The 143,568-nt window shown below is 43.1% G+C and overlaps 4 protein-coding genes across 24 annotated transcripts; 2 read left to right on the top strand and 2 right to left on the bottom strand.

The window, feature by feature from the left end:
• Positions 1–573: 573 nt before the first annotated feature.
• Wdr91 (WD repeat domain 91) lies at positions 574–37,943 on the top strand. The gene is made up of 15 exons (NM_001127298.2): positions 574–712; positions 1,915–2,094; positions 2,853–3,060; positions 4,448–4,530; positions 5,796–5,926; positions 6,839–7,004; positions 23,335–23,493; positions 26,274–26,467; positions 27,620–27,770; positions 29,671–29,765; positions 29,889–30,057; positions 32,076–32,184; positions 32,767–32,879; positions 34,401–34,598; positions 37,456–37,943. Exons 1-15 carry the CDS (start codon positions 590–592, stop codon positions 37,618–37,620), a joined length of 2,244 nt encoding a protein of 747 aa, NP_001120770.2. The 5' UTR covers positions 574–589; the 3' UTR covers positions 37,621–37,943.
• Positions 37,944–39,550: 1,607 nt separating this feature from the next.
• Cyren (cell cycle regulator of NHEJ) lies at positions 39,551–44,970 on the top strand. 2 transcript variants are annotated; one of them, NM_001024325.1, is made up of 4 exons: positions 40,705–41,011; positions 41,932–42,179; positions 43,037–43,112; positions 43,985–44,970. In NM_001024325.1, the coding sequence occupies exons 2-4, from the start codon at positions 42,040–42,042 to the stop codon at positions 44,249–44,251; spliced, it is 483 nt and encodes a 160-aa protein (NP_001019496.1). In that variant the 5' UTR covers positions 40,705–41,011; positions 41,932–42,039; the 3' UTR covers positions 44,252–44,970. The 2 variants fall into 2 exon arrangements, with proteins under 2 accessions (XP_006236337.1, NP_001019496.1); XM_006236275.5 differs by lacking the exon at positions 41,932–42,179 and having other exon boundaries at positions 39,551–41,011; positions 43,985–44,965.
• On the bottom strand, positions 44,827–55,826 carry Tmem140 (transmembrane protein 140). The gene is made up of 2 exons (NM_001009709.1): positions 55,794–55,826; positions 44,827–46,165 (listed from the first exon to the last, which is right to left on the bottom strand). Exon 2 carries the CDS (start codon positions 46,140–46,142, stop codon positions 45,588–45,590), a length of 555 nt encoding a protein of 184 aa, NP_001009709.1. The 5' UTR covers positions 46,143–46,165; positions 55,794–55,826; the 3' UTR covers positions 44,827–45,587.
• Positions 55,827–60,459: 4,633 nt separating this feature from the next.
• Positions 60,460–143,308, bottom strand: Agbl3 (AGBL carboxypeptidase 3). Of its 20 annotated transcripts, none has more exons than XM_017592971.3 (19): positions 143,188–143,308; positions 136,233–136,351; positions 134,821–134,881; positions 133,827–134,012; positions 124,228–124,335; positions 121,165–121,303; positions 119,735–120,511; positions 116,421–116,589; positions 109,261–109,387; positions 107,917–108,017; positions 107,579–107,691; positions 99,314–99,380; positions 97,499–97,579; positions 94,687–94,744; positions 83,872–83,943; positions 80,983–81,028; positions 79,557–79,747; positions 71,684–71,912; positions 60,460–61,970 (listed from the first exon to the last, which is right to left on the bottom strand). In XM_017592971.3, the coding sequence occupies exons 2-19, from the start codon at positions 136,293–136,295 to the stop codon at positions 61,379–61,381; spliced, it is 3,180 nt and encodes a 1,059-aa protein (XP_017448460.1). In that variant the 5' UTR covers positions 136,296–136,351; positions 143,188–143,308; the 3' UTR covers positions 60,460–61,378. The 20 variants fall into 20 exon arrangements, 15 of the variants coding, with proteins under 15 accessions (XP_017448460.1, XP_038964550.1, XP_006236339.1 ...); XM_039108622.2 differs by lacking the exon at positions 143,188–143,308 and adding an exon at positions 137,396–142,037; XM_006236277.5 differs by lacking the exon at positions 143,188–143,308 and adding an exon at positions 137,943–142,036.
• Positions 143,309–143,568: the final 260 nt, after the last annotated feature.

Below are 143,568 nucleotides of genomic sequence, written 5' to 3'. Positions count from 1 at the left end.
CTTCCTACTCAGGAACTCAGGGTTAGACAGAACTGGTGGTGGGGCTTTTTTATTGCAAGTTGAAAACCCGTGTGGGCAATTTAGTGAGACTGCGACAAAACCTCAAAGTAGTTGAGCGTGTGTGAGGCCCTGGCACAGAAAAAAAGAAAAGCTGGTTTTTGGGAGTTGACTTCACACTGACCTGTTGGGTCTCCTTTTTTAAGAGGAGGGCAGAGGACAAAAGATTCTGCAGTGTCATGCTAATAAGTAGGGAACATCACTCCCTCTCCGCCCCGTGACTATCTGGAACGTTAGCAAGGTCCAGCTTTATTTTACTTGGATCGAGGCAGCAGTGTTAGCAATTCAGGTGACACACTGCTTTACCAGAAAACTTCAGCAGGCAGAGACGTCAGGAACCTGGCTCAAAACGAGGGGCGGGGCTACAGGGTAGATAGGCGGGGCGCCTGCGAGGCGGGGCGGGGCGCACGATTGGTAGGCTGGGCGTGGCGTGACGTACGAGGCGCCCGAGCTAGGCTCCTCCTCGCCGCGCCAAGCCCCGCCCCTCTGCCCTGAGCCGCTCTGGTCTTTTGCGGCGCGCGCGCGCGCAGCGATGGCGGAGGCGGTGGAGCGCACAGACGAGCTGGTCCGGGAGTACCTGCTCTTCCGTGGCTTCACGCACACACTGCGGCAGCTGGATGCCGAGATCAAGGCGGACAAAGAGAAGGGGTTCCGGGTGAGGGGCCTGCAGGGGCGGCGGAGGCGGCTAGGGGGGCGGGCCTCCTGCTCCAACACTGCCCTCCTGGGCGAGGGCGGCGCTGTCACTGCGTGGTAGGGGACTGTAGACGTCTCCTGTCTAGCCCTCGCTTGACATAACATACGAGGAACTGAGGGCGGGAGATGGTCGTGACTTGCCCGAAGTTGCTCAGTGAGTGAGTCAGGAGCATCGGGACTCGGGTCCCTGATTCCTGGTCCAGGGCTTCACTCTATTCCAGCCTCTCAGCAGGTGCTGTCCAATGGTTGGCCGGGATGGGTACAACGCTTTAAGAGCCAAGGTTGAACACAAGGCTGAATTTCAAATATTGGCTCTCTGTAGCAGCGGGAGCAAAGGGGCCTGCACCAGAACGCTGGGTTGAGGTCTGGGGTGGGGGTTATAAGAATGGTATTATTAAGGGAATCACCAGCAGATTTCCTATTGCATGCTTTGAGGCACAAACTTCTCTGATACTATTTTCCATTGAGAGGTGCTTGGGATTTCTTTGCTTACGATTTGTATGTTTGTATGTGCAGAGTTAACTTGGTCTTGGGCAGGTGGGTTGAGGGAGGTCGGTGAGCTAGTTGCTGGAGCATCAGAAGGAAGTTAGAATATTGGTTCCTACTTTGCGAGTTTAGTGGTTACTTGGTGGCAAAGCAAAGCATTTCCCTGCTCCAGACAGCAGTGTCCTGTTGGATGGACACAGAGTCTCCAAAACACTGTCTCGGTGTGATTGTCTTTGGCTGAAGGGAGCAGCCACTGAGGCTCGGGTGGGACTCTGACGACCTGCAGGAACCGGTAATCACTGTGTTTCTTGGAATCGGGAAACTGTGGAGCTGGGACAAGGACCTGGTGATTGTCTCTGGCTCATTTGATCTTACTTATTTTTACGATGTGAAGCAATCAAGACTGCTGTTGTAGGGACATTGCCAAGTTGGTCAAGGAGACCTAACACCTGAGCCAAAGCTCTTGCCTACTGGAATTTCTGAACTTGCTAGAGCTCCAAGCCCTATATCTAGCATGAGAAAATAATTTGAAAGCTATTATGTTAACATAGCCTGGGAATTTTATAGGTTGCCAGCTGAATTATGTTTTTACATCGGGGAGCCATAGGAAGAAGTTATGTATAGTGAGGTGAGAATTTCCTTCTGTCTTCGGCCACCTCCAATTCTGTCTCTCCCTAGGTGGACAAAATTGTGGACCAGTTACAACAGCTGATGCAGGTATATGACTTGGCTGCCCTTCGGGATTATTGGAGCTACCTGGAACGCAGGCTCTTCAGCCGCCTGGAGGACATATATCGACCCACCATCAACAAACTGAAAACCAGCCTGTTCCGCTTTTATCTAGTCTACACAATCCAGGTACTTCTTGTTTTGACTGTTTCCCTTTCCCCCACGTCTGCTGATCTGTAGGTCATCTGATCGGATTTCACCAGTTCTCTGTCCCTTTGGTTTTAAGCACATAAACATGCATAGCATTTTAAAGAATATAAACTTCGAATAATAATAAAAAAATGTAGCTGGGGCTGGCAGTGGGGGTGCACACCTTCATTCCCTGCACTCTGGAGGCAGAGGCAGGCGGATCTCTGAGCTCCAGTCTAGCTCCGGCTGCAGGGTGAATTCTAGGAGAGCCAGGGCTGCACAGAGAAACCCTGTCTCTAAACACCAAACAACATGTAGCTAACTTGGGGAAGTAATTTGGATTATTTGAGCATCACTTGGGGATTGTTTTCAGGATGGCATTTGTCGTTAGAACCTCAGTTTACTTTCAATTTTGAAACTGGGTGGGTCTCATTTGCCCCAGGCTGGCGTCAGACTTTATATGTAATTGAGGATGACCTTGAACTTCTGTATTTCAAGTGCTAGGTGTACAGGCGTGCCTGGTTTTATTCGGTGCTGGGGATTGAACCTGGGAGACATTTAAATGCCCTACCAACTGAGCTGTCCCCAACCCCAGAACTTCAGGCCATGGTTTCCTTCACATTGTGGAGTTTGTCGATACTGTGCCGTAACTGGCCTGCCAGGAGATATGCAAAGGCTGTCTGCTCTGCAACAGTGAAGAGCCTGACCTGGGGACTTGCCTTTCTCCCCACTCGCAACCCTCTTTTGTATCTTGGCAGACAAACCGAAATGACAAGGCACAGGAGTTCTTTGCAAAGCAGGCTACGGAGCTCCAGAACCAGGCTGAATGGAAGGATTGGTTCGTCCTGCCCTTCTTGCCGTCCCCGGACACCAACCCTACCTTCGCTACCTACTTCTCCCGACAGTGGGCTGACACCTTCATTATTTCCCTGCACAACTTCCTGAGTGTCCTCTTCCAGTGCATGCATATCCTTTGATGCTGCCCCATGTGGCTGTGGCCGTTGTCGGAGGCACCCAGACACTGAGATCGGTGGCCACTGCTCATGGGACACCCATTTCTTTCACAAAACCCCCAAAGATCACTCACGTGTCACGTGAGGGACTTGACAAGCTGTGGTTGTTTTTTGTCACGAGTCCAGGGAGTCATAATTCCTAGTTCTGCATCTGCGGTGTTAGTAATAGCTGATATGCATGGGTAAGGAAGTCATTAGCTTCTGGGTGCTGGTACTGGCTCAGTCAGGAAACTCAAGGGTGAGGAGCAGCCAGGCATGAGAGTATCCTCTCTGCATAGCACATGTTTGGGGGGAGGGGCGTGGTGTTGCTTGATTTTGGGGTTTGGTGGCAGATGAAAACAGTTTTGGGGTGGAGCTTTCAGCCCGAGCTCGCGTCTGGATAGCCTTTTGGGACAGTGACATCAGTGTGCCTCAACTTGCCGGAGTGTAGAGTGGCTTTATTTTCAGAGCTTGAGAGGGAGAGGGAGAGGAAACATCACTGTAATTCGCTGCCTACAACTATGTTGTTGAAGGCCCAAGATCTGATGTGAGAATATGGCTGCCTGGTGAGGCACTGATAAATTCGGGCGTGGTAGAGGCCCAGCCACTGCGGCTGGGTTGACCTCTGGGAGGGACATGTTCTGATGGAGGTTCCTGCCTTTGCTTTTTTTTTTTTTTTCTTCCCTCTTCCTGTTGTGGATAAGTGTGAATCAGCCCTTCTGAGGAGAACTTAGCATGGCCACATGGGCCTTCCAGGGCAGCTCGAACCTGTTGTTCATTATCTTTTCAGAGCAAAGCAGGTCATGACCCTGCAAACTAGGTCATGCACGTTGGAGCTGCAGTTTGCTTCCTACCGGCTCTGCCCTTCCAACAGAACTCTGGGCAGCCGCTGGGAAGGAGCAGTGCCCTAAGCTGGAACATTGGTGTTCATGGGCTGGTGTGTGGCTATGCAGTCTGCAGAGTGTTATCCATTTGCATTTTTGCCAGGGAGAAAGAGACAGCCTGGAGAAGGGGAAGGCCTAGTGGCGGGTTCTGCTTCCAGTTTCGCTTCCAGCTGGATGTTGGCATGGACCTCACTAAAGCTTAGATTGGGAAGTCTACTGAACACTAGCTCTTTGCTGGGGGAGCGGGGGGGGAGGCTGAGTTTGGGGTTTATATCTTATGCAAGAGTTGGCCAGGCAGATTGTCATGTGTCTCTGAGTCCAAAGGAGTCAGGTGGTCTAGAGTGGCAGGCCCAGGCATTGGGAAGAGACTCTTTCCTTTCCACAGCCCTCTGTTCCCTGGGTCTCATATTTGGATGTTTGGCAGTGAAGGACTTTGAAGTCTTGCCAGGCAGACACTTATTCTTTAACTTTGTGCACCGGTGCCTGTGATCCTGAACTTTGATGCGGAGTGCCAGAGGACCAACCAGGTCCAGGAAGAAAATGAGGTTCTGCGTCAGAAGGTTCGTTCCGAGCAGGCCTGCTCCTTGGGAAGCACTTCTGCTGCTGGGTAGCAGTGGGAGCTGGGTAAATAGAGAAAAGGTGAACCGTTCGCAGATGAAAGTGAATCACCAAGGCTTGGGGAGCTGGGGCTCCACCAGCTCTGATTACCAGAGCCAGGATTAATGCTAGACATCAGGTGTGCCTCACAAGCAAGAACAAACCTGTAAGAATTAAAGGACAGCATGTGTTTGCAACACTCTGCCCTTCTCATCCAGTTTCCTTATGTGTGGCATGTGGGTGTAGGCACCCATGCAGGCCAGAAGAGGGAGTCAGATCCCTTGGAGCTAGAGTTAAAACCCGTCATCCACCTGATGTGGGTCCTCTGCAAGGGCAGCTCTCACTCTTAACTGCTAAACCATCTCTCCAGCCCCGTTAGCTGTCCTCCCGGTGGTTTCCCCCGTAGCCACCCTTACAGTGTTTATAAGCTAGGTAGAATTGTTCTGATTCAGCAACACACTTGATAAAAGAGGCGCTCCAGGACGCCTGTGTTTGCTTTCATGGTTTGCCCCACGAGTCTCCCCGTCTTGGAAGGAAGATCTGTGTCAGTGATATTGCTGAAGAAAGTAAGCTCATAAGCTGTTTGGGGGAGGTGGGTTTAAGGTTCTTGGATGCTGCATCATCGTCTTCAGGCAAGGACTGAAGATGCCACAATACTGTAATCATTAAAAAAACGTTTGCCTCTGCAAGTTTCAAAGGCTCATTTCCAAACACCACGGCAGGATTTCCCTCCAGTGAATTCAGGAAGAAACAGTGAAGTGGTAAAAGGAAGTTAATTGAACGATAAAAAGAAGAAAAACCCACAGTGGTTTTGGATGTCCAAAGTGTTTTGCTTTCTTTTTTGTTTTTTAGAAAAGGGCAAAGGGAACCTCTCTTAAGATTTATTTATTTATTTATTATATATGAGCACACTGTAGCTGTCTTCAGACACACCAGAAGAGGGCATCGGATCCCATTACAGATGGTTGTGAGCCACCATGTGGGTGCTGGGATTTGAACTCAGGACCTCTGGAAGAGCAGTCGGTGCTCTTAACTGCTAAGCCATCTCTCCAGCCCAGTGTTTTGCTTTCTTAATGTGGTATTAGCTGTGGCTCTTTCATTTGCCCACCATTTGATGAGCAGAGATGCCCCTTCTGGCTGGGTTTGGATGTGGTGTGTCTAGGCAGTTCCCTCAGTAGAGGGAAGGTCATGTGACGTCACTGGCTAACTGGGCTTTGCCCCTCCGTAGCTCTTTGCACTGCAAGCCGAGGTCCATCGTCTGAAGAAGGAAGAACAGCAGCAGGAAGAAGCAGCAGCTTTGGTCCAGCACAAGCTGCCCCCTTATGTCTCCAGTATGGACCGCCTTGGGGACTCGGAGCTGTGAGTATGCTTGGGGGTTTATGGGTTCGAGGGAGGGCTGCTGTCTGTCCTCTGATCTCTCTGTGGTCTGAGTGTCACCCTGACTTCCTCACTGGTAGTGCCCTATGTCTGCCGAGGGAGAACTGCCACAGAGGGACTTGGCGTGCCTGGCTCCAAATTATATGCGTGAGGTCCCAGTTCGCTAAGGTTCTCCCTGGATGGGGAGCTATACAGCGGTGCTGGGTGTCAAGATGGTGGAGTCCAGGGAAGCTCCTTCATAGGTTGGAAGGACTGGACCCCACAGGTGGGCACATTCCTCAGGAGAAGCTGCTGGGGGTATAAAGAGGGAGGCAGTGTGGGAGAGAAGTTTGAGTGACCTTAAAAAGCAGCAGTCTGATCTCTGTAGCTGGAAGTCAAGTGCCAATCACAGATGCAATAAGAAGGTTTTTATTAGAGGTGTGGAGAAAGTAAAAGGGGACCCACAGCGTTTGTTTTAGTGGCGTATTTTATTTAACCTCATTTTTGAACTACTCTAATGCATAGTCAGTGGCTGTCAAACATAATGAGCTCCCCTGTATCTCTTTTTCATACTAAGTCCTTGCATCCCATGGTGGCTCGCCCTAGCTCATCTCCGTTTGGATTAACCCAGTCGGGTGCTCAGTAGCACATGTGTCTGGCAACCATTGGACATGGCAGCCCTGAGATCTCCTGGGTCTCTCTAAAAAGCCATGGACTTCACTTTAGGGCCAGATGTGCTTCTGGTTCTTCTCTTTGGTCAGGAAATGGTACCAAGGGTCATACCTTCACCTTTCAAACTCGTGTCTCAGAACCTAGCTAAGGCCCCAGTCACTAACCTTAGTCAAGGGTTGTGTGTCCTTGGATTTTCCTCGTTCCCCTCTAACCCCTAATGTTGTGCTGTGTTTACTTGGCCAGAGCATTGGTGTGCAGCCAGAGGCCTGCCTCCCTCTCCCAGTCTCCTCGAGTGGGGTTCCTGTCCTCACTGCTGCCTCAGAGCAAAAAGAGCCCTTCAAGGTTGTCACCTGCCCAAGGCCCCCCTCAGGCTCAGAGTTCAGCCAAGAAAGATACCTTCAGCAGTCAGGTAAGTATGGGCCCTACCTCTTTAGTACTTGTCAAGAACATCTGATGCCCTGCTGTCAGACTGTCTTCCAGGACTCCCTGTCACTCATGGACTTGCGGGTCCTCTTCTCAGGGCCAAATTCCTGGATGTGTTATGAGATCCCAAATTCAGTTCTTCCTTTTTTCTCCCTTCCCGGCAACCCTCTCCCCCACCCCCAACCTTACCAGCCAGTGATGCCATTGCAGGATGAGAACAGAGATAAAATTATAGAGGAGGATTTAGTGAAAAAGAAAAAAAACCCCAGAAAATCCACCTAATGAACTCCTTTTCCATCTCACCCGTGGCCGGCAGTGCAGGGCATGATGCTGATGGAGGGCAGAGTGTGTGTGGACATGCTGACCGGGCTTGCTGAACCCCAGACCCTCGCTCTTGGCCTCTCAGCCCCAAGTCGCTTTGTCTTCCAGCTCCCCTGCACCTCGGTAACAACTGTCAGTCTGCCACACTCCCCCAGTGACGTGTCAGATGGCAGCAGCGAGTGGCTGTGGAGGGGATCCTTCCCTTTGCTCAGGTTTCCTGGGAGCTGGAGGGGGTTTGAGTGTTTAGGTGAGTTCCAACAGTTGGAACTTTGACTTTTGAGTGATACAAATGAGTGTTAGTGCCACTCAGACAGTAAATTAGAGACTAAAGTGAAGGTCCAAGTTTTTCATTTAAGCGTTGGTATTTGCTGATCCTACAAAGGACTTCTAACATTCTTTACATTTGTGTGCGTTACACGATAAGAGGACTTGGTTTCCTGCTTATGTCCAGAGCAGCCCGGAGTCCCACCAAGGGGTTTTACTGGTGGAGTCTGTCAGAATCCATGCTTTTGGAAATGCCCAGTGGGGATGTTCTCAGTAGAGCACTTTTGCAGCACACCTGAGATGTCTGCAGGTTTAATAGACTTGGAATTTTAGACCTCACTGCTTTCTCTTTTCCTGTGTTTGCTAAGACTGTAAGGGGGAGGTTCTGTCGCTAAAGGTCTTGTTGCCCAATTGGTTCTTGACTTGTCAATAAAGCAGGCCGGGGGTGGGGGGGCAATTGCTGGATGGACGGTCCAGGTGGGACTTCCTGGTCCCCGAGAGGAAGAAGAGATGCAGGGAAAGAGAGTTTTTAAAAGCTGCACGTAACGTAAGACAGCAGATTGTCTGTCTGTCCCTTCCTCTTCGCCACCCATGACTTGAGTTGTAACTGGTGGAACAGTTTAGGGTGGTTGCTTGTGCCCAGGATGCAAACGTCTGTCTGCAGCAGACCCACCACAGGACTGTGTATGAGGTAGCATTTGAGCTGGAAATACTGCGTAGGATCCTGGGGGAGATGGAGCATGGACTCATTGTTCCGTACTCAGAATGTTAAAATTCTCCCTCGTTTGCATGAGGAGGAACAGAGCTACAGAAGTGCTGTTGGTATCGTTGGTGTCCAGCAGAGGCTAAACTGTGTTCTACTGTTCAGAGCTGGACTCCTGAAGGTCCTGGCCATCAGCTCCCATATCCGACGTCAGTGCTGTGTGACTGTCACCTCGGCATGCCTGAGTGTGGATGGAGACAGTTATAACAACCATCGCCACCTCCGTAATTGCTTTTCTCGAAGTCCAGATCTCACAGGCAGAACTTCAGGTCTAGAGTGCGGCTAGGTCTGCTCTACTGTTGGCTCTCTGACTCTCTCTGAGCAACATTTAAAAGCTCGATAGGTGGTGGGTGGAGCATTGAGTCCCTTGAACTCCAGCTTCACTGGAGTTGAGAGCAAACACGAAGACTGCTTCAGACTGTGGCCACGCTTTTGATGTGTTCAGGAATTATGGCTCATGTAGTAAGTTTGTGTGTGTGTGTGTGTGTGTGTGTGTGTGTGTGTGTGTGTGTGTGTGTGTGTGTGTGTTTGTGTGCGTGCGTGCGTGCAGTTTACAGCTAAAGGTGAGGATAAGAATGCACAGTTTATGAAACATTTGTGAGCTTGCCTCTAAAATATAACCTAACTAAGGTTGGACTACCATCTTTTTTTTTTTTTTTTTTTTTTTTTGGTTCTTTTTTTCGGAGCTGGGGACCGAACCCAGGGCCTTGCGCTTCCTAGGCAAGCGCTCTACCACTGAGCTAAATCCCCAACCCCAGGACCGCCATCTTGTATGTTCACGTGAACTTTCTAGATCCTTAATGGAAACCATAGCTGTGTACATTCTAGGGGGAAAAAGAATTGACCAGGTCATTTTCTTTCTGTTTATGATGATGACTGTTTTTAATATTTTCGTCTGTACACGTCTCTTTGCAGTGTATGTGCACATGTGTGTGTGCACACATGTATGTGCACATGTGTACGTGTGCATTTGGAGGACAGATCTGGAGATCTGTCACTCTTAGATCTCACCGTGGGTGTCTGGAGCCGACCTCAGGCCGGCCCCACACTTCCGTGGCAGGCCCTTTACCCATTGAACCGTCTCCCCAACGGACTCATTTCCTGTTTTCAACAATGGTCATATTTAGGCTTAGCATTTGTTTTAAGTCTAATAATAACTAGTAGACTTGAGGTTTGAGGGAACAGCAGAATTGTAGAGCTCGCCGTAAATTTCAAGGTCACCCCCTCCCTGTCCTACTGTGCGTCCGAGTAGAGGTTCTGGTGATGTGACTGGCCTTTTCCTACTGTCACAGGGCATTTGCTTAGTATAAGCCGGTTAGTGCACCTTTGATGACCTTAGCTTGTCCCCCAGCCTACACAGAAAGGGGCTTGTGTAGAACAGCCCAGCTCTTACCCTTCTGAGCTTCTCCGCCCACCCACTCTCTGTTTACTCCTGTCCCTATGGCTTGGTATCCCTTATGTGTGCAGCTCCTCACTCTGTGGGGGACTTTGTAATATCTCTGTCCTTTGGTCCTAGTTGATCTTCAGGTAGTGCTGTAGATTTCTCCCTCACCAGTGTCAAGTGCAGTATGTGGTAGGAGCACGTCTGTGATGTGGTAGCGTGTACCTGTGGACTCTGTAGGCACTGACACCAGGCTCCACACCAGCTTGCTTGGCCAGGGTATGTTAGGCTCAGTCTTTCCCCACTATGGCCATTCTAGACTTCTTCTTTCTTATTTGCTGTTGAAGGATGAACACACAGAAAACATAAATGGTATTTTATTGTTAAATGGGCAGCATATAAAATTATTAGACTTTTCCACTTTAAATAGTATTTACATTTAGTGTTGTAAATTCACAGCATCTTGCCTGCTTAGGGTCCCCACACTGTAGCTCAGGCTGGCCCCAAACTCTGGCAGTCCTCCTGCTTCAGCCTTCCAAGTGCTGTGATTACAGGGCAGAGGCATGACGTCTGGCTTCATACCATTGTGAGCATACACCAGGCTTTCAGTAGAAATCTGGCTGCAGAATTGGGGGTGAGAGGGATAACTGTAAAACCCCCGGTCCCTGAGGTCTTTTGGGATCTGTAAGTACAAGAGCCAACAGGTCATGTCAAAAATAGCAGGCATGCTGGGCTTCCGGGCCATTTTATCCTTCCCTGGAGCAAGAATTCTGGGCCAGGGGCCAGCAGGTGGGAATTACCTTCTTTTTTTTTTTTTTTTTTATTTATTTATTTTTTTTTATTAACTTGAGTATTTCTTATATACATTTCAAGTGTTATTCCCTTTCCCGGTTTCCGGGCAAACATCCCCCTCCCCCCTCCCCTTCCTTATGGGTGTTCCCCTCCCAACCCTCCCCCCATTGCCGCCCTCCCCCCATAGTCTAGTTCACTGGGGGTTCAGTCTTAGCAGGACCCAGGGCTTCCCCTTTAAGAAGGAATTACCTACCAATCCAATTCTTCAAAGAGTTAGACAGAACAATTTGCAAATTCATCTGGAATAACAAAAAACCCAGGATAGCTAAAGCTATCCTCAACAATGAAAGGACTTCAGGGGGAATCACTATCCCTGAACTCAAGCAGTATTACAGAGCAATAGTGATAAAAACTGCATGGTATTGGTACAGAGACAGACAGATAGACCAATGGAATAGAATTGAAGACCCAGAAATGAACCCACACACATATGGTCACTCGATTTTTGACAAAGGAGCCAAAACCATCCAATGGAAAAAAGATAGCATTTTCAGCAAATGGTGCTGGTTCAACTGGAGGTCAACATGTAGAAGAATGCAGATCGATCCATGCTTATCACCCTGTACAAAGCTTAAGTCCAAGTGGATCAAGGACCTCCACATCAAACCAGACACACTCAAACTAATAGAAGAAAAACTAGGGAAGCATCTGGAACACATGGGCACTGGAAAAAATTTCCTGAACAAAACACCAATGGCTTACGCTCTAAGATCAAGAATCGACAAATGGGATCTCATAAAACTGCAAAGCTTCTGTAAGGCAAAGGACACTGTGGTTAGGACAAAACGGCAACCAACAGATTGGGAAAAGATCTTTACCAATCCTACAACAGATAGAGGCCTTATATCCAAAATATACAAAGAACTCAAGAAGTTAGACCACAGGGAAACAAATAACCCTATTAAAAAATGGGGCTCAGAGCTAAACAAAGAATTCACAGCTGAGGAATGCTGAATGGCGGAGAAACACCTAAAGAAATGTTCAACATCTTTAGTCATAAGGGAAATGCAAATCAAAACAACCCTGAGATTTCACCTCACACCAGTGAGAATGGCTAAGATCAAAAACTCAGGGGACAACAGATGCTGGCGAGGATGTGGAGAAAGAGGAACACTCCTCCATTGTTGGTGGGATTGCAAACTGGTACAACCATTCTGGAAATCAGTCTGGAGGATCCTCAGAAAATTGGACATTGAACTGCCTGAGGATCCAGCTATACCTCTCTTGGGCATATACCCAAAAGATGCCCCAACATATAAAAAAGACACGTGCTCCACTATGTTCATAGCACCCTTATTTATAATAGCCAGAAGCTGGAAAGAACCCAGATGCCCTTCAACAGAGGAATGGATACAGAAAATGTGGTACATCTACACAATGGAATATTACTCAGCTATCAAAAACAACGACTTTATGAAATTCGTAGGCAAATGGCTGAAACTGGAAAAATATCATCCTGAGTGAGCTAACCCAAACACAGAAAGACATACATGGTATGCACTCACTGATAAGTGGCTATTAGCCCAAATGCTTGAATTACCCTAAATGCCTAGAACAAATGAAACTCAAGACAGATGATCAAAATGTGAATGGTTCACTCCTTCTTTTTAAAAGGGGAACAAGAATACCCTTGGCAGGGAAGAGAGAGGCAAAGATTAAAACAGAGACTGAAGGAACACCCATTCAGAGTCTGCCCCACATGTGGCCCATGCATATACAGCCATCCAATTAGACAAGATGGATGAAGCAAAGAAGTGCAGACCGACAGGAGCCGGATGTAGATCGCTCCTGAGAGACACAGCCAGAATACAGCAAATACAGAGGCGAATACCAGCAGCAAACCACTGAACTGAATAGGACCCCCGTTGAAGGAATCAGAGAAAGAACTGGAAGAGCTTGAAGGGGCTCAAGACCCCATATGTACAACAATGCCAAGCAACCAGAGCTTCCAGGGACTAAGCCACTACCTAAAGACTATACATGGACTGACCCTGGACTCTGACCTCATAGGTAGCAATGAATATCCTAGTAAGAGCACCAGTGGAAGGGGAAGCCCTGGGTCCTGCTAAGACTGAACCCCCAGTGAACTAGACTGTTGGGGGGAGGGTTGGGAGGGGAACACCCATAAGGAAGGGGAGGGGGGAGGGGGATGTTTGCCCGGAAACTGGGAAAGGGAATAACACTCGAAATGTATATAAGAAATACTCAAGTTAATAATAAAAAAAAAATTAAAAAAAAAAAAATACTCAAGTTAATAAAAAAAAAAAAAAAAAAAAGAAGGAATTACCTTCTTAAAGAGATCGCCCTTAATTGGCTGTCAGCGAGAGAAAGCAAAGAACAACCACCTCTTCAAATTACCCTCTTCCCTGCCGGGACACCAGTGGGGGGCAGGCTGGCTTAGGCCTGCGCCCCAGGAGCAGGATGGGAGTGGATGCCTGTCTACAGCTTGTGCTTCGGGATGCTCTGCCTTCCCATGCCTTGGCCTTCAGGGAAGACCTGTTTCCCACCAGAGCTGGACAGCTCTCTAGGAAGAATTTTAGAATTCTCCTGTGTCTACCAAGGCTGTCTCCAGAAGATGCAAATCACAAAATACAGGCTACACCTCTCCTGAACTGTTGGGAGCAGGTAGATTGTGACCGGATAGAATTTAGGCCATTTGAGTGTTAGGTGAATCCAATTGTTAGGGCTTTTTTTTTTTTTTTTATTAACTTGAGTATTTCTTATATACATTTCGAGTGTTATTCCCTTTCCCGGTATCCGGGCAAACATCCCCTCCCCCCTCCCCTTCCTTATGGGTGTTCCCCTCCCAACCCTCCCCCCATTGCCGCCCTCCCCCCACCAGTCTAGTTCACTGGGGGTTCAGTCTTAGCAGGACCCAGGGCTTCCCCTTCCACTGGTGCTCTTACTAGGATATTCATTGCTACCTATGAGGTCAGAGTCCAGGGTCAGTCCATGTATAGTCTTTAGGTAGTGGCTTAGTCCCTGGAAGCTCTGGTTGCTTGACATTGTTGTACTTTTGGGGTCTCGAGCCCCTTCAAGCTCTTCCAGTTCTTTCTCTGATTCCTTCAACGGGGGTTCTATTCTCAGTTCAGTGGTATGCTGCTGGTATTCGCCTCTGTATTTGCTGTATTCTGGCTGTGTCTCTCAGGAGCGATCTACATCCGGCTCCTGTCGGTCTGCACTTCTTTGCTTCATCCATCTTGTCTAATTGGGTGGCTGTATATGTATGGGCCACATGTGGGGCAGGCTCTGAATGGGTGTTCCTTCAGTCTCTGTTTTAATCTTTGCCTCTCTCTTCCCTGCCAAGGGTATTCTTGTTCCCCTTTTAAAGAAGGAGTGAAGCATTCACGTTTTGATCATCCGTCTTGAGTTTCATTGGTTCTAGGCATCTAGGGTAATTCAAGCATTTGGGCTAATAGCCACTTATCAATGAGTGCATACCATGTATGTGTTTCTGTGATTGGGTTAGCTCACTCAGGATGATGTTTTCCAGTTCCAACCATTTGCCTACAAATTTCATAAAGCCGTTGTTTTTGATAGCTGAGTAATATTCCATTGTGTAGATGTACCACATTTTCTGTATCCATTCCTCTGTTGAAGGGCATCTGGGTTCTTTCCAGCTTCTGGCTATTATAAATAAGGCTGCAATGAACATAGTGGAGCACGTGTCTTTTTTTATATGTTGGGGCATCTTTTGGGTATATGCCCAAGAGAGGTATAGCTGGATCCTCAGGCAGTTCAATGTCCAATTTTCTGAGGATCCTCCAGACTGATTTCCAGAATGGTTGTACCAGTTTGCAACCCCACCAACAATGGAGGAGTGTTCCTCCTTCTCCGCATCCTCGCCAGCATCTGCTGTCCCCTGAGTTTTTGATCTTAGCCATTCTCACTGGTGTGAGGTGAAATCTCAGGGTTGTTTTGATTTGCATTTCCCTTATGACTAAAGATGTTGAACATTTCTTTAGGTGTTTCTCAGCCATTCAGCATTCCTCAGCTGTGAATTCTTTGTTTAGCTCTGAGCCCCATTTTTTAATAGGGTTATTTGTTTCCCTGTGGTCTAACTTCTTGAGTTCTTTGTATATTTTGGATATAAGGCCTCTATCTGTTGTAGGATTGGTAAAGATCTTTTCCCAATCTGTTGGTTGCCGTTTTGTCCTAACCACAGTGTCCTTTGCCTTACAGAAGCTTTGCAGTTTTATGAGATCCCATTTGTCGATTCTTGATCTTAGAGCGTAAGCCATTGGTGTTTTGTTCAGGAAATTTTTTCCAGTGCCCATGTGTTCCAGATGCTTCCCTAGTTTTTCTTCTATTAGTTTGAGTGTGTCTGGTTTGATGTGGAGGTCCTTGATCCACTTGGACTTAAGCTTTGTACAGGGTGATAAGCATGGATCGATCTGCATTCTTCTACATGTTGACCTCCAGTTGAACCAGCACCATTTGCTGAAAATGCTATCTTTTTTCCATTGGATGGTTTTGGCTCCTTTGTCAAAAATCAAGTGACCATAGGTATGTGGGTTCATTTCTGGGTCTTCAATTCTATTCCATTGGTCTATCTGTCTGTCTCTGTACCAATATCATGCAGTTTTTATCACTATTGCTCTGTAATACTGCTTGAGTTCAGGGATAGTGATTCCCCCTGAAGTCCTTTTATTGTTGAGGATAGCTTTAGCTATCCTGGGTTTTTTGTTATTCCAGATGAATTTGCAAATTGTTCTGTCTAACTCTTTGAAGAATTGGATTGGTATTTTGACGGGGATTGCATTGAATCTGTAGATCGCTTTTGGTAAAATGGCCATTTTTACTATATTAATCCTGCCAATCCATGAGCATGGGAGATCTTTCCATCTTCTGAGGTCTTCTTCAATTTCCTTCTTCAGTGTCTTGAAGTTCTTATTGTACAGATCTTTTACTTGCTTGGTTAAAGTCACACCGAGGTACTTTATATTATTTGGGTCTATTATGAAGGGTGTCGTTTCCCTAATTTCTTTCTCGGCTTATTTCTCTTTTGTATAGAGGAAGGCAACTGATTTATTTGAGTTAATTTTATACCCAGCCACTTTGCTGAAGTTGTTTATCAGCTTTAGTAGTTCTCTGGTGGAACTTTTGGGATCACTTAACTATACTATCATGTCATCTGCAAATAGTGATATTTTGACCTCTTCTTTTCCGATCTGTATCCCCTTGACCTCCTTTTGTTGTCTGATTGCTCTGGCTAGAACTTCAAGAACTATATTGAATAAGTAGGGAGAGAGTGGGCAGCCTTGTCTAGTCCCTGATTTTAGTGGGATTGCTTCAAGTTTCTCTCCATTTAGTTTAATGTTAGCAACTGGTTTGCTGTATATGGCTTTTACTATGTTCAGGTATGGGCCTTGAATTCCTATTCTTTCCAGGACTTTTATCATGAAGGGGTGTTGAATTTTGTCAAATGCTTTCTCAGCGTCTAATGAAATGATCATGTGGTTTTGTTCTTTCAGTTTGTTTATATAATGGATCACGTTGATGGTTTTCCGTATATTAAACCATCCCTGCATGCCTGGGATGAAGCCTACCTGGTCATGGTGGATGATTGTATTGATGTGCTCTTGGATTCGGTTTGCCAGAATTTTGTTGAGTATTTTTGCGTCGATATTCATAAGGGAAATTGGTCTGAAGTTCTCTTTCTTTGTTGTGTCTTTGTCTGGTTTAGGTATAAGAGTAATTGTGGCTTCGTAGAAGGTATTCGGTAGTGATCCATCTGTTTCAATTTTGTGGAATAGTTTGGATAATATTGGTATGAGGTCTTCTATGAAGGTTTGATAGAATTCTGCACTAAACCCGTCTGGACCTGGGCTCTTTTTGGTTGGGAGACCTTTAATGACTGCTTCTATTTCCTTAGGAGTTATGGGGTTGTTTAACTGGTTTATCTGTTCCTGATTTAACTTCGGTACCTGGTATCTGTCTAGGAAATTGTCCATTTCCTGAAGATTTTCAAGTTTTGTTGAATATAGGTTTTTATAGTAAGATCTGATGATTTTTTGAATTTCCTCTGAATCTGTTGTTATGTCTCCCTTTTCATTTCTGATTTTGTTAATTTGGACGCACTCTCTGTGTCCTCTCGTTAGTCTGGGTAAGGGTTTATCTATCTTGTTGATTTTCTCAAAGAACCAACTTTTGGTTCTGTTGATTCTTTCTATGGTCCTTTTTGTTTCTACTTGGTTGATTTCAGCTCTGAGTTTGATTATTTCCTGCCTTCTACTCCTCCTGGGTGTATTTGCTTCTTTTTGTTCTAGAGCTTTTAGGTGTGCTGTCAAGCTGCTGACATATGTTTTTTTCTGCAGGCACTCAGCGCTATGAGTTTTCCTCTTAGCACAGCTTTCATTGTGTCCCATAAGTTTGGGTATGTTGTACCTTCATTTTCATTAAATTCTAAAAAGTTTTTAATTTCTTTCTTTATTTCTTCCCTGACCAGGTTATCATTGAGTAGAGCATTGTTCAATTTCCAAGTATATGTGGGCATTCTTCCTTGATTGTTATTGAAGACCAGTTTTAGGCCGTGGTGGTCCGATAGCACGCATGGGATTATTTCTATCTTTCTGTACCTGTTGAGGCCCGTTTTTTGACCAATTATATGGTCAATTTTGGAGAAAGTACCATGAGGAGCTGAGAAGAAGGTATATCCTTTTGCTTTAGGATAGAATGTTCTATAAATATCCGTTAAGTCCATTTGGCTCATGACTTCTCTTAGTCTGTCTACATCTCTGTTTAATTTCTGTTTCCCTGATCTGTCCATTGATGAGAGTGGGGTGTTGAAATCTCCCACTATTATTGTGTGAGGTGCAATGTGTGTTTTGAGCTTTAGTAAGGTTTCTTTTACGTATGTAGGTGCCCTTGTATTTGGGGCATAGATATTTAGGATTGAGAGTTCATCTTGGTGGATTTTTCCTTTGATGAATATGAAGTGTCCTTCCTTATCTTTTTTGATGCCTTTTAGTTGAAAATTGATTTTATTTGATATTAGAATGGCTACTTCAGCTTGCTTCTTCTGACCATTTGCTTGGAAAATTGTTTTCCAGCCTTTCACTCTGAGGTAATGTCTGTCTTTGTCTCTGAGGTGTGTTTCCTGTAGGCAGCAGATTGCAGGGTCCTCGTTGCGTATCCAGTTTGTTAATCTATGTCTTTTTATTGGGGAGTTGAGGCCATTGATGTTGAGAGATATTAAGGAATAGTGATTATTGCTTCCCGTTATATTCATATTTGGATGTGAGGTTATGTTTGTGTGCTTTCATTCTCTTTGTTTTGTTGCCAAGACGATTAGTTTCTTTCTTCTTCTAGGTTATAGCTTGCCTCCTTATGTTGGGCTTTACCATTTATTATCCTTTGTAGTGCTGGATTTGTAGAAAGATATTGTGTAAATTTGGTTTTGTCATGGAATATCTTGGTTTCTCCATCTATGTTAATTGAGAGTTTTGCAGGATACAGTAACCTGGGCTGGCATTTGTGTTCTCTTAGGGTCTGTAGGACATCAGTCCAGGATCTTCTGGCCTTCATAGTTTCTGGCGAGAAGTCTGGTGTGATTCTGATAGGTCTGCCTTTATATGTTACTTGACCTTTTTCCCTTACTGCTTTTAATATTCTTTCTTTATTTTGTGCGTTTGGTGTTTTGACTATTATGTGACGGGAGGTGTTTCTTTTCTGGTCCAATCTATTTGGAGTTCTGTAGGCTTCTTGTATGCCTATGGCTATCTCATTTTTTAGATTAGGGAAGTTTTCTTCTATGATTTTGTTGAAGATGTTTACTGGTCCTTTGAGCTGGGAGTCTTCACTCTCTTCTATACCTATTATCCTTAGGTTTGATCTTCTCATTGAGTCCTGGATTTCCTGTATGTTTTGGACCAGTAGCTTTTTCTGCTTTACATTATCTTTGACAGTTGAGTCAATGACAGTTGAGTCAATGATTTCTATGGAATCTTCTGCTCCTGAGATTCTCTCTTTCATCTCTTGTATTCTGTTGGTGAAGCTTGTATCTACAGCTCCTTGTCTCTTCTTTTGGTTTTCTATATCCAGGGTTGTTTCCATGTGTTCTTTCTTGATTGCTTCTATTTCCATTTTTAATTCCTTCAACTGTTTGATTGTGTTTTCCTGGAATTCTTTCAGGGATTTTTGCGATTCTTTCAGGGATTTTTGCGATTCCTCTCTGTAGGCTTCTACTTTATTAATGTTTTCCTGTGTTTCCCTAAGGGAGTTCTTCATGTCTTTTTTGAAGTCCTCCAGCATCATGATCAAATATGATTTTGAAACTAGATCTTGCTTTTCTGGTGTGTTTGGATATTCCATGTTTGTTTTGGTGGGAGAATTGGGCTCCGATGATGCCATGTAGTCTTGGTTTCTGTTGCTTGGGTTCCTGCGCTTGCCTCTCGCCATCAGATTATCTCTAGTGTTACTTTGTTCTGCTATTTCTGACAGTGGCTAGACTGTCCTATAAGCCTGTGTGTCAGGAGTGCTGTAGACCTGTTTTCCTCTCTTTCAGTCAGTTATGGGGACAGAGTGTTCTGCTTTCGGGCGTGTAGTTTTCCTCTCTACAGGTCTTCAGCTATTCCTGTGGGCCTGTGTCTTGAGTTCACCAGGCAGCTTTCTTGCAGCAGAAAGGTTGGTCTTACCTGTGGTCCTGAGGCTCAAGTTCGCTCTCGGGGTGCTGCCCACGGGCTCTCTGTGGCGGCAGCAACCAGGAATACCTGCGCCGCCCCTTCCGGGAGCTTCAGTGCACCAGGGTTCCAGATGGCCTTTGGTGTTTTCCTCTGGCGTCCGAGATGTGTATGCAGAGTGCAGTCTCTTCTGGTTTCCCAGGCGTGTCTGCCTCTCTGAGGGTTTAGCTCTTGTTAGGGCTTTTTTTAAGGTCCGTTTTTATTTTATGTGTGTTTGCCAACATGCATATATACTCAACACATTATGGGACCAGGGCCTGCAGAGGCCAGAAAAGTGTTAGATACCCCGGGACTGGAATTACCGACAGTTGTGAGGCCCATGTGGGTGCTGGCAATTGAACCTGGGTCCTCTGCAAGAGCATCAAGTGCTCCTAACCACTGAGCATCTGTCCAACCCAGCACTAGTTAGGACTTTTATGAGATTTGTCCTTAAAACCTGCAGTGACGAGTTATGTCACAGAAAACCCTTTTTGAGGTTGTGCACATTTACAGGTAGACACCAGTTGCCTGTTTACTAAGGTGCTTCATGGACAGCTGCCCTCCTTCCACAGCTGCCTGCCATATTGGTATCCCATGACCACCCAGTCAGAGCTGGAGGGCAGTGTCTGTTCTCCTCCAGCAGCAGCTGACAGCATTAGGCCGTGCTTCTCCGCATCAATGACTCTTTTGTCGACTCTCTGATTTTCCTGTATGCTGATTGTTGATGCCCATTCGTAGTTTTTATTTTGGAAAATAGAAGTCTTGGGGCCCCAGCATGATATATCAGATGACCGCTCTGCCTTTCTGACACGTGAGGGAAGGATTCTATTTTAGTTTCTGCTGGGTTTTTTTTTTTTTAAAGATTTATTTATTTATTATATATAAGTACACTGTAGCTGTCTTCAGACACACCAGAAGAGGGCATCATATCCCATTCCAGAGGGTTGTGAGCCACCATGTGATTGCTAGGATTTGAACTCAAGAGCTCAGGAAGAACAGTCAGTGTTCTTAACCACTGAGTCATCTCTCCAGTCCCCTGCTGTCTTTTTTAATACTAAACATACTATTATTGTTAGTAGTAGTAGTGTATGTATGCACCTATGCACATAAACAGTCACACCACACAGAGGACAATTTACAGGAATAGGTTGACTCTTTCCACCTGGGTTCTGGAGATTTAACACAGGTCACCAGTCTTACGTGAGTGACAAGTGCTTTTCCCTCTAGCCGTCTCTCTGGGTCTTCCTGCTGCGGGCTCCGCACTGACTGGGGAGTTACCAGAGGGGGCCTTTGACTTGGCCTGAGAATTTTTAGCCTCTGTACTACCTGTTAGTGGCCATCTGAACTGAGCAGTCTTAACACCACACATTGAAAGAGCAAAGGACACTGCTCACTGGGCATACAAGGTAAATGGGCAGAGAGGAGAGCTACAAAGTGCTGAGACATTTCTCACTTCTCGTCCTGAGCTCACAGGAAGTCCTTAGCCTTGTCCTTAGCTTATTATTGTCAGGGCTTCCGCACAGCCTGTGATTTAGCTTACCTAGCCCTTTGTGTGTTGACGAGTGTGTAGGTTCATGTGTGTGCAGGTACTTGTATGCACAGGTACACATGTGAACACCTAGAGGTCAGAGGACAATTCAGGTGTCATTCCTCAGGTGCCACCCGACTTATGAGACAGGGTTTCTCATGGGCCTGGAACTCAGTAAATAGGATAGAGTGGCTGGTCAGCAAACCCCAGGGACTTCCTGTCTCTGTTGATCCAGCCCCGAGGTTATAGGCACATATTTCCACACCAGGCTTGATTTACTTGCATTTTATTTATAAAATGGGGGTTGTGGGGCTCCTCTCAGGCCTCATGCTTGTGCACTTAGCCACCTCTGCAGCCCCCTTTCTAGCACTTTTAGGTTTGCATTACTATTTATGACTTGACTGCCCCACTCATTCCTGGATGCTCTCAGGCATCCAGTGGCCAGCATTCTTGCCTAAGATCTGCTGTCCCACACATCCGCATGATTACCCTTTAAAATCCCTTCTTTTCTCTGGATATGTTCCCAGAGCCATAGCCTGGACCTCCCTGTGCTAGGATACCCTTTTCTCACACATCCTCCTGAAGTCACTTTTCCCTCATGACCGGCTGGCTTTCTTGTGTGTCCACAGTGAGCCCAGTGTGGTAGTTCATTTCCCACTTCTTTACTCTGTGTTAAACGAAATTGTCAGCAAAAGAATTCCTCAGAGGTTCTGCTTCTATAGTCCAGGCACCTGCAGCCCAGGAGCATGAAAGCCAAAATAGCCAATAGTGAGTTTGCTTGTTTTATTTGTTTTCCAGTACTAGGCTCCAAGTCCAAGGCTGTGCACATGATAGGCAAGCACCCCTGGCTCTTGAAAACTATTGTATAAAATTACCTTTATGCTGTAGGTATGGAACCCCCAGTCTGTAATAAAGTGAGAGTGGTTGGTGTCCCTGCAGACATTCACTGCTCCGGTGGCCTCATCCAGCCAGCAGCCAGGCACCCTTTTGTTTAGTTTGGGCTTCGGGGTGTAGGCTGCAGGTGGGAGGAAGTCCTGTGAGGGAGGGTGGAAAGGAACTCTCAACGGGCGAAGCCTCTTGCTGGGCAGGCATCGCCACGTAGTGAGCACACAGTCCTCTCAGCATCTTCCTGCCCTCTGGCTCCCTGTCCACGGCCAGCGTTTGGGGATCTGTTCAAGGGATTTACTTTCATCCTATTGTGGCTTCTCCTTCGCTTCTGTTTCAGCCTTTTTGTTCTTACCTGAGAGGATAGCACAAAGGCTCTCTCTTCCCTACCATCTCCCTTCGGGTTTTATCATTTTGTGTCGCCATCAGAACCGGATGAGCGTTCCTGGTCTCCACAGCCTCAGCAGCAGCATCTGGTGCTCAGCCCCGGAACTGTGACCAGCATGGTGTATATAAAATGGAGTCTCAGTGCAGATTTAAAAAAAAAATGAAAACGTGTGTGTGAGTGTACAAGGGAGGGAGAGGGAGAGAGACAACAGACAGGACAGACAGACACCAGACGGACCTGAGTGTACTTGTACTGCAGCACAGGGGTGGAGGTCGGAGCACAGCTTTTGGAAGTTACTTCTTGCCATCCAGCCCAGTAAATAGGAGAGTGGTAGATTTGTGTCTTGAGGGTTGGTGTTCCAGGATACCGTCCTGCCCCAGCACTTATGGCCAACAGTTGTCGTCCGCCACCTCCTGTTGTTAGTGGAAAAGGAAGAACAATCTTGGGGTAGGTGGAAGTTCCTAGATCTATTCCTTTGTCATAGATTTGGACCTTTCACTCTTGGTATGAAAAAAAAAAAGCCAGAAAAATTTCAGTGCCTTTCCTTTCTAATTTATCTTACACAGAGATCCTTGAGTTTCTAGGGTAAGTTCTATTGAAAATGTCTGCTAGTTTAGTCATTTGTAAACCAAATGACTTAATTAGTGGTCCTGACCTTTTTCTGTTGTTGGTTGAAACAGGCTTTCTCTGTGTAATAGCCCTGGAACTCTCTTTATAGACCTCCTTCCTCTATCTCCAGACTGCTGGGATTAAAGGCCTGTGCCCCCAGGCCTGGCTCCTGACTTTTTGTTTGTGGCTCTGCCACCGAGCCTCCCTCCTCCCATAGCCCATTTCTTATTTGTTCAAAATAGCCAGCTTAGTCATGTAGTTGACCCAAAACAACCGACAGACTGTATTGTGTTCCTTTTCCACTGTAGAGGAGATTGGCTGGTGTGTGTGTTTGTACACTTAACATTGTCTAAATGTTGTTACATATAAGTTCTGATATTACCCATTATGAAATCTGACCTGCTATAAAGTCCTGGGGTCCTGTTGGCTCAAAGTGATTATCTCTGCCTCTGTCCGGGTGAGAGTGCAGGCTGAGGGCAGCAGGTGACCTAGCAAGGAAAAGCTCAGTCTGGAGGCCTGCCTGGCTGGTTCAAACCTCCTGCCCAAGCCAGCCTAGGAGGGCCTTTCCTGGGAGCTGGTGGGAGAGGAGTTGCCCATGCTTCCTGCTGCAGTCACCCTCTGGACAGCCTGAATGAGACTTTCCATGCCTGCTTCTCATCCTCTAGGCTACCAAGGGAAAGGATCCAGTGCCTGGGGCCAAGGATGGGAAGAGCCTTCTGAGTGGGCCAGTCCCTGGGGAAGCAAGCTGGACACATCAGCGACAACGGCGTCTGCAGGACCATGGCAAGGAGAGGAGGGAGCTGCTCTCTACATCCTCCTCCCAGGTATAGGGTGCCTGGGCAGCGAGGCATCCTTTGGGGTCCCTCTGAGTTCTGCTGTTAGGCAGGACCTGCTCTGGCCTGGTTGGTTGGTATCACAGTTATTTTGGGGTTCTGTTTGGCCTGCTTTTCTCCTGGTAGCATTTTCTCAAGTGGGGCTAGAAAGATCTCTGTAAGATGAGTCTTGGGGACCCCCCACATACCAGACCTTCCCATGGGTGTACGTGGCCCATGGCATGGGGCCTGAGATATCTCCTCAGAGTCTGACTCAGCATCTCTTTCTTGTGCTTCCCCTGGCGTGCTGCTGTGTGGCTGCTGTGCTGACAGCCATGTACTTGCTCACTAAGATGCTGTAGCCATATCTTCCCTGTTGGGAACCCTGGAGACTTGGTCCCTTGCTGTGGGGACCTGAGATGGAAGCTGCTTTTCCCGATGGTGTCAGCTGTTCCTACCAAAAGCCCGAGTGACTTACTGCCTCACCCTCCAGGACACTTTCTCCCAAGTGGGCCCTCTTGTCCATGTAAAGGCAGTTGTGCCCTTATGCTAGCAGTCTGGTGGTGGTGAGCACACACTGTGGTCTTTTGAAGGGTTCAGGCTGCTTCTGGAGGCCTATCACAGCCCCTTCGCCCCCTTGCTGTTGTTTCCTGAGGGATAAGTGGAAGGGTATCAGGGCCTCCAGGTGGTCTTGGGTTCTATAAGAAGGAAGACTGAGCAAGCCATGCGGAGTAAACCAGTAAGCAGCACCCCTCCATGGCCTCTGCATCAGCTCCTGCCCGTGTGAGTTCCTGTCCTGAGTTCCTTTGATGATGAACAGCATTGTGGAAGTGTAAGCCAAGTAAACCCTTCTCTCCATCACAGCAGTAGTAACCCTGAGACAGAGACTTGTACTAGGATAGTCGGGTATCACTGTGGCATTCCTGATTGTGCTGTTTTTGGGAGGACTGTGGAAGAACTTTGTAACTTTGGGTTAGAAGATCCATTGAGTGTTCAAAAGCTTGGTGAGATGTTCTGTGGGAGCTCAGGAGGAATGAATGTCGAGAGAAATGCAGACAATGGAGGCCTGGTTTGGCTTGAAGTTTCAAGAGGGAAATTTGAAAGCTACTTGAAGGCTACCAGGACCGCGTATTTGCTATTTGTGGTTCTGGTCAGCTGGAGCTGAGAAGTTAGCTGTGATTAAGAAGAGACCAGCATCGCTAAGGTGAAATCCGAGAGTCAGCACACAGAAGCTGTTTCAGAGGCAGACCAGATTGTACTTGAGCCTGGCAGCTGAACTTGGTAATGGTACTGGTTTTGAAGGCGTGAAAGGGTTATGGAGGTTTGGCACTGTGAGAGACCAGGAGAAGCCTCAGTAGCTGTTAAAGGCCCAGAATTGGAGGAATCATGCAGAGAAGTTGAGGTTTGACTCCATGAACACAGCCCAGGAGAAGGTATTTGTAGCGGGAGACCCCAGCACTTTGGAGATGCCAGTACGATGGATGACCAAGATCAGCAGCGGTGGTGGAGTAGAGCCCACCCAAGCTTAGAAGACAAGCTGGGTGTGCTGCAGAGGGTGGAACAAGAAAGGCCCCTGGAGGAGCCCAGAAGATCCTGAGTGCATCCCGGATGCCGGACATTGAGCTCTTTACCCTGTTGGAGTTTTTGGTTTTTCTTTGTTCAGATTGTGGTGACCGTGCCCTGGTTTTTGTCTTCTGTAATTAATTTGCTTTTAATTTTACAGGAGCTCAGCTGAGAGACTTTAAACTTTTTTTTTTAAAGGGATTTTGGAGTTTTACAGGACTTTACATCAGAGAGATAGATATTTTTAAAGAGTCAACTTTTAAAGTGTTTTGAATTTGTAAGGCTGTGGGACTTTTTAAGTTTATAAAATGTTTATTGTGATGTCTTGTGACGTATTGTGTGATCTTGGGAATGAGCAAAAAAAGGAAGGTTATGGCTTAACAGCGATGTGCTTGTCAGGTTGACAATGGCTTAGTTGTGCTGGTTAGTTTTATGACAGCTTGACACAAGCCATCCTCATTTGAGAGGAGGGAACCTCTCCTCTCGTTGAGAAATGCCTCCATAATATTGGGCTGTAGGCAAGCCCCTAGGGCATCGATTTTCAACCCTCCCAATGCTGCAGCACTTTTAATACAGTTCCTCATATTGTGTTTACCCCAACAGTAAAATTATTTTCTTGCTTCTTCATAAGTGCAATTTTGCTACTGTTGTGAATCATAATATTGTAAATATCTAATATGTGACCCCTGTGGGGTTGAGACCCACAGGTTGAGAACCACTGCTGTAGGGCATTTTTCTTAATTCACTAATTAATCGATGTGGATGGTCCTGATCTAGTCCTAGATTCTATAAATAAGCAGTCTGAGGAAGCTGTGAGGAGCAGAGCCAGCAAGCAGCACTCTACCATGACCTGTGTATGAGCTTCTGCCTCCAAGTTCTTACCCTGCTTGAGCTTCTGTCCTGATTTCCACCAGTTTTGAAAAGTGATGTGGAAGCATATGCCAAATAAATAAAACCTTTTCTCTTCGCCTTGCTCTGGTCGTGGTGTTTCATCACAGCAACAGTGGCCCTGACTCAGACATCCCCGTCTGAGTGGCCTGCATCGAGGCACAGCTATGCCAGGTCCCATCTGAGAGGGCAAGCCCAGTCCTCTCCCCAACCAGGGCCTGTGAGAGGGTTGCAGCTCCAGCTCAGAGCTGACCTCCTGTGGCGGTGACCACCCGTAGTCATCCAGTGTGTTTTCATGGTGGAGGAGACCCTTTCTGAGCTGACGTTCCACGCTTTGACAGACGCAGTGTGCAGAGAAGAAGCTAGAAGGCAGCGGCCCAGAGGCTGAGCTCTGCCTGGACCTCCACATGGGGCCAGTGGAGGCTCTGGCTCGGGTGTCCACAGCAGGTTCCGAGGGAGACCGCCCGGAACAGCCCTTCATAGTGCTGAGCCAAGAAGAATATGGGGAGCACCATTCATCCATCATGCACTGCAGGTAGGCCTGGGGGGAGGGGGGAGGAGGACGGGGAGGAGGAGAGACTGGGATTCTAGGCAGCCTGTGAGAGTGTTAGTGGCAGGAAGTGTCCCTGAAGGGGTCAGTAGAGTCCTGCAGGATGCTACTTTTGTAGCGGTCTCCCTCAGACCCCCTCAATTTTATTTGTCTCATGTTAGCGTTTGGATGGAAAATTTTACCTTGTGTAGGTTTGTATTTGAACGCTATGAAAGTGCCATCTTGAAGGACAACCCCTGGGGGAGCGTGCCCTGAAGGCATAGCAGCTTCCTGCTTTGACAGTCCTGGAGTGCTTGGCTTGATCTGGAACCTAATGAGGGGAGAGCTCCAAATGTCAGATGGCAGGGTCACACCACCGAAGGCACAGCACACACTGAGAATCTGCCGCCGTTCATCTCACGTGTTCACCGAGTAGCCTTGCAGGGCACAATGCATGTTATCCATCTGCTCATTTATGTATTTCGTATTGTGTGCATGTGTGCTTGTTGTGTGCGTAAGTGTACACATGCATACAGAGGTCAAAGGACAATTCTTGGGAATTGGTTCTTCTGCATTTACGTGGGCTCCAGGGTATCTAAGTTAGGCCTTTAAGTTCATGCAGTATGCGTCTTTAATCAGAAAGGTGAGCCATCTTCCTGGTGCCCTATAGTATTTCTTGGACAAATGGGTGTTTCTAGAGTCGTCTACACTACCCTTGAGTGTACATCTTGGGCATCATTTTTTTATAGGATATTCTTTTTATTTACATTTCAATTGTTATCCCCTTTCGCCGTTTCCCATCCATAAACCCCCATCCCATCCCCCTCCCCCTTCTTCTATGAGGGTGCTCCCCGACCTAACTACCCACCCCTTCCCACCTCCCCGCCCTGACATTCCCCAACATTGGGGGATCCAGCCCAACAAGGCCATCCTCTGCTACATATGCACCTGGAGCCATGGGTCTGTCCATGTGCACTCTCTGGATGGTGGTTTAGTCCCTGGGAGCTGGTTGGTTGGCATTGTTGTTCTTATGGGGTTGCAAGCCCCTTCAGTTGAGCTTCATTTTTAATGCATTTGGGAAGTTGGGATTGTTGGGAATCGATGTTGGCCCAAGAGAACGAGGCCAGGACACTAATGCCTCCTTTTGTCCTGTCACAGAGTGGACTGCTCTGGTAGGAGAGTGGCCAGCTTAGACGTAGATGGGGTCATCAAGGTGTGGTCCTTCAATCCCATCATGCAGACCAAGGCGTCCTCCATCTCTAAGTCACCACTGCTCTCCCTGGAGTGGGCCACCAAGCGAGACAGGCTGGTAAGCAACTTTGTGGGCAAAGCTTGTTCTAGGCTTCAGTCAGAAGTTCTTAGAAGCTCTTGACAGGCCGAGCTGAGGAGGTAAGCCGCATCTCCTCCCCATCACCGTCATGGGGACCAAGACCAAGCCTCTAGGCCTGGCCTGGCAGACTCCGGCCTGGAGTGGCAGTGAAGCTATTCCTGGAGATTGTGGAAGACCGTGCTGTGTGCTGGTGTATCTCAGGAGACCCTGGCTTCCCATCACCCTCTGCTTTCTGATAGCACACACTCTTCTCTTGTTAAGACCTCACTGTCCCAGCCCAGAGAGCCACGGCTTATGGGGGCAGTGCTCTAGCTTGTGGCTTCCACAGGCCCTGTTGCTTGGCAGTGGCCCAGTGTTGGTTTTCCCACTGGATTTTCTATTTGAGGTAGGGTTTGCCACTAAGGAGTTAAAATTGATTGGTCGTAGCCCACCAGACAGGCACCGATTTTTCCGAGGTCTAGAAAATGTAGGAAGGAATTATCCTCATAGGATGATCTTCTCAGGTTATCCCTGAACTGGCGTCCACTTGGCAGGTGGCTGTGGAGGCTGTTGTCAGCTAATATTCCTGAGGGTACCCACACCTGAGCTGCTCTGGCATTTGTTTGTTATTTTCTTCTACACTTTTACCCAAATGAAGCCCTAAGTCCCAGAGGTGGGCAGGACCTACTCTGTATACTTCTGGAGGCCTTGATGGAACCAGAGCCAGAGCTGTCCCTGGTAAAGCAAGTGGATCAGTCACCTCAGTCCCAAGACTAGCCAGGGCCAGTCCTGCAGAAGAGTAGACAGAGTAGGAGCAAGCAGGGAGGGTTGGCACAGCCGGGATTTAAAGCTGAAAGGAAGGGGTTAAAGATCAAAAGATCTGAGGTTACAAGTCCAGAATATTCCTGAGTGTTTCTTCTCCTCTAGAGATTCCACAGAAAGTCTGTTTTCTGTTGCTATAACAATATACTCGAAGCTGGGTTTATTATAAGGAAAAGTTTATCTAGCCCACAGTTCTGTAGGCTTAAGAACATGGTTCCAGTCTGCTCAGTTCTGGTGAAGACTCCCAAGCTAGGCCCCAGCACCTTATGATGATGGGAGCTCATGCCAGAGGGAAAGGTCCATGGGAAACAGGAAACCGAAAGGGGATTAGGGGCAAGGCTTGCTCTTACAACTCACAAGAGAGAATGCATTCACTTTGAGCCCATGATTAGTTCCCCTGAGGGTGACTCCCTCAGATGCCCCCAGTGGTCCAGTCACCTCTATTTATCCCACCTTTTCAGTCACCTCTCACATCAAAATACTGCTTGGTTTTTATGACTTAATGACACTGTTTAAAAAAAAAAACAATCAGCCAGCCGATAGTGTTGCATGCCTTTAATCCTGGCACTAGGGAAGCAGAGGCAGGTGGATCTCTTGAGTTAGGGCCAGCCTGGTCTACAGAATGAGTTCCAGGGCAGCCAGGGCTATACAGAGAAACCCTGTCTCGAAAGATAGAAAAAAAAAATCGAATCTTCATATTTTATCTGCATGTGTGTTATCTTCTCTGCATGTGTGTCATATATGTCTGGTGCCTGAGGAGGCTTAGAGGGCATCAGATCCCATGGGACTGCAGTCAGATGGTTGTCAGATGCTATATGGTTCTGGGAATGGAACACGGGTCCTCTGGAAGAGCAGCAGTGCTTTTAACCAACGACCCATCTCTCCAGCCCCACTTCATGGCCTTTTAAGTGAGGTCTAATGTAGCCAGAGTTTCCCTGGCTGCCTGGACAAGTGGGTAAGGACCTACCCGTGCAGTCTGCCCAGCTGCACACTATACGAGAGTGGGCCTGGCCTCTGTCACCATGGTAGCCCTCCCTGACCCTTGCCCTCCTCGGCTTCCTGCCTCCTCTCCTTCCAGCTCCTGCTGGGCAGTGGTGTGGGGACGGTGCGTCTTTATGATACGGAAGCCAAGAAGAACCTCTGTGAAATCAACATCAACGATGACATGCCTAGGTGAGCAGGAGCCTCCCCACGCACCCTAAGGCCTCAGGCTGCTACCGTTGCTCTGTGGGCCCCGCCTCCTGGAGCGGGAATCACCTCAGAGCCTGTGGTGATGATTGTCTGTGTATATTGCAGAATCCTGTCTCTTGCCTGCAGCCCCAATGGGGCCTCTTTCGTCTGTTCAGCCGCAGCTCCGAGCCTTACCTCCCAGCCAGATTCCTCAGCCCCGGATATCGGCAGCAAAGGCATGAACCAGGTTCCTGGCAAGCTGCTGCTGTGGGATACGAAAACCATGAAGCAGCAGGTACGGGTCTGCCTGCAGGTCTCCTGGGGCTGGGCACGCTGCCCGGGAGGGCGCCCCGTGTGGAGGGCACACTGCCCACACTGTGTTTTTGATGAGTCTTCTCCCTTCTCCCCTTCATCCTAATACTCACGGGCCCTCCTCAACTCTGTTGCCATTCACAGAGATCCTGCCTTGAAGTTTGTGCTGTCTCCTTACGGCTTAACAGTTGCCTTAGCACATGTATAGTTACGTGTGCATACAGCCTGGTTTCTGCTTCTGGGGCTTTCAGACTTTATGTGTGTGAAATTGTAGGGTGCCTTTTTTTTTTTTCTTTCAGAATTCTGTATTGTAGTTGGAAACAGGTCCATCCTCTGACTCTGGCTCTGTCTTCTCTGGCAGCCTGTGCTGAAATCAAGAGATTGGCTCTTGGTACAGCTCACCTCCTCTGTCTGGCTACTAAGATCTTCTCTGAGTATCTCAGTGTGGGTTTTCTAAGCTAAAAATGTTTTTTAAAACTCCAACTGGTTGTGGTAGTGGATGCCTGTACACTTAGCACCTGGGAAGTCGTGGCAGGAGGAGCACGAGTTCTAGGTTAGCCTCCAATACTTGAGACCCTGCCTCTCAATAAAAAATAAAATTCCCACCCTCAATAAATAAAGAAAGGTCAATAAAATTAAAATTGCAGCTTTGCAAGAGGATTTGTGTCTCGCTCCAGTTCTAGAAAATTCTTAATTGTAGTCTTTCCAGTGTTAATACGTCTCTGGTTCTCTCTTGCCTTCTAGAACACCAACTTACATTCTTAGGACTCTTCCTTTGTCTCACTTCAGTGTCTTCATGACATCATTGCCTCAGCTTTGACAGAGCTCAGGTCCTCCCCAGTGTCCCATCTTCTGATTAGCCTGTGGGGACATTCATTGCAGGTCCTGCTTCTCATTTCCGGGAACACAGTGCCGTCCTTACACACAGGCTTGCTCATGCTGCCATCTCTCCTGGAGCCCTCACTCTGCCTTTCTGCTAAACATTTTGCAAGCCCTGGAGTTCTGCTAATCCCATCCCGTTTCTGCTCCCCGCTGTTTCTGAGGATGCCTGCTCCTCTCCCCGTACCTTCCCATGTCCTGTGAATTTCTACTTCGGGTTCCTGTTTCCGACCCTTATCCTTGGGGATACAAGCCTCACTGTGTGTGGGGAGCTGCATTTCTCTGAAAGAGACTTGCTTTCATTTCCGCCAGATAACAACTGTGAAATCCATTCTCAGAGCATACGGGGATTGTGAATGTGGCCGTAGACGAACACTAGCCTGAGGCTGTGCTTAGCAGAGAGGTGCATTTTCTTAGCACTTCCTGTAAAGCTCTAGCTCATCCTTGCATGGAGGGTGCTGCTTTCTGCAGTCTTAGCAGCGTGTGGGGAGTGGCCAGACCTTTCACTTCCGGCTCAGGCCTCTGAGTGCTTCATGCCTAATGGGTTCACTAGTCCACATGGCTCTCACCCTCCTCTTGTCTTTGGTCTCAGTGACTCCTTTATATGCAGGTCACTACTGTGCCTTTGTGTGAATGACATCATCTGACATCAGCCTTGCAGTTTTAGGCCTGGAGGGTTCTGCATTGTTGAAATGTGTTCCCCATCAGATTATGTCCTTCGTAGATCTTTTTTACGTCTCTGCTTGGTTAGGTCCTGTGGATGTTGGGCTCCGTAGGAAGGGACTAGAGCTTTGGGATGTGTGTGTCCTCTGTCGCTCAGGGCTGCCTGCAGTGGACGGTTAGCTCCTACTGGCTACAGGAGTGTTCAGTAAGACTCAGCTTGGAGTCCACTTGAGGAAGGAAAGCAGGGGCTGCTGAGATAGGGGTTTCTCGTCACTGCCTCAGTGTAGAAACTAAGAGTATCTGTAGGCCCAGTTTTGGCATTAATCTCAGAAGAGCACATCGGTCAGTGAACTCTGACAGATGCCCAGGTAGTCTTTTCAGAGGCAGGCCTTAGCAGGGAGAGCCAGTGGGGTCTGTGTTGGACTAACCTGCTAATGGTGCTACTGTTTATATTCCCAGCTTCAGTTCTCGCTGGACCCAGAGCCCATTGCCATCAACTGCACAGCTTTCAACCATAATGGGAACCTGCTGGTCACAGGGGCAGCTGATGGAGTCATCCGGCTCTTTGGTACGTAAGTGTGCTACTGAAATCCCAATCCCCTTGTTAAATGACCCAGCTGGGGCCAAGGCCATTGCAAAAGCCCACTCTCAAAAGCATGTTCTAGAGCTTGACTTTGGTTAGCATTTTCAAAACTGCAACACAGTTCACTTGTATGTGTTTGCTGTCTGTAGACGTGGGATGGGGCAGAGCGCAGTAGTCTTTTGACCTTGAGCTGATTGACTCGAGTCCTTGTCATCTGTGTGGGATACCAGGGGTCACAGGAGAACAGTGCCATCCTATTGATGTGCTATAAGGTAACTTGTTTCTTGTCTTGAGGAAGATAGGCCTAGGCTCTAAAATGGGATAAGGTGACACCTATGTAATATCTCTCCATGGTGCCTGGGGGTGGTTATAGAGGTTCTGTCTTCCTAAACTTATAGGAACCACAGGTGAGTCCTCCCTTTGACCAAATCAGGAGGCTGCTCAGAGGCAGGTGGCCTGGAAGGGTCAGCATTTTCTGGCCCAGGAGGCCCCTAGAGCAGCTGTCACAGAGGGCGAGGGTCCCCTGCCATACACTGAGGCCTTACCAGGTGTGGTCTTGCTGTCCAGACATGCAGCAGCATGGATGTGCTATGAGCTGGAAGGCCCACTGTGGGGAGGTCTACTCTGTGGAATTCAGCTATGATGAGAATGCCGTGAACAGCATCGGCGAGGACGGCAAGGTAGGCGTCTGCAGCGTTGGCGGTGGCTGGACCGTCCATGAACTCCGTGACTCTGGACTTCTTTCTGCCTCCATTTTATCTCTGCAAAATAAGGATACATAGAAGTCTACCTCAGAGCATCTTTGTGGGGTTCAGTGAGTGCGGTGGGATTTGGCTGTTCTCGTAGACAGGAGTTCCATATCCTTCTTCCTAGCTGAGGCAAAACTGACTCACATCACCAGAGATGGAACCACATTTGTGGGAAGATATTCTTTGGTGAGTGTGGTTGGTCGTGGTCACAAGACAGTGTGTAGGGTTTGCTGTAGGAAGCGTCCTAATGGGAAACAGGTTTGAGCAGAGCCCAAAGAAGTAAAAAGTAAACAACCCCCACCCCAAGTCAGTATAAGGCAAGGCCGTGCAGATCTCCTCTGTGGAAGGGTCTGTTAGGAAGTGGGGGTGACAGTGGCCTTGGGCTGAAGTTGAGGGGAGACAGAAGTAGGAGAAAGACGTAACTGTCTCATATACCCTCCTAAACCTTTTATACTGTTTTATACTGGGTTTTATACTGTTCGTATTTGCCACTGAAAACAGTGGTTATGAAACCAGTGTCAGTCGGTCAGTTCTGTCTGTCTGTCTCTCTCTCTGATCATCTTTCTTTGTAGCCAGGGCTGACCTCAAACTTGGCAAACCTGGCCTCAGCCTCCTAAGTGCTGGTATGCCAGATGTGAGCCATCAGACCTAATAGTATTTATTTGTTTGTGTGTGTATGTATGTATGCGCTCCAAGACAGGCTTCAAGTTGCTTCTGCCTCAGTCTCCCATAGGGGTGGGATTATAAATGTGTACCGCCCTGCCCTGTTTCATTTCTTCCCTTGGAAATGCCGTAGGGCTTTTAAGTTAAGTTCAACATCTGTTCTGTGGGTAGGACTCCCGGGGATGAGGCGCAGCCTGTCTACAGTCAGGGCTTCATTCTCCACATCACCAGTGAGACAGAGATTGACTGCACTGCTGAGCGATTGAAAAGCATTTGTAATCTGTCCATCTGTATTCTATACTTTGTCCCCAGGTCCAGAGAATCTAACTGGGCCCCAATTCTGATAATACAGGAAGGAATAATGATAGTATTAAAGGTGACTGAAAAAGCACCTCCCCACACCTGCTCACTCACCTTGCCTAGGAGACCAGGAGGCCTTGCAAAGCCAGTGACCGTCCCTTTTCCTCACCTGAGCTCAGGCCAGAGGAACAGGGAGGGCTGGGCTTCTATACGAAGTTGTTATTTTCTAGATTTTTTCCCCCCTGGTGAGAGACAGATTGGGGAGTAGACCACGGTCCCCACAGCCCTGTGTTGCTTCCTGCTCATTAAAGGCTGTTTTGAAGGCTGTGGAACCGGTGAGAGAGGCAGTTGTCCCAGTCATTCACTGCCCGAGCTTGACCATGGCTCTGTCTCTTAGGCCAAGGTGGTGACCATGTTGGGGGCTCTGAGGGTGTCTGGGGAGTGACCTGTGTGTGACTGAGTGGCCCCTGTTGTGCCTTGTTTCTGCAGTTCATCCAGTGGAACATCCACAAGAGTGGTCTCAAGGTGTCGGAGTACAGCCTCCCTTCAGATGCCACTGGCCCCTTTGTCCTGTCTGGCTACAGTGGCTACAAGCAGGTCCAAGTTCCCAGGGGGCGGCTGTTTGCTTTTGACTCAGAGGGCAATTACATGCTGACGTGCTCTGCCACAGGGGGCCTCATCTACAAGGTAAGTGGGTGGCAGAGGACTGGTGGGTAGGGACTTTTCTCAGCTTGGCTGACCTGAGCTGAGTGTGTCCTCTGTCCTCTGTCCTGCATAGCTGAGTGTGTCCTCTGTCCTGCATAGCTGAGTGTGGCCCTGTGTCCTCTGTCCTGCATAGCTGAGTGTGCCCTGTGTCCTCTGTCCTGCATAGCTGAGTGTGCTCTGTGTCCTCTGTCCTGCATAGCTGAGTGTGGCCCTGTGTCCTCTGTCCTGCATAGCTGAGTGTGCTCTGTGTCCTCTGTCCTGCATAGCTGAGTGTGCTCTGTGTCCTCTGTCCTGCATAGCTGAGTGTGGCCCTGTGTCCTCTGTCCTGCATAGCTGAGTGTGCCCTGTGTCCTCTGTCCTGCATAGCTGAGTGTGCTCTGTGTCCTCTGTCCTGCATAGCTGAGTGTGCTCTGTGTCCTCTGTCCTGCATAGCTGAGTGTGCCCTGTGTCCTCTGTCCTGCATAGCTGAGTGTGCCCTGTGCCCTGCATTTGATAAGATTCTGTCCTTTTCTTGTCTTATTCCTTGGAAATAATACATATTCTCCAAGATATCAGTAGAGCGAAGGGCTTGGGACTGTGGGCTTGTGGGTCTCATGGGTCCGGGCTAGGTAGATTGCTTTCATCACTGAGTCAGAATAGGTTTGCAGGAGGCCTATGGGTCAAGTACACCAAAGTCTACATGTGAGACAGAAACTCAAGGGTGTCCTTTGTCAAGCTAGGATACAAGTTTATTTTATTTGTGTTTGTGTGCTGTATGTATTTATGCACATGTGTGTGGCGGTACCAAGAAGAAAGTGTCAGATCCCATAGACTTAAGAGTTACAGGTGGTTGTGAACAGCCTGACAGGGATGCTAGGAGTCGGACTCAAATGGGTTGTATTTATCTGTTTACCTCTAATTATCTATCTGTCTCTCTATCTTTTATTTTTGTGTATAGGTACATGTTTGACAAGGGGAGGGGGCTCAGAGGTCACCCCGTAGAACTCAGTTCTTTCCTTCTACCATGTGATTTCTGGGGATTGAACTCAGATCTTTGGTCTTGGCAGCAAATGCCTTTACCTACTAAGCCTCCTTGTTGGCTTGTCTACATTTCTTTTTGTTCCTGTTTATAGATTGGAAAAACAAACGGGAACAAAGCAAGCAAACAAAACCTCTGTAACCAGCGCTGCTTGGTTTGCTTCAGGGCTCTGTACCCCTGAGAGACTGAATGCTGACCTTTTCACTCGGATCACCCAGGGATGAGTGCTGAGGACTGAGCCCAAGACCACGTGTCTGGTGCTGTGAATTCCTCTCCCCCTTCAGTGCTCCTCAGAGAATGTTTCCTGGCCAGTAGTGTTTAGTCTGTGAGACAGAGGGTCCTTCAGTGTCTGGTGCCACCGCTTGTCAGTCAGCAAACAGCTGGGGTTTGAACAGTAGTTCTGTGCTAGGCCCGGCACCACTGTCCTGCGGAGTGGACCAAGGAGCTAAAAAATGTTGTCTCTGCTTGCCTGGGGTTCAGACACAAGTTAGACAGCACTGAGAGTAGGTGACAGACAGCTAAGCCCTGAGCAGTTCCCAGAGAACCTGGGTGGGGACCAAGTTCTCAGGAAGACCTAGAGGGAGACTGCAGTCTGTGGACTGGAAAGAAAAGGGGTTGGGAACGTAGGAGTGGGGGGGACTCCTTGGGCCCCAAGCTGGGAAGTGGCTCTTGGGGGCTCTCTGGGCTGAGTGGGTGCTGAGGCGGGGAATGAGGAGCTTCACACAGACCTGAAGGCTGCTCAGTGAGACCGGGGTCAGTAGGGCTCCTCTTCCCACAGAGGACAGCATTACTTTGTTCTCGCCCTCCCTGCAGTGTTAACTGCATGATCTCGCGTGTGGGTCTCTCCTTCAAGATACCCTAAAACACCAGTTACAAGCTAGTTTTCCTCTTTAAGGCTTGTTTTAGTTGGCTTCCGGGAGAGCTGTTCTTTGTTGTCCATGTGGAGGAATGGTTGGATATGCATTTTGTTTTAAGTCACGCAGCCTTTTCCCCATCAGTTTATGTGATGCACAGAGTTGCTCTGTGATCAGGTGATGGGTTGACAGGTGTTCCTGGGTAAATTTTAAAGTGTCATGAATGGTTCCAGTTACTTAAGGAGTCTGCTAAACTTCAGATTGCATTTTCATGATCCATAAATAATTTAAATGATGGCTCTTTAATGATCTCTTCAAGAATGCAAATGCTTTCTGCTGCTCGCTCACAGGTTTCATAGAGTAGTGTTACTAGGAGTCATCTTGTTTCTGGTTCCCAGTGCAGTACCTGCTAGCATCCGGCCCTTCACACATGTGCACAGTTCTAGACCGTGTGCGTGTGTGTGCGCGTGTGTGTGTGTGCGTGCGCGTGTGCACTGAACAGCAGACTTGTTCACACATCCATCAAAGTCTTCCTGTGCCTGGCAATGTTTGGAGTGATACGACTGGTCATAGAGGTCCTGCCCTCCCAAAGTTTGCATGCCTACGGTAATAACTGCTTCAGATCAATGAGTTGTCCACAGTCTGGAATCAACCAGCAGCTGGCAGTTGCTTCTATAGCAGGTAGATGTGGGAACAGACAGGGTAGGTGCAGGAGCAGTTGCCCGCAGATAGATAGGTCAAGGCCACAGAGGAGATGCCACACAAGGTGGTCTGGCTACAGTCTGGAAAGCGAAGGTATAAACAGGGTTTCCAGAAAAGTGGGGGTGTGGCCAGGCCACATCCTCAGATTGGGGTGCCCACTCCCAGGCTCAAGGTAGTTTTAGGACACTGAAAGTTTTGGGTTGAAGTGTGTATGTTTGCGAGTGACATCTGCTAATGTTGCCTCTTCACTCCTGTCCTTCTGCAGCTGGGCAGTGAAGAGAAAGTTCTAGAAAACTGTCTGAGCCTGGGTGGCCACCGTGCCCCTGTGGTCACCGTGGACTGGAGCACTGCAATGGACTGTGGGACGTGCCTCACTGCCTCCATGGATGGCAAGATCAAGCTCACTACCCTCCTAGCACATAAGCTCTGATTTCCGGCCTGGAGTGACACACTGGAAACAGAATTGTCTCTGGCAGAAGAGAGATGAGACGGGGGACAAGACAGGGCTCTGGTTCAAGCCAGGGCTGCGGATCTTCAGGAAAGACCACCGAGGGGGCTCGGTCATCCAAACGCAGCTCCTGGAGCAGGAGTCTGTGCAGAGTGCGCTCCAGAGCACAGGACAGACGCTGAGGAAGGAGCCACACTGGTGCACCGTGCTCAGTCCAAGAGGCTTTGACTGTATTTTGTACATAATTGCTTACTTTTCTCTTTTTAAGGGAAGAAAATCGGAGCGTGATAATGCTCTTACTGTCACTTGGTGTTTCTTTCTGGAATGTGTGAGTCACCTGGGCCTAGTGATTGTCACAGATCCCTGCTTTGGTTGTTGTGCTTCAGCTAAGCTGCCCAGGTTCTGGCAGAACTCGGTTAGAGTTGAGGTGTAGACCACAGTGCCCTCTTCTGGCCCCACACCAAGATCTGATATCTTCTGCAGAACCTGAAAGCTGTTGGTTAAGAAGCTTCTCCAGACAACAGGCCTGAGATCTGGGCCTCCAGCTACCCTTTCCCCTTGGTCTTCTGGCCACAGAACTCTCATTGGTGGCTCCCTCAGTTTTCCAGCTTGAAGTGTCTGAGCTTGAGTAATACCAGCTGCCTGCACCTCTGCCGGGCGTAGCTGGATCAGCTACATCTGTACTCCTGTCACAACCTGTGCTCTGGTCTCTCACTTGGGAGGAGGGTTCTACATCCTACTGCTGAGACCAGCCTCATGAAAGAGCCCTTACAGGGTCAGTGGGTCTGGGCCCTGGCATGGGCCTCCCACGTTTGCCGTGGGTGACCTTGCTACCTGACTAGGGTATGCCACTTCCACGAACAGTGACTGCTTGGAATAGTCATTTGATAGCTTCTTTGGGCTCCAGGCTGGCTGTGGGCTGTTGGGCTGGTAACTCCCAGGTGCCTACATAGGGAAAAAGCAGGAGTGCTTAGGCCTGGGCTCCCTTCTGGGATGGAAGGAAAAGTAGAAAGCAATATATAGGAAAAAGCCTACGTGTCATAGTCACGTGTGTGTTGGGTGGGGGTGGGGTGCGGTGGGATATGCCACAGCAGAGGTCACAAGACAACTCAGTGTAGACTCAGTTCTCTCTGTTCACCTTTGTGAGTACTGGGGATCAAGCTCAGGTGGCCAGGCTGCGTGGGAAGTGGCTTTACCTGCTGCGTCACCTCATGCGTACCTGTTTTTACCCATGACCACACCGACATGAAGACTCAATCCATTCCCTGCCACTTCTCCACTCCGGCTGACATCTCCACAGCCTCATCATCTGTCTCACCCAGCTTTGTGGTCCAGGGTTTCGTCCGAGTCAAGAGCCATGGTTTAACCTTTCCTCTAGTTTTTCTGTCTTAAACGGTCTGTTCTCCCTTCCCAGTGCATTCCTTACAACTTGCTGAGTTAGTGGTTTTAAGGCTCAGAGACAGAAGGAACACTCCAGAGCCTCTTCCTTCCAACTCCTCCCAGGAAGAGTGCATCCTTCAAAGCGCCCGTTTGGAACCCTCAAGGGCCTTAGTAAGGCTCCCTCTTTTGCTGTCCTCAAGTGAAGGCAGGTCACATTGCAAACCTTAAGCCACTCTTCCAGGGGCTGAGAACCTGGTCTGGCAGGTGTGAATCTCCCCTTCCCTGCCTGTGCTCAGCCCCAAACCCAGGCCCCTTGTGGCATTCAAATGCCCAGGAGCTTGGCATGAGGTCTGGAAGCACAGTAGTGCTTACATTTCAGGCTGACTAAATGAAGCTGACTGACATTTGTTATTATTTCTAATACATTTACCTGCCAATTTAAAAATAATAAAACCCATGTGGACTCCAGCATAGGCGAGCCTCCCAGCTTGGTTCCTCACTCCTGCTGGGGTCTCTGCAGGCAACAGACTCTGTATGAAGTCACACAGGTTTCTCATCTTAAGCCATATTTGTTGGGTGACCATGGAGAAGTTTGAAGAAATGTGCAGGGTTGGGGGAGTTTTAAGAATCAAAGGAAATCAAAGGATGGAAGGCTGCCCTCTCATCCGGCGTTAGACTTGCTTGGCTCACATCAGGTGAGGTTGAGGACCCTACTTTCTTGAAAGCCAGGGCCTGCCCTCCCAGAAAAGTCTGGTCTGGTTCAAGAGCAGCTGAAATGACCCTAGGGGTCACTGGTGGAATTGGAAGCCATTGGTTTGTCCCATTGAAAGTTGGGAACTTAAATTTCCTGGTCCAGACTATCCGTTTAGGATTGAGGATTAGCGATCAAGTAGGGCCAGGGAAAGGCAGGGGAGAAAACCTGCTCGACGGGGAAGCCGCGGGTGCCCCAGTCCAGAGTGCAGTTGGAGATTACAGCTGACCTGCTGCTGTAAATCGAATATAGTCTTGATTTCTCTGTTTGGAGGCGGACAGAATCAGATCTGAGGTTCCCTTTGCTCCAGGGTGCCAGAGAACCTCCCCTGTGACGGCCCACTCCTGTGTTTTCAGTCGTCTCTTGTGGCTTCTTTCCCAACCACCCAGTCTGCATTAAATCATGAGTGATTTTAGCTAAAAGACCCCAGACAGCTGGGAGCTTGTTGGGGCCTCCTCCACTTCTGCAGAGGGGACCTTGGACCGCCAACCTGAATGTAAACAGTAAATGGGAGTTTGATTTCTCTCCCTGAACTGTCAGGCACCCCGTTAAGTTTGGTCTCCTGGGGATCCCCTAGCAGGACTATCAAAGCCAGAAGCCCTTTGCACCGCCCTAGTTACTGACTCTGGGTGCTTTCTAAGAGACAACAGCTGCTCCTCAGCCACAACAGCGGACAGAAACCAGGGCCTGCGGATGTGGCCGGTGGTCTGCAGGGGGCACCCGAGGCCCTCGGTGCCAGCCAGCGGCCGGGTCGGGGGCGCGCGCACCGCGAGCGCGCAGGAGCCGGAAGGGGCGGGCGGTGGGATGCGTGCGCGCTTCGCGGTTCTAAATCCCGGAACCCACCAAAAAGAGCGCAGAGCCGCTCTGCCCTCTTGCTCGCGGTCCCATCCAGTCCCCAGACCCGGGCTCCGCGCCCTGTGCGGTAGGGAGGGAGTGGCGCGGCCAGCACCGGGCTAGTGCAGCGACAGCCCGCGTGTGCCTTCTGAGTGAGATTTTCCTGGGATCCAACCGGCCTGACCCCATCAGCGCTGAGTTCCAGAAACCTTGCGGTGGGCAGGACCTGGCTCGATGGTTGATGTTCAGTTTGCTGCGACTCTGTGCCCGTTAACGCGTAACTGCGCCTGTTTCTTGTCTATAAAATGGACGTGATGGTACAAGTACTGCCCGGTCTGATTCATTTCTGAACACTGGCACTCACTGGATGGTGTTCATCTTACTGACTTCTGTTCTGTGGCTGAACAGGTTAGGATGATGCCCTGCTAGTTTTCCTGTGTGTTTTAAAATGAAGTTATAAACGGTCATTCTGAGCGAGCCAGAATGTTCTAGTGGTGTATGTTGGGGGTAGGGGAAGCTAATGAAATCTGTGAATTAGAAGGCCTGGGGGCTTTAGTAACTGATATGTTTTGTGAAATGCAGTATGGTGTGGCGGAAGAGGGTGCCTTAGCCGAGCCTTCCCCTTCCTCCAGGTATCAGCCATATGATGATGGGTCTAGTATAAAAGAAAGTTTATTTGGGGTCATGAGAAGCGTGGTTGGGAAGGGAATAGAGGTAGAGAAAGGGACAGAGAGAGAGGAGAAGGGAGAGAGAGAGAGAGAGAGAGAGAGAGAGAGAGAGAGAGAGAGAGAGAGAGACCTGGAGAAGGGGGAAAGGCGGAGTTGGGAGTGGGGGTGGGGGAGTCAGAAAGAGAGAAAGGGGTCAGAGAGAGTGAGAAGCCAAACAGCCCTTTTATAGCAAGCCAGCCTTATAGAACCTGAGTGTTGCTAGGTAGTTGGTGGAGCCTAGAAGGAACATTAACATGCTAACAGTGACCAAATCACTGTGCGAGTGAGAAGTTTGTGACAGAGATCATCATGGGATGCAGAGGAAAGGGAGACCAGAGTTCCCTTCCTTCTTTCCTCCTGGGATGCAGAAGTGACAGGAAAGCATTTCTTGTTGCTCCAACTACCTGTGGAGCACAGAGCAGTGGAGGGGTCACAGAACTTCATCCCCAGGCCCGATTGTCCTATCTGCTGCGAGTCCTCCATTTGATGCAGTACGTGGCCTTCTGGGCTCTGCTCACCTCTGGGTCACCTAGGCCTGCCCTACACTGACCAGTAATTATTGCTGGTAAATTGAAAGAGCGTTGGCTTACTAGAATCTACTGACTTGGTTCCTCCTTGTAGGCATTCAAGATCGGCTCCCACTGGGGTCAGATAAGCCCGGTGTGATGAGAGTGTGATTTTTGGTCCTGCTGTAGAGAAGCAAGTCCCTGAGTGTGGAAAACCATAGCAATGGAAACCCTAAAATCCGATAACAAAAAGAGGGTCCTCCCCTCGTGGATGACAGCCCCTGGGAATGAGAGAAAGGTTGTATCAGTGAAGACAGCCAAGAGGAAGCAGACAGCAGCCATTCGAGTTGGGGCAGCAACAAGGTGGGACAGCCTGAGGTCAAGAGGGCTTCTCCGTAGCTCTCCTGGCCTGTCAGAGTGGGCAGGGTAATGAGGTGGGTCCTTCCTGCAGTGCCTTGAGGTCTCAGCTTGCCCCTCACAGAGAAGCACCGCTTTGAGTGCTTTGTTGGTGAGCTCTGTGCTGGTGAGGTGCTGCCATCTAGCTGGCAGTGAGCTCTGTAAACAAGCCACGCCCCCAGAAGCCAGAAGCTCTCATTTGTGATAAAAGCGAGATCAATGAAGCACAGAGCTTTTCAGGCAGGCAATCAAATTTTCAGATGTGAGGTGAATGCTGGTAGTTTGGGGGGGGGGCGGTGTTTATCAAGTGGGAGGGAGAGCGCTGCCATCCTCAGTGCTATACTCGTTGGCTCTTTCCTGTCCACCTGTGCCCTCCACAGTTTTCACAGCCCTTGTCTAAACATATCCTCACATTCAGGTACGAATCAGGCTCTGGCCTGATGGCCTGTGTTTGCTGTATCCTCTGTTTGCTTTTGAGACAGGTCTCTCTCTGTAGCCTTGGCTGGCCTGGAACTTACAGAGCTCTGCCTGCCCCCACCTCCCCAGTGCTGGAATTACGGTGCACCACCACACCTGGCCGACCACTGTGTGTTTGAAAGAGCAATGGTGGGAAGCCAGCCACCATCCCCACTCCTCTTCTTTGTGAGGGAGATCATGGAGGGTGGAGGGCAGGTAGCCTTGTGCGTTGTCCCTGGGCCACTAGGATGAGGGGACTCTTCAGTTCAGAGAAGCAGTAACTCGCCCATGCCCTGGGGGCTACTTCCATTTCACCCTCCTTCTGAGTCCCTCCGCCCTCAGCTGTGGCTTTGCGTCTCTATTTTCAGAGCCCCGGCCAAGGAGACAGTGTACTGCATGAATGAAGCTGAAATGGTCGATGTGGCGCTGGGGATCCTGATTGAGGTAACGTCAGTCCTGTCTCTTCTGACTCCTAGGGCTCATAGGTAGGAACTAGCATAGGTCCCTTGCTCCTGGTAAGAGAAGTGCTCCCCCCAGGCTGCCTAGTGTCCCACATCTTCCTCCTGCTTCCTCATTTCAGCCAGCTTTCCCTCAGCCACTGTGTGTGCTGTTTATCACATGGGGTGAGCCTTTGAGACTAGCTGTGCAGGTGGGGCGCGGGTGTGAGGGAGAGCAGGCACCTGTGGGTAACTACACTGACATGTATGTGAAGGGCACAGTGTTCACTCGTGTACTTGGGAAGGTTCCCACTTGGGTAAGAGGACTCCTCCCCAGCGTGCCTCTCCTTAGCAAAGGCCTGTGGAAGAGTCCCGGGCTCCTGAGGGAGGAACAGCAGCCCTGCCGTGAAGTTGCAGAGTTCTCGTGTTTTCTGTGTGTTTTAAAGCAGTGTATCATCTTCCCAGTGCTCATGGCTACCTAGACTATGCTGATCTGGGATACTGCTATCCCCAGGAAATCAAGGCTCTGGGGCCAGCTAGGGGTGGAGCTCAGTTAGGCCCGCAGAGGATTCTGGGCCTGGGCTTCTGGTGGTCTTGCTCCTTGCCCTTCCAGCCATGTTTTTCAGTTGGATTCCTTCTCCTTCTACTCCAATATTCCTCATACATAGGCCCCTGCATCTGTCGCTAGTGGGTCCTGGTCCTGAGGTGTGGGGTGAATCAAGGGTGGCTGCCATGGCGTGGGAGCTTGGCCCGGCCTGGTCATGTGCCGCGCTGGCTTTTCTGTTGGCTCAGAGTACACCCATAGCACTGTCAATCTAGTGCGTCATTGTCGGGAAACAAGCTGCTTATTCTGAGACTGCCATTTCTTCTGTTCTGCAGGGCCGAAAACAGGAAAAGCCCTGGGAACAGCCGTCTCTGGTGGCCCCTGATAAGCTGCAGCTTTCCCCTCCCTGTTCCGAGTCCCCTCACACCAGCTCCCCAGGGAGCAGCAGTGAGGAAGAAGACAGCAGAACCGACTCTCCTGCACTAGGTCTCAGCCCTGCCCGGGGACCAGAAGCTTCTAACTCTCCCTGTAGCAGAAGCCCGGAGGAGGGAAAGGAGGAGGAAGACGAGTTAAAGTACGTCAGGGAGATATTTTTCAGTTAGTATGAACTGTTCGCTGCTTCTGCGGAGAGTCTTTAGGATGTGCGGAGAGCCGTGGGCACTTCCTGCCCCTGCCACCCATGAAAACCCAGACTTTGCTCCCAACTTCCAGTCCCAGGAGGCTGTCAGTTTGGGTGGGACTAATTCTGTAGCAGGATGCAGACATGCATCCTCTTATAGTCTTATCCTGCACCACCCTCTGGCTCTGAGGGTTTGCAATGCCAGCCCTATGTTTTAGTCACAGTAAAAAAAACAAAGTCTTGGGCTAGAAGCAAAGAAAACTAGAGCTGCAGAGAACGTGGGTATTGGAGATGGGCAGCCAGACTTAAAGAGACCTGTGAACAGTCTCCCTCATGATACAGTCCAGCAGCAAGCTTCCACCCTTCCAACCAAACACGCTGGCAGCTGCCCACAGTTCCCTGCCATATCCGAGAGCAGGAGGCTCTATCAGACTGCTGAGTCAAATAGGTCCTGTCTACCACCAGTCACCTCCCTTCTACCTGGGGCCTCCACCTTGGTCCCTGTAGAGCTGTAGGGGAGAGTAGGGAAGGGAAACAGAACAAAGGATCACACCAGAGTCCACGTTTCTTTGGGTTCACTTTGGCTTACTGATGAGCACAGAGTGAAGAACTCGTTACCACTTAGGGTTTTTTTTGGTACACACACTGAAAAGATACATACTGAAGCCCCAATGCATAATAAAGACCGTGCTTCTAAGCCTTTCCAGTCTGGGTAAGGTGAGGGGACGCGCTGTGTGTTTGTGGTGACTAGTCAGCCCTGTTTACCTTCCAGGATTTGGCACATTTTTCGTCTGCATCCCTGAGTCACAAGAATGGTGTAACAGCTGATTCCTGTTTGCTGTCAGGTCCAGGGACCCATTCAGGGGGGCCCTGAAAAGCCAGCGAGGCTTCGCTCAGTGCTGACAGGACTTGCTGTTGAAACAGTTTTTTTTTTTTTTTTTCTAACCGTCCCATTTGTTGCCATAACCACCACAGAGTTATAGTTTGACACTTTGCCAAGACAGCTTGGAAATTTGGCTTCTGACAGACTCCCATGTGCCCGGGGCTATTGAGGATTGGTTGATTAACGCAGGAATCCCGGTGCATGAGCTCCATGGTAACCTAAGGAACCGCAGGTACCCTGGCCCTCCAAGCAGCCTCTGGGTTCCTTGACACCACAGTCTTCTGCTCAGTGGGTTCTGTCTGCTGAGCTGGAGATCAACATTGGCTAGGACACAAGGTGGTTGAAAGGACCCACCCAGCCACGGGTTCCCTGGCACCTTCTTGGAGCACAGTTGGAACTGAACCCTTGCCATCCCATAAGCCTTTGTAAGACTGGACTAGCAGTTCTCCCAGTGGTTCTTGTCCTTCTTATCTCGTGGTGGGAACATAACCATAGCCATAAGCAAGATGATGAGTAAGGCCTGGGCCAGGCACAGAGATAGAAAGCCAGGCCCCAGGAAGGAGAGCCTGAGCCACTTCCACACCAAGAAGAGGAAGAGGCTTAGTCCGCCGGCCAACAGCACAGAGGATGCCCCCAGGAAGCCCACGGCTAGCCGCCATTCTCCCTCATCACTGTTGCACTGGGCAAGGAGGAGAGGCAGAGGGACGAAGACTGCGAGGACCAGGGCTCCATACACACCAAGCCTAGCCAGGGCAAGGCCAACTTGAGGTATCCCCAGCACCCCCAGCTCAGGAAAGTTGTAACACTCTAGAGAGCCAATGTCCTCCTTCCACAGACAGAAGTTGTAGAAGCCGATTCTCAGGTTAGGTACGTCAGTGAGGTTGCCAGCCTTCCAGAGGAGAGCGTAGGACATCAGGGACAGGACCATGGCCACGAGGATCATGATGGCCATGAAGGACAGGCGGTTCCGCCACACCCTGGAGATGGCCATTCCTTCTGCTGTCGCAGGGAGGCCTGGAAAAGGTGGCACCAGTGAGAATCCAGCCCTTTCCTTGTGTGTACAAGCTCCTATTCTCTCTGCCCTCGTGTAGACGGGAGGTCCCAAGTCACAGCCAGTTCCCACTCCCAGTGGCCCACTGGTCTGCGGTTGGAAGGAACTGGGCAGCTGTGGAAACTTGAAGTATCCTGAGCCACAGCCCTCAGGTGAAGGGGTTTACTGCAGCAGAGATCCCACAAACCGGTGGTGCTCTCTGAGAGGTGTGAGGGTGAAGGGAAAGCCTCACTGTTAGTTGGGGTTGCAGCTTGAGGTAGGTGATCCAGGCTTGACTGAACCTAAGCTCAGTTGCTTTAGACAACCACTTAGGGAACCGAAAAACTGCCCAGCGAGGCCACACGTCAGTCAGACCAGTGTCTGTGCTCTGCGCGTGCGTGGTCAGCAAAGCTCTATGTCTCGGTTGGTTGGGTGTAAGCCTGGGTGGAGGATCAGTGGCCTGTGTCTCCTGCCCTATTTGGGAACTGAACCTCTCTTGGGATGAAATCACACTATTGAATGATGTTGATTTCAAAACATGTCTGTCTGCCCCCACCCCCCACCCCATAACAACAATAATCTATTATTCTAGGAAATTTTTAAAAGAAAAAAATTAAAATAACCCTTTGTCTTAACCACCATAGTAACGCCACTGTTCATATTCCGCATTATTTTCCCTGTGATCGTTATTTCTTTAAAGCACAGTGTTAAACCCAGTGGTTTTCCTCTGACTGCTGTGGGCATTTTTCATAGCTGTTGAGATATTCTTCAAAACATGATTAATGGTTACATAATGTTTAATCCATGGGCCAGGTGTAGTGGTACCTGCCTTCAATCCCAGCGCTCAGAGGCAGAGGCTAGTGGATCTCAGAGTTTGAGGGCAGCCTGGTCTACAGAGTGAGATCCAGGGCAGCCAGGGCTATGTGGAGAGACCCTGTCTCACAAGAAAGGAAAAAAGAAAGAAAAGAAAAGAAAAGAAAAGAAAGAAAGATAGAAAGAAAGAGGGAGGGAGGGAAGGAAAGAAGGAAGGGGAAAAAAGACATACTCAACTTAGAGCTATTTGTCTCATCTTAGTGATCTTATTACGTACGTATTTCAGGATGGACCTACAGATGCCGTTGCCCTCTTTCTAAGTGTATATAAGAGCCTATTTTACTACACTATCATTAGAAAAACCTTTTCATTACATTTTTTTAAAGATTTATTTAATTTATATATATGAGTATACTGTAGCTGTCTTCAGACACACCAGAAGATCATATCTCATGACAGATGGTTGTGAGCCACCATGTGGTTGCTAGGATTTGAACTCAGGACCTCTGGAAGAGCAGTTGGTGCTCTTAACCACTGAGCCATCTCTCCAGCCCTTTTCATTTTTATTCAGAAGGGATTTTCCTAATTGCCTCAAAAATAGTCTGCACACTGCCTATTTCTGTGCGTTTCCCGCTAAGGAATAAAACAAACACCAGGAGTAACTCGGGAAGCAGAGCTCAGAACCTTGTGAGACACAAGCACCAGGGCCCACACACCAAGCCCATGGGCCTAATCCCCAGAGCTAGGTGCAGCCCAGCATTGTGGGCAAGGGCCCACAGACCCTATGGACCTCAATGAACTCCTGGAGAACAGCTCCTTTCTCAAGGTGCAGTGAGATTTCTGTGTATCCCATTTGTCTTACAGGAACCAGAAAGAATTAAGGGAGAAAGAATGTTTGCCTGCCTTAAAGGGGTGGGGTGGAGGGAGCAGGAGGGAGGGGCATCTTCTTCAGATATGACACAATAGGGGTTGGTTTTAGCAGCCACCGGGCAGTAGACAGGTCCGGTTAGAACATTTTGAGGTCTGAATGGACAGTGTCTCTACCCAGGGTTGAGCAGTTCCTGGCTGTCGCTGTGGCTTCCCTCCGGTCTCAGAAGTAGCTTTTGTCAGAGGCCTTGTTTGAATGTACTAGGGATTCTTGGAGCAGTGAGGCTTGCTCCAGAGACTGTTAGAGGCAGCCGTTGCTTTTCCTCACTAGGTCCGAAGGACGAAATACTTAATTCATGCAGCCACGGTATGAAAAAATTCCCAACATATTTTAAACCGTTTTGGTCATTCAGAACCTTTTTTTTTTTTTTTTTTTTTTACAAAGCCTATAGGTATGTTTTTAGAGGGATTAGGTATTCAGGATGTAGGGTGGGTTTCTGGGTGTGGGACCCCTGTTTATCCAGTGGTGCTGTAGGAAATAACCCGTGCGCAGCCTGCACTGCTTGGGAAACGCCAGGGTGCCACCTGGGAGACTCCGGTCTGGATCCTGTGGGTTAGGTTAGACAGTTACGCCTGAGGCAAGGTTGGACAGTGAACTTGGCTTATTAGAGGAGGCCGTGGCCACCTCGGCACAGCTCCTGCCGGACCCCTTGTTTGTGGCTTCGTTTACTCTCAACTGATCTTTTGGAGGTGTGGGTGGGTTACTGTTTTGTTTTGCCCTGTTCTGAAATAAGAACCTCTCTGTGTAGCCCCAGTTGGCCTCAGACCCTAAGATCCTCTTGCCCCATCTTCTGCAACGCTGGTAATGGGCATGTGCCACCACGCCTGACTTCCCATGAGTTTGCAATGGAGAACGGAGCAATCGAAAACGGGAGTGGAAGGAACACAGGGCCGGGCATGTGGAGAAAGCCAGCCCTGAGCTTTCCTCTGCTCTGCCTTGAAACAGAGTTCAGCCCTTGCTCCTGTGCCTGTAGCATCTGGTCTGTCTTAGAACTTGAATTTTACTGGGGGCTCAGGTCTCTTTGTCTTCTGCACTTGGCTTTCTTGTGGTCAAGCTCTTCTGTTCAGACTGTGCCCACACTCAGCCTCTCTCCAGCTCCCTCAGAGTGGAGAACAAGAAAGCGGAAGCTGGAGTGGATACAAGAACGAAGTGTTCCCGAGGGACAGTCTACGTCTGTTTCATCCCGAGAAGGGTGAAAATTTTTGAAATTTTTTGGAATGTATTAATGAGGATGCCCTCTGGTATACTTAGGTATACATCGCGAGTGGCAGGGCATCCTGCGGGGCCCTGACTACGACGTGCATTTTACCAGCAGTACTGGCCCTCCATTCAACTTCATATGGGAATGCAGAGTTGGGAGGCTGGTGACTAGCCCTCCTCTTCTACTCCCTTGCCGCAGTGTCTGTATACTTGGTTGAAAGCCCAACGACATTCTTCTAGCTGTCCTGGCAGCCTCCTGGAGGCATCCTGTTTTCTCTAACCGCCCTGGCACTCACATCGCCAGCACGAAGGACCTAAATTTCCTATAATGATAAGCCCACACTTCCTTCGAAGAGCAAGAGGCTCTAGTGACTGCTGAATCACGGTGGCCACTGTAGATGAACTTCCTGTTTGTAATAAAGCAATGCATGCTGGTTTCTGAAAGCTGTCAAACCATGCCAAAGTGTGGAGAAAGGCTAAAAATCCTCTGCAACTTCCGGCTAGAGTACAGCGGCACTCCCCGCCTGCAGTGAGGGTCTCGTCCACGCACGAGTGCGTTTCCCATGTGTCATTCTAGCATGCATGTTTATGTCCTGGGAACTGTTTCCTGCTGTCTTTAAGGGCTTCCCGGAGCTGTAAAAGCTAATGGTTATTTTTTTTTTACTCCTTTTTTTTTCTTTTCTTTTTTTTTTTTTTTTTCAGAGCTGGGGACCGAACCCAGGGCCTTGCGCTTGCTAGGCAAGCGCTTTACCACTGAGCTAAATCCCCAACCCGGTTTTTTTTTTTTTTTTTTTTTTTTTTTTTTTTTATAAATTGTTCTTTATGTGTCATAATCTTATGACTAATGCTATGTGAGATATTTGTGAAGACATTTATCCTTCCAACGGTAAATTACGTTTTTAATGTTTTATCTGCGTGTGGGCCAGAGCACAAGTGTGGAAGTCAGAGGACCGAGTGCAGGAGTCAGTTCTCCGAAGTGTGGGTTCAGAGAGTGGGACTCAGGTTTCCAACCTGGCAATTATCTCATTACTCATGGAGCTGTCTGCAGGCGTCAGCTTAACTTGTAAACTCCACTTTAGCAATGAGGTCACTGCACTGCCCAGGCTGGTCTTGAGCTCCAGTAAGCAAGCCTCCTGAATAACTGGGGTGCGGGCATGTGCTGCTTGCTGGCAGATGCCTGTCTGACCTCATCCTCTCAAGTGTCCTGTATTCTTGAATCACCTAATCTCGGACCTCCATGAGCTGCTGCTACCTACCCAATGCTCCCTTCAGAGACAGTAAGATTCGGTCTTCTCAGGTATTTACTGACCATCTGTAGCTCTACCGTGGAGTTCTTTTGCTTTTTAAAAACGTTTTGAACACATGCAAGGCCCTGGGTTTGAGTCCAACATTGCTGAAAAGGAACCATCCTGAGTTTTAGCTCTTCTGTCTTGTGAGTGCCCTGTGGGGCAGAGGCCCCCAGGCTTGTCACTGTGCCATAGTAAAGCAAAGTCTCCCTGCTGTACCAGTCCCTTGCCTGACCCCTGAGCTGAGCCTCCAGTATGTGGGTTTGAGGGCCACGGCATGGGTACAACCTAAGGAATCGGAGATTGAAACGTGCTTGATTTCCCAGCTGTGGAAATAGGAAGGCTACGAGGTTGGGGTTTGCTTGTTTGTTTAAGCATCTCTAAAATTATCCTAGAGGACAATGGGCTAGTGACCCAGAGGGGCGTGACCACTAAATCATTTCACTCTGAATTATCAGTATGTCCTTGTCAGGATCATTTTAAAAGTGAGACCAAGAGAGGTCTCAGATCCCCGAACACTGTTTTCACAGCCCTGAGGGTTGGAGAAGCCACACGATGAGGTGGAGTCGTGCGAGGTGAGTGAGGCAGAGAACACGTGCACACCTCAGCTTCGCGTTGCCGCCCTGGCTCTAAGACAATGGCCTTCCCACTGAGGAACACTAAAAAGGGCGGAAAGCCAGGGAGACCATTGCCTTCGACACTTGTTCTGAATTGAAGATTCTGAGTGAAATCATGGACAGCTCACAGTGCCACAGGGAGGGTTTGTAGCACCAACTTCCGTTCCTAGCTTACACCTGGCACTCGTTTCCTTCAACGTAAAATTGGCCATTACCTAAATAAACATCAAGGGCTCCCTGGAGCACACACTTATAACTTCTAGTCTGCCACTGCCCTCATTGCGCATGCGTCAGCTAGCATCTCGGTATCTGAGGACCTGTGAGCTCCCCTTTCTCTCCTTTGTCTTGCACGGAAACAACCTCCAGTCCCTGGTTGTTTTACGGTCCTTCGCCAGCGTCTCCTGGGATTCAGGCCTAGAGTCAGAGAGCAGGGCTTACTTGCTCCCGCCGCGACACACCGGGCTGCCACCTGAATGCTCCCGTCTCTAACACTGACCTCACGAACTTTGTCTTCTCTATCTAGGCTAGCCTCACAGAACAACCGTATGCTTTGCTGTTCGTTGGTTGGCTTGTTTCTATACTATGCAGAGAGGATCGACTTCCTCCACAGAAAGTCCCCACACCCTGCGTTCCCTCTCCAGAAGCATGCCAACCAGACGGTTAACATTTGATTCCTCCATTGGCAAGCAGTGTCCTAGCCTCTGCCTGGCAGGTGTTCGCGGGTATGGGGAGGGACAGCAGTTCAGGAGCTCTTGGGCGACATTAAAACGCTCCAGCCTTCTTTTTGTTTCTTTAGCGTATGACCCTGCCAAGCGTCACTACACACCCTACCTCAGACTTCCAGTCCTCTTGCTGTCTCCTCCTCAGTCACCACAATGGCCTCTCCGGTATTTTCTGGGAACCTGAGACAAGCTGAGGACACTAGCCATTGTCAACCCACCCCCACCCCCTATTCAGGGTTCTGCTTAAAAGTCTGCCTGTAATTAGGCACACCTTCCTTGCTCAGCACCAAGGAAACTGCAACTCTATTCTTCCATGAGCCCCGTCTGGCGTTCCCACGATTACTCAGCAGCACATAAGACGAGCAGACCTAAGACTCCACTGACCCCATCCTCCAGACCAATGGAGCTAGTTGCAGGGGAACAATGGCTTTGTCTGTTGTTGAGTTTGCGTGCTTTGCTTTGTTTTGTGTATAGACACACGTGTATGTGTGGAGGCTGGACCACAGCCTTGGGTGCGTCATTTCCTTAGGAATGTCACACACCTTATTTTTTTTTTTTTGAGACAGGGTCTTTCATTGGCCCAGAGGTCACCCATTGGTCAGGCTGGCTGCCTGGTGAACCCCAGGGCTCACTCTGACTCCGCCTCCTAGGTGCAGGGATTACAAGTGCAGGCCAGCAGTCAGAGGCCAGCGTTCTTAGCTTTTTATGTGGATGCTGGGTCTCAAACTCAGTCCTTACATATGCATGGCAAACACTTCCCCAGCTGTGTCATCTCCTTCCTCATGTTTAGCTTTATGTCTGTCTGTCTGTCTGTCTGTCTGTCTGTCTGTATCATCTATCTATATTTTATCTGTTCTGTCCTTAACATCTAAGGCTGCTCCTGGCATCTAGAACACACTCAGCGAACATTCCCAGATGACAGGCACGGTTGACTGGCTATCAGTGTCAGCATATGTAACAGCACACGTGACTTCTCCTAAGTTCCTTCCTCTTTCATTTCTTTCACTTGCTCCACTGTCCTCTGGTTGAGTTAAAAAAAACTCTTCCCACATCACCTGTGTTCATGCCCCTCTCCTCACTACTTTCTGTTTCTGCATGGGACTTTGGGAGGCTGAGTTGGTTTTCCCGTGAATGAACCAGCACCGGGCACATGCTAAGTGCCCGTGTGTGCTGTGATCCTGAGGCTAAAGCAGTGATTTGTGGGGAGAAGAGTGAGGTGGAGGCAGAGGGTGGGGGTGTGTGCAGTGAGGGAAGGCAGAACAATAGTCTCTGACAGGCTGCAGGGAGAGCAAGGTTGCCCATTTCCTTGTCAGCGAGGCCGCTTGCCTCAGCCTCGGCCTCCGCTAACCGTGTTTAAGATTAGTGTCCGAGGCTTAGGTGCGGCTCTACAGAATAGAAAGGAGAATGGAAATGTGTCGTGCTTCCTTTGGCAGAAATAGGAGCCCATGTCCTAATTTCTCAAGACTGGGCTAGTGCAGTGCTGTTGCCTGGGTGTGGTTAGTGGTGTAGGTGGCCTCTATGGAATGCTGTACTGTTTGCTTTCACGATCAGTCTGCTCGGTAAATAAAAACAGCTTGGCTAGCAGAGATAGGACTGTTCCAGGGCCCTGTGACAGGAGGCCAGAAGCATGGTCAGGGTTAAGAGGTGGACAGCGAGCCGCTGCAGTAACTGTTTGAATGGCTTCTTTAATATTAACTCTGTATTTGTTCCACTGTTTTGCTGCTTATTGACATTTGGTAACAGATAACTCAGAGGGAACAAAGGTCATAGAAACGTTGGAGACAAAAAACAAAAAACAAACAATAATAAAAAAAACAAAAACAAAACCAAAACAAAACAAAACCCCCAAAACCCCAAAAACCCACCCTTAAAGATGAGTACCATCTCCATCTCTGGGTTGGCAGGCCTCTCAACGTACTTAGGGCCAGCGGATTCACGGGCTGAGGACCAGTCTTCCCAGGACCGGGTTCTCATCTTGAGCTCTGCCACTCTTCCCAGCAATTCTGAGATGTGTCACCCCCTTCCCAGGCTAGGATTTCATCTCCTGACCCCACAAATGATGCATTTGAGAGGTCCCTGAGCCAGGGGCCCTGGAGAAGTAGAGACACATGGAACAAAGATGTCCCCTTCCCCGACTAAGCTTGTGCTGTACTTGAAAGACATAAACTACGTGAGTTTTCAGGAGATAATTTTGAAAATACTTGGGGAGGACTAAACAGGGCAAAGTGACGGGGAGAGAAACCAGCAGGAATGTGTGGATGGTTCCATTTTCCAGGGCTGGGGAAGAGCTGTGCGCACCAGAGATATTAGGTTTAAGGTCTAGTTTCCATGCTAATGCTAAAGTGGCTGATTACCAACAAGCCAGGAGGAAAAAGGAGGAAGGAAAGAAACAGAAAAGAAAAGAAAAAGAAGAAAGGAAGAAAGGAAGAAAGAAAGAAAGAAGGAAAGAAAGAAAGGGAAAATGAAAAGATCCAAGCTATTTTATCATCTCATGCCAAAATAAATTTCACATGGATCCAAGAATGAACCAATGTAAAATAAAATCTAGGAAAAAACCTCCAACTTATGAATGAGAAAGTACATTCTGAACTCACAAGCACACTAAAACTACAAGGAAAATTACAGATTAAGCTGTTAAAAAAACAAAAAACAAACAAACAAAAAAAAAAGATTTCCGTGTGCCAGTAAAAACAATACAGGATCAAAAGTCAACGAGCACGGTAAGTGTGAGACGGTTACTACGCACAATGCACGGAATGTTCATGCAGACATTCACAGAAACACTGCACTGCATAAAGCTGGACGAGGCGATACAAATAATTCACAGAGAATGAAGCTCACATGAAAAAAAAATCCGTGTTTCTCCAAAGCCTCCAGGGTACGTGGGTAACCTGTGCTTTTCTCTCTAAAAACTGTAGATAACGTCCTCTGTGACACTCCCGATGCCAAGACTGGCTTCCTAACACAGTGGCTCACTTTAAGGTTTGCGTGTATTTTTGACCTAATGACCCACTTTTATTGCCTTATCCCCGAGGCAGGATCAGGAATGTAACCCCAGTCTATACAAAGGATGGAGAATCACAATTATCAGGCATAACACAGGTCAATCATTGTGCATCAGGACGATGAAGCAGCTTTTGGCACAGCCAGTACAAAAGCATCTATAGAAAGATGTATAGGAGAGGGAGGCTGAGGAGTTGAAGAGGACTGGAAGTGCTAACACCAGCTAGCTATGGTGTTTCAGGGTGAAGGCCACATTAAAATATTCCCAGAATTATGTGCTGTTTGTGAAAAGTGAGATTATGAAACAAGCCACTATGGCCTTAGTCATTCGATAATGTGGGGACTAAAATAGCAGCTTAGAAAACGGGGTGCGTGAGGTGGTGATCCAGGCGCTGAATCGCAGCCCTGTGATTAGGAAGAAGAGAAAACACTGCAAATGCGCTTCAGTTGTCTCGGGGAAGAAAAGAAAGATTTCCCCCTTTTTTCTTTTCTCTCCTTATTCAACAACTTGGTTTTACAGATTAAAGAAGTGTAACAAAAGTTATTAATCAGCTCAAATGTTTTTTAAAAAAAGCTGTTTCAAGGGACAATCACCCCTCCATGAGTTTGCTTTGGGGGTTGACATAAGGTCTTAAAATCTTGTATGTCCTATAATTCTCTTTTGGCCAAGAACACAGATCTTTCCTTTGTGTTTTCCAAGTCTTGGTATCAGTTTGGCTGTAGTGACATGTTTTTGTTTGTCTGCCTCCTTCTGAAGAACAATGTGTCCCAAAGCCACAGGTATTTACTGGTACAAGCTTCCCGAGGACTCGGCTGGCTGCAGCTAGCCCGAGTTTCTAGCCATTTATAGGGTCACCTTCATCAGTTTTTTGAGGCAGCCACACAGAGTGATGCTTAGGAGCCTGGGGGCAGGATAGAGGTAAAAGGGGAGAGAGGAGGCCACCGACACCAAGCAAAGCGTTCCCCCTTCGTGTGCTGCTAGAACGTGAAGTCTGTGAGCGTAAACACCTCTTCTCCCTTGTGGAGTTGTGGGGTGTACTTACGAAAACCAATGGCAGAGCCCAGGAACACTCATCAAAAGGTGACACAGGAAATCAGCGTCCGGGGAGTCGATTTTCTCCTGGGCTGCTTTCTAATGTCAGGCAGAAACCAGGGCAGAGGAGAGAAGCTGCAGCAAGAGCTCAGAGCTAGTGAGCTCTGCCTGCGCGCAGGCAGCCGTGTTCAAGTAAACAGCTCTCTGAACTTTGATACATTTGTGCTGACTGATGTCACTATCAGCTGATTTCACTTTCGTTTTTTAACTTGCCTGTGTCTTATGACTTTTCAGAAACAGTGTAAACAACTTCTTGTTGCTCACGGGGACACATGACCCACATGGGCGGCACACACCACCTGAGCAGTGAACCAGGCAAGGGTCCCGATTTTACTATGCAAAGCCCATGCCAGCTTCCAAGAGCTCCAGGGGATTGCGATCCAGAGAAACACGACCTAGAATCTTTCTAGGGAGGGACCTTAGTTCATGTAGCCAAGCTTCCGGCCAGTGTAGCTCGCGGAGCCTGGGTCCTCTCTACTCATTCCTTTGGAAGGCATGTTTGTCCTGAACTCTCTTTTCAAAAACCAGTGATGATCTTGACCGTGTTTCTGGATTGCAAACTTTGCTGTTAGCAAAGTCATGCCTAACAGTTGTGGATCGCAGCTACAGAAACACTGTGATCCCACTTCAAAGTAAAAGAGAAAGAAAGCTTTTACTTTTGAAATCGCAGGAGGGGACCTTTGACCTGGGTTTACAAATTGCCTCCTTGCTCACATGATCTCTGGAACTTTGGACTGGGTGAGCTTGGGAAAGACTGTAGACAGCTCCCAGAAACACTAAACCCTCCAGGGATTCCCTTTGTCTCCGTGCTACCTACATTAGATCTCTTATTTCTGGATGCCGGGTGTTTCTCTTTCCTGCTGTGTTCACTTTGGGTAGAATTAATCCCAGGTGATTTCTTGAGAAATGAGGGACACCAAAGTGTGTGTGTGTGTGTGTGTGTGTGTGTGTGTGTGTGTGTGTGTGTTGTTTGTTAAACTGATATCTTTATTCTATTCTTAAACATGTTCAAAGTTGGAGGGAGTATACCCTTTTTCCTTAAACGTAGTTTTGCTGTGCAGTATGGAGGCTGTGTTCCATGCTGTCTACCTGTTCCGGTTCCTGGGAAGTTCACAGTTGGCCTCCTTCCCCTCGCTGTCCTTTCACCCTTTGCTATGTTAATGAACTCTTTCTAGGAAGAATGAAATGTCAACCATTCTGCCATTTTCAGTTGGAAGCCCAAGTCCCCCACTCCCATTTTAATTTTAGGCACCATTTTTGCCCCTGAACTTCCCAAATCAACTCAGGAAGAGTTTCAGAGTCGTTGCTCTTCGTGTGATTTCCCGAGACCTCCTGTCTGAGCGGTTTCTGTGGAGCTGCATTTAGGGACACTGTTGCCTCTCTTGAAAGACATGGCTCTTCTTAGAGCACTGCCAGCACTCTAGCCTGGTCTTTCCAGCTTGACAGTTCATTCCCACGTGGGTCACCTCATGAGGAAGCTGGGCAAATGTGACTGGGTCCAGTATGTCTGGCCTGCAGTCCTGGGGAAGAGCCTTTGTACTGTGGTTGGGTGGAGGAGCCCGTGACTAACCTCCTTGTTGTCCCTGATTGGAGCACCTTGACTCTGCAGCTTGGAGAGGGAGTGGAGGAGAGAGGAAGTCACGTGGCGAGCCCCTCACTGTTACTGTGAAGGCTGAGTACCTTTGCTTGAGTGTGTATATTTCCTCTGTCACATTTTATTGTGTGTGTGCTCATACACCACAGTGAGACTGTGGAAGTCAGGACAACCTGCAGGAGTTCTCTCTCTCTCTCTCTCTCTCTCTCTCTCTCTCTCTCTCTCTCTCTCTCTCTGTGTGTGTGTGTGTGTGTGTATGCGTGCGCGTGCACGTGGCTGGAGGGAAACAACTTTACATGCTGAGATTCTCAATGGCTCTGAAATGTTTTTAGGACCATAGCAGAATTTTAGCAGAGCCAGTGTATGTGGCATGAATTCCAGAATGGTCACACCTTGGCTTTGAAGTAGCCTTTTGTAAATAGTTAGTGGTTGTTCTCTGAGTTTTATGGAGTTGCTCTTCTAAAGGACTCTCAGAGCTGTCACATAACTTAGATAGGCCTGGCAAGCCAAGAAGTCTCATTGGCTGAAAATTGCTTAGGTAATGGCTCCTTCAGACAACTCCTACATCAGATAAGATTTTGATATGTGGAAACTGACTAGCTAAAAGTGCCTTTTGTATGACAATAAAGAGGCTATGCCAAAAAAAAAAAATGGAGTTTGTCCTTGGCAATTAAAACATTATATGTCAGGGTTGGGGATTTAGCTCAGTGGTAGAGCGCTCGCCTAGCAAGCGCAAGGCCCTGGGTTCGGTCCCCAGCTCCCGGAAAAACAAAACAAAACAAAACAAAACAAAAACAACAAAAAACAGCATGTATCTGAGGGATGAATGAGTCAAAAAAGAAATAAGGATTTTTTTGTAAATTCCTGGAGTCAAATGGAAACATAGCATGCAGAACCTCTGGGACACATTGTGAGCAGTCCTAAGAGGGGAAGAATTACAGCTCTAAGAACCTACACCACAAGATCAGAAAGATCACAAGTAAATGGCTTGATGCACCTCAAGAATTTGGAAAAATAAGAACAAGCCAAACCCAAATCCAGTAGACAGAAAAAAAATAAAAATCAGAGCAGAAATTGAAGGAAAGAGAATAATATGTAAAGCAGGAGATGTAGGAAGTTATAGAACTGGTCTTAAAGACAAAAATCATACAATCGTCTCGATAGGTGCAGAGAAGGTCTCTGACAAAAATCCATCGTGTCCTCAGGACTGAAGGCCCTAGAGAGAGCAGGACTGGAGGGGACCCAGGTCAGCATGACAAAGGCTGTGTGACAGACCCACGGGCAGCATCATCCTAACTGAGGAAAGCCTCAGTTGTCCCTGCCGATGTGAGCTGAGCTTTCACTAGTGTCTTTTGGATTCCGAGCCCTTCCTTTAGTTTCTGAAGAGTTCACAGGTCTCTGTTACTCATCCTCTCCCACTGCCTCGCTGTACCATTCAAAGTCTCTGCAGCTTAATCTAATTACCTTCCTGGAGGAGCTAATGGAGGTTTAACGCTTGGGCTTAATCTTCAAGGAGGAAGTGGAGGCTTTCCAGTTGTACTGCTAGATTCACACAGTAAAAATCAGACAGGATGAATGGCCTTTATGGAGGAGCTGCATACTTGAAAAATTTAAGTTAAACATTATAACCTGAAGAGCGGAGTGTGAAAACAGCCTACGAATATTTTTCGAAATCTGTATGTCAGGTATTCATAGCAAATAAGACACAAGGGGAGGGGTTGTTAGATGGCTCAGTGGGCATCAGCACTTGCTGCAAAGCCTGACCATGTGAGTTCCCTCCCTGTACCTGCATGGTAGAGGGACAACCGACCCCAGCAAACTGTTCTCTGTTCTTCACTTGTCTGCTGGCATATGTGACCCAACAGTGCACGGACATACTACATTCCCACCCACGAAAAGGAATGGTGTAGTAAGACATTTTAGCAAATGATATCCATAGCTGTGGGATGTCCGTGGGCTGTGCTGCTGCCAGGGGCCATATGGATCAGAATGCTCTGTGTAGCCGTCTGAGGCCATGATGATGTCTGCGTCTGCGCTGCTGCTGAGGGCTATGTCTGGGTCCGTGTTCCTACTGCAGCAGAGGTCTGTGCTGACGTCCGTGGTCTGTTCTGCTACTGGAGACCATGCTGAGGCCCATGGCTCAGGCTGACCGGCACCAGAGAGTACGCGGATGTTTGTGATCTGTGCGCCTGCTGACTGTGAAGGGCAAGGAAGCGACTTTTGCCACGGTGTTGACGACTGCAGACTCACAGTTAGGAGAGAGGGGTATGGGAGGCTTCTGTGACAACAGCTAACCCCCACCGCCACAAGGAACAGCCTAGACAGAGAGGCACTGAAGAGAACTATTAAAAACCGTGATGTGGATGGATACTGGAGTGTAGCTCTCCACAGTTGATGGCCTCTGGCAGGGGCGAGGGTGGAAACGGACTCAATTTTCTTTAAGGGGCTGGCCACCAGGCCTTTATACTCCATTGAGTACATGGGCAACAAAAATTGGACTTGTTAGGTATTTTTGTTTTAGTTCTTTTTCTTCTTTTGGGGGGGGTGGTGGTGGTGGGAGAGGCCACAAGGGTGCCTGGGGAAACCTGGGAGTAATGGGAGGAGTGTGTGCTCAGGGTTCATGATGTAAAATTCCCAAATAATTAATACAGATATTATGAAAAAAATTGATACAGGGGGAGTTACTGTGAGGGCAAGGAAAAAGGAAGTAATAAAGAGAATATCTCTGCACTCCTCAGTCTTCTGAGAAACCAGTTTTGTTACTTTGGTTATACTCACAAACATATTCAACTCTAGAGTTTATAGTCTCAAACTTTTATACAATTGAAGTTTTGTATAATGAGTGGCAACAATGTAGAGTTCCACAAAGTTTAGGCTCTCCTCAATTTATGACAAATAGGGCAAGTGGCTTTTGAAGCTTGCATTTTACCATGATGTCAGTTAGCAAGGTGAGAATTCCTCCTGAAAAACCTAGGGAGCTCTCTGTGAACCTAGGCGCCACACTCACTCCAGGAGACCCTCCTTGAGCTCCTTGTGTTTTTATTTTTGCATGATACCCGAGGTGTGAACTAGGGCTTCCCCACACAGGCAGGTAGTTCTCTGTCACCTAGCTACACACGCAGTTTCCTTCCCCTTTGCCTGAGCCTTTTGTTTAGAGACAAAGTTTCATTAGGTGGCTGAGACTGCTCTTGAACTCCCATTGTAGCCCAGGCAAGCGCTGAACTTGTGATCTTCCTGAGTCAGGCTTCTATGCAGATGGGATTGTACCTTGCACCCCTGGACCTGAGTGCTCACCACCTTATGACAAATGTGAGATGCAGGACTTGTTTCTGAAGTATCTTCTTGAAGAACTGGCTGGAGGCGTGGCTTTGCTGATTCTGGAAGAATGGGGACTTCTAATCATTTACAACATTGCTTAATCATGAGCGGTAAAATGACTTTGGAACCATAATGTATTTTCATGCCGTTTGGTTCCACCTTTTGTGGTCTGTGCAAGCAGTGTTTTTAATATGTCCTATTTTATCACCCGGAGGTACACACATTAGTGTACTATGCATTCCTAGTCAGGTACTATTAGGATTTATTATCCTGCTGTTTTTAAATATTGCCCAAGCTAGCCTTGAGTCCCTGATCCTTCTGCCTCCACCTCCCAAGTTCTGGGATTGCTAGAATATGTGATCTTTTAGGGGGAGAAATCTTTTTATTTCTCCTGTGCTTTCTAGTGCACCAACTATATCAAAGAAACACGGGGAATGTTGGCTGCTGGTTCATCAAAGTGACTAATAGACTAAAATCATTAATAGTGCACGTCTCTCCCTTTCTTGAAGTCTTAGTTTTTTGGTGTTATATGCATACATAATTTTGGTAGAAATCAAAAGTTTTGAGCTCTTTCCCATGTTGATACAAATATGTGTTTTAAACTTTATATTTTCTCTGGATTTTTAAGATCTCTGAAAGATGTTTCCTCTCAGGAAGTTGGGATTTGTAAAACTCTGTAGTTTAGTAGCCACATGTGCATGTGAAGGGGGGAGGGCTGGGAGGGGCTGCTGTACTTTTGCTGTCAACACATCTTGCTCAGCCAGAGTTCTTGGAGGAACTTTCAGCTCAGCTAACTGTTCCTCTGGGACTTCAGGTGGAAAGCTGAGCGGGCCATTCCTCTCACTGGGTTTCTTGATGCCTCTGCTTAGATAAGGAATTCTCTGCTCAGAGCTCCTCACGGTGGATTCTTTAGGCGGAAGAAGACTGCTACCTCTGATGACATTTGTATCCACTTTAGAACTTGAGGGAACAGTCTCCCATTTGCTGGTGGCAAGCTGCCCTTCCTTAGCCTTGTTGACCCAGAGTTCAAAATGCTTTGTCTTCTTCTGAAGATTGCAGAGAGGTGATAGACTTTCAAATGACCCCTGGGTCACAGACTGGAGCCATTCAGAGTTATCTGTCATAAGATTCGTTTGGGCTTTAAAAGGGAGATTCCTGGTTGGTGCCCAAGGTGTGCTGTATCTTCTTTTATTTATGCAAGCAGTTGGAATAAGTCTAGAAAAGAAATGAGATGTATGAGTCTTTGCCTAGTGTGTACCTACTTTGTGGTCCTAGGGATACTGTCACAATGTGAACTGTATAGTTTCCCTCGGGTAAGCTCATTGTCCATTAGGACTTTACCCTCATCTTTAGGAAGATGGGGGATGTCTTCATCCCTGGTTCTAAGTGTTTGGCTGTACTCCAGTCCTGTTCTAAACATCCAGAGGATGTAGTAATCTGGATACCTTCTTCAGTACTCACTGACTTACCATCTGGTCTATGCTTTGCCATAAAAATTTAGTTTATCCCATTAAACTAGTTGTATTATACATGATATAAGTTGTTTTCTTTTTTCTTTCCTTTTTTTTTTTTAGACTACTAGTAAAGGGGCCAAAGAGCCTAAGAGATAGAAGTTTCTCTCAAGAGGGAGAGAGTTCTAAATCATTAATTGTAACTACTTAGCACTCTACTTTTCCTTTAAAATTCAATTTAGCCAGGGCATTTTAGCTATAGTTTCATTAAAATGTTAAATTGCGAAGTACTTGTAGCATCGTGTGCATTTAGAAGAATAGAGACAGATCTTTGTCTATCTTCCTTCATCTGGCTCCCTCTAGATGTGACATTGTGTAAAGCCACAGTGAAGCAGCAGTGTGAACAGACTGTCAACTGGTGTGGACACACACAACCATGCCTCCGTGCGTGAGGGCAGTGCCCACTTCTCTCCTTTCTTGACTCCTCCACTCCTGGAAAACATTAACTTCTCATCCAAATTGTCAATCTGTTATTTCAAGAATGTTATGTACATGGAATCACGGTGTGCAAACTTTTGGAATTTATTTTTCTCCTCAACCAGTATAATTCTTCAGAGTTCATTGTTCTCTCTTTTTTCTTTCCTTTTCTTCTCTTTTCTTCTCTTCTTCCTTCCTTCCTTCCTTCCTTTCCCTTCCTTTCCTTTTTCCTTTCCTTTCCCTTTCCTTTCTTTTCCTTTCCTTTCCTTTCCTTTCCTTTCCTTTCCTTTCCTTTCCTTTTTATCTGAGTAGTAGTCCATGGCATGGATATACTATGGTTAAATGAGTCATCCATGGAAGGACCTGCGGATCACTTATTTCTAGCCTATGGCATTTCAAATGAAGCTGAGTAAACATCTGTAGGCAGCATTTTGTGGGAACTTGTTTTCATTTCACCGGGATTACATTCCAGGAAAGCAGTTGCTGGTTAAATGGCAGTTATATATTTATTTTTCTGTTTTGTTTTTGAAGACTCTTGCTTATGTTGTCTGGGGTAGCCTTCTAGTTCTGTCCCCACCAAGCACTAGGCTTACAGTCACATGTTATCATACCCAGCCATCTGATATGTAATTAAGAAACTATCTAACTGTTTTTCAGAGTGGTTACCACATATTATGTTCCCATCAGCAATATGTAAATAACCCAGTGTCTGCATCCTCACAGGCACACAGTGTTCTTGTTGTTGCACGTTCCTCCTAGCTATTCTGACAGGTCAGCAGTGATAGCTTATTGTGAATTCAACTTGCATCGTTCATGCTAGTATGTGTGGTTATATGCCCTGTATACTGTTTAGTTAGATCTCTATTCTTGTCTTTTGCTTGTTTTCTATTGACATGCTTTTCCTTTTTCTTTTCTGGAAACTTATTTTAAATGATATGTATGCCCGTGTATGCGTGTGGGGTTATGTGCATGTGAGTACAGGTGCCTTTGGAGGCCAGAAGAGAGTGGTAGATTCCCTGAAACTGGGATTACAGGTGACTGTAAACTGTCCAATGTGAGTGCTGGGACCAAACAGGGCCTTTGCAAGAGCAGTCCATGCTAGGATGGCTTGAATATACTTGGCTGTTAACGCTGAGCCACCTCAGTAGCCCTGAAATGGGGTTTTTTTTTCTTTTTGACTGTTGAATTTGAGGGTTCTCTTCCTCCCCCATCTCGGTGTGTGTATACATGTGCATGTGTACATGTCTTAGTTAGGGTTTTACTGCTGTGAACAGACACCATGACCAAGGCAACTCTTACAAGGACAACATTTAATTGGGGCTGGCTTACAGGTTCAGAGGTTCAGAGTTCTACATCTTCATCTGAAGGCCTTTAGGAGAAGACTGGCTTCCAGGCAGCTAGGATGAGGGTCTAAAAGCCCACGCCCACAGTGACAAACTTACTTTAACAAGGCCACACCTCCTAATAGTGCTGCTCCCTGGGCCAAGCATATTCAAGCCATCCGAGTATGGAATGTTCATGCATTTGTGTACAGACACATCTGGGGGCTAGAGGCTAACATTAGCTGTCTTCCTCAGGTGCTCTCCACATTACTGTTTTTTTAAGACAGAGTCCCTGAACTTGGAATCACTCTAGGACTCACCTTCTTATATTTTTGGTTGTGAGCCTAGGCTTTAACGGCTGAGCCATGTCTCCAGCCCAGGACACACCTTCTTATACATGTAATTGACATAGACTTAAAGCAGTAGTTCTCAGCCTGTGGGTCATACACCCCCTGGGGGTTGAAGGACTCTTTCACATATCAGATAGCCTCCCTATTAGATGTTTACATTATAATTCATAACAGTAGCAAAATTACAATTATAATGTAGTAACAAAAATAATGTTATGATTGGGGGGGGTCACCACAACATGAGGAACCGTATTAAAGGGTGGCATTGGGCAGGTTGAGAACCACTGACTTTGCTATAAAAATGTACTGTGTTTATTCTACTAGAGTAGTTTAGGTATACAGCAAGCCACAGAGATTCTTCTGTTTTTTCCTTCCAACACTAGTATTACAGACATGCCAACAGACTTTTCCTCAGGTTTTCATGCCTGCATGTCACTGCGAGCACTTTATTGATGAACTGCCTCTGTGGCCATTGAGGGTTCTTTAATCAAGATAATATTATTTTGTTGGTGTGGTTTGCAAATATTTTTCTATTTTATAATACTTAAGTTAAAAACATTATGTGTATGGGTGCTTTGCATGCTCATGTTTGTGCACACTTGTATACCTGCTGCCTCAGAGGCTAGCAGAGAGGATCCAATTCTTTGGAACTTTAATTACAGAGCGGCCGTGTGATTGCTAGGAATTGCACCTGGTCCACTGGAAGAGTAGCCAGTGAGCTGAACCAGAGTCGTCTCTCCAGCCTCTCTCATGGCATCGAAGTATGCTTTTGTGTTGTTTTGTGTTTTGGAGATAGAACTATAATATAGCCTTGGATGGAATGGTATTCACCTGTTAGCCCAGGCTAACCCTTTACTCACAGCAATATTCAGGTATTAGTGTTGGGATTACAGGTATGAATTACCATGCCTGGCTTCTTTTTACACAGGGTGTCAGCATTTTAAGTCCAACTAACATATTTCCCTTTCTTTTTTTTTTTTTTTTTTTTTTTGGTTCTTTTTTTCGGAGCTGGGGACCGAACCCAGGGCCTTGCGCTTCCTAGGTAAGCGCTCTACCACTGAGCTAAATCCCCAGCCCATATTTCCCTTTCTATAAATCATATTTTTGGCATTAAGTCTAAGAAATCTTAGCTTAGCCTTATATCTGAGGATTTTTTAAATGTAAATATTTTGTAGTCTTATGTTGTGTATTGAAGACCATGCTTCATTTTTAATTAATTAAGGGATGAATGTAAGCATTTTTGTTCTTTATAAAGGCAGTTCAGTATATCTGTGTGGGTCTGCTCAGTTCCACAGATGTGTCTTCTTATTCTTCAGTACTATTGTCCATTTCTGTAGCTGTAAAAACGCCCTTGAAATCTACGGTCAATTCCCTTTGCTAAATTGTTTTTGATCCTTCAGTACTTTTTTAAATAAAAAATTTACATTAGCCTTAATTAGGTCTGTAACAATTCTGCTGAGATTTTGATAAGAATTTGTGTGGAACCCATATGTCAAGCTGGGAAGAGCAAATGTCTTGACTTTTCTAATCCACAAACACGTTGTATCTTCCCCATTCAGTTACATATTGGTTTTCACTATTTTGTTATTCTCAGCTCCAAGCTTTGCATATATTCTGTAAGTTACAGATATGTACTTCAATTTTTTTGAGAAGTTCAAAGTGGATTTATATACGTAGTTTTAGAAGTCACATGTTTAATTTTTATAGATAGAAATATGACCATATTGTCATATATTCTGAGACCTAGGACTTGTTAGGAAGTTTAAAAACAAGTTCCTTGAGATAGTCTACATAGGTAGTACCACAGACAGAGCCGTACCTTCCCTTCTCTTTCTCCTGTCTGTTGCTGTAGTGAGAGCACCTGCACAGTGGCGAGTGAGCGTGTGTGAGTGGTAATGGTGGACTCCATTGAGCTGCATGAGGCCCTTCTTTTAAAACCATGAATATTTAATCTTGTCAATATTTGTGCCAATTCATATCATAATGTGAATTTTCTCCTCTACCTTGCAAACACCGAGGGTTCCGCTGTGAAAGCACTGAGCCATTCTTGAATTGTTGAAGCCCAATGCCAAGCGGTGAGTCACAATTCTTTTAAAATGTAGTACTGAACTCTATTTGCTAAGAGGGTTCCATTTCTTGAGTTTCTATTTTGGTTCTCTCTTTGGCTGATTTTGGTGTCATGCCAATAGTAGCTTCATAAAATGAACTACAAATTATTTTCCCATGTTCTAGAAGACACTGTGCAGAACTGGTGGTAATTATTCTTTAAATCTGTGGTTTTTAACCTGTGGGTTGCAACTCTTTGGTATTACATATCAGATATCCTGCATATCAGATATTTATAGTATGATTCATAACAGTAGCAGAATTACTGTTATGAAGTAGTAATGAAATAATTTTATAGTTGGGGGTCGCCACAACATGAAGAACTGTATTTAAGGGTTGCAGCCTAGAGTAGGAGTCACTGCTTTTAATGTTTGATGAAATTATGCTGTTAAACCATAGGCCTATGAAATTCCCTTGGGGCTGATTAAAATTATGAATTCAGTTTTTCCATACATAAACACAACTTTGTAACAGTAATCAAACATATAAGAATGATGAAAGGAGTCATGAATCTCAGAGGGAGCGGGTGAGACATGAGAGGAGTTGAACTAGGGAAGAACGGGAATGATGTGCAGACAGTCCTCAAGAATCAGGAAAACCCTCTGAGTTGAAAACCAAGCTAAAGGGGTTGGGGATTTGGCTCAGTGGTAGAGCGCTTGCCTAGCAAGCGCAAGGCCCTGGGTTCGGTCCCCAGCTCCGGGAAAAAAAAAAAAAAAAAGAAAACCAAGCTAAAGGGGCATGAAAGCATTCTATTCCACAGGTTATGACTCTGTGTGTGTGTGTGTGTGTGTGTGTGTGTGTGTGTGTGTGTGTGTGTGTGTTGTGAGCTAGAGGAAAGCTGTGGGAGTCAGTTCTTACTTTCCATCATGTGGGGTTCAGGGGTGGAACCTAGGTCATCAGGCTCCTTCCTTTCTTCTCCCTCTCTAAGTCTCTCTTCTTTCTTCCTTTGACAGAGTCTAGCTATGTATCTCAGGCTGACCTCAAACTCACAATCTCCCTACCCGACACTGTTGTGTGCTGGCCCCCATACACAGTCTTCTGCAGGGCTTCTGAACGTACCTCTTTGATAGCCTTTGAGAGGTTTGTATGTACTGCCTATGCAGGATATCTTAACGTAGCGCTGGTTCAGTATTGTCTGACCTAGTTCGAGGGAAACTCAGAGACCTTCCTCCCCTCTGTATTTCTTTATTGTCTCACATTTATAACTGCCCTACATGTTTCCTACAAAAATGACAGTACTATACAACCTTTGTTTTAATAATCAAGTATAATTTGTTTATTTATTATTGTTAATTTATTTATTTACATTTCAAATGTTATCCCTCTTCCCAGCTTCCCCTCCACAAGCCCCCCCCCCATCCCTGCCTCCCTCTCCTTTCCTCTATGAGGGTCCTCCCCTACCCACCCACCAACTCCTGCCTCAGCGGCCTAGCGTTCCCCTATCCGGGGTCATCAATCCTCCACAGGACCAAGGGGCTCCCCTCCCATTGATGCCAGATAAGGCCATCCTCTGCTAATAGGATGGCCTGGAACCATGGAAACCCCCTGTGTACTCTCTGGTTGGTGGTTTAGTCCCTGGGAACTTTGGGGTGTCTGGTTGGTTGATGTTGTTCTTCCTATGAAGTTGCAAACCCCTTCAGCTCCTATAGTCCTTGCCTTAAGTTCCTCACTGAGGTCTCCATGCTCAGTCCGATGTTTGGCTGTGTACAACTGTATCTGTATTGGTTGCCCTCTGGCAGAGCTACTCAGGGGACAGCTATACCTGGTTCCTGTCAGTAAGCACTTCTTGGCATCAGCAAAAGTCTCTGGATTGGTGTCTGCAGATGGGATGGATCCCTAGGTGGGGCAGTCTCTGGGTGGCTTTTCCTTCAGTCCCTGCTCCACTGTTTGTCCCTGCATCTCCTTTTGACAGGAGGAATTCTGGGTTAATAATTTTGAGGTGGGTGGGTGGCCCTATCCCTCAGCTGGGTCCATGCCTACCCACTGGATATGCTCTTAATAGGTATTTGGCTAAAGTCCTCCCTGTTGGGTCCTGGGAACCTCTTGGGTCCCTGGCATCTGGGACTTTCTAGTGGCTACCCCCAGTTCCCCCTCCCCGACTGCTATACACCTACTATTTACCTGTATTTCTGCTTATCATATTCTTCCTTTCTTGATATTTCTGTTATAATTAATTTGCTTACAAAGAAATTCTTTTGAGGTAGTCTTTGGTTAGAAGTCCCTTAGTTTTCTTCATCTGAATTGTTTACTGACTTCGCCTTTCACTTGGCACAGAATATTAGTCTAACAGTTCCTTCCCCACAATTGACAGCTTGGAGCCATTGCTCCCTGCCCGCCTGGGTGTGGGCTGCTCTTCTGCAGGAAAGGTACATGTTTCCTTTGGCTGATTTCAGTACTTGCTTTCTGTAGCTAAAGTCTGGTATTGCTAGTATCCTCTTGGTGATTTGCTGAGGTTACTGACTGAAGCTTTAAGTCTTTGTGCCAAGTTTCAAGCATTTCAGCAATTATTTCTTTGAATTCCTTTTCAGGTCTACTTATGTCACCTGTCCTTCTGAAACTCTAATGACATGAACAACAGGTTGTACATATTTTATCATCCCACAAGTCCCTCAACTTAATCGCAGGTCTCTGCTATTCAGCTGAGTAAGCTCTCTCCAGCCATGGGCTCTCTGCCATGCTGCTATGCTGGCAGCTGACTCTTTCTCAGTTTCAGCAATGGCACCTGGCTACTTTTAATATTCCCTTTAATTTCCTTCTTCGGCCCTTTCTCCTGTCTTTTCTCATCTCTCCTCTTCTGTCTTCCATCTCCTTTCCCCTCTCTCTTTTCCTTTCTCCTCACTTTTCTTTCTTGTCTTTCTCTCCTTGGGCTCACCTATGCCTCTTCTCCTTTTTCCCTTCCCTCTTTTTCTCTCTCACCTCTGTTCTCACCACACTATCTTTGCATCCTTTCTCTTCTCCACTAAACTTTTTATTTTTGTTTTAAATGTGTTTGCTGAAGCATTTCCATCATTACCATGCCAGAAAATTCTAATTTCACAGACATCTTTATATTTTGAAACTAGTTTTTAAAAATAATTTTTTAGATATTCCTAGTTCTTTTTCCTTGAGAATAATTTTTTCATAAAGTACATTCTGTGGCTAAGATCAAAAACTCAGGTGACAGCAAATGCAGCTCCCCTCCTCATCTCCCCACCTCTCCTCCCACCCAACTCTTTTTAAAAAGCAAAATACCAATAAAACCCCAAACAAACCAGAACAAAGCAAACAAAGAGTTCCTAGTTCTTAATATGACAATTCTTAAAACATTTTCTTATTATAAGGCTCTTATTTAAATCTTATAAAATCTTATTTTATAACATGACATATGTGTGGAAATATGTCTGTGGATACCAAAAGAGCGTCTTCAGTTCCCTGGAGCTGGATTATGGGCAACTGTGAGTTGCCATGTGGGTGCTGAGAACTGAACTTCAGTCCACTGTGTGGATTCTGTGGGCCATCACTCAGCCATCTCTCTAGCTCCCTGATTCATAATTTTGCTGATATTATCATACTCTGTCTCTCATTTGCCTACGTAATTCACATTGCTTTTTTCATATTTTAGTTGAACTATTAAACCCAATTCCTGTCACATAGTGCCTTCCCCATCATGAATGCTACAGCACTCCACTAGAAACTACAACTAACTGCCCCTCTTATGTATGATTTGATGATTATACAATAAAGGAATAAACATCAGGAAGAGGACCATCCCTCCCCACCAATACTTTATCCATCCAGAGGTTTATCAGTCACTTGCCATACTGAAGTATTATACAATATTTAATAATTTAAGTAGTTTTCTATTCTTGAACATCAAGGGTCTTTAATTTTTAACTCCTATAAGCAATACTGAAACAAATATTACACATGCATCCTGTTTCTGCTTTAGTTTTTTCCTTAGATCAACTTCCTAAAGTAGAATTTGCTTTAGTCAAGGTGTTCTGCGTGATCTGGTGCCTTAGGAGTGTGTGTAAGGTCCTAGCTCAGCTCCAAACACCACAGAGAGCATGAGAAGGAAGGGGGAAGAACAGTGTGAGTCAGTAGTTTTCACTAACATTGTTGAAATTCCTCCCACAGACACCCAGTCTGGGTCTCCACAATCGTGGAGAGTCTGCTACTAAGCCTCAAAATGTCAATGAGAATTAATGAAACATCGCATCATTGCTTTAGCTGTGATTTGTGAATGAGCAAGACTGAACATTTCTAGTGTTTGTTGGCCATGGTATTTCTTTTGTGAATTGCTTGGTTATAATCTTTGCCTAATTTCTCATTAAAATCTCCACAACTTTCTAGTTAATTTGTAGGCATGTAGTTAGGACTTTGGTACCAAAGATTTTCATGGAGTTTGAATCCAAATTCTTCTACTTATTGTGAGGCTTTGAAAAAGTTGTTTAATGTCTTTGCACCTTAACCTTGTCATAAGTAAAACGCAATGTGCTCGGACTGTCCTTTGTACCTCAGGGCTCTATGTCTGCAGAGCCAACCAAGCATAGCCTAGACAGATATTTAGAGGTGAGATTAGTTAGATCCATTGATGTGGAACAGTAAATATGGGCTCCCACTGGGCACATCTAGCACTTGGAAAGTATGCTATTAAAAGTTGTCAATAATACTATTATATTTATTATTTTATATGATTAAAGATAATATGACTTTATTATCTTTTATTTTTGCAGTTTTCTTTTATTTCCTTAGAGGTAGTTGTTTTTCATTTTTTAAAGAAATAATCCTTTTTCTGTCTTCCGCTGAGTACAAAAGAATTGAAGTAGCCAAGATTAATTATTATAATTCTGCTTCCATTCTTCAGGAATATAAGGTTTTAAAACATCTGAAAATTGGCAAGTTATGCTATAGTTAGCTTCTTTATGCTACTTTCTTCATATACACACACTAGAGTATTCTATACAAGTAATAGTCAAATCACCCTTGATAACTCAGCCCTTTACATACTAGATAAAGAATTATGACCTTGGGTTTGTGATGTAGTTTATGCGGTTTTAAGGTGCCTATGTTTGTTCCTAAAGGCACCAGACTAACAAGCTGTGCTTCCTTATAAAACTGTATTAAATAGTAAGGAACAGGATAGGGGTGGCTTGGAGGGAGAACATTTGCATAGCATACACAAGGGCCTGGGCTTGATCCCAGCACCACATAGGTAAACACGAGAAACACCATTGACTTACTCATGCTGTTGGAAGTTTGCTCTTGGATTGACTAGATTGTTCATTTGAGTAGATTTCATGCTTTTAGAGGATTCCACGATAGGGAGTAAGTACTGTAGTATTTCCTGAGTTCGAGCTATTCTTTTATCCCTGTAAATTCGTTTTTCATCATCTGTCCAATTTGTACCAGTCCTCTTGCTTTGGAAAGATGTACATCTTTTTGCTTTGCTTTTCAATTGGTGATTTGACTCTAGGGAGCAACCACAAATACATACACATATACATATATCTAGACATGTGATTATATTTATTTGTCAATCTTGTATTAAGCCAAATTCCATACCAAGGTGGAAAACAAGTAAAATATACAGTGACCCACAGGCTGAGAACTGCTGTCATAGGCCATTGTAAGGACTGTGAGTGTGAGCTGGAGGGCTTGGAACAGAGGAGTGCAACATGTGAGTTTTTAAACAAGGTCATGCTGGTTGCCAAGTTGAGAATTGCCCGACCATGGCAAAGGTGGACAAGCATAGAGACGTCTTGTAAGACTACTGAAGTGATTTAGGAGGTTGGTGGCTGGGAGTGTGAGAGTGAAGTGGTTCGAAGGGTAGAAGTGAGGTAGAGGTCCTGTGTATGTCTAGGGTTGTCTTCAGAACTGCAATAGGATAAGAGAGTAAGACAAGAATTAGTGGTGTTTGCTAAGCTTCAGAAGACCATGTTAGAAATCCCTTCATTACAATAGATATGGAAGAAGTGTTAATTACGATTCTAGAGTGCAATAATATTTAAAAACTAAAGGTACTAATGACTCTGAGTCCTCCACCCCTCACCAGTGTGGCATTGTGTGCTTTTGCCACACTCTTGGCTCTGAACCCTGAACTGTGCAGTTTGCACTGTGCAAACAAACCATGCAGCACCAACAACGTCTGCCCGCAACACTTTAGATTAGATTCATACCCACTGTATGTTACAAATTAGTGTGCATACAAGGTTTTCTGTGCTTATATACATAGAATAACTTTTAATAATGAAATAAACCTTTAATATTTTCCTACTATTATTCCTCACATAATTATCTAGTATATCTTTGGGTTACATTTTATCAGCAAACAAACATCCATCTCATTATTGTGAAAAGTTATTTTATAGCATTTGTGTGTTTAGATATACATGTGTGTGCAGATGCATGTGTGAATGAATGTGTAGGTAAGAGGACAGCTTTGAATGTCATTCTCTTCTCTTCCTCTTCCTCCTCCTCCTCCTCTTCCTTGTTCTTCTATTCTTTCTTCTTTCTTCTTCACTTTGAAACAGTCTTTTGATGGCTTGGAACTCACCAGGCAGCTATGCTAGCTGGCTAGTCAGCCACAGAAACTTGTCTTTCTTTGCCTCCTCCACTGGCATTACAAAGGTGCACCTCCATGCCTGGTTTCTGGGTACTGGTTTTACTCAGGTACTTGTCCTTGCAAGACAATTATTTTTACCAACCGAGCATTCTCCCTAAACATTATTTTCATCTTTAATAAGTGACAACATCACATGTACACTAAACTTGTATAGAAATAAATTTCATTATAGTTTATTATCTATAACTTTGGTGTGGCATATTTATTTTATACACTTGGGATCATGTAAACGTTTCTCAGGTGAAAGGGGACATGATAGAAAGTTTAAGAAGAAGACCTGATCTAAGCAATCAACTAACAAGGCATGTTCAGAAAATCACAGATTTGGTTTATAGAGGCTGATATGTGAGTTGAATGTGCTAAAGGTGCTCAAAACTAGAAGCTTTGTTTGTAATAATAATATTCTTAGTGGCCTCTCTAAACAGGAATGCTCTGTGATTACAAAATGATTAATACATATGGTTGGAATCAAACAGCTCAGGACACTGAAATGCTTGCAAGAAAGTTGTGTAATCGGTTTGCATTTTTGAAATCATGCTGCAGAATGAAAGAATAAAGAAAATTGAGATGAGAGTTGGGGGAACAGGTTAGGAGTTAAATGGAAGAATTCAAGGGATTGGGACAAATATTGTCTGAATTAAAGCAGAAGTATGTGGCTGGAGTGAGTGGAATCAGAAGACTCATTAGGCACAGAACGGATACGTTTTCATATGTGCATAGACTTTGAAGAATCCTTAGCCCTCAGTTGGATGTAGGCTCAGTACAGATCTTTTTCCAATCTGTAGCCTGCCGTTTTGTCCTATTGATAGTATCCTTTACCTTACAGAGATTCAGAAGATTAGGATGTTACTTAAATAAATAGAGAATGGCAATATAGTGTCCAAGATATAGAATTCAGGAGGAGAGAGGAATTATCAGTATGGTAAGACGAGCAGAAATACTCAGGGACCAAGGTAACAAAAAAGAGAAGCCCAGTAGACAGGCAACTATAGAATCGAGGAATGATCTAAATTGGAGATATAAACTTATGTTTGGTTGTTGAGTGAAGAAGATACATGCACAGAAGAGAATGCTGAGGAGAGAAGTACGAGGTGAAAAGGAAGACTAAGGATGACCCCTGGACCATCAGTGTTAGATACAGGTGGTGTTTGTTATGGTTCTCCTTCACATACATCATGAGATCAATGAGCTGAAATCAAACAAAGAGTAATGATATGGAAAAGTTTAAGATCTTAATAAATCAAGAGTGAGGGGAGAGAGGGGGCACGGGAGGGGAGGGGAGGAGAGGAGAGGGAGACTGTGTTTAAAACGTGCTAGGAACAATCAGAAGGAAGAAAACTAGAAAACCAGTGTGGTAAGGAATGATGGCTATAATTATTTCATGATATGCTGACACTAAGTTGTAATAGGTTGAGATGTACACAAATATGATGTAAGGTTGGTGTTTATTGATCATAGTTTGAGGAAGATAAGAAGTAGTCACTGAAACTATGCCACTGAGGAAATTGCTGGGCACAGAATCAGAACGTTCCTGGAAAATTAATCTGAAAAAAAATATTCAATTATCTGAGGAACTGCCAGATGGATCTGAAGAGTAGTTGTACCAGTGTGCAATCCCACCAGCAATAAGGAGTCTAGTGGTTCCTCAGAATATTGGAAATAGTTCTACCTGAAGACTCAGCTATACTACTCCTAGGCATCTACCCAAAAGATGCTATACCGTATCACAAGGACACGTGCTCCACTATGTTCATAGCAGCCTTATTTATAATAGCCAGAAGCTGGAAAGAACCCAGATGTCCCTCAGACAAAGAATAGATACAGAAATGTGGTTCATTTACACAATGTATTAAAAATGATATTAAAAATGAGGACATCATTAATTTTGCAGGCAAATAGATGGAATTAGAAAACATCATCCTGAGTGAGGTATGTACTCACTGATAAGTGGATATTAGCGTAACAGTTCAGAATACCTATGATACAGTTCACAGACTTTGTAAAGCTTAACAAGAAGGAAGGCCCAAGTATGGATACTTCAATAAAAGTGGGGAAAAATCATGACAGGAGACAGAGGGAGGGAGGGAATTAGATGGCAGGCCAGGAGGGGAATGGAAAAAAGGGAGGCATGATCAGGTATGAGAGGAGACAGGGGAGAAACCCAGAGGCCAGGAAAATGAATGAAAATATGCAGCAGTATGGGGTGGGGGGCGGAGGGAACCTCTAGAAAGTACCAGACACCAGGGATGTGAGACACTCCCAGGACCCAATGGGGATGACCTTAGCCGAAATGCCCAACAGTGGGGGGATGGGACCTGAAGAGACACCTCCAGGAGACAGACAGTGGGGGATGGGACCTGAAGAGACACCTCCAGGAGACAGACAGTGGGGGATGGGACCTGAAGAGACACCTCCGGGAGACAGACAGTGGGGGATGGGACCTGAAGAGACACCTCCGGGAGACAGACAGTGGGGGATGGGACCTGAAGAGACACCTCCAGGAGACAGACAGTGGGGGATGGGACCTGAAGAGACACCTCCAGGAGACAGACAGTGGGGGATGGGACCTGAAGAGACACCTCCGGGAGACAGACATGACTCCCATTTAAGGCATGGGGCCACCCATCCATCTTCAAATTTTTTTGACCCAGAATTGTTCCTGTCTAAAGGAAATGTAAGGACAAAAATGGAGCAGAGACAGAAGGAAAGGCCACCCAGAGACCGCCCAACTTGGGACCGCCCATGTGCCACTGATGCCACGTTGTGCTGGCAGACAGGAGCCTAGGTCCTCTGAGAGGCTCTGCCAGCAGCTGACTGAGACAGATGCAGATACTTAGAGGCAACCCTTGGACTGAGATTGGGGATCCCTATGGAAGAGTTAGGGTAAGGACTGAAGGAGGTAAAGGGGATGGGAACTCCATAGGAAGAACAATACTATCAATTAACCTGGACCCCTTAGAGCTCCCAAAGACTAAGCCACCACCAAAAGAGTATAGGAGGGCTGGTTCATAGCATATGTGGGCTGGTCTATAGCCCCTTCTACATATGTATCAGAGGACTACCTTGTCTGGCCTCAGAAAGATAGGACGCACTTAATCCTGTAGAAACATAATGCCCCAGGGAAGGGGGATGCTATCAGGATGAGGTAGGAGTGGGTTGGTGGGGAGCTCCAAGCAAAGGGAGGGGGGATAGGGTGAAGAACTCCTAGAGGGGAAACCAGGAAGGGGGTAACATTTGGAATGTAAATAATTAAAATAATAAAAATATTGATTTTTCTGAAGCAAGAAGAATGATTGATATGAAGTAATTTTATTTACTGCAGGAGTTGTAGAAGTTGAGGACATTTTGCCAGATCATCTATTGGGTATGTATTTGCATGTATGTGCACATGCATGTGGATGTGAAATGTGAATTAAAGCCATCTATTTAGAGTGAAGTACTCTTTAATCTAGGATGTGGATAGAGAAGGCCAGCTAAATTCATCTAGAGTTGGTTGCTAACCTCAGCTGAGTTAGAGAAACAAAAAGTTCTAATGATATCGACTGCCTGCAACTTGGTTGGTGTGCTGGCAATTAAACCCAAAAGAATGAATGGAATGTACCAGGGATTTATATGTGGTTACAAGAGCTTGTATGCGAATTATAGCCCTGAAGTTTGGAACTGGGTCAGCAATGGTTCCCTATCTCCCCAGCTTTGCTAGTTTGCCTTCCCAGACTCTGACTTCCAGTCTCATATAATGTGACTACAGGCATCTGATTATTTCTTGTATAGCCTCCCACTGAGAGGATGAAGAAGAAACTTGTTTACCAAAGGAAAACAGTAGTGATTATGGGTTCCCATGAGAAACAACTCGACTGCATTTCTGTTACTTATAGTGTAGACAGACCAAATGGAATTTCCATTAAAAGCAAATGGGAGTTCAAAAAGCAACACAATTATTAATTAAAAAATAAAGAGCTCCACAAATAGTCTACAAATGTACTTTAACTCATAGGCATGGGAACTGAAGGCAAGGATAAGCTATTGGCATTTGTGGGCATGTTCTTGTGGACTTTCTTTTTTAAAAACTTCAGTATTCTGCAATGGAGAGAAAACAGGGTGAGAAACTCTTCCTTCAATCCACTGTTCACCAACAATCACTGGCTTTCTTTTTGCTGCTTAGATCTCATCAATATTTAAGATATACTGATGGCATCAGAAGTTGTTACAGAGTGTAAGTAGAACATCTGTGGATGTGGAACATACTCCAAGAAGGAAATGGCTTCTGGGTGCCATGGGTTATTTCCAGAGCTGGTGGTCTGGATAAGCCGAAGAGTGGGGCACGCAGGGTACGGTATTATGTTGGTCAAGTCTAGAACAGATGACTTAGACATAAAACAGTTGCCTGTATTTGCTAGGAATTCATGTCTCCACTCTGCTCTGGCAAGCAGGGCTCATTTTTGTACTATCTCTCATCAGTAAATATAAACACATCCAGAACTGAAGTCTGACTGAGCCTTTCTTTAACTGATAACATAGTCCATATATTTTCTTCTTGATAAGTTCAATAAGGGGAAAGGACAGACTTTCTTCTTGTAAGAAACAGAGAAATAATGAAGACATGGTACTTCAAAGGGAAGGCAGAACAAAAAAAGGAAAAGGAATTAGCTCAGGCTAAAACTGACATGTTTTGGAGAAAGGGAAAATTGCAGAACTTTTATTTTAATATCATCAAGATTCTATAGGACATTTGTTTATAAAATAAAAATTTAGTTACGGAAAGATGAGGATCATAGCTCAGGAAAAACCAGAGAGAACCATCCTTTTATTTTCTAAATCATATTAAATTATTATCACGTGGGGTGTATACGGAGAGGGGCATGCACATGTGGAGAGCAGAGGAAACTCTGCGGAGTCAGTTTTCTTCTATTTTTAGGTGAGTTCTAGGGGTCGAACTCAGGTTGTCAGGCTTTGTGGCAAGCCTCCAGCTTTTCTCTCCCGTCTTAGACAGACTTCAGTTGCGTTGGTGCCTCTAGCACTCTACCGAAATTTCTCTGTTCAAGATCCTCTGAGCTTCCCACGTCATAAAATCCAGGTCAGTGCATTTCAATTGACAAACAGAAGTCTCAGACTCAGCTGACCATTCTCTCCTGTTCGACACTCCTTGTTGTCTTTTAGAACTACATATTCTCTGCGTTGCCCTCCTACCCACGGGGCTTTCCTTGTACACTACCTCAGCGTCTGCTGTGTTGGTTCTTCTCTCCTGACCTATCACTGTGGGGATTCTTGGAGATTTAGCCCTTTGTCCTTTCTGTCTCTGTGCACACTCACTTCCTTACAAATGCCTTCCACACTATAAACCATGATCTATATTTTCCAAACTCCCAAATGTATCCTAGGTCCAGTTGTCTTTCTGAACTCCATCAGCCTATTCAGTAACTCAACTTCAACATGTAAAGGACACTTCCAATAGAGTGTATGTGGACAGCATTGCAGCTCCCTCCTCAGTCTTTCCTGTCTCAGCCAAGAATTGTCTCCAGCTATTTGCTCTAGCCTAAAACCATGACATTCCAACAGTTTCCAAGATGTGGGAAAACATCACCACACTCAGGATATAGAAAAGACCACTACTAATGGGATTCCTAGGATCCATTCAGTTTTCCACACAGTTACTACTCTAGGGAGCTGTATTTGTTTTCTCTCCGGTTAACTTTGCTTTTATATACATGCAATCATATAGCATTTTCTATTTTATGTCTGGCTTTTCATTTGGTATGATTTTTAGATTCGTTCAAGTAACAGAAGGAAGGTGAAGTCGACTTTAGCTTTACTTTCTACAGCTTAGACCAACTGGTTACTATGCTGAATCAGAACTGGGCCAGTGGGGGTTGGGGATTTAGCTCAGTGGTAGAGCGCTTGCCTAGGAAGCGCAAGGCCCTGGGTCCGATCCCCAGCTCCGACAAAAAGAACCAAAAAAAAAAAAAAAAAAAAGAAAAGAACTGGGCCAGTGTTACTTAGCTTTCTGTAAGGGGTTATTCAGGATAGACCATCTCAAGGCAACAACCATGGCCCGCAGTAGTTTTTTAATTGGCTACATTAGAGACACAGAGTAAAAGGTTGTTTACAACCAACCAACTAACCAACCAACCAACCAAACAAACAAACAAACAAAACCCCCCAAAACCCGAAAACCTATGTTTGAGAAGTGGAAACTACCAGAATATGGTCATAGCATTAAGGAAAAGGTTGTAGGGCAGTGGTAATAGGGCTATCTCAAATAATGCCATTCAAGTTTTTCAAGGATATACTGAACCAAGAAGTTTTTAAATGTGTTTCAGTAATTCAGATATGAAATAAGGTAAATATTTTTCAGTAATAGGAGGGCAATGGTTATTAATATTAATGGTTATTAATATAGTTCCCATAAATTAGAGAGGATGAGATTAATTATGATGATATAATATAAAGGATTATACTTATTAAAATGTTAAGCAATTACAATAAAAAAAAACCTGTTGGTGTCCTTGTCTTCTCAATCCAATTTGAAGGTCTTTTGTTCACAGGACATTTCAAGGATGCCACTCTGAAACAACTTTCACATATATCCATTGCTCTGGACTGAACTTCCTGGATTGGAGTCTTACACGTTTCTAAAATATATGTCCGATGGTCTTTGTTAAGACTTTTAATCATACGTCGGGAGCTGAAAGAAATTGAGTATTGTCATCTCAGTGTCGCACATTTACATAAGGTAATGCACTTCTGTTTTCTATTTCCATATTACGTCTTAGTATGTAATCTTTGAGCTCTCATCAGCCTGTGATATAGTCAGAAGAGATAGGACTAGTCCCATTTTTAAAAAGATGATCATAAAGGTTAATCATTTTTTAAATGATTACACAGCACCAAGTCTAACAGTCTTATCTTCTAATTCCAGTGTTTTTCCTATTATCTTTTTACATTTTGTTGTTATTTATGTGTATGCATTTGTGCCTGCATGAATTTATGTGCACCACATGTGAGCTGTACAGGTCCTCGGAAGAACAGTAAGTGCTTTTAACTACTGAGACTCTCTCTAGCCCTATCCTTTCTTATCTTGATATTTATCATTTGATTACTTTCCATAGGTCAGCTTATCTTAAAGTAATTAACTCTAGGTCCAAGTATAGTTATTTCCCAGGAGGCCCTGTCATGTTACCACCTGTGTGCCCAATTCTTCCAGCCTTTGGAGAAAGAGAGCAAGCACACACCTAACAGATCCTCTTTTGCTGTTGTTGAACAGAAACCAGGTTCTTAGGAAAGAAGGCAAGGAAGAAAGCAAAGTACACATCACCTCATGCAGTGGAATCACACAGTTGTGCAAACTCAGTGAATTTTCAAATGCGTATCTGGGATTACCTAAGCCACTGTCCAGACGGTAGCTGATACCATTATTTCCATGAATAGAAAAGGCGGTCAAAGGAAAGAGACAGTAGTTACCAGTTCAGAGCAAGATTCCCAGCTGGACTACATAATCTCTGGCATCCCTTTCTGTGCCTTTCCCTGTGTGAGCAGTGGTCCATAAACATGAGAAACAGTAGTAAAATATGTGATTGCCGTGCATTCATCCTAGAGTGCTAATGATTTACTTTTAAAATGAGAGATCAGATAATCCAATGATAAGCACACAGAAACAAGCAGTTTTAGCTAAGATTTTACAGCATCATCCATCAGGACAGTTTGGGGATACTGAATTGGCTCAGAACCCTTCAAAACTGCACCTGTGGGTATTCTTACACACAATATTGATCTAGATAGGAAGGATCTGAAAAGATAAACTTGGTCAACTTTTTTTCCCCAAAGAGTAAACTTATCTGTTGCTTTAATTTGAAACTAAATACTCTAAGACAGAAGAAAAAGAATAATGTAGTTAGGAGAAATCATGTGTAATTCTCCTACCTGGACCGTGATTTTCGGGGATGAAACCTTTGTCCAGGAATTTTCACTAAAAAGGAAAATATCTGAAGTAACATTTTAAGATAAACAAAACTTAATTTAAATTTTCTTGACAATTACTTTGTGTGACTTAGTGGCTAGATAATTTAGTTAAATAATGTTTGTTCACGCATTGAGAGCATTTTAATAAGACAGTTCCAAGAGAAGAATAAACAGTAGGAATATCTATGTATTAACTACCACACTGGAAAGTAACCGATGGCTGGGAGTGCCGCTTGGTGGCCGAGGACTTGTCTAACATGTGTGAAGCTCAGCGTACACTAGGACAAAAGGGAAGTTAAAAACAACGAGCAGCAGCAGCAAACAGGAAGCAAACAAGACTTACGCATGAACTCCCATCCCTTTGAGTGATACCTCCCACAAGGGAGGCAGATACAGGAGTATTATGGGTTAAAGTCTGGCTTGGGTTCTTAATCAGTCTGTGCTATAGCTCAAGATTGTAAAAAAGAGGGGAAGGGAGAAGGGGGAAGAAGAGGAAGAGGAAGAAACAGCAGCAACCATCATCAGCAAAAATCAAAACAAGCCCCACAACTCGTGAAGGATGTTTCCATACACACCGACGTGGTCAGCATGTTAGAGGGTTGATTTAGGATGCAGAAGTATCAGATCAGAGTCAAGTATAAGATATAATAAATATTATGTACATATTTTAATATAAAAATTGTAGCCTGAATTATATATTATATATTTTTGCCATTATAGACATCTTACTATTTAAGGAAAATAATAATAGAACTAGTTGATAGTGACAACCATAATTAATAGCAGAACAAGTTAATTAGGGTATAGTGATAAAATTACTTTTATAACAATGCTCTCTGATACAGACGAACTCTTTTTTAAGAGTTACATGGTCTCATATGGTTAGCTCGGGCTAACTACAAACTCTCCATGTACGAGACCAGCCTGCAATATGCTCATGTCATATGCAAGTGATTTCACCACCTACTATTTTGACATCTACATTGTTGTTTTGGGGAAGGTGAAAATATTTTCAGTAGCTTTAGTTCTTGTTTGTCTAATCTCAGATTTTTGAGGTTCATTCTACCTATGTGCTTTTACTTTTACTTCTTTTCCTTTAGGATGCCTCTGTCAACTTAAGAGACATAGGAAGACGTACCAACTGTGAGAACAAAGGATTTATTCAGGTCACAGTGAGGATGGCACCTGGGACATAATCTAGCAGTCCAGAGTAAGTGCTTTGAGGTTTTACAAAATGATAGCTATATTTATAGTTTTAAGCTGTATGAGGGATTTTAAAGGATTTGCTCTGCAGTATGATACTGGCTAACTTAGATTGTCTTGTAAAAAGTGTATTGGGCATGTCTCACTCTCTGGGCAGTTTCAGGGAAGGACTATATTGTACAAAATGCCAGTAGAATGTAATAAATAATGTTTTAGCAATCTGAAGTATGCCAACTCCTAAGATCAGCTTCATGTAGTAGGTACATGTTTTTGGACAGAGTTCAAAGGTTTAACTGTGGATATATGTGAGAGCAGACCAGCCTCCTAGTCCATTTCAGTGTCCAATTCTACTCCAGTTTGTCTTCCTTGACAATTAAACTCGAATTAGTTTCTACAAGTTGTACTATGCCCTCTATCGTGTCTTACGATGTTTTCTAGTGTGTGCTTGTGTGTTTGTAGAAGTCAGAGGTTGATGTCCTGTCTTCCTTAATTGTTCTGTTCCTTATATACGGAGACAAAAAGGTCTCTCACCTGAACCCAGACCTTCCTGATTCATCTACTCAAGCCAGCCAGCTTATTCAGAGGTCCCACTTCTGCCCTCAGAGCAATCATCTACACCTGGGCTCTACGTTGGCCATCCATCTCCATAACTATTAGATAGACCCTTTTCTTTGTGAGTGAATCAACATAGTCGTTTAGCCTTCTCCATTTAGGGATGCATGGGTCAAGCTGGCACTAGGATGGTACTCATTATCTTTTCAAGAACGCTGACAGAAAACTGCTTCATCGCTGAAGCTCTTTAGCAAGGGGATGGACTGTATTGCAATTAATGATACCGTGTAGTCAAAGTCCTATGAGCCTAGTGCATTAGGCTAAGACTAGAGTACTGTCCATGATTTTCTATGCCTTAGGATTTGATGAGATGTAAATGCAAACGTTAGATAATGAGGTAAAATATTCCGTTCTCTTTTTGGTGGTATAGTACTATAAGAAACAGAGTCATGTCAACCAACAGTCATAGCATTACCCTATCTCTCTTACCCCTCTCTTTTGAGCTGTTGGTTGCTGAAAACTTTTAGGAGGTGAGTCACTGAGTCACTGTTTTCATTTGTGTACCCAATGACAATCCAACCAACCTCCAATGGACAGTTGTAAATCTATGGTCACAAAGGCAGCTCTAGTTAATAACCTTAATGAGTCACAAAACAAAACAAAAAGACATGAATGCAAGAAAGAGAAAGGAAGACTAATGGTGCTGTGAGGTAGATAAAAGAGAGGGTAGGTGCTGAAATATATATATATACATATATATGTATATATGTAATGTACATATGTAAATGAACAAGTCATGACAGTTAATACAAAATTAAAAAGAAGTTTATATATAACCAATTTCTTTTCAGCTGGCTTTTCCTATACATTTCTAGATCTGGAAAGGAGCAAAACATTATGCTACAAAACTTACTGGTACCATAAAGACAAAAGAGAGGGTAGGTGCTGAGAGTAATATATATTCAGTACCACAAGCATAATTTTATCTCCCTCTTTTATCTCTTTTTATGACCATCTTATTCTTTAACAGATAAGGATGATCGTTACTGCACATACTCAGATTCAGGGGACCGCACTTCTGAGCCGTCTACTCACCCAAGCTTCGGCTGGGCGATGATCTTCTGAAGCAGTGAGCCATGTAAACATCTGGTGCAATCACACTGGGGTCTGGAGAGGACGGTAAAGGTCATAACAAATGGGGGTGGTTATTCATAGTTCAAACAGTCTCTCCTTTCAAAACAAAAAGTGTAAATACTGTGTCAATTTCAATGAAATTAACATGACAACTTCAAATATTATACGTTTGTTGTATTTCAAGTATTTATACCTTTGGAACAAGAATTGCTTCTCTAGGAATTTATTAGAAAGAAACAAGTATATATACAATTGGATATATTTTCATGTTGTTTGCAATAAAGGAAAGTTAGAAAAATGCTAAACAGTGGGCCTACCTGTACAAATTAAGTTTTTTTCTAAAGTAAAATATTTTGCTGCCATTGATTCACATGTCAAAATGTTTATAAAATACTCTAATTTTAAATGAAAAAACCATGAAAAATAACACAATTATATCATTCATTAACATGTGAAGTCTGTGTGCAGACAGAAAAATTAAAAAGTGTTATTTTTACTTTCTTTATATTTTTAAAACTCCTTGTGTGTTAGTCTGTGTGCACATGTATGTGGGCATGCACATGTGTGGTGGACAGAGTCACCAGCTGACTTGCAAGCTTATGCAGAGTCTCTGGTCTCCTTCTCCTACCCTACCTAGGCATGCTGTACTCACAGACGTGTGGTCCTGCCTCTGCTTCCCATGGTTCTGACAATCTCAGCTCAGGTGCTCAAGCTTGTGCAGCAAATGTGCCATGCTGGAAAACAATGTCTTCCCAACCCCCTTTATGTTTACCTTTAGTCCTAATTTCTGACATTTTAAACAAAAGTTATATGAAAACGGTTTCTGCACTCCTTGGTGATCAGTATCAGAATGGCTAATTTATGGTTCTAGTGAAATGCATTTTAGTTATAATAGAGTGCTTCCTGTTCTTGGTATGGACTTTATCTTTCTGGGTTTAGTTCCCTATTTTCCTGTTTTACACTCATGTTCATATACATTTTAATTAGTTACCTTAAATCCTTTCTGGGGGCTAGTGTTGATATAAATGTATCATAAATTAGCACACTTATACATATAATTAAATAATTATTTTCATAAATATCACATGATCGACATACATTGTATAAAGTACATATCTATATGCTTATATCTATATATTTAGTTTACATTGTATGACTTTTCTTAAGGGAACTTTCAGGATAAAGTAGTAAAAGTTAAATATCAGCAATGTTAGGTCAGTTAGGACATATCAGATGGCTCTTTGCAGAAGCAGGAAATTAATGTTGCAAATTTAATTTCTTTCCTGGGAACATACTTAATAAAGTTATAAATAAGAGGAGTCAGTTTTAAAAACATTAAACCCCCATATTCTATTTGATGATAACCCTCCAAACCCTAAGAGTGTGCCTCACATATGTGGGTAATTGACTACTTTAGTCACTGCTCCCCGAGGACATGGTTCACACTGTCACCTGCAACACAGTGCCTGCTTACTTGCTTTTCTTCACCTGTTAAAAGATGAGCTCTGGCCTGCTCCCCTTCCCCCAGCACTGCTTGTCTCCCAGGAGCCCTCTTCTAACTAGAGACACAGGTGAGACTACAGACCTAATCCTCATGCCTACTGGAACTCCCCAGAGCCCAACAGACTTGGGCTCCATTCTGCCCTGTCAGAGCCCCATCTTTCTCCCAATCCACACTTCCACTTGCACACACAACAAATTGAGGCATCTGCCCCCACCCACCTCCACTCCACAGCTCTCTCTGTCTCCCAAGAGGCCTGTTCTAACCTGGGACACACAGCTCTACCTGCCTCCTGGGAGACCTGCCACAACCCCAGACACCCAGGCCAGTTAACACCAGAGACAACCAGATGGCTGAAGGCATGTGAAAGAGCATAACTAACAGAAATCAATGCAATACGGCACCACCAGAATCCAGCTCTCTTACTACAGCAAGCCCTGGATATTCTAACACACCTGAACAGCAAGATTCCAACCTTAAATCCCACCTCATGATGATAGAGGTTTAAGAGGATATAAATAAATAATTCCCTTAAAGAAATACAGAAAAATATAATCAAACAGGTGAAGGAATTGAAAAAAATAGCCCAAGACCTAAAAATGGTAATAGAAGCAATAAAGAAAGCACAAATGGGGCTGGAGAGATGGCTCAGTTGTTAAGAACATTAACTGCTCTTCCAGAGATCCTGAGTTCAAATCCCAGACACCACATGTTGGCTCACAACCATCCGTAATGAGATCTGATGCCCTCTTCTGGTGTGTTTGAAGAGAGGTACAGTGTACTTATAGATAACAAACAAACAAATAAATAAATCTTAAAAAAAAAAGCACAAATGGAGGCAGCCCTGGAAATGAAAAACCTAGGAAAGAGAACAGGGTCTATGAGTGCAAGCATCACCAACAGAATACAAGAGATGGAAAAGAGAATCTCAGGGGTAGAAGATCTCATAGAAGGAACTGGCATATCAGTCAAAATGCCAAGAATAAAAAGTTCCTAACCCAAAACATCCAAGTAATTTGGGACATAAGAGGACAAACTTAAGAATAATAATAGGAAGAGAAAAGGGAGAAGATTCCCAATTCAAAGGGCCAGAAAACATCTTCAACAGTCACAGAAGAAAACTTCCCTAACCTAAAGAAAGGAATAGACATAAACGTAAAAGAAGCATTCAAAACACCAAATTGATTAGACTAGAAACTCCTACCACATAATAATCAAAACAGCAAATATACAGAACCAAGAATGACTTTAAAAGCTGCAGGAGAAAAAGGCCATGTAACATTTAAAGGCAGACCTATCAGATTTACACATAACTTTTCAACAGAGACTCTAAAATTCAGAAGACCCTCAGTAGATGTTTGGCAGACCTAAAGAGACCACAGATGCCAGCCTGGACTACTATACCCAGCAAAATTCTCAATCACAATAGATGGAGAAACCAAGATATTGGATGACAAAACTAAATTTAAATAGTATCTGATTACTAATCCAGCTAATTACAGAGGATACTAGAAGGAAAACTCCAATACAAGGAGTGTAACTACACCCAAGAAAACACAGAAAATTGAACATCTAATAACAAATTCAAAAGAAGAGAATCACACATATATAGTATTACCTCCAAAAAATAAAATAATAGGAGTTAACAATCACTGGTCATTAATATCTCTCAACATCAATGGACTTAATTCACTAATAAAAAGACACAGGCTAACAGCCTGGATATGTAAAAAAGATCCATCATTCTTCTGCATGTAAGAAACACACTTCAACCCAGAAATGAACCCACACACCTATGGTCACTTGATTTTTGATAAAGGAGTCAAAACCATCCAATGGAACAAAGATAGCATTTTCAGCAAATGGTGCTGGTTCAACTGGAGGTCAACATGTAGAAGAATGCAGATCGATCCATGCTTATCACCCTGTACAAAGCTTAAGTCCAAGTGGATCAAGGACCTCCACATCAAACCAGATACACTCAAACTAAAAGAAGAAAAAGTGGGGAAGCATCTCAAACACATGGGCACTGGAAAAAATTTCCTGAACAAAACACCAATGGCTTACGCTCTAAGATCAAGAATCGACAAATGGGATCTCATAAAACTGCAAAGCTTCTGTAAGACAAAGGACACAGTGGTTAGGACAAAACGGCAACCAACAGCCATTTTACCAATCCTAAAACAGATAGAGGGCTTATATCCAAAATATACAAAGAACTCAAGAAGTTAGACCCCAGGGAGACAAATAACCCTATTAAAAATGGGGTTCAGAGCTAAACAAAGAATTCACAGCTGAGGAATGCTGAATGGCTGAGAAACACCTAAAGAAATGTTCAACATCCTTAGTCATAAGGGAAATGCAAATCAAAACAACCCTGAGATTTCACCTCACACCAGTGACAATGGCTAAGATCAAAAACTCAGGTGACAGCAGATGCTGGCGAGGATGTGGAGAAAAAGGAACACTCCTCCATTGTTGGTGGGATTGCAGACTGGTACAACCATTCTGGAAATCAGTCTGGAGGTTCATCAGAAAATTGGACATTGAACTACCTGAGGACACAGCTATATCTCTCTTGGGCATATACCCAAAAGATGCCCCAACATATAAAAAAGTCACGTGCTCCACTATGTTCATCGCAGCCTTATTTATAATAGCCAGAAACTGGAAAGAACCCAGATGCCCTTCAACAGAGGAATGGATACAGAAAATGTGGTACATCTACACAATGGAATATTACTCAGCTATCAAAAACAATGCCTTTATGAAATTCATAGGCAAATGAAGGGAACTGAAAAATATCATCCTGAGTGAGGTAACCCAATCACAGAAAAACACACATGGTATGCACTCATTGATAAGTGGCTATTAGCTCAAATGCTTGAATTACCCTAGATGCACAGAACACATGAAACTCAAGACGGATGATCAAAATGTGAATGCTTCACTCCTTCTTTAAAAGGGGAACAAGAATACCCTTGGCAGGGAATAGAGAGGCAAAGATTAAAACAGAGACTGAAGGAACACCCATTCAGAGCCTGCCCCACATGTGGCCCATACATATACAGCCACCCAATTAGACAAGATGGATGAAGCAAAGAAGTGCAGGCTGACAGGAACCGGATGTAGATCTCTCCTGAGAGACACAGCCAGAATACAGCAAATACAGAGGCGAATGCCAGCAGCAAACCACTGAACTGAGAACGGGACCCCCGTTGAAGGAATCAGAGAAAGGATTGGAAGAGCTTGAAGGGGCTCGAGACCCCATATGTACAACAATGCCAAGCAACCAGAGCTTCCAGGGACTAAGCCACTACCTAAAGACTATACATGGACTGACCCTGGACTCTGACCTCTAGGTAGAATGAATATTCTAGTAAGATCACCAGTGGAAGGGGAAGCCCTTGGTCCTGCCAAGACTGAACCCCCAGTGAACGTGATTGTTGGAGGGAGGGTGGTAATGGGGGGAGGATGGGGAGGGGAACACCCATAAAGAAGGGGAGGGGGAGGGGTTGGGGGATGTTGGTCCGGAAACCGGGAAAAGGAATAACATTCGAAATGTAAATAAGAAATACTCAAGTTAATAAAAAAAAAAAAAGAAACACATTTCAGCAACAAAGATAGATACTACTTTAGAATAAAGGGCTAGAAAAAGGTTTTCCAAGCAAATAGTCCCAGGAAACAAGCTGGAATAGCCATTCTAATATCTAATAAAATAGACTTCCAACCAAAAGTTTAATCAAAAGAGATGGGAAGGATACTTCATATTCATCAAAGGAAACATCCATCAAGATGAAGTCCCAATTCTGAACATCTATGCCCCAAATGCAAAAGTACCCATATTTATACAAGAAACTTTACTAAAGCTCAAAACACACATTGGACTCCACACAATAATAGTGGGAGACTTTAACACCCCAATCTGACCAAAGGACAAGTCATTGAAACAGAAACCAACCAAAGACACAATGAAACTAACAGAAGTTATGAACCAAATGGATTTAACAGATGTCTACAAAACATTTCCCAAAAGAATATACCTTCTTCTTACCACCTCATGGTACCTTTTCCAAAAATAACTGTATAATTGGACATAAAACAAGCCTCAACAGATATAAGAAGGTTGAAATAACCACTTGCATTCTATCAGGTCACAACAGACCAAAGCTGGACTTCAACAACAAGAGAAACAAAAGACAGCCCACATACTCATGGACTCATTGAATAAGTCTACTCAATGATAACTTTGTCAGGGAAGAGATAAAGGAAGAAATTAAAGACTTTGTAGAACTCAATGAAAACGAAGGCACAGTGTATACCCAAACTTATGGGACACAATGAAAGCAGTGGTAAGAGGAAAATTCAAAGCACTAAGTGCCTTCATAAAGAAATTGGAGAGATCTCATACTAGCAACTTAACAGCACACCGGAAAGCTCTAGAAAAAAAAAAAAGAGGCAAAGACACCCAAGAACATTAGATGGCAGGAAATAGTCAAACTAAGGGCTGAAATCAACCAATTAGAAACAAAGAGAACAATAAAAATAACAATAGTAAGAGTTGATTCTTTGAGAAAATCAACAAGTAGACAGATCCTTAGCTAAAGTAAAAGACACAGAGATAGTATCCAAATTAACAAAATCAAAAATGAAAAGGGGGATAGAAACTGAGGAAATTAAAACAAATCATTAGGTCTTATTTCAAAAGCCTATACTCAACAAAACTGGAAAATCTAAACAAAATGGATGATTTTCTAGGCAGATATCATAAACCAAAGCTAAATCAAGATCAGGTAAATGATCTAAATTGTCCCATAACCCCTAATTAAATAGAAGCAGTCATTAAAAACCTCCCAACCAAATAAAAGCCCAGGGCAGAATTTTACCAGACCTTCACAGTAGAGTAAACAGTTTACTCCTTAAACTGTTTCACAAAATAGAAACAGAAGGAACACTACTTAATTCCTTCTAAGAGGCCCCAGTTACCCTGATACCTAACCCACACAAAGACTCAACAAAGATAGACAACTTATGAACATTGATGAAAAAAGCTTAATAAAATTCTCACAAACCAAATCAAAACCATCCTTCGCCATGATCAAGTAGGCTTCATCTCAGGAATGCAAGGATTGTTCAATATATGAAAATTTATCAATGTAATCCACTATATAAACAAACTCAAAGGAAAAAAATCACATGATCATCTCATTAGATGCTGAACACCTTCAACAATCCAATACCCCTTCATGTTAAAAGTCTTGAAGAGATCAGGAATTCAAGGCACATACTTAAGCATAATAAAAGCAATATACATCAAGCCAATAGCCAGCATCAAATCAAATGGAGAGAAATTTGAAGCAATCCCACTAAAATCAGGGACTAGACAAGGCTGCCCACTCTCTCCCTACTTATTCCATATAGTACTCGAAGTTCTAACCAGAGCACTAAGACAACTAAAGGAGATCAAGGGAATACAAACTGGAAAGGGAAAAATCAAAGTATCACTATTTGCAGATGATATGATATTATATATAATTCTACCAGAGAACTTTTTTTCCATAACTTTTTTAATTGGATTTTTTAAAATTTACATTTCAAATGTTATTCCCCTTCCCGGTTTCCTGGACATGAACCCCCATCCCCTCCCCCGCCCCTTCTCTAACAGTGTTCCCGCCCCATTCCCCCACCCTTCCCCTACACTGGGGGTCCAACTTTGGCAGGCCCAAGGGCTTCTCCTCCCATTGGTGCCCAACAAGGCCATCCTCTGCTACATATGCAGCTAGAGCCCAGGGTCAGTCCATGTATAGTCTTTGGGTAGTGGTTTAGTCTCTGGAAGCTCTGGTTGGTTGGCATTGTTGCTCTTATGGTGGTGCAAGCCCCTTCAGTTCTTTCAATCCTTTCTCTAATTCCTCTAACTACTGTGAAAGGTGTCGTTTCCCTAATTTCTTTCTCAGCCTGTTTATCCTTTGAGTAGAGGAAGGCTACTGATTTGTTTGAGTTAATTTTATATCCAGCCACTTTGCTGAAGTTGTTTATCAGTTTAGTAGTTCTCTGGTGGAACTTTTGGGATCACTTAAGTATACTATCATATCATATGCAAATAGTGATATTTTGACCTCTTCCTTTCCAATCTGTATCCCTTTGATCTCCTTTTGTTGTCTGATTGCTCTGGCTAGGACTTCAAGAACTATATTGAATAAGTAGGGAGAAAATAGGCAGCCTTGTCTAGTCCCTGATTTTAGTGGGATTGCTTCAAGTTTCTCACCAGAGAACTTTTACTGCTGATAAACAACTTCAGCAAAATGGCTGGATATAAAATTAAGTCAAATTAAAAATCAGTAGCCCTAGTTTATACAAATGATAAATGGACTGAGAAATAAAATAGGGAAACAACTTTCACAATAGTCACAAATAATATAAAATATCTTGGTGTAACTCTAACCAAGCAAATAAAAGACCTGTATGATAAGAACTTCAAGCCCCTGAAGAAAGAAATTAGAGAAGATATCAGAAGACGGAAAGATCTCCCATGTTCATGGATTGGTAGGATTAACATAGTGAAAATGGCCATCTTACCAAAAGCAATCTACAGATTCAATTCCCATCAAAATTCCAACACAATGTTTTTTTTACAGATCTTGAAAGAACAATTTTTAACTTCATGTGGAAAAACACAAAGCCCAGGATAGTGAAAATAATTATGAACAATAAAAGAACCTCTGGAGGCATCTCCATCCCTTTCCTCAAGCTACCGAGCAATAGCGATAGAAACCATATGGTACTGGTACAGAGACAGAGAGGTTGATCATTGGAATCGATTCAAAGACCCAGAAATAAACCCACACAGCTACGGACACTTAATTTTTGACAAAGAAGCCAAAACCATACAATGGGAAAAGCATCTTCAACAAATGGTGCTGGTCTAATGGTTGGTCTGCAGGTAGAGGATGCAAATTGATCTATATTTATCACCCTGCCCATAGCTTAAGTCTAAGTGGATCAAAGTATTCAACATAATACCAGATACAATGAACCTAATAGAAGAAAAAGTGGGAAATAGCCTTAAATACGTTGGCACAGGAGAAAATTTCCTGAATAGAATACCAATGGCTCAGGTTCTAAGATCAACAATTGATAAGTGGGACCTCTTTAAACTTAAAAGCTTCTGTAAGGCAAAGGATACTATCAATAGGACAAAACAGCAGTCTACAGATTGGGAAAAGATCTGCATTAACCCTCCAACAGAGGGTTAATCTCAAAAATATTTAAAGTATTCAAGAAGTTAGACTCCAAAAAATATAACCCAATTAAAAATGGGGTACAGAGTTAAACAGATGATTCTCAATAGAGGAATCTTGAATGGACAAGAAGCACTTAAAGAAATGTTCAAAGCTCTTAATCGCCAGGAAAATGCAAATTAAAACAACTCTGAAGTTCTATCTTACACCAATAAGATTGGCTAAAATCAAAAACTCAAGTGACAGAACATGCTGGAGAGGATTTGGTAAGATTGCAAACTTGTACAACCATTCTGAAAATCAATCTGGTGGTTTCTCAGAAGACTGGAAATAACTACCTGAAGACCCAGCTTTACCACTCCTGGCATATAACAAAAAGATGCTCTACCACACCACAGGGACACATGCTTCATTATGTTCATAGCAGCCTCATTCATAATAGTCAGAAACTGGAAGCAACCCAGACGTCCCTCACCCAAAGAATGGATACAGAAAATGTGGTTCACTTACACAATGAGATACTGTTCAGCTATTAAAAACAAGAACATCATGAATTTTGTAGGCAAATGGATGGAACTAGAAGATATACCGAATGAGATAATTCAGACCCAAAAGGACATGCATAGCATGTAGTCACTGACAAGTGAATATTACCCAAAAAGTACAGAATACCCATGATACAACCCTTAGACCCAGAGAAGTTAAACAAGAAGGAAGACCCAAGTGAGGATGCTTGAATTTCACTTAGAAGAGGGAACAAAACAGTCATCGAAGGCAGAGGGAAGGAGGGAATTGGATGGTGGGGGGGTGGAGGGGAATGGTGTGGGGTTGGGTCAGGTATGGAGAGAGATGAGAGAGGCCCATAGTTCCAGGAGTATGAATGGAAATATGCAGCTACTGGGAGGGGGCAGGGGAACCTCCAGAGAGCCCTAGAGATCCAGAATAAGGGAGGCTCTTAGGACTCAATGTTGGCGACCTTAGCTGAGAAGAGGTGATACGGAAGCTGAAGAGATCACCTCCAGTAGCCAGACAGGACTCCCAGTGGAGGCGTGGGGACACTAACCCACCTACAAAACTTCTGACCCCAAATTACTCCTGTCTAAAAGATAAGCAGAAACAAAAATGGAGCAGAGACTGAAGGAATGGCCAACCAGAGACAGGCTCAGTTTGGGATCCATCCCATGGGCAGGAACCAGTCACTCACACTATTACTGATGCTATGTTGTACTTGCAGATGGGATCCTGGCATGGTTGTCCTCTGAGAGCCTCTACCCAGCAGCTGACTGAGACAGCCAAGTGTGGGACGGAGGTCAGGGACTCCTATGGAAGAGTTAGGGTGAGGACTGAAGAAGCGGAAAGAGATGGCAACCCCATAGGCAGATCAGCAGTGTCAGCTAAACTGGACCCATGGGGGCTCTGAGACTCAGCCACCAACCAAAGAGCATACAGGGTTAATCCAGGGCCCTGGCACATATGTAGCAGAGGGCTGCCTTGTCTGGTCTAAGTGGGAGAGGATGGGCCTAATCCTATAGAGGCTTTATGCCCCAGGGTGGGGGGCACCTGCTCAGAGGTGGAGGAGGGTGGAATGGAGGGAAGAACTCTGTGAGAGGGAGTGGGGAGTGTAGCAGCATTTGGAATGCAATAAATAATTAATAAAAGAAAGAGAAAAGAGATATGCTCCTGAAAGGAAGAATTGGTATCTTTCTTTTTTAAATATTTTTTATAAAAATACATTTACTTTTTATTATTATTGTGTCATGTATTCATACTTGATGTGTAAATATGGAGGCAGTACATGCTACTGAGTGTGTGGAGGTCAGAGGATAACTTTGTGTAATTGGTTTTCTCCTTCTACTTCACCTGAGTCCTAGGGATCAAACTCAGGTTACAAGGCATGTGTGCCAAGCACCTGTGTTTGCTGAGCCATCTTGGTGGCCCTTATATACATCTTTGTATCTTTGACACCAAGCACAGTGGCAGTCTCAAAGTTAGGGCATAAAATGAGTGTTGTTGTGAGAAGGTAAAACAGAAGTTTACCTTTCCCATCAGAATTTGATTCTTCGTGTCTTTGGAGTAAATGTTCTTTACCATAAACCTGATGAAACAGAGAATAAGAAAAAAAACATGACATATTATAAACATGAAACTGAGATATGTTTCTGATATGATTATGATATGATAGGTTTTTACAAACATTTCTTATTTTTATAGTTTGAAAATGGGCAAATTGTCTCATAAATCCAAACTTCTGGTGTTCTTAACATTACTCTCCTGCAACAATAAATATCAGGAAAAAGTCAATAGTTTTTCATTACTAAAGAGTTTTTTTTCCTTACACAAAACTCATGTATCATGAAAAAGAGAAAAAATGTTAAGTTAGAATTACTTAAATTAGAAGCTGAGAGTATGAAATAAATTTATATATATATATATATTTGTGTGAAAAATCTATCAACAAATTTCAGAACTGTGCTTATATATAAAAGATAATATAAAAATATTTTCTTGAGCTTTATAAAGACCTCTAAAATAATGGAAACCATAAACATATCACTTTCTCTTTCAAGAAGAAGTACAAATCTGGACTGGCCTAAGAGACATACTGGACTTTTGACTGTGAACCTTGAATAATCTACAAATCATTGTGACCTAAAACATTTTTGACATTCCCAAGCTTTTTTTGGCCTAACATTATAAAGACTTTTCTAAAAGAAAAGATAAGAGGAAAGGAATGATAATTAAAAGCAGTTTGACAGCTTGCAGTGTATATAGTTCAGTAACACTAGATTATAAAATAGAGTTAATGCTGGCATCTATGATCCTAGAGCTCTGAGTGCAGCCTGGGTAACAGAATTGAAACCTTCTCACAACAAAACAAGACAAATACTATAAAACAACACACAATAGAACACAAAAATATTTTAATGCAGCAACATGGCTATTCTAGTAAGGGATCACATCTAAAGACCTAGATCTGTATGATCTGGCTAGAATGCAGACCCACTACATACTTTTAATCTCCCTGGTTGGAATCCTTTAGTATACACCTTTAATCCCAACCAGTGTTGTCTAATTGAGGGGCAGAGAAAATGACAAATCAGAGAAAGATTTGATAGAGATAGGATACACCCAACTCTTAGGAGAACAGCACAGGAAAGACATGCAGGGAGAGTCAGGGAATTGGGGATCAGTGCAGTGGAGTTGAGTTCATTTGTGAGTTCATGCAATTTAGTGCAGGTCAGCTGAGGCAGTTGAAGCCAGAGAATAAGGAGATAGACTACTAGAACAAATTGCCAGAGTTAGTTTGAGGCCAAGTAGGAATTCAGTGAGAATCTGAGAGAAGCCATATTGAATCAGTCAGCTTGGAGAAGAGTTCTTGCCAGAACAGCTGAGTTGAACCAGCCAGCAAGAGTTCAGAAAGAACTAGAAAGGGTGGGTTTATTCAGCACTAAGTCTCTGAGATGACAATTATATCAAGCAAATAAAAGTTACTTTTACAGACAAATCAATTGTCTGTAAAATAAAGTTACTTTTATTTCCACTGTCTGTGGAAATAAAAAAAGTAAAAATCAAAAATTAATTAATGAGGTTGAAGAGATAGCTTGATGTTTAAGAATGCTTACTGGGATGATGGGGGTTTTCTCTGACTACATGGAGTTGTCCAACTCCCACTAATTTTTGGCTCATTGCTGTAATGTCTTCAATCCTGCCCAGGGTCACAGTTTGCTCTCCAGGTGATTTTTTTTTTAAAAATCTCCTTTGAATGGGCAGGTCTAGAAGTGGTGTATAGGTCTGTTCTGAGTTCTTCCGGGCTTCTCCCAGCTGTCTCCCCAGTTCTCATAAAAAGTAGCCAGGATATACTTGAGCATGTTTCTAATCAACCTAATAATCTCTGCCCAATTTCTGCACAGGTTTTCCTAAGTTTTAACTTTCTGTATCTTCTGTTGCAAATGAAGTAAATTCTTTGGGAAGAGATTAGGATATTATCTGTTGTATTGCTTGGTTTTCTCTCAAGGCAAAAGATCCGAGTCTTGGTTCTGGATCTGGGGCTGGTGACAATGACACTCTTCTAACAACGTCTGGCCCAGTAGCCTTACTTCTTCAAGTGCCTTTCCCTTACCTCAATTGATATGGTACAAGCCAAGGCAAGAATGATCAGGGCCCAGGTACTGAGTGGTGCAGCACCCAAGATAAAGTTTCTAGCCAAAGACTAGGGTTTGAGTAGCGGGATCCTTTGTCCTTTTCTCTGTGCGCACCTTGCACTTAGCTTCAACAGTTAGTTATTTGGAGGCAAGATTACCCATGCCTTGATCCTCCTAGGCAAATATCTCTGGTAGCTATGGGAGAGGTAGCACCTATTTTCTTGGCTGCACTATTCTGCAGTAGTATTTGTGTCTTACTGAGCTAGGAGTGGAATAGGAGTGTTTTAATAGACTGTGTTTCATCTCCTATGTACCCTTTACTGTTAATGGTTGCTCTTCGTTCGTTGTCAAGCAGTATTTCCAGTTGCTAGAGAATAGGTTTGCTATGCACTTTGCTACCACTTAGCCCATCCCTCAGCATCATTTACTCTCATTCCTTCATACACTTTTAGGTTTCCTCGTTTGTTCAATTTTTTAAATATAATGCATGTGTTTGCAAGCATTCTCAAATAATGTTAAAATACAGTAAATATAAATGAAATTTAACATGGCATCTTAATAAGACCTGCCTCTCTCACCTGTCAGGGATCTTTTGAGTTCTGTTAACAGCAAATAATATGACCAAAGTTCTATGAGAACATATGGCTCTCTCTTCTCTTGCATTCATATTTAAAACACTCTTAATTGTTACCTTAATCAAGATTTACCTCTCCCATGTCATTCTGGCGGTTTGCTAGGATGGCATTTCTTTCCCTCTTTGTTTTCAGGTACTTTTTCTTGTTTTTTGCCTGGCAAAAGAGTATTTTAAATTATACTTGATGAACATATCAAAGTCAATATAAATACAGACATTTGAGACTCACTTCCCATTCCTTCCCACTCACTGCAACTGTGCACACTAGATGTAAGCAAAGCAAACACGAGATGCTAGGAAAAAGTAATTGGGGCTTAGAATTGCTTCCTATCCCCTATCCCCAGGAGAGGAGATTATTCCATATTTGCACAATCAAAATTTGTGGTTCTTATCTAGCATGTCCAGAGCTTTGGTTTTAATGCCCAGCACACATGCAGGCAAACTCAGAATTATTTTGGTTCTATGACTGTTAATGTACTCCTCATTCTTCATTTTTTAATGGTAAGTCTATTATAATTTCTGTTCCATTACTGTAGGTGTACGTTAAAAACTTGCCTTATTTTACAGCTTCTGGTCTAGGCCTGGTGAAAGTCATGATAAGGGGGACCCAATAACCATGCCTGGATGAGACTCTGGGTATTTTGGAAAGGGGACAAGTACTAATAAATTTACCATTTATTTAACAGGACGTTAATAGTTGTAGCCTAGAGTTGAACTGTGGAATGCTGAACCACTGCATCCAAATGTTTTGTCCTCTCTAATAGATTATGCATCTATATCTTTGCTATGAAACTCTGTAGAGCCTCTCATGAAAGAGGAATACACCTCTCCATTTTATTTTTTGTTTTTTGTTTTTTCTTTTTTTCGGAGCTGGGGACCGAACCCGGGGCCTTGCGCTTGCTAGGCAAGCGCTCTACCGCTGAGCTAAACCCCCAACCCCTCTCCATTTTGTTGATGATGAGCATGCCTGGCTATGTGACTTGCTGTGGCTAGTGAAATGTTAGTGACTATGTATATGTTCTGGTTGTATTAGATATATGATTGCTGGAGGAAGTGTGGCTGTCAATGGGCTGATATGTCCACCTATTCTTTTCGTACTAGGGGCTGTCGTCATGGGACTTTTACATTGGGTCCTCTCTGACTGGAGGAAATGAAAACATGTGTTATTTAATAGAAATAAATCTGAAGTCTGAAACAATACCAGAGACCCTATCATTCCTATCAAAGTCTAGTAGCTTCAACTTTCAGATCTCAAGAATGAAAATAAAGTCTTGGGTAAATTGCTAGGGTTTTTGCAGTTGTCTGTCACACAGTGAAAAGCTTATTCCCCCACTTTCTTAAGTGTCATCTCTTTCTTTAGTAAGCTCATGCAAAATGCCATCTCCGTTCCATAGACATATTGCTTCCTTAGGCATCTATTCTCATCTATTGAGACGTATTTTACCTATTTATTATGTCACTCTCCAAACTAGGATCTAAGAAGACACATGGAAAGGTTTCTTGACTCACTGTTTTCACTGCTCTGTTCCTAACACCCAGGCTGTGTGCCTAGTATACAGCATGAGTACACTAGAAAGAATAACTGTGTGACTAAACATAGGAATATTGGGTTATAAACAAGTCATGTATGTCAGGTCACCATATCAGACATTAACAAGTGGTGTGATAGTTTTAAATTAACTACACTCCCTTGGATGTTAATATTTTCATCTATGAAGGAAAAGGGTTGGAATAAAATTCTATGATTTAAAGGTAATGCACATAATAAGAAAGAACCATTATTCCTATACAGTAATGATAAACATACAAAGCTTCTTCTTGCTTGTTAGTAACAATATCAGTGTACCTGCTTAACATATCCACACTGAGGCTAAACTTTTAATCATACCTGAGAGGTCACCTTGAGAAGATAAGTCTGAGTGTCATTGGACTCTGAGCTGTCAGAGCCTCGACTACTAAAACAAGAAAACAACAACAATTACAGTTTTCAGGATTTAAACTTTCCATATCACTTTTACTTTATCATCTTATTTGAATGAACAGTTCTAATTAGCAAGAGAATGATATTTACAAAAGTTCTTTATTATGTGGTGGTCTCATACAACTTAGAAATGGAATTTTTATTTTCTGAATGTCCAGAAGGTATAAGTGTTTGGGGATGTGTTGCTGGAATGTAAGCCCCATGGGAGAAGGATTTCTTTTTCTGTCTGGTTCACGTCATGTCATCTGGTACACTGCAAGGCTCAGTGTTCTTTGTTAATAAGGAAACACAGAAGTGATGGATCTGTGTAGTTCTCCAACTCTTATGGTTATCATTGGCTCTTAAAATTAATTTTACATCACTGTATTTCTATTTTACCTAAAGATAATTTAAGGACCACCCAAAGCATAGGACCTCAAGGAAAAAAATGGTTGAACACAAATCTATTTCTAATTATAATTGCTTAGTATAGTGGTGGCAAAATTTATTGAGTGGTAAGTCATAGAAAGAAAATTTCTGGGTTGTATTTTTGATATGTTATTGTTAATGAATAGATTTTACTTTTAAAGAATAGTTTTAGGTTGACAGAAATGGATAGTAGATATTTCACAGTTCCCTCCTGCACAGCTTTCTTGACTATTAGCTTCTTATGCTACATGGGAATTTGTTACAAATGATGGCAAATTTATTGTTTAGTAGTTGACTTAACAAATTCTGTAAATTTTGACAACTTTATAAAGACATGTATCTTTCACCACTACAGCATCGAACAGTTTCACTGCCTCAAAAATCCTGTTTGATTATCCATGATTCTGTCTCCAGAGAACCCCTGGCAACCAGTGACCCTTCCTTTCTCCCTCTATTTTGTCTTGCCCATCATGTCACGTAGTTGGATCATAGAGTACATAGCTTTTCAGACATCTTTTATTTCCCAGTATTGTTACCAATACTGGGGCAGACACTTTTAGAGGCAAACTCCTATATTCATATACCACTGAAGTGTCATTTCCTTTATTTCAACTGAAGTTTTTTGAACAAAGTTAGATAAGCTTTGAGGCATTTCTGTCATTGTGATGAATCTGAGCATGTTTGCTACCTTTAGGATGCAAACTGAGCATGTCCCAATGGGTTCCTGTCTGCTGTTTTTTTCTTTTCATATCTGCTACAAGACCCCAGGCCACAAATACCACAATGTGTCTGTCTTCATTCTTTCCTAAAGCATGACTGTAAACTGAGTATGGTCAAGAATCTACTCCTTAACTGAGCATGCTCAGGGAAGTGTCCATTCTTATAGTGCTCTTATATTAATATTTACAGACCTTCTACATAAAATCCCCACTCTGCCTTTGAGGAAGGCCTTGCTTTTGGCTCTCCTTACCTCCTAGAGGTAGCAAATTTTTCTCAGTTATTATTTCTTGGCCGTGGTTTGTTTTGGCTTTGTTCTTATCAAGATGAAAGCCATTGAATATGGTTGTAATATGGGCTTAAGTTTCTATTCTGTCATATCTTCATAGTTTGGCAACTTACTTATTTTTTTATCATTGGATAATAGTGCATTATATAGACACCATTTTTTAAAAAAGTCATTCACTTATTGGAAAACATCTGGTTGCTTCCAGTTTGGGCAATTATATAAATAAAGTTATTATAAATACCGTGTGGACTGTTTTTCAATTTGTTCGGTTTAAAACCCAAGAACCAAGGATGAGCTAGTTTCATGACCCAGCCATGCAACTGTGGCTGACCCGTCTGAGGGTAGAGAATCCGCAGAGGCAATGCTCGTGTGACTAGTTCCTACACACGGTTAAGATGGTGCACTTTCTTGTTGTAGTGGAAGTTACGTAAGTGATAAGATAGCAATCAAGGCTGAGACATCTGAGAGTGGAGCAATTCCAGTGACATTTTCTTCTAAATGGTATGGGGTGACATGTCCCCTTGATGACAGCTGTCACACAAGTATGAGGATACTCTGAAGTGCTGACGGAATAAAAATTATAGTTGCAGCCTTGAAAGTAGCATGCAGTAGACAGTAGGAGGGTAGCAGCTGCAGGTGGTGGGAGGAGGAGGTGGTGGGAGGAGGAGGTGGTGAATCACTTATAAATTTGGTACCCGAGCAGACCTAAAGTCTAAATTCCAGGAGGGAGAGTGAGTGCTGTGTTTTCATGGACCTCTTCTATATGAACAAAAGGTGTATAAAAGGCCAAAAGGATAAGCAAGGGAAATATTTCATACATCACATTGGTTGGAACAGAAATTGGGATGAATGGGTTCCAGAAAGCAGAGCTCTTAAATACCTGGGCACCAATGTGCACAAACAGAGAACCCTGAAGGCCAATCAATTAGGAGCAAGGCAATCAGAGGAGAAGGGCTGCTTGCTCTCAAGAAGACATCTGACCTACAATGGAAAACTGACATGACAACATAAAGGGACAGGCAGAAAACTCTAGGAAATGGAGATGGTGACAGTACCAGCAGGCACCTCAGCCTCCTGAGAAGAGGACTCAAGTAGATCCTACTCTTGAAAATGGAGGAAAATTGATGGACAGGGTTGAAGTTAAAGATTCCTGAAAGTTGACACCATGGCTGTGGATGACTGGGGCTTGATCACCAGGCAAACAATCTCAGTAAGTGGGGTGCTCCGTGCACCTGGACACGGGTGCTCAGGACAATCTGCGAGAACTCGAGCATACAGCAGACTCTCAGATCCTCATGATTTCCTCAAGTACCTGGTGAAGAATTCTGCAACTTTGTTCAGTGCCACTGATTACGAAGTGGTTCCTCCTGAGAATCATCGGAAAGCCGTGTGGGGGGCGTGCTCTCACTCATGTTTGGATCTCTGTAAACAGAGTTTGGTTCTTAGTCCTTCTGTATAAATGATGTACTTTGAGATGTTAGTGTACAACAGAATTGGTGTTTGTTCTCTGTTTGATTTTAAACAGGGAAAATAAAGGGCACTCCTATTTTCTTTTTCTTTCTTTTACTTCAAAGTTTCTACCAGTGTATTTGATAATGGATGTGTAGGCGGTGGTCCTCGGTCTTCCTAGTGCTGTGATCCTTTAATACAGTTCCTCATGTTGTGGTGACCCTCAACCTTAAAATTGGTTTTTGCTTTATGATGTTCAGGATATCTGACATGTGACCCACACGGGCTGAGAAGCAGTGCTGTGGAGTGTGTTAGTGCCTAGCTGACACAGCTCCGTGTAGTGCTGCTCATGCTCCTCTGACGGCATGCACGTTTATATGTGTTACCGCTCTGTGACAAAGTGCTGATTCCTGGTGCCTGAGGTTGACGTTAGTGGATGCGATTGAACACTCATCCATTTGTTCTTTTTTGTTAATGGTGCTTAGTTGCAAGTTGGCCATGTTGGTCCTTAGGCATTTTATTTTTGCTCAATTGTTGCAGAATGTGAGTTTGTGGTTTTTGTATTTCTGTCTAATGCATGTTTTACTATGTTAGATACAATGCATTGTGTAGCTATAGTTTTATAGAAAAGTCACTCCCATAGTTTTCAGATCTACAGGAATTTTTTCTGTTAATCTCAAAAATAAGCAAAGTATAGTATATGGAATAGGATTGTAAGTGGCGTGTGACATCAGTTGTGTGGCCTTTGCTCTAGATGATAAGACACGCAACTAGACTGACGTGTCTGTACATAAAGAATTTGCCCAACTAAGGGAGGAATTTTAAGTAAAAGGCACATGGATGCTATTTTTCATGTTAGTCATGATTTTGCAGGAAAAAGGGAAAGTGAAAGAGAACGAGATGAAGTGACAGAAGACAGATCTACCTTTAGCACAGGAGGGAACAGCATGAAAATGAAGACCTTAATAATGGCCTTTATGGGAAACGTGACAATTAGCAAATATTCTACATCTCAACAGCATTGTCTGCCAATCAAATCTTCTGGACCCGCTCACCTGCTGTAACTACGTGTGATCATGTACATTGCTTACTGGCCTGGAGGGAGATTTCAGGTTTTCAGTGTGCTTGGTTACAGTGGGGACTCACAGATGGTTGGGTTGCTGGGAGTAAGTGATTATCACTGAGGAATAATGAGTCCATGCTATAGCATTCCATTCACAGCTCAGAGGACAGCACAGAGGGGAGGATGGGAAGACTGTAAGAGCCAGGGCAAAGGGTAGTGCCATAAAGCTATGTCCTCTGAATTAAAACATTTCTCCTGGAAGGAGATTTGTCAGACTCAGGAACCTAAGAAAATTTTCATGGCCCAGGGATGTCATGAAACTTACAAGGCTCAGGAAACTCAGAAAGTTACAAAAGTCACAAAAAGACTACTTCAGATTAGTATTCTACTTCTGGGAAGGAGGAGGCTTTCTTCGGGAGGCATCAGCAGAGCTGGTCAGGGGTCACTGTGGGTGCCTTGTCACCTGTGCTGTGAAGGGCCTTGATGCTGAAGCAGCCTTTGGGGCACTTACACTTCTGTTAATAATTCCAACACATGTTCCCAGGCTCACCAGCTAAATAAGTCAGATTACCCCTTGGTCTATATTGGTGCCCTCTCTAGCATGGCTTGAACTTTATTCACATCTCCCCAGAAGAGTCACACAAAATAGCCCCACCTGAAAGAGAGGCCCTATGTCCCCACATTTTTACTAGCATTTAATATTGTCAGTATTTTGGATTTTAAGAAATTCTAAAAATGTTTGTTGTGGTGTTTCATTGTTTTAGTTTGCAGTTTCCTAATGATGCATATTAAATTATTTTTTCCTTTATTAGTTTTAAAACTTATCCTTTCATTGTTTTAGTTCTTAAAACATGAACAACTGTACATTTTATATCCTTATTCCATATAAAATGTATTATTGTACCTATATAAAACTTTTGTGTGCTTTGATTCTTATTAGACTATCAGTGTATACAAATTTTCCTTATTTCTGCATATTTCACAGTTTCAACATCTATCATTATTGATGGGATATTAAAACGATCTATATTTTTAATGGCAATTCTAAACCAGCATAAGAGAAGTAAGATTAAGTATTTTAATGTACAAAGAAATCTCTTCTATTATCTAGCACCATAAAACACTATACAAATAGAGTATGCTAATGTGCTAATAGAGTATAAAATGGCTCTTGTTGTTTTGAGACAGAGTATCAGTATGTAGTCCAGACTGGCTTGAAATTTATAATCCTCCTGCTTTGGCTCCCAAGTCATGAACTGTAGGCATGTACCACCATGCCCAACTAGAACTGCTTTTTAAACACCGTGGCTCTCTGTGAGAAACTGAGATAGTACCTAGTGTGCGTATCCAGAAGAGTCTGTGGAGTGTGGGATTATCTGGTTGGTAGCTTTCCTTTTGGAAACTGCATAATACATGACACAGCATGAAGGGACCTCACTCCTGAATGCAGTACTAGTCTCTGTCCTACATATGCACACTTGCTGTCTTTTAAAAAGAGGAACATGAAAACTACCACATGCTTTTACTTGAGAATTCAAAATGGTTCAGAAGAAAGCTTCCAAATATTTGGGGAACTTAGAATGTAGAAGGCATAGTTGTAGTCTGTGCTTAAGAAAGCAAGAGTACACTAGTATCTATAGGTGAAAATACAGGAAGAAAAAGAACTCTAACAATAAGATCTAACAGAAGATTCAATGGAGAGCATTTAGCACTTGTGACTGACAGACTGGACAAAAATTGTATCACCATTCACACATGGTTCTGAAGCCACGAGAAAGATTCTATTAGATTATGTGAGATCTAATGGTTACTACATAACTTAACAATAGAAAAATATATAAAAATAGTACTATTTTTAATGTACTATTATTTACTTTTGGAAGAATGTATATTAAACAGAAAATGGTATTCTCATAAAGCAATTAAAATTCTCAGTATAAACTTCCCTCTTGACAATGTCATAAAATTAAGGTTCTTTTCAAGACAAGGCTGTATTAATTAGTATTAATATCGTTGCTATTTTTATTTGAAACATCAAGTCAGTATTAGACAATAGTTAACTTTCTGCCTAATTGTGGCATTCTAAATATATGTAGCAATTTCTCAGACAAACGAGCCACTCAAGGTCTACAATAAGTCATCCTCAGCCTACCTAATTAAATTATGTTTTAATATTTCTGTCCTAATAATCTCTTGTCCTTCTCTGTCTAGAAGAAGAATAATGAGCAAGGTCTAGGGCAAAGATAAAGACAAACCCTTCAAAGTCATAGTCCCAGCAACTTAACTGGACCCTACCTTTATAATTCCCTCATCTCCCAGTAGCCCCAAGTTTTGAATCTGTCAATAGAATGAACTGTTACAGCCCTCACGATCTAATCCTCTTCAAATGTCCTATCAGTTATACCCAGAGGTGTGCTTTACTAATCTTTTAGATGTCTCTCAAGCCAATCAATGTAACAATCAGTATTAATCTCACAATAGTGGTACACAATAAGGAAAGGACAAATGGTTCTAGGAAACTGTATATCTGCATTTACAAGAATGAAATTGGACATTTGTAATGCAAATACAAAACTCAAAATGATGTAGTAGCTGCTATTAAAAATAGTATGGAGATTCTTTAGAAAACTAAAATATAATGCTAGTAGGTAACTTGATAACAAATCTGGCTAATATGAATGATATACCATTACTGGGAATCAATCCAAAAACCCAAATATAGACCTGACAAGATAATAGCACTAACATGTTTTATACAACATTTTCCCAAACAGTACACAATCTATATTAAGTATAATTCATAGCATCAGAGGATGTTGGTTATTAAGAGCAGAAGCAAAAGAAATGCAAGTTACTAGATAATAGACATGAGGGGACGATGGTGAGGGGAACACTCATAGGGAAGGGGAGGGGAAAGGGATGTTGGCCCAGAAATCGGGAAAGGGAATAACAATCGAAATGTAAATAAGAAATACCCAAGTTAATAAAGATTAAAGAAAAAAGGAGGAGTAAGTTCTAGAGTTCTATAATACAATATTATACTGTAGAACAGTCATCAACAAGATACATTGTCAATTTAACAGTTCATTGAGGGCAAGTCTCTTTTAAGAGTTCTTAACATCTGAAATTTAACTGTAAACAGCAGTATACTACATGTTAGAGGGAACAAATAAACTCAAACCAAGCAAAACCCTAAGCAGCTCTGAGTGAAGAAGCCCCTTCTGTGTGACTTGAGTGCTTCACCATATGGTCCCAGGCAATATGACTCTTGGTATTTTACATGTGAAACCTTTAACGCGATACTGGGCTTGCTATAAAGGGCATGCATAGTAAAATAATACAATACAAAAAACTCTACTTTTACATTGGTAATCACATTGATTTTACTCAAAAGAGATGAAATATATCACAGAAGAACCTGCAGAATGGTGCTGTCACTTAACAGCAACTAAGATATTCTTCAGTTGAGAGGATAATTCTGGTATATTCAAACAATGCTTACTATTTAGAGCTAAAAAGTAAATATGCCATTATACCATGAAAGAACACAGGAAATTTCTAAGCATGTAGTAAGTGACAGAAGGCAGTTTGAAAGCTTATATGCTATACGATTCATGCCAGATGACACTCTGGAAAAGATAAAGCTAAGCAGACAATGATAGAGAGCTGTGGTTGCCAGTGGTCAAGGGGGAAAGAATAAACAGAGGCGTGAGTCAGTACAGTGAAGACACCCTGCTTCATCATAATGGCAGGGCACATGTCAGTACACACAGTACACACATGTTGCTTTGTCCAAATCCCCAGCACCTGGAACTATTTTCTGACTGGAGTATCTGCTAATGTGAACTATGAACACTGGGTAACAACTGTGTGTTAATCAAATTCAGTGAAATATGTATCATCCTGGGCTGTTGATAACAAAGAGGAGAGGCTCTGGATGTATAGGGAATAGGGATATATTAATGTCTAATCAGTTTTGTGTAGATATAAAATGCTCTAAATGACAAATAGAGACAATGCAAGACAATTTAGTGGGTCTTTTGCCATAGTAAACACATGACATATGACAGTGCTTATATTGAATAATCAAATGAAGCCTTGATGTATTTGACCAAAATAATGCACTTGTGAAAACTTCCCCTAATATGAGTCAGAATTTTCTGTGTGGAACTGACAGTAACACTCAAGTGTATAATAAAAGTTCAGTAAAACAATGTAACAGATTACTTCAATGACCTTGACTTACCTAGACTCTACATCCAAAGAAATTTCTACTAGAGAAGTGTCTGAATCATCAAAGACTCTTTCGAAGTTCATATGTTTTTCCATTTCTTCTAATTCCTTTAGGCACTGATAATACTAAGAAAAATTATAAATGAATTCATTATAAGAAGAACATTACTTTCTAATTAAATGAATTGAATGTTTAGATGTATTAATAATAATAGAATGGGGTGATTACTACATATACCCAAACCCATTAAACCACTAGGCTATTAAAAGGGAAAATGTGCTGTAGGACAGCAGACAGACTTTTCATGTGACAGCCTGAATTTGATACTTATCCAAATTGAGTTGACTTACTTTGCTCCGGTCAGGATCACAGTAGTCCAATAGAGAATCACAAAAATGATATCCCATCAACTCTAAGTCTTTCGTGCTGAAATGTGTGCCTCGCTTATTGCCTAAAACATCAAAAATTGACCCATCTTGGAGAATGAGTTACTAATTTTTCTTCTTACGATAAGTCTGAATTGTGAGACACTATAAATAAAACATGGGTATGATTCCACATTCTGTTCTTTTGATTTCCTACTCTGGAGTAGGTCATTTAAGCTTAATGCTTTTGCTCATTTCTTTCTGGGGCAAAGCTTATTCACTGTGTGTGTTGCAAGGCAGAAGAAAAGCAAGTAAGACAGTTTTAGTTATGGTTACCAATTACTAGCAGTGATGATAACTACTCAGAAAAATCCCATGACAATATTTTTTGTTATCACGAATGATGTTACCTCAGTTTTAGGTCACACGAAAAGCTAGGGAATCAATAGGAATAATGATATATGCCTTTAGTGCCAGCGACTCAGAAGACAGAAGGAGATTCAGAAGCCATTTTTGAATTTGAGGTCAGTCTAGTCTACATAGTGAGTTCCAGGACAGCCAGGGCAATGTAGAGAGACTATGTCTCAAAACAAAAACAAAGAACAAATAAAAGCTTAGGTAGAAATTACATATGTGAGTTTCCAGTATTTTCCTTTTTCAAAATGGAAACAGTTCCTTTATGTAGCCTAAGCTGGTCTTGAACTCCAGATCTGCCTGCCTTTGTCTCTTGAATGCTGAAATTATAGGTGGGTACCATCATACAACCTGGATTTGAAACATCTTCTGAGAGGGTTAAAATCATTATAAAACAGAATATTCTGACTTCACTAGTACAAGTTAAGTATGATGAAGATATTTCTTATGAGAAAGCACAAAGCATGGCTTCATTTTTAGTTGCATGAACTAAAGGCTTCCTATAAAGGTTCAATATAAATTGACAGTCAATGAGGTAAATCAACCAACCAACCAAGGAAATAAACAAGGCAAAATACCCAGTCTATTTCTGCTTTGCAATCAACAAATCAAATAAAAATGTTTAAATCGTATTGCTTTTTCTTGACATCATCAGGAATTCCTATCTTTAAAAATCTGTAAGAATTATCTTAACAACAACAGCAACAACTATTTGTTGTGCATCCCAGAACATTCTTTTATAAACAAGGGGAAATGGTAACATGAGATAACACACAAGAGGAGCTTATCTGCTCACAGGACTGATCAAATGTACGTGCAAGAACATGCTCACTATTGAACTGTCCATATCATTAGTCTTACAGCAAAGCCTAGCTTTGATGTGCTGTTCTGAAAGAGGTCATTAAGGACATTTACCCAGAGTAGATCCGCAGAAGGTGGCCTCCAGCGTGAAGCTGTTCCTGATGCCCATCTTCCACATCACAACCCTTCCTGTCCCCTCTTTGCTCTTCTGAACGTTAAACTTGCAAGCTGAGAAGGAAAACTGAGAAGCAGTGATTAAAAATGGCATGTGTACTTTTTGGGCAGAGTATAAGAAGGATCAAGTAGGCAGCCCCCTTTCCTTCTTTATCGTACAAGGAACAAGGGTCAGCTTCCTTTCCTTTGGCTTCCTTGTTATATACAGATACATAAGAACTAATATAGGGGGGCATGGACTGGGTTCAAGGGAGAGTAGCTGGAAGAGGCTGGATGGAAAAGAGGGGAGAAAGTGATATAATTCTATTTCAAGTAATTGAAGTGGACAAAAAAGAACAAAAATGAAATGGCATCTCTGCAAAAATTGTAATTTTCAAAGCTGAAGTTGCTATGTTTTATTTCCTGATCAATAAAAAGAACCATTTTTATTTTATTGTTTGAGATAGGATTTCCTGTAGCCTAGGGTGGCCTCTAATTCCCTGTGTGGTGCAGACTCTACTCCCATGCTGGGAAATACTCATTTTAAGGATTATGCATTTATATAGTTCAAGACACAGAAATTGTGACCCCAATAATAAATACACCTCTTCCCACAGGACATGTCCCAGATAAGCGCATTAAGCTTTGTCACGGTTAGTTCAGGACACTTTCAGGAACACTCCTTGTTTTGCTGCTCACCTTCTTCCTTTTGCTTTTCTGAGACAGTGTCTTGTTATATAGCCCACTTCAGCCTCATACTCACGGCAGTCATCCCTGTGATACTACAGATGTGTGCCACTGCACACAGAATCTTGCATGTTTAGTATGCTCTAGAGATTCTGCCTGCCTCAGCATGAAGACTCATAGGTAGATTCCAGAAATAGAATGAGGAGTCTTGGCTTCCTCATGAAAGACCTTGTGGAGAGTCTTGAAATACTGTTTATAAAGAGATCAGTGTTGTTTTGGTTTCTTTTACTAAGACAAGAGTCTACCAAGAGATTGAGGGGTTTACTTTTTAACGCAAGGTTTATTTGTGTCCATTCCATGAATTATAATGAATGTAGTGCTTCCCTTAATCACTAGTGTCACCACCACAATTGGACACAGAGAAGCTCTCTCCCTGCTCCCTGCCCAGTCTCTTTAACTCTACGCATGCTATCCCTTGCTGCCACCCTCTTCTGCTATCACACTTCTTTGTCACTATGTTTTTGTGTTTCCATGACTACCTTCTATAGGATTGTGTTTGCAACCTTTTAAGGCTGGCATTTTAGTATAATGCCTTGGAGATTTACCCAAGTTGTTGCATGTAGAAATATTCATTCTCTTTTATTGCTGAGGGAATTCCATTCTGTGCCTGTACTATATAAAGCTCATTTTGGATTTTTTTATTTTTAGAAATTAAAGGAGTTTCTGAAAATAATTATATGTATAGGTTTATCTATGGATGTAAGTTTTCAATTTTTTCCTTTATGGTTCATTCTTAGGCATGAGACTACTTGATCACATTATAACTGCACGTTTAATTCTGTAATCAAACTATTGTCTAAAATGCTGTATCAATTAGTGTTCCTATGAACAATGTGTGTGAGTGTCTGCTGCTCCAAATTCTTAGCATTGGGCATAGGTGACAATTTTTTAAAGTAGTTGTACCTCCTCTTCGTGGCTTTTATTTGTAGCTTCCTGATGGCTAATGAAGTTCAATGCCTTTTTCATATGCTTGTCTAGCAGAATATATTATTTTTATGAAGTACTGTGGTAGTTTCAATGAAAACAGGAATCATAGATTTCTAGGGAGTAGTGTTGTTGGAGGTGTGGCCTTGTTAGAGGAAGTGTGTCACAGGGGATGGGCTTTGAGATTTCAGAAGCTCACACCATACCAAGTGTCACTCTCTCTTCTTGCTGCCTGCTCATCTAGATAGAGCACCCTCAGCTCCTTCTCCAACAGAATGTGTGCTTGCACACTGCCATGCTTCCCCCATGACAGTAATGGACTAAAGCCAGTCTCCACTAAACGTTGCTGTGGTTATGTTGCTGCTTTATAGCCACAGAGACCCTAAAACAAGTGTATGTCTAACATCACTGCCATTACTCTGAGATCTGTGTCAGATATGAGAGTGTACATATTTTCCACCTACAGTATCTTTACACTTACCAAGACACTTTATAGGACAAAATTAACTATTTTGAAGAAGTCTAATTTATCAACTCATTATGATTCAACGGATCATGCATTTGGTATTATGTGTATATGTGTATTTTGCTATATCAAAACCTGACAGATCAACTTTAAGAAGAAAGGGTTTATTTTGGCTCCCAGATGAGTGTCTGTCCATGGAGGTGGGAAGGCATGGCAGCAGAAATTTGTGCAGCTGTTTGTTGCCTCCACAGTCGGGAAGCAGAGAAAAGCAATGCCTGTGCTCAACTCTCTTGCTTTTTATTTAGTACAGGTCCCCAGCCCATGGGTACTGCCTGTATTTTGTCTGGGTCCTCTTACTCCAATTAAACTATTCTAGTTACATTTTCATAGACATACCCAGAGGCTTGTCTCTCAGTCACTTTAGATCCTGTCAAGTTTGCAATAAATAGGAACTATCATAATGTTCAGGAACTTTTTGGCCATCTTTATGTGATAAAAGTTACATATCACTTAGGATGTGAGGCTTCCGTGGAGGATGCTTTATACGGCATCCAATTGTTCCAGTATTCTTTACTGACAGGTCCCTGCCAGCTTTCACAAGTGCCTGGACAGAAGCCGCATGGACATGGCTCTGTGACTGGCCTTGCTGTCAGCATCTAACTAAGTTCTTCCCAGCCCCACCATCTCAATCCTGACTGTATTATGGTACCTGAAAAACAGATGGAGAGGTTTCTTTAACCTTTTTCCAAAATTGATTTGATAGGCCCAATTTCTTTGCATTACTTAGAACAGACACAGATTTATTTATATCTGTAGGGAATTATGTTTTGTTCTTGGAATTGTTAATTCTACATACTGAGAATTATTGCCCCACTCCATAAGTACTGTATTTCTCTCCATTAATATGGGTCTTTGTCAGCATTCTTAAGGTTTTAGCATAAAAATTTATACATTTTATTAGACTTAAAATTATTATATGAATTATGACAAAATAATATTGTCTTAAATTTTAGTTTACAGTTATTTATTTAGACTATTTAAAAATTTGGGCTGACCTTTTACCCTACAACATACTAAAATCCCTTACTTACTCTAAAAGTTTATGTAGCCTGAATTTCCTCTGGGCAAACATGCCTTCGTTACTTCTCTGCAGTGAGTCTGCCTCCTTACCTTTCCTTTCCAACTTACAGGAAGGATGTGTGGAAAGAGCAAGGAGAGGGCTGAGACTGTAGCTCAGGGGACTTGCTCTCTGCCCATGTATGAGACTGCACTTGCCACACATGCATGAGTCCCTAAGATCAGTTCCTAGTCCTGCCTCAATAAAGAAAGGGGTAAGAAAAGGTATCCTTGTTTCATCTCATGAAGAAAACATCTTTTAAAAAGTCTTTTAAAAAGCTCAGTATGATGATAAGTATAGAATTTCTGCATATGCTTTTTATTACACTAGAAAATATTTAATAAAATATTTATTTTAATTCTTTGAATTTTTCTTTACTCTTCTCTTCTAATTCCTCCAAGACCCTTCTCATCTCTTCTCCCTCTCAACCTCATGTCCTCTTCTTATATATTTTTAATGTATTTCAAATAAAATTTTATTCATTCTTTGATAATTTCATACAATATATTTTGATAATTTTTATTTCCCTCCCCCAATTCCTCCTATATCCTTTCCCTCCTCTATACCCACCGAAGTCCATATTCTCTTACTCTCTCTCTCTTCATAACATCATCATTGTCATTGTCATCGTCATCATCATCATCAACAACAAAAGCACAATAGCAACAACCACCACGACACAACACAACACAACACAACACAACACAACACAACACATGGAATTCTACTACTCCTGGGTGTGGGGTCTGCCCTGGAGTGTGGTCCATGCACTAGGCATTGATCTATTGAAGAAAACCGATGTCACTCTTTCAGCAGCTGCTGATTACCAATAGGTCCTTAGTTAGGTGTGGGGCTTCATGCCTACTCTCCTACTCCATGTTGGGATTTTGTCTTTGTGTTGTCTCAGTCTCTGTGAGTTAATATGTACATCTTCCCTGTTGTATCTGGACAATGCTGGTTCCTGGAAGTCACCTACTACCTTTTAACTCTTTCTGTCCTTCTTCTACATAGATTTTTTTAGCACTGAGAGTATGATACAGACATGCCATTAAAGAATGAGTATTACAAAGTCTCTCAATCTCTGCATATTGTCCAGTTGTGGGTTTCTGTGCTATTTAGCATCTAATGGAAGAAGCTTCTCTGATAAGGATTGAACAGTATAAGGATCTATGAGTGTAGCAATATGTTATCAGGAGTAGTTGTACTGCTATGACCACTCAGCAGAATAATAGCAAGCTTCCTCCTAGGGCCCATGTCCTTGTCAGCAATAGGTCCTCTCTGGCACATATTACCACGTGATAGTGGATGCAACAAAACCACTTGTGGATCTCAGTTGTCAAACTCAGGTCATTAAGCTTGGCAACAGGTGTCTTTTCCTGCTGAGGCGTCCTTCTAGATAGCCCAGTAATTGTAAATATGCATGACATTCTCTGTCTCTCTTTAGCAAACCAATGTAACTGCTGAGAATATGGCATACGTCTCTCAAGTTTATTACTTAAAATATATGTAACAATCTTTTAATGTTTTTATAACAACTCATGAAAAAGTTTTGTTAAGTTACAAAAATCCAAGGGTTCTTGAGTAGATCCCACTATGATATCCTTTTATTGTGCTTGTCTGCTGAATCTTCATGAATTAATCTTGAATTAGTAATTTTTGTAATCTTTCTCTTTCTGGTCAGTTTTGGTAAAGTGTTATCAGTCTTAATTGACTTCTCTAGTATACTTTGTTTTATTGATTTATCCAGTATTTCTGTTTCCAATGTTGCCGTGGTAACATGTGCCAGAGAGGACCTGGTGCTAAAAAGAACATGGGTCCCAGGAGGAAATTTACTATTATTCTGCTATTACTTTTTGTCTGCTTCATTTTGCTTGTTTTCCATTTAGTTTGTTTTCTGGTTTCTTATGTAGAAACCTGGATATTGACTTAGAATGTTTTATTCTAAGTCTTTATTATCACAAATTTTATTCTGAGCACTACATTCGATGAATTTCAGAAGATTTTATATGTAACATATTTCTAATCTTCCTTGAAATGTTCTCTTTGGCCTCTTTAGAATGTGGCTTAATTTCCAAGAGTTTGGACATTTTCTTGTTTCATTGATTTCCAGTCTATTTCCCATGTGGTCAGAGAATATACTTCATGATTTGAATTCTTTTTAATTTGTTAAGATTTATTTTAAGGCAGTATCTAGTCTGTATTGATAACCATTCTATGGTCATTTACATATATATGTTGGGGATTTGATTTGTCCTTTGGGAATTCGCACATCCACTGCAGGTCCCTGCCAACAGTTGGTTTTTTGACTGGTCAAAAAAGAACCAACGGCCAATGGCTGGGCAGGAGGACAGAAGCAGGACTTTTAGGATCCCCCAGCAAGAAAACAGGAGAGGGAAAACAGGGGGTCTGCCAGTGTAGGACAGACCATACTGTGAAGGAGCAGAGGGTGAACAGCTGAAATGTAGGTGCAAAGGGAAAGCGGTCCCATGGGAGACTGCCCAGAAGGAAACAAAGCAACAGAGATAAAATATCGATTTAGAAAGCGTTAACTCAGGAGTCCCAGAGGGGCGTGTGTGCCAGCCTCGGGGAGGTTTGGAAGTGCCCAGCAATTGAGCTAGTTAAGGCCAGATGCAACATAAAGGTTGCATGTGTATGTCCTTTATTCATGATTCCAGAGCTCTTGGATGGGTGTAGAGCCACACATACACCTGCTGGGAGCAAAGAGCAACCCTTTAAATACTTACCGCAACATCTATCATGTATCCTGCTCTTCAGCAGAGCTGTTCTGTAACTGTCAATCAAATCCAGTTGGTGTTGGTCAGTTCTTACATACCTCACCTGTTTCTATCTACCTGTGCTTACTTCCTGAGAAAAGCATTTCTCTAACTTTGCCTGCAGATTTGCAAAAATGTTGTAATGAGAGATGTTTCAGATAGAACATAGAATTGGAAGTATCTATATTTTAAGCAAGCACTGTAGTAGACGGAACATCTTATTAAATGTAGACTGGTTGGTTATGGTGTCCAAGAAACTGGTCCATTTCATGTAAGGCACAACTAATTAGAGATTGAAAACTTTAATTAACTTGTCAATAAACAATATCTTAATGAAATAGGATCATTTTATAGGAGTAATGCATTATACCTATGGGTTTGCTTTCTCTGATCTTCCCTAATGGGTAAGTATTCTTGGAGCAACAAACCTGTTCCTTCTATAAATAGCTATTCCTGTCAGGACATCCTTTCTTTTTGGTATGTTTTGGCCCCGATAATCCTCATAAACCTTTAAGCATTTCCCAATAAGTCCTTATAATTAAAATGCTTGGTTAAGTCTCCAGGGCTTTTGTTTGCTACATTAATTTTTTTCTAAAAAAAGTAAAATTATTTTTAATAATTTGGTAATTGAGCAGCTCCAACAGTTTCAGTGTTTGCAAAAATAAATATACAGTATTCTCTTCTAATTCTACTTTCTATGTAGTTTTGAATATTGGTCATTAAATTTTTCTTTGAAAAGTTTTGATAAATTATTGTACATTTTGTAAGATCATAAACTTTAGTCTTTTTAACTTATACATTAAAAAGATCTTTTAAAAATAATAGGTTTTAAAATTGATAACACAAATGACGAATAGAGGAAACCTCCGATGGTAAACAGTGCTGGTCTTGGAATGACGAAGCTTTGTGTGTGTGTGTGTGTGTTTGTTAGTTTAAATGTTTTCAAGTTATTTGAACATTAAACAACTCCCAATAGTTTTTTTTCATGGTCGACTGTAAAAATCAAGAACTAAATTTAAAAAAAAAAAAAAAAGCATGTGAGCAACTAGGATGGCCTACTTGACTTTCCTATGTGACTCTTAAAGGTACTTACTATATTCGGGCAATTTTTGCTCAGCATGAGTGGAAAGATTCGTTGCTGTAAGTACAATCCTTTCGTTTTAGATCTGCTGCTACCATCACAACCATACATGAAGATGTTCTGTTTCCTACTATGGCCATGAAGATCACAATATAAAATAACCTCTCGTTTTTCCATTAACCTATGAAGAAGAAAAGGAATAAATCACCAAATTTTACCTCTGAATTTTCTCCTATAGGTATGACTATAGATTTACAAATATAATATCCAATAAATAAATATACTATAGCTTTTACTATTTATGGTCTAGTTTCCATAAGGACACATTTCTCCCACTCCCCAGACTCCTAGCAGACCCTCTCCCCTGTACTGTGGTTTTCTGTTGTACTTGAAACACAAATCACCCTTCCTTTGCCCATAACCTTAACATATATTCTGTTTGACGAGGGTCTCCCTCCCTTGTTGTTTAGTGTTCTCAGCCTTCAGAGCAAGCTTTGTGTCTCACCCCGCCCACCCGGCCAGCACAGTGTGAAACTGCGATGGCTCTGGAACTCAGCAGTAGCTTCCCTATACCATCTCTGTGTCGCTTGTCTAGGGAGTTTTCAGAAGTTTGATATCTAAGCTTGTTAAAGATGGGAAATGTTCAGAAATCATCTACAACAGTGCTACACACACAAGCACCTAAATATTGGTTGAAAATTGAGTATCTCAGAACTTGGTACTGGAAACAATGACCAGTTAAGCCCTGTGATGCCATTCTGAGAAAAATGGTACTAAAATTTAAACTGAATTTTCTAGTGAAATTCTTTTAAATATTGAAAAGAAATTATGTTTTCCTTAAGAGGACATGATTTATCTGTATGATTCAGTGCTCACTTATTTTCAATTAAAAATCAAGCCGTTCAAGCTGATGAAGAGGACTGTGAGAAGAGGCTAAAAGTGGTGCAAGGCAGTAGTATTATGAACACTTTGTTGCTTTTGTCCTATTTTCGGCTTTCTATGGCATTTCTATAGCACAATCAAAATTGCATATGTTACTTGTTATATCTAGAATGTTATCTACTAAAATGCTAACAATGGTATTACAAATAGATATTTATAAGGAATCAAAATTACTTTTGTTAAAAGCCATGGTTGTGAAATTTGATGTGCATTAACTTACTGATTTTATTTGATAAAATCCATTTAACATAAAGTCAGCTTATAAAGCATTACTATCAAGTTTAATCCTTAACTATGAACCATGCCATATATTTTTAAATACAATATTCAGAAGTTTGGTGATATTTAAGTTTTCTATAAGAGCATCACTAGGATTCATACATCTATAGAGTTAATCCCAAAAGAAATATTACTTCTAAAGTAAAGAAGAACATTAATATTTCTTCCCTTACATTAATTAAAATGATTGGATTTTCTTTTTGTCCAAAGGTAATTAAGTACTATGAGTATTTTGTATAGCATCATCCTAAGCACTTGCTCTTATGTGAACATGCTTTAAGTATACTTGATACTGTGTATACTTGATACTGTGTATTCTTACATCTGATCACCTTCCTACACGTATGTGGCTGCCTTCTTGTTTTCCTTGCCTGTTTTTGATTAGTTTTATTAAAGGTATTTTTATTTCTTGGACTTCTTTCAAAAATAATTGAATTGGCTCCTTCCTTAACCTTTCTACAAGGTAACCTGAGAACTGAGTCATTGAAATTAGCTTCCAAGTTATACTGGCTTGTAATCCATCATATGTCAGACCAGAACTCTTAATGTCAAAGATCATTAAATGGACTTCATAGATAATGTATTAATCATTCTGTCTTATATATATTTCATATAAAAATAATATATTGACACAACAGCTAGAAAAACAGTGCTGTAGTCTACTCTTTTGCAGTTTCTCTTTCTGTTAACATATTGCATAACTCTACTATGCTCTTGGAAACAAAGAAACCAATCCTGGCACATTTCTAACATGAACTAAGCTCCCAATTTTATTTCAATTTCACTAGTTTTTTTTCACCAATGTCCTTAATTCTATGCCAGAATACATCCAGAATACCACATTACATGTAGTCAGTTGTTTTTAGTGTTTATATCCTCAGGATAAAAGAAACCACAGGTTTCTTTGTAATTTTAAACATTACTCAAATAACTCAAATATGTGCCTGTAATCCACATATAAAGGTCATATAAAAGCAGGATTTCAGGCTTTTAAGGGGCTTTGCACTTCTTACTTTTCAAAGCATATAAAAAATTTATCTGAAAGTGAAAGCTGAGGCTAGATTGTCTAAGACAATCACAGCCACACTAGGAACTTCTACCCTTTGTGTGCTTCTGTGAAGAGCTGGGGTTCCTCACTTTTTTAACAAGCACATTGCATTTATAACTGTGAGAAGAAAATTGGGTTACATGACAGCAATCTCTATAATAGAAGTGGTTATTATAACAACTAAATAACTGAATATTTACAATGGTTTTCCTATCTATATAATTTTATTAACACCTTTCTTTCACATGTGAGATCATATGAGTACATTTAGAGCTTTCAATATTCTGATCTTTATCTGTAATTTATGTATAATACTTTTCTCATTTAATCCTCTCATCTTTGAGATAGTAGTTCCACTTCAGAGACTGAAAAACTGAGACTTAAGTTAGCTTTTAAATTACACGAGGGTGTACAGTTAGCAAATGCTACAGCATCAATTCCAATACAATATGTTTAAGTCCCAGGTCCATGGAACGGGTGTTCTGTTTCCAATAGACTTTCTGTTCCTGATCACTATTACCTGGGTCTATCAAATAATTTATGCTTCAACAAATACTTGAGCACTAAGCTGATCTTACCATTCTAGATTTAGAAAAATTAAAGGTGTTCTTTTTTCTCTGGGAGCAAATGAGCCTATTATTTATGAAAATTTAAGTAACTGTACCAACTAAGGACTCATATTCTAAGGACTCATCCAGCACTGTATGATTGGCATAATGCCAGAAGGCTTTGGTCTGCAGTTAATTTTCATACATAAATGATAAAAAATACAACATAACCATCAAGACTACCATAAGCTTTAGTAAGAAACTGAATTTGTGATATGCAAACTTCAGATTCGTGGAGCCACTGAAATGTTCTGGAATCTGTTTCGTCACTGAGGGGAAATTTGTTTATAATGCAGAAGGGTATAGGATCAGAGTTGGAAAGAGAAAAAACTGCTTATGAACTATCTTAAGAAAATTTAGGGTAACAGAAATGAATGGGATTGTGTGAGCAAAGTTCTTATTACTAAATTTACTAATTAATCAGAGATGAAATTTGAAGATTATTTTACCTATTGATCATGTTCCTCGTATACCAGACAGAAGGGTAAGACTCCTTCAGGAGAGATGTGTAATTACGGTTTAAATCCCGTCCAGCTAAGGAACATCGATAGTTTCCCACAATCACACCATCTGGATTCAGCATGGGTACCACCTTGAAGATGAAAGTGTCCCGAAGCAGGCGTGCATCACTTGAGTCTCCTAAAATATAATCTAGGAAGCCTTTCATGATCCAAGAGCTGTTGGTCTCCCCTGGATGGACCCTTGCAGTCAAAATCACAGCCTTGCGCTTTGCGTCACTAGTCTTCAAGGGAGTAGTTATTGTCAAAACATACACCATATTCCTAGCAAGTGTGTGACACAAGACACGTATTTTACAAAACTTTGATCTTACTGGGTCACTGTTGATGCCAGAAAGGTATTCTTGAAGGTTGGAGTAAGTGTATGGATAGCAGTGAGCAAAGTAGCAAGTGTCCTTGCTGTGTGGAAACTGAAATGTCCATGTAAGGGAAAAAAAATGACGCCCATCTTGCCCAAGGTTATTTTTATAATACTTGATCTGGTCTCCTATTCTCTGCCAGCCAATTTTATGGGTTTTGGCTTCTTTTTCAGAATAGAACAGTGGCCTCATACCCCGATTGTAAAGACTAGCAGGCTTGGTAAAGTTGACAATAGTGAATCTGTAGACTATTTCTGCTCGGGTATTAGTGACTTGGAAATAGTACCACTGAGTGTGCTTATTTGTGAAGAGGTCTGGGCGCACAGTCAACTCGTATTCATAATCTGCACTAATACACAAAAAGGAAGGAAAAAAAGCACATAAGAATTTAAGAATGGCATTTCGGTTTAAGATACATTAGAAAAATAATCTTATTTTTTATGTATTTTATTCTATAAACAAAGAAGCTTTCTTGGGAGGAAACAGTGTATACTTAGAAGCTGATACCAAACAACCAAATAATGGAAGTTTTGAAAGTTTTATTTCATAAGAAATTGATCATGATTTAAATATGTAGCCTTAGCATTCATTCATAAGCACGGACATTCAATAATACTTTGTAAGTTTCAATACAACTATTTCCTATAAAATAAATGGCTAAAGAGTTATTGGAACTGAAGAAAAAAATCAATATTTGATTTTTTTCCTTCAAGCACACTCTAATAATTCTAGCTCTATGGGTATAAAATAACTATTTTCAAGAGAGGACCAAAAGTACATGTAAAGTAATATAATTGCATAGATTGCAAAATTTGAATGCCCAGTTAAAAAAGATTCTGATAGCTATCTGCGCCCCAAATTTAGTCACTGAAGACACTTAATGAAGGCAAAGCACTTTCCACTGTAATATTTATGTGGATACCAAAAGCTTTACTGTAGTTAATTCAGAAACAGTAAGTGGCTGATGACCTACTCCCTCTGATAAGAATAATGAAAACCTACACTTTGACTACCTTCTGTAGATTACCACTCTCAAACCTTGCTTCAAACACCAACGTGTTGTCACAGCTATTCACAGGTTGTTTCAAGGGTGTTCGGTTACCCCCAACTCGGGAATACACAAAACAGGGCTCTTTGTAAGCTGGGGAGAGAAGACCAAATCAGTGACAGTAAGACATCCAAGTAATCCCACAGATGACATGTTTCTAGACAATCCACAGTGCATTGTAAATGCTTTCTCAGAAAAAATTTGTAATATGCAGCACAGGCATATTACACAACATATTGAACAGAATGACAAAACACATACTACATCAACATCTGTGGGCTGTAATAAAAGCTGTACATAAAGAGAGCTCACAGCTCCAAATGCATGTGAGTTTTAAACACTAGACACATTTAAAATCAGAGACAAAATTGTGGATTCTGCTAGGACACAAAAACACTAGAAAGTGCATTTTCTTAGCCTTTGAATAGCAAAAATACTCCTGTGAGAAATTTTACAACGCTTTTTTGAACTACTGAAAGTTCTGTTTCCTGTGGTTGCAGGACAAATTCCGACTTCAAAATTTAAGGCCCTTCTAAAGGAGAGATGGGTCATGGATGTTGCCTTATTTTGTGTAGACCACAATGAGGAACATTCACTTAAAAACGGATTCAGTGAGGACTGTCCAGATGGTCAGTGGGTAAGAGGACATTCTGCTCTTGGAAGGAACCTGAGTTTGGTTGCCAGCACTCACCAGCACTCACAGGCATTAGGTGGTTCACACTGCCTGTGACTCTAATGCCCGTGGCCTCCACTACACCTGCACTCATGAGCACACATCCACACGACAGACATATAACTTAAAAACAAACATCTTTTTAAAAGGTTTAACCCATTATCGGAAGGTGGAATGTGGGTTAGAAAGAGAAGATATGTGGGCAGACTCACTGAGAAGACATGAAGGACAAGGGTATAGGGGGATTATGTACCTACAGAAGTTTTTCTTATGGACATACCCAGATATTCACAAAAAATTTTCTACCTACCTAGATCATCTCTCTCTCTCTTTCTTATGTAACAAAAATCTTAAATTCTTGTGAAGTAAGGACGATAAACATTGTTAGCTTTAGGGCACTGGTATTCATATGCAATATCTGGGAAAAGAAAACTGTTTCCAAAATCCCAAATCCTTTACTACTTGGGGCTAGGCAGGCAGGAGTTACCGGATGGAAGCAGCTGTCCTGCTGCTGACATTGATTGGTACACTGCAGAGGCCTCCTGTCTGAGAAGCAGGGCCATGGTGTATGACTATGGTTTAATCAGAACCACAGGCTTCACCCTCTGTCTCCCTAAAAGTCTAAGAGGCCATGAGGAAAAAAATAACAAGGACTTATGAATTGGAGATACAGGGTTCAGAGAGAATCTCTCTGCAGTGTAAAAGCTAAGAGTGATGCAGAACTGAGAAACTCCCTCTGCATCATTCTAAGTGGTGATGTAGGATCTCAATCCTGTGATGCTGTAAAGGTAAGAAGACCAATAGAAATAAATAGAATAAACAGAATACTAACTTTGTCCACAAACTGAATCATCATCATTGTCACCCCCTCCCCTACACTTAAAAGAGTTAGGCCCTGGGATTTTTTTGTTTTCAATTTTCACACATAAAAATTATTTGCTTTTCTTTACCACCTAGATAAGATCTCCAGCTTTCAGCCAGAGGACTTCAACACATACATGTCTTCATGTACATACACAGAGAAAACACTACAGACACGGGTCAAGAGGAAAACTACATAACCAGTCTAATATGATGAAGATGCCGGCTCTACCAGGTAAAGAATTCAGAAGGAGCAAATGTGTTAAGGACCAACCATAAAAGGATGTGCAATGGCAAAGGGGAATGTAAGAAAGCATCAGATAGAATATGACAATGAAAAACAGTAATGTAAGTTGAAACTGCCTCTGATGAGCTTGTCAGGAAACTATAGAGAAAAGGAAATGCTCGATAAAAATGACAGCGGTGAACAGAAACAGTCAAAACTCAGGCAGGAGTTTCTTACAACAAAAGCAACACAAAGCAAGCAAAATAAACATGTAGGATCTAAGAACTGTTAGACAGCACCAAGTAACCTAACATCTTCATGACTGAAATCCTAGGACAGGGTTAAGCAGAAAAAAATAGCAAAGAAACAATAGTTGAGATTCTGACATTATCACTGACACCAAAAAGTTGTAAAAAGTGTAAAAAGTAGAGACTACACATGATCCAAAGAAGTTAAACAAGAAGCAAGGCCCAAGTGAAGATGCTTAAATCCCACTTAGAAGGGGGAACAAAATGGTCATGGGAGGCAGAGGGAGGAAGGGAACTGGATGGTAGAGAAGGGGTGGGAGGTGGGGGAGGAAGGATCAGGTATGGGTATAGACAGGAGAGAGGCCCAGAGTGCCAGGAGTGTATTTATTTTAAAATTGTTTTTAAGAGTTATTTGTGTTCGTATGTATATTAGCTTGGGAGCTGCCTTTTCATTCCTTAAAGGTTCTAGGGTCTAGAAACCATCCCAATTTCTTACTTAGGAGATAGGTCATTGTTCTGATGATAGCCCCCTATTGCTTCAGTATTTGTCTCCCTCACATCTATTTCTGTTGTAAATTCATTAAGTCTCCTTAAGCTTTCTTAAAGTTACTTCATGTAAACTGTCAGGATTCTTGCTAACTTACACCACTTAATGGTTTGTTTTTTTAAGATCTTATTTCTATTATGTGTGAAAGCTCTAAGGCAGGTTAGTCATGTAAATATTTGAAAAAAAAACTCTAAAAATTAAGAGGTATTTGATCACTTCAGTGTTTGGATATGTGTGAATATGTGATTTCTGAGATTTTCACTGTATAGAAACAGTTGGTGTAAATTTTCTTTGGCATGCTTGTCTTCTCAATATGCATGCCCTAGAAGCTATTTTAATATACAGAAACAACAAGACACCAAGCTCTGATGATGAAATATTCATAAGGGTCCCATAACTCTCATGTTTTGACATCAAGATGCCAACCATATTTTACAGGAATGTTTTAGAGAATATGCCCACCATCTTCAGCTAGGTAAACCACGGTGTCTTCCTTGGAGTTTGGGTAAACAGGTTCTATTTCCAGGCCTGTTGGGACATAGACCGGCTCAGGAACAAAAGGAGTCCACTCTGGAAAAAATAAGGGGACATTCTTTAAATATGACTTCAAATGAATTATTAATGTATGCTTTCAAATTATTGATACACACCTAGCCTAAAATGTAACGCTTTATGTAGGGATATATTTTTAGCAAGGGTTCATAACATGTAATAACACCATCACACTGTAACACAGCTCATGGATGTGTACAGTCCTAGATCACTGTCTAGTTCAGCACCAGTTGTTCTATGCCAATCAGCTCTACAGTACAGTGTCTATTTCTCTCCAGTCCTTCATGCTGTGTTTATCCCTTCTCTGAGTATATATATATTGCTTCTTCCACCTTTTACTTTCTGCTCCCTTTGTCTTCAGCCTTTTGCTTGGTAATAATCCCTTATAAACATATTTATGGTTCTTCTCTCTCCAGGAGGGTGAATATTCTTAGACGAATTTCTGTGGGGGATTAAACTGACTCTATAGATACTTTGGGGATAACTGATGACTTTAAGAGTATGAGCCTTCCAAACCATAAATACACCATCTCCCTCCCTATTAGTTACTTTTTAGTCTCTGTGATCCAACAGCTGTCAGAAACTTAAAAGTCTTCCTTTTTGTGTGTGGTTTCATTGGGTTCATCCATCATGGCGGGGAAGACACAGTAGAGCGGCTCACATCACATCACTGAGGACCGGGGAGCAGAGAAGAGATGCTGGCGCTCAGCATGCTCCCTCCTTTATCTTATCCTGTTCACAAGCTCATGCCATAGTGCTGTCTACATTAGGTGGGTCTTTCCAGGCTCAACTAGTCCCTTCTGAAAATACCCTCCATTTCCTTAAATCTTAAAAAAATATGTATTCTTAATGCTGTGTGGTTATATATAAGACTTCTATGTCCTTTGTCAGATTTATCCCTAGGTATTTGTTTTCTAATTTATTTGGAAACAATTGAATATATGGGGAAAATGTGCCAGAATTGTTTACCTAAAATACTTGGCACAGTACTAAATTCTTTCCAAATACTTGTGAACTTTTTTTTTAAGACTTTATTTATTTTATATAAGTGAGTACCCTGTCACTCTCTTCAGACACACCAGAAGAGGGAATCAGATTGTGTTGCAGATGGCTGTGAGCCACCATGTGGTTGCTGGGAATTGAACTCAGGACCTCTGGAAGAGCAGTCAGTGCTCTTAACCACTGAGCCATCTCTCCAGCCCACACTTGTGAACTTCTAATAGAGAAATCCCCCTCTACAGCCATTAATACAACCATCAAGATGATCAATTTTAGTTTGTGACTAGTGTGTGTATAGATCTTAGATTCCAACAGAGATTTTACTAGTTGTAGCAGAAGCAATAGGAAACACTTTAGAATTGCACAATGCACTTAATTATGTTTTCATTTGTAATTTAGAATTTTGAAATAGAAATCTCATTCTGCATTTCAGGCTGACCTTGAACTTAAGGATCTTCCTACCCCACCTCCTGATGCTGCAGTTAGAGGTGTGTGCCACTACAATGGACCTCATACTGTGTTTATCATCTTTCAATCTGGGATAGGTTTTCAGTAATTATCTGAGTGACATTTCTGAAAACTATAGCCATACTTCCAATTTCAGCTAAGAGATGTGTAGAATAAACACAGAATATTACCCCCCCTTACAATAAAAAAGAAACTAGATGAATTCCAGTTTATTTTATTGAATCTACTAGAGTACTGAAGTTGGAGGCTACCCAGGTTTTCCAAAATCTGGGAAAACAAAGGCAGGCATCTAAGAGATAAGCAGCCCCTGAGCAGGTGCCTGTCTAAATGCTGTTGACTCCATAGACTGTTAAAAGGGCATAGCTGCAGGCTTTTTACATAAATCATGAGTATGTAAAGTTCTTGGAGAGGGGGATATAGGATACAGAGGGTTCCTGCTTCCTGATGTCCCCTATTAACTTGTAACAAAATTCCATCAAGGTATGTCATCCATTTTTTTCCACATAGAACAAGACAGGTAACATAGAACAGAACACCCATCATATTTGGGGAAAGGGATCAGAATGCATAACCTTAGTTAGAGGGCAGTCATATAATACTACTTTTATATATTGGTTACTTATTTGTGATTATACATTGGCACACACATCCTACAGGATGAGTAAGAAGGTCAGAGAATAGTTTGTGGGAATCAGTTTTTAATTTCCACAACATGGGTTCTGGAGACTGAACTCAAGTTCTTAGATGTGGCAGCAAAGTGTTTTTATACACTGAGCCATCTTGCCTGCCCCATGTCTCTCTCTCTATATATATTTCAAATTCTCATTCTGTATAGATACAATCACACAATATTTATTCTCTTTTGTCTGAGCATGTTTGCAAGGTCCATCCATCCTGTAGCATGTTTTTAATACTTCATTCTTTTTTATGGCTAATTGTTATTTCATTATATAGGTATACCACATTTAGTTATCTATTTATCTCTTGATGTACTATGAATAGTACTCGTATTGACACTTGCTTTTGTTTGGGCACATTTTATTTCTTCTGGGTGTACATGGGTTGAAAATGCTGACTCAAATGCTAACTGACTTTCCAAGGATATGCTAAACTGTCCAAAATGACTGACCAGCTTTACCTTCTCTCCAGTGTCAGACTTCCAGTTTCTCCTCATCCTCACCAACGCTTGCTGTGATCTGACTCTTTGGTCCTAGTCATCCTAGTTCCTGTAAAGTGGTATCTCAGTGTAGCATCAACTTGCATTTCCTTGATGGCTAAGATGTTGAACATCTTTTCAGGTTTATTGGCAGTCTGCTTAAGTTCCATGTAGAAATGTCTTACTGGATCATTTGTGTGGATTCTTCAGGAGAGGCACTGATGACGGCAGTATATCTTTAGGAGTCATTTTATTATTATGTTGCTATAGTAGTATGATCGTGTATTAGGGTTTCCTTAGGCCCAGGGGCTATCTAGTCTCAGGTTCTTGGCTACTTTAGTAGTTTCAGGTATAGGTTCAATTTCATAGAGTAGGCCTTAAATCCAGTAAAAAAAGTGAATGGTCACTCCCACAAACATTTGAGTCATGATTTCACTACTGTGGTTTGCAGGTTCTGTTACAGGTTGCAGGGTATGTAGCTGGGTGATATTGATAATTACCTTTCCTTCCAATAGCATGAATAGTACCTTCCAAGACTAAGACTGCTTGTTAGTAGGGATGAAAGTACTAGTAAGGCATCAGCTCGGCTTTTCTGTGCTTAATGACGTAAGTGTTGCCTTCAGCAACAGGTTGTGGAGAGTAACCAATAACCTGGGCAATAGTTTCTTGTATTTGGGGAGTGCTATAGGACCCCTTTGATCAATAACTCAACAAGATGCAATGCATTCCTGACACTGGAAGTTTTACTTGGTGGCATAAGATGTCTAGTTGGGGAATTCTCTCCTCTATTATTTGGTGTCTCAATTCAGATTCCTTTCATACACACATATTTTTAAACAAGTATCATGAATGAGGTAACCCAGACCTAAAATATTGTGTTTTCTCTTATATGTGGATGTTAGCTTTCAAAATTTTATATGTGTGTCACAATCTAAATAGCCACAGAAATTAGGTAGCTAGTAAGGAACTGAGAGAAAGAGAGGATTTCCCAAGTCTAGAATTTGGAGGAATAAAGGGGAAACCATTTAGAAAGCATCTTCTCTAACTTAATAGTTCTCTTGAACGTATAAAGCTCTCTACTTGGATGAAATATAATTTACTGATTTTCGCTCTTATTCTTGTTTTGGTGTTATACCTAGAATCCATTTTCCCCTCTATGCTTCTTTATATAGCTTTATAATTCTGCCCCTTATATTTAGATTTTGATACATTTTTTTTATTTGGAGTTAGGTGCTAAGGTCAAGTTTTATTATTCTGCCTGTAATTTATCCAGTTGTCTCAGAACACTTGTTAAAAGACTCTTACTGAATAGTTTTGTGACCATTGACGTGTCGGTTTACCCTGATTTTTGCTTGTTGTTTTCTTTTGAGGACAGGGTTTTTCTGTGTGGCTCGGGCTATCCTGAAATGTGTTCTGTAGCCTGGCCTCAAACTCAGGTATCTGCCAGTCTCTGCCTCTTGAGTGCTGGTATTAAAGGCATGTGCCATACACACACTCAGCAATTCTGCACTTTTAATTGTATTCACTTATCTGTCACATATGCTAATGATAAAATAGCTCCAAACTGTCAAAATAAACTATTGGTTTACAATGAAATCTGAAAGTACTTGACTTGGTTCTTCAAGTTCTATTTTACTTTTTGCTATTCAGCAAAATTTGTTGAGTTTCTACATAAATTTTAGTACAATATGTCAAGTTTTACAAAGTAATGGTTGATATTTTAATGAGAACTGAAATTTGTTTGATTTCTGCTGCTGTGATAACACCCTGACTCTCAGTAGAGGGAAGGTGTATTTATCTTACAGTTCCAGAGTTCCAGGTTATCGTCTATCACTGAGGAGAATATGAAGCAGAGACTTAGGCAGCTAGTCACATCATTTCCACATCAAGAGCGGAGAGGAATGAGCGCATGGATGCTGCTCACTTTCTAGGTTGCTTATGCTCAGCTAGCTTTCCTTACTTATAATACAGCCCAGAACCACCTGCCCAGAGCATGGTGCTGTCCACAGTAGGTTGGGTCTTCCCACATCAACCAATAATCAGACAATCTCCTACAAGATCTTGACAGATCTAGGCAAGTCCTCAACTGAGACTCCCTTTTATTTTTTGGTGCTACTTTAAGTGGAATTATTTTCTTAAGTTCATTTTTTATGGTGTTCTACCTTTAGTCCCAGCTATACCACTCTTGGGCATATACCAAAAAGATGCCCCACCATGCCACAGGGCCATGTGCTTCACTATGTTCACAGCAGCCTTATCTATGATCACCCATGATAACCAGAAGCTGGAAACAACCCAGATGATCCACAACAGAATAGATACAGAAAATGTGGTTCATTTACACAACGGAATACTACTCAGCTATTAAGAACGAGGACATCATGAATTTTGCAGGCAAATGGGTAGAACTAGAAAATATCATCCTTAGTGACCTCACTGGGACTAACTTGGACCCAAAAGGATATGCATGGTATATGCACTCACTAATAAGTGGATATTAGCCAAAAATGTACAGAATTCCCAGGATACAGTCCAAAGAATTCAAGAAGGATAACAAGCTGAAGGGCCCAAGTGAGGATGACTCAATCCCACTTGGGAGGGAGAAGAAAGCAACCACAAGGGGGGAAGAAGGGAGGAACCTAGGAGGGAAAGACGACAGGGAAGGGAAGAGGGGAACATGATTAGATATTGGATGGGAGAGAAGGACTGAAGCCCTGAGAGCCAGCAGAAAGAATGCAAACAGGCAGCCTCGGGAGGTAGGAGGTAGGAGGACCCTCCAGAATGTACCAGAGACCTGTGAGGTGAGAGATGCTCAGGACTCAAGGGAGGGACCTGAGATGAAATGCCCTACAGTGGGGCGAGGGAACTTGTAGAGTCCTCCAGTAGAAAGACAGGTCATCAGGGAGGGATAAGTTGCCTTCCCAGTCAAAAACTCTAACCCAGAATTGGTCCTGTCTGAAAGAACTGCAGGGACAAAAATGGAGAAGAGCCTTAGGAAAAGGAGGTCCACGACAGGCCCAAATTGGGATCCAGCTCAGGGGGAGACCCCAAGACCTGACACTATTACTGATGCTACAGTGTGCTTACATAGGGGCCTATCATGACTGCCCAACAAGCAGCTAAAGAGTCAGATGCAGACTTTTACACCCAACCAGTGGAGAGAAGCTTGTGGCCCCCTGTGGTTGAGTTAGGGAAAAACTGGAAGAAGCTGAGGAGGAGGGCCACCCTATAGGAAGACCAGCAGCCTCAATTTACCTGGATCCTGGGTCGATCTCTCAGACACTGAGCCACCAACCAGGCAGCATACACCTGCTGATATGAGGCCCCCAAACCATATACAACAGACTACTCCAGGTCTAGGTTCAGTCAGAGAAGATGCACCGAACCCTCAAGAGACTGGAGGCTCCAGGAAGTTTAGAGGTCTGGTGGGGAGGGTAGGGTGGGACATCCTCGTGGAGATGGGAGGCGAAGGGCAAGGAGGAGGTATGGGATGTGGGATGTGGGATGTAGAACAGTTGGAAGGTGGACTGGGTGGGGGATAAAGTCTGAACTGTAAAAAATGATTGGAGAATAAATTAAAAAATAATTTGGTAGCCTCAACAACCAAGTAGGTTAAGAATAAAGAAGTGCATTCCTCATGCCTGTGTCTGTCTATATTTGTATCAGTATCTGTACTTCTATCTCTGTCTACAGCTCCAGCATCTTTGTAGCTCTATCCATATTTTCAATTTTTCAAGTACCTTAAAAAAGAAAGATCATTTTCCCCCTTCAGTGTATTTTTCTTGGTACCTTTGCTAAAAACAAACAAACAAAACAAACAAACAAACACAAAAACAAAAGAAATTCCCCTCTGCAGCTGGTTGTAAATAGATGGACTTCTGGATCACCTCAGCAACCCCCAAGTCTGTGTGTCTGCCTCGGACAGTGCTATCCAGTGGGCTTTGTAGTGATCAGACTCAGGGCCTTGCACAGGCAAGTGAGCTGCATCCTACCCAGTCCTACCATGTTGTTTTACTATCGTAACCTGAGTTTATTTTGAAATCAAATTTGGTGATGTTTTAAACTCTGTTTTAAAACCCATTAATAAGGTACCAATTAAATTATGGTGTATTTACTTAATGAAATCTAATGTAATAATCATTAAAATGGTGTATATGAGCTAATATGGAAAGACTTTCACAACAGATGATTGTGTATACAATTGGGCTAGAGAAAAGTTCTATTTCTATCTACACGGCACACTGGTGTCCAGCTTTGTGTCTTGGCTAAGGACAGTAAGATCAGTAGATGAACTGTTCAGGTTTTGGACTGCCCTGGTAAGCCCAAACCTTTATACACAATGCCTTCATTTGGCAGCACAGTTAAGCACGCTGTTCTAATGACGTGATGGCAGAGGCACAAGACCTCGGCTGTGTTTTGCCTTAGTTTCTGAGGCAGAGAGATTCACTGCACAGATGTTAATGTTTTTAAAAGAAGTCATGGTGTGTGTGTGTGTGTGTGTGTGTGTGTGTGTGTGTGTGTAAGAGAGAGAATTGTTTTAAGATTCTGGGACCTTATACCTTGATGTCTTCTGGGCTCCAGCATTTGCCAGAGGTTCTTTGTTCTGCTGTACTCTTCCTCTGACTTTAAATGAAAGTGATGAATTAGTAGAGCCCTGTTTAGTTTTGTATGCCCGTCAAATATCTAAACTTATTTTAAAAAGCAATTTCAAAGGAATGTGCAAAACCATGGAAAGCAGACTTTCTGAAATAGTAGCAAGTAGGGAAAATTGACAAAGACCCCTGGGAACAGATCTCAGTTCTTCCTGCAAAGGACGTGTGGATGCTGCAGTCTAATAACCTGCACAGCCTTCAAACCTGCAGGACACAGACTGAACAACAACATGGCACAGCCCCCAGATGAGGCTCTCAACAGGCACAAGTGCATCACTAGTAGCTTTGATGTTCCCCTCAGGACTCTGGGGATCTTGGGAAACCAATGCTGAGAAAGGTTACATCTGCACTTGTACCATGGAACATTTACACCTTCATTCAGGAAGGAAGCTAAGCTTGTAAAGCTCAAATTCTACTTAACACGTAAGAAAACCTGATATGCAGCACTGGAGAATTCAGTTAGTCTTAAAAATAGGAGTTTGGTAAGGAAATATATTTAGAACTAGTAGAAGCTAGAAATATAACTGTTCTAATCTAAAAGCATAAAACTGGAAGTGTATCAGGTAACCAGAATATAGAGACTTTCTCCATCCTGAGGCACTGATGAAGCTTGGGCCAAATGAAGGTTGAGAATAAGTGCTAGAAACACAAGAATAGGGTGCACCAAGGATGTGAAAGTGGGTTGTCCAGCTAGAGAGAGGCAAAGTTGCTAGGGGGAACCAGCATGGGGTAGAGAACACTGGTAAGCAGTGATATACTGAGGCCTTATTTCCCTCTTCTCACTGGGTCTCTTCTGCGCTCATACTCTCACCATTCCCATAGAAGAGAACATGACAGAGGCTACAGGAGAAGCAGGAGGGACGTTTCTTCTCCAAGTCGTTTCCTTTCTCACTGACACAGCTACAAAAATGGGGTTATGAAACAGAAGCAAGGCACAGAAATGACTTCACTAAGTTAAGATTTAGTACATGCTGCTGGTTTTTTGTTTTGTTTCTGTTTGATTTCTGTACTTTTCCCCCTGATATATGAACAAAAAGAAGTAGGGTGAAAAAAAGAACTGAAAGGCAAGCAGAAGACACCCTAAGCTAAGAGAAATATACATTGAAGACATGCCTGTAAACAAGCGGTGCTTGTATCAGTAAGTATGAGTTCTACTGTATTTCTAGACCTAAAATTTGGACGTTGAGAGAAAATTTGGCTTCCTTCTCTATAAGCAAAACCACGATTGCTTTTGCTTCTCTGTGATCCGTATCTACTGACTACCTGTCTTGCTATGATACTTATCTATCTAGAACCAGATAATGAAAGAAGAAAATTTAGCTTTTAAGACCTCCTGAGTGGAATTTAACTTCAGAAGGCTGTAATAAGTACAGATTGGTTTTGATTTATCCACTCACACGTGTTTATCCTAGTTCTACATGGTAATAGCACATGTGGACTCTACAATCAACAAAGGAAGAATCACAGCAGAAGGTGTAGAGCATTGAGGATTTTTTGACCGTCGTTATGTCCACTGTCTTTTCTAGGACAGTAGAAAACAAATTTGAAAATATACACAAAGAAACAGCAACAAAAGCCCACTTTAAGTAGATCTTCTTCAGTCCATCCATGTCAGCTGAAGGAAAGAAACAGTAAGTAGTAAAGAAAAAGGCAGCGACAAAGGATTGAAGAGGAGACTGGGGGCCAGGATGGGGGAGCAGAAATGAGTGCAACTGTAGATCATGAGCACTCTGACACTTTGCCATAGTCCCAGTATACTGCCTACGATAGTCATGGCTAAAGCTAGTTAGATAAAGGACTTTTGTTTATCTGAAACAGGCTCTGGTGATATGTAGCCCAGGGTAGCCTGAACCTGCAATCCTGACTCGGCCGTCTGTGTGTAGAATGACAGGTGTGCACCACTATGCTCAGTTCCGGCAGACGGTTTTAACCTTTCCATTTAAGCACAGTGATGTGTGCATAATCTGAGCTGAGATGCCCATAAGTGTAAAATGCATACCAGATTTGGATGACTTTGTGTAAAGAGAAAGTGAAATATTTTTGATATAGTTTAATAGAATATATTCTGAAAGTAATTCCACTTTTAAACTTGTATAGCTAGCAGGACATTTTTTATTATATACATGGCTTATGTTATACTTCTGGAATACAGTTGTTACATCATTAGTGTCCTCATTAACATCAAGATTGATACGTTTGCTAATGTCTGAATCCCCTAACTTCTAAAAACATACCAATATGCTGGACTTTTTCATCAATGACCTCACAGTGGTATGGCCACCGTGTTGGGCTCAGCGGACCAGAAGAAGAGACGCCATATAAATCTCGTGGTTCTCGAAGGCGTGGTACCCATCTTCCTAGCTGATACTCCAATAAAATCTGTGTAGTCCGAGGAAAGAATGGGTCACCAATAGAATCAGCTGAAAAAAAATTCAAATACAGTCATGAGAGACCAGAAGGAACACACCAATTCCCGCATGTATCCTATAGTTCTTTTCTTTTTAACCTACTTAATTTATGCATATGTATAGATATTATTTTAACTATTTAATAATTCAGGATATAATAAATATCTAAATGAAATTTTATAAAAACTGATTTTCATAATAAGTAAAAAATCTGTTAACCTATGTACTATTATTTCACAGTGACTTCTTACCAATATTTCCAGAGTGTCTGTCTCTTCTAGCTTTCCTAGTAAGTCATCTAAATTTGACTTTTAAACGTGTGTGTGTGTGTGTGTGTGTGTGTGTGTGTGTGTGTGTGCAAGAGCCTCAGAGGCCAGAGGGCAATCCTTGATGTCATCCTCAAGAGCACTGTCTACCTCCATCAAGACTGGGTTTCTCACTGGCCTAGAACACACTAATTAGGCTCAACCAGTGAGCCCTACAGATCTTCCTGTCTCATAGACATGTCCAATGCTGAAAATTATGTTTTTATTTGTAATTTAAAATTTTGAAATACAGTAAGTCCTTATGTTAAAGAGTCCTTCACAAAGTAACTACTACTTTCATTCATTATTTTCTAATATCAACCCTAATCCTGGCTTACTTAAAACTGTCCTGAAAAGTTTAAACTCCAAAGCGGTTATATTTTTTTCTCCCTACCCACCAGAATAATCACTATTTTATTAGATCTGCATTTTTTTCAGTTTCTTTATCCTACTTTTTACCCACTAGAACGTTCATGATTAAAAAGGGAGGAAAATACATATAGATGAGTTCAAACCTGTTAGTAGTGTACACTGATGAATATCATCACTTACAAATTTCATGAATGAATCCTCATCCTGAAACAAAAGAATTTTAAAATTTAAGAACCAATAGTAACAAAATCCATGGTTTTCTTTAACATCTACATAACTACTTGTGATTGTCTTTAATCTTTAATAAATGGAAGATGCCATGGTTATTTGGGTTACTAGCCCCAAAGCAGCCCCTCCAATACAAGGGAACCTTAGCATTTGCATCTTTATTCCTCTTCCACAGATGTGGTGGTTTGGATATGCTTGGCCCAGGAAGTGACACTATTTGGAGATGTGGCCCTGTTGGAGTAGGTGTCACTGTGGGCATGAGCTTAAGACCCTCACGCCAGCTGGCTGGAAATCAATCTTCCACTAGCAGCCTTCGGATAAAGATGTAAAACTCTCAGCTCCTCCTGCACCATGCCTGCCTGGATACTGATATATTCCTGCCTTGATGATAATGGACTGAACCTCTGGACCTGTAAGCCAGCCCCAATTAAATGTGGTCTTTATAAGAGTTGCCTTGGTCATGGTGTCTGTTCACAGCAGTAAAACCCTAACTAGGACATCAGGGTAGGCCATTACAATCACCACGGAGAAGGAGTAAAGTTTAAAGGAATAAAGTCTTGGAATACTTGGGGAAACAACTGGTGAACACAGAACACAGAAAGTTATGGACTTAGAGAACTATGTATCATTTTGGAGAGATTTTGGAACTTTAAACATATTGTAAATTGTACTTTTTCAAGAAATCTCTTAGAACAGGGTATAAGAGAGACACAATATTTTCAAACGCTACGTCCCCCCTCCTCTTTTTTCTGCTATCCATATCCTTTCCTACGGTATTGAAGAGTCACATTAATGTACTATGGTGAAACATAAGAACCCTGGCTGGAACACCAGGGGTTTGAATATGGTGCCTACTATGTTACAACAGAATTAGCATATAAGGAACAGAGTAGAAATGACTGAAATAAAATCCTAATCATTACATACATTCACAGTGACTTCTTACCAATATTTACAGTGTCTGTCTCTTCCAGCTTACCAGAATAATCTTACCCAAGATTTTCTCAAGAAAAATCCTTTCCCATTTTAAAAAATGTTTTTAACTGAAATAGAATTAGATCATTTTGCCCCTCCCATTTCTCCTGCCAATTCCTCCCATCCCCCCTCCCCACTTTCAGGTTGATAGCCTCTTCAAGAAAAATCAATTCTTTTTCTTTCTTTCTAAGCAGGGCATTGATCACACAATACGTTTTTCAGTTATTTTCTAACTTCCATGACAAAAACGGACACCATCCACTTTATTTTTATATCAAATTAATTCTACAATATTTTAGTTGGGAATTATACTACATTTTACCTCAAATTATGTAGAGTAAAAGAGACATACCAACTCATCGTCATCACTGATACTTCTATCTGAATAGTCTTCCTCTTCTGAATCTTCTGACATCTCTTCTAGTGTCTTTCTTGAGATTTCTTTTATTATGTGGGTAGGCTATAAAATGTCTAAGGAAATTATTTAACAGTTTTTCTTTTAAGCAAAGGTGTGCACATTCTATATTAAATGAATACTACAAAACCGATCCAATTGTATTTAATTAACAGTGATAGATCTCTGAAAACGAAACTAGTAAGGATACAGGAAATTAACTTCAATTTCAAAGATTAAAAAAAAACAAAACCAAAACAAACTATCCATTACTGTAAAGCAAGCTTCCTAAACAGACATCTAATACCAAGTGTTCAGTCCTAAAAATATATACACATAAGCAACATTCAACAGACTTCTGCAAGTTGCCTTTATATATTTATTTAAACACACATAATGATAATAATGTGAAAGAGGTTATGAATCTGAGAGGGTTGGATGCGGGTAAATGATGTAATTATATTTTAATTAAATAAAAAATTTAAAATGATGAGTGGATATGGAATGGGGAAGTGAATCTTGGAAGAGTTGGAGAGGGATAAATTTATAACCTGTTAGTATGTTTTATGAACAAAAACTAAAAAGTCTTGAAACAACAAAAAAAAAAGCATGTAATTTAGTTGGAAAACTTTCACAGTATATAGCTGGGCCATTTACACTTTATATGTATAATTAAACAATACACTGCAATAGCAAATCAGGATTGTCCTCAAGCATTAAAAATTATGCAAGAAAAGTTATGATTATTCAGACAATAAAATGTAGCACCAACTTAAAAACTTTCCCCTTCCTCTTTCAGTTGACCCAAGTTTCAGTGTACTGTAACTGGTTTCTCTTTAACTTTGATAATTACTGTCTATATTTAACTTTAAAATTCAATGACTTCATTTGCATTGAAATAGCCACCAGAAGGTCCTGTGGAGATGACCACTGCCTCTTCTATGCAAACCTGAAATTGCCATTTTTACTAAAATGACATTTTCCTCCTGATGCACATGCCAGTGACTGTGCCTTTGGGGATAACTACAGTTTTGAGTATACGTTTCCTCTTTTGTTTGCAATGAAATAATCGAAAGTCTTTGCCAAGCTTTTACACTTTGGAGGACACCAAAAGAATTTACCAATTTCACAACTACCGGTTTATGTTCTCTCTCTAAAAGCGAGGCTTTAGGAGCGTGGGCTGCACACCACCGACAAAAACCTTTCACAGCCCTGTGGTTCACAGAAGAGCGTGTTCTGGGGCGCGGACTGCACAGAAGGCCTCGCGAAGCTTCAACATAAACAACTGCAACCGAGAGAGCGGTTTCTAGGTGACATCGCTGGGCGCAGACCGAAGCTTCAGCCCCGGATGACAGCTCGAAATGAGAACAACCCGCCTGGCGCCCGGCGGCAGCTCCTTACGTGCGCGGACCAGGCGGGCTAGCGCTGGGCGCCGGAAGCGGCGAGCGAGGGGCGCGCGGCCGCGCCAGACCTTCTCCGGGGACAGGACCCACGCAGAACCTCCTCACTCACGCGGGCCCCGCGCTGCCCCGCGCATCTCCCGCGCTCCCCCGCGCATCTCCCGCGCTCCCCTGCCTGAGCGGCGCGTCCGCCGCCCGCCTCGCTCCCTCGGCTTCTTCAAGCCTGCCGGTCGTCCCACCCCTCTCGGGAGAGTACTTTAGGATGTACCCCAGGCATCGGGCGACCACAGGGCCAGAGGAAACACCATCGTAATTCAGCGGCCGGGGCTACGCTCTCCAGGGAGAGGAGGCCACTTGTTGCCGTGGCAACGGCTGTAGTCTCGCGAGAGTTCGGGAAGGTTTGGCGCTTTCTCCCCCTAGCGACAGCTATGAAGGTGGTGAGACTTTGGCTGGAGAAAGTGATGCCGGGGGATGATGGGAACTCCCGGCTAGGCTTAGGGTTTGAAGAGGTTTGAGTGTTGGAGGCTGGAGGGAGGATTGAGCACTGGAGAAAGGCGTGGCAGCAGTTTGTTCGGAGTGACAGCAATTTGCTGGGTGCCTGCGCAGAGAAGGCATTAGAACATACGGTTTAAGGCTTGTGTCTGGATGCTCACTTGACTTTTAACAACCTGATGACCACAGGCAAGTTAATTTTCTGGACTAAACCTCATTAATAAAAATGAAGTAATTGTACTTGGAGTTAAACGGTTGAGTTCCATTCTGCACAATTGAAATCCATCTTTATTCTGGAAATGAAACTCAAATACTTGATCTGGAGCAGTCTTGGCTATATGAGAGTGAATTCTCAAAGTATCGGTTAAGAAATTCTTTGTTAGCCAACACTTTTAATCCCCACTTTGCCTTATTTAAGTCAATAAGATACCCCCACAGCAGACTTAGGATGTGTGTGTGTGTGTGTGTGTGTGTGTGTGTGTGTGTGTGTACACGTGTATACATCTAACCCTGATTTGTTGGTCATTTTTAACTTTGGTGGATAATACAGTTGGAACAGTTTTTTCAAGCAAAGGCTTTTTTTTAAAAAAAATCCATTATTAGGTGTTCTCTTGGTTCACATTAAGCACTTGAATTCATGCATGGCAAGGACTTAGCATCTCTAGATTTGGTAACTTTCTGGAAATGTGTTTGTGTCAGCAATTCAAAAACTTCGAGACTTCCTCTTTCTTTGGACGTTAGCCTGAGGAGATTAAGTGCACCTTTGATCACAGTCGTTTGAAAATTAGTCTCCATATTAGTTTGCTTGGTTTTATGCCACCTGCATATCACTAAAGGTGGCAATGCCCAGAGAATCTTTGGTTTGAGGGCATCCTCAGAGCTCCAGTACTGAAATTTAATTGCTCCTGTGGAATTGTAAGAATAGAAACATACCCCTACTTGTATTAATATATGGGGGGGGGCATTCAGAGATAAGATGAAAGGACACCATTGATGTGGGGTTCTCATGGTTGAAGCTTAGTGACTCTGTAGGACAGAGCAGAGGACACCCACTCCTGGTTTCTACTAGAGGGTACCATTTGTTCCCTCAGCAAGTCGATCACCAAATGTGTTCCCTTGACTTGCATCACTAGAATCAAAGCTAAACTAGACTTCTTAACACTTACCCAGCTGGTGGTATTGTGTTATTGGAAACAGTAACTAGGCTAAGCCACTCTTTATATATGGAATCTATCTGTTGGACTTTACTCATAGATAAAGGCGATAGAGTATCAGGTACACAAGATGAAGCTCTGAGAAACAGCTCAGCCAGTCATTGGAAGAGGCAAAGATAGGACTTAAATCGTGTGTGTGTGTGTGTGTGTGTGTTGTGAGTGGTGTGTGTGTGTGTGTGTGTGTATTCAGTCCAACTGTGTACATTAACAAATGTCAACAAATATTTTAGATGAGAAGAATGCTATTAGTGCATAAAAGAATTACTTAGAAATTCAGCAAAACTTTGAAAAGTCACATTCATTTATTATTTACCTGACCTTTACTGGTTTACATCAGAGACCATTGGCAGTGGAAGGCTACTGTAGAGAGCCAAACAGTTTTTAATGGAGAGTGCATCCTAATGGGAGAAAACAATAGTAGCACCATGCAGATGATGCAGATGAAAGTTGCTATGGAGAGAAAGAGAGCTTAGCAAGTGCTGGGGGTGAGAAGCCTGGCAGGGTAGTTCTTTAAGATGAGGTGTTTTGCCTCTGTGTGACTCTAACCAAGTAAGTGAAAGATCTGTATGACAAGAACTTTCAAGTCTCTGAAGAAAGAAATCGAAGATATCAGAAGATGGAAAGACCTCCCATGCTCATAGATTGGCAGGATTAATATAGTAAAAATGGCCATTTTGCTGAAAGCAATCTACAGAGTCAATGCAATCACCATGAAAATTCCAACTCAATTCATCATAGAGTTAGAAAGAGAAATTTGCAAATTCATTTGGAATAACAAAAAACCCAGGATAGTGAAAACTATTCTCAACAATAAAAGAACTTCTGGGGGAATCACCATTCCTGACCTCAAGCTGTATTACAGAGCAATAGTGATAAAAACTGCATGGTATTGGTACAGAGACAGGCAGGTAGATCAGTGGAATAGAATTGAAGACCCAGGAATGAACCCACACACCTATGGTCACTTGATCTTTGACAAAGGAGCCAAAACCATCCAATGGAAAAAACCATTTTTAACAAATGGTGCTGATTTAACTGGAGGTCAGCATATAGAAGAATGCAAATTGATCATTCTTATCTCCTTGTAAAAAGCTCAAGTCCAAGTGGATCAAGGACCTCCACATCAAACCAGATACACTCAAACTAACAGAAGAGAAAGTGGGGAAGAGTCTTGATCACATGGGCACTGGAGAAAATTTTCTGAACAGAACTCCAATGACTTATGATCTAAGATCAAGAATCAACAAATGGGACCTCATAAAATTGCAAAGCTTCTGTAAGGCAAAGGACACTGTCAGTAGGACAAAACGGCAACCAACAGATTGGGAAAAGGTCTTTACCAATCCTACATCCAATAGAGGGCTAATATCTAATATATACAAAGAACTCAAGAAGTTAGACTCCAGAGAATCAAATAACCCTATTTAAAAAATGGGCTACAGAGCTAGACAAAGAATTCTCAACTGAGGAATGTCGAATGGCTGAGAAGCACCTAAAGAAATGTTCAACATCCTTAGTCATTAATGCAAATCAAACCAACCTGAGATTCCACCTCACACCAGTCAGAATGGCTACGATCAAAAACTCAGGTGACAAAACAAAACAACAAAACAAAACAAACAACAACAACAAAAAAACCAAACCAAAACAAACAAACAAACAAACAAAAACCTCAGGTAAGGGTAGATGCTAGAGTAGATGTGGAGAAAGAGGAACACTCCTCCATTGTTATTGTGATTGCAGCTGATACAACCACTCTGGAAATCAGTCTGGTAGTTCCTCAGAAAATTGTACATAGTACTACTTGAGGACCCAGCTATTCCACTCCTGGGGATATACCCCAAAGACGCTCCAACATATAACAAGGACACATGCTCCACTATTTTCAAAATGGCCTTATTTAAAACAGCCAGAAGCTGGAAAGAACCCAGATGCCCTTCAACAGAGGAATGGATACAGAAAAATGTGGTACATCTACACAATGGAGTACTACTCAGCTATTATAAACAATGACTACACGAAATTCATAGGCAAATAGATGGAATTAGAAAATTCCCCTGAGTGAGGTAACCCAATCACAAAAGAACACACATGGTATGCACTCACTGATAAGTGAATATTAGCCCCAAAGCCTGGAATACCTAAGAAAAAATTCATAGATCATATGAAGCTCAAGAAGGATGACCAAAATGTGCCATCGCATGGTGGAGCATAACCATCTATAATGAGATCTGCTTCTGCTGCCCTCTTCTGGCCTTCTTAGAAGGGAGAACAAATACTCACGGGAGGAAATAGAGCAATAAAGAGTGGAGCAGGAACTGAAGAAAAGGTCATCCAGAGACTGCCCCACCTGGGGATCCATCCCATTTGTAGCCACCAAACCCAGCCACTATTGCTGATGTCAAGAAGTGCTTGCTGACAGGAGCTGGATATCTGTGTCCCCTGAGAGGCTCTGCCCGAGCCCTCCAGATACAGATGAGGATACTTGCAGCTAACCATTAGTCTGAACAAGGGGACCCCAATGTAGGAGTTAGAGAATAGACTGAAGGGCTGAAGGAGGTTTGCAACCCCATAGGAGGAGAACAATATCAACCAAGCAGAGCCCACCAGAGCTCCCAGGGACTAAACTACCAACCAATGAATATACTTGGAGGGACCCATAACTCCAGCCACATAGGTGGTAGAGGATGGCATTGTCCAGCATCGATAGGAGGAAAAGCCTTTAGTCCTGTGAAGGCTTATTTTCCCAGTATAGGGTAATGCCAGGGTGTTGAGGTGGGAGTGGGTGGGTGGGAGTGGGAACATCATTTTAGAAGCAGGGGCAGGGGGTATAGGAGAGGGGGAAAGGGAATAACATTTGAAATGTAAATACATAAAATATCCAAGAAAAAAATCCCGATGAGGTGGCTACAGAAGCTCCCTGCCCTGGTAGCATGTGAACAGGAGAGTAAACCACGTGGTTGACTAGAGAAGACCTTGTTGGAGTGCAGGTGCAGCAAGTCCTAAGGCTATGGAAGAATCACCAGCTGAAGCTACTGTCATTTTAGAGACATGTCATGGAATTCCCTCTCCTCCAGCTAAATTTAAATTAGCCTTTGAACATCTGCTTTAAATGTTTAAAAATGAGTTCAAAACATTATTCGTATTGGATTTATGGGGTCCTTCATGCTACAGTTCACGTGTGGAGGTCTGAGGTAATTCTTTCTTCACATGGGTCCTGGGAATTGAACTTGGGTTGTCTGGCATGGTGGTAAGTGCCTTTTCCTCCTGAACCACCTCCTGGGCTGCTTGCTTTCTTTCCTTCTTCCTTCCTTTCTTCAGTCTCTCTCTCTCTCTCTCTCTCTCTCTCTCTCTCTCTCTCTCTCTCACTTTATATGCATCGTTCTACCAGAAGAGGGCAGCAGATCTCATCATAGATGGTTATGCTCCACCATGTGATGGCTGGGAATTGAACTCAGGACTTCTGGAAGAGCAGACAGTGAACTTAACTTCTGAGCCATCTCTCCAACCACCCTGGGCTTTCCATTTTTAATTTTAAAGTTTTTTTATTTTGATTTTAGACAGGAGCATGCACTGGAAGTTGAATTTGTTGTTCTTAAGTTAAAATAAAAATAAGGTCTAGAGTGAACTTCTCAAAGATGTACTGAGTTGTGGCTCCCCACTGTGGGATCCCATCACTGAGAGCTACTGGGCAGACTCATAGAGCCAGTTCCCAACTTTTCAGGAGGCAGATGGAGCCTGAACTAATTCCCTCTTCTTTCACATGACAGTAGGAGTCACAATGAGAGACAGAGAATAAATACTAACCTGTATTATCCCCAAAGGCACAGTCCTTGGTGTGGACAATCAGGAGCAAAATGTCTTCTTGGTAAAATGGCAAAAGTGTCAGTTATGTTAGGAATATAACTTATTTGAATTATTTCCCACTTGGAATTTATTAAGCAGATATCTAGATAAGGAAACAAGGTGACCATAGCATTTATTCTTTATGACATCATAGAAGTTAATTATCATAGGGACTTTGAGGTCTTTTCACACAATTTAACTGATGAAGCCATTATAGGAACGGGACGGCAGAGGCTAGACAAGTACTTGTCTGTACCTTCCTTGCACTAAGTGCCAAACCTCTCAAAGTGTCTCCAAGGTCATGTCTTAAGATCTGTTCCACTCAGCAGCTAAGACTCAGCC

This window comes from Rattus norvegicus, chromosome 4 (assembly GCF_036323735.1).
Source record: "Rattus norvegicus strain BN/NHsdMcwi chromosome 4, GRCr8, whole genome shotgun sequence".
NCBI lineage: Eukaryota > Metazoa > Chordata > Mammalia > Rodentia > Muridae > Rattus > Rattus norvegicus.
Note: the sequence above shows the minus strand (reverse complement) of the source record. Positions and strands in the feature narration are given on the sequence as shown.

What these genes read in the sequence shown, in the direction of transcription:
- Cyren (NM_001024325.1), top strand. Translation starts at nt 42,040, where the DNA reads ATGGAAACCCTAAAATCCGATAACAAAAAGAGGGTCCTCCCCTCGTGG. An exon ending in CGAGTTGGGGCAGCAACAAG is followed by an intron (nt 42,180 to 43,036) that starts GTGGGACAGCCT and finishes CTCTATTTTCAG; the next exon opens with AGCCCCGGCCAAGGAGACAG. An exon ending in CGCTGGGGATCCTGATTGAG is followed by an intron (nt 43,113 to 43,984) that starts GTAACGTCAGTC and finishes TCTGTTCTGCAG; the next exon opens with GGCCGAAAACAGGAAAAGCC.
- Wdr91 (NM_001127298.2), top strand. Translation starts at nt 590, where the DNA reads ATGGCGGAGGCGGTGGAGCGCACAGACGAGCTGGTCCGGGAGTACCTG. An exon ending in CGCCTTGGGGACTCGGAGCT is followed by an intron (nt 5,927 to 6,838) that starts GTGAGTATGCTT and finishes TTACTTGGCCAG; the next exon opens with AGCATTGGTGTGCAGCCAGA. An exon ending in CCACCAAGCGAGACAGGCTG is followed by an intron (nt 27,771 to 29,670) that starts GTAAGCAACTTT and finishes CTCTCCTTCCAG; the next exon opens with CTCCTGCTGGGCAGTGGTGT.
- Agbl3 (XM_017592971.3), bottom strand. Translation starts at nt 136,295, where the DNA reads ATGTCAGAAGATTCAGAAGAGGAAGACTATTCAGATAGAAGTATCAGT. An exon ending in TGAAAAAGTCCAGCATATTG is followed by an intron (nt 124,336 to 133,826) that starts GTATGTTTTTAG and finishes TATTTTTTCCAG; the next exon opens with AGTGGACTCCTTTTGTTCCT. An exon ending in GCAAACTTCCAACAGCATGA is followed by an intron (nt 61,971 to 71,683) that starts GTAAGTCAATGG and finishes TTTCTTTTCTAG; the next exon opens with ACTTATTCCAACTGCTTGCA.
- Tmem140 (NM_001009709.1), bottom strand. Translation starts at nt 46,142, where the DNA reads ATGGCCATCTCCAGGGTGTGGCGGAACCGCCTGTCCTTCATGGCCATC.